Source organism: Mixophyes fleayi, chromosome 7, assembly GCF_038048845.1.
Source record: "Mixophyes fleayi isolate aMixFle1 chromosome 7, aMixFle1.hap1, whole genome shotgun sequence".
Taxonomy (NCBI): Eukaryota; Metazoa; Chordata; class Amphibia; order Anura; family Limnodynastidae; genus Mixophyes; species Mixophyes fleayi.
In genome coordinates this window covers 48170266-48288163 of record NC_134408.1, presented here as the reverse complement: position 1 = coordinate 48288163, position 117898 = coordinate 48170266, and the positions used below count along the sequence as shown (strand labels likewise).

The 117898-nt window shown below is 41.5% G+C and overlaps 2 protein-coding genes across 3 annotated transcripts; one reads left to right on the top strand and one right to left on the bottom strand.

The window, feature by feature from the left end:
- Positions 1-14058: 14058 nt before the first annotated feature.
- ZC3H7A (zinc finger CCCH-type containing 7A) lies at positions 14059-79689 on the bottom strand. The gene is made up of 23 exons (XM_075179795.1): positions 79622-79689; positions 73843-73949; positions 71974-72013; positions 71700-71897; positions 69058-69216; positions 67440-67520; positions 67311-67346; positions 58812-58845; positions 58029-58300; positions 56209-56359; positions 55305-55372; positions 53059-53251; positions 52324-52491; positions 47641-47837; positions 43885-43985; positions 42658-42839; positions 42485-42558; positions 23998-24131; positions 23775-23880; positions 22260-22368; positions 19979-20100; positions 17976-18139; positions 14059-16409 (listed from the first exon to the last, which is right to left on the bottom strand). Exons 2-23 carry the CDS (start codon positions 73908-73910, stop codon positions 16220-16222), a joined length of 2847 nt encoding a protein of 948 aa, XP_075035896.1. The 5' UTR covers positions 73911-73949; positions 79622-79689; the 3' UTR covers positions 14059-16219.
- Positions 79690-84215: 4526 nt separating this feature from the next.
- NAGA (alpha-N-acetylgalactosaminidase) lies at positions 84216-107138 on the top strand. 2 transcript variants are annotated; one of them, XM_075179794.1, is made up of 8 exons: positions 84216-84440; positions 89090-89266; positions 91405-91579; positions 93842-94019; positions 94467-94561; positions 95333-95494; positions 97417-97614; positions 106207-107138. In XM_075179794.1, exons 2-8 carry the CDS (start codon positions 89112-89114, stop codon positions 106483-106485), a joined length of 1242 nt encoding a protein of 413 aa, XP_075035895.1. In that variant the 5' UTR covers positions 84216-84440; positions 89090-89111; the 3' UTR covers positions 106486-107138. The 2 variants fall into 2 exon arrangements, with proteins under 2 accessions (XP_075035895.1, XP_075035894.1); XM_075179793.1 differs by lacking the exon at positions 84216-84440 and adding an exon at positions 85274-85416.
- The last annotated feature ends 10760 nt before the right edge of the window (positions 107139-117898 follow it).

Genomic DNA, 117898 nt, shown 5'->3' with positions numbered 1-117898 from the left:
CCCATGCACTATATTGTTGCACACTGATGCTGGCTCAGTGTGCGTTGCTGGTGCAGTACAACATGATGTAGCATGAGTGTGTGTGTGTGTGTGGGGGGGGGGGGGGTATTTATTTCTCCTAATGACTCTCAACATTGCATTGTTAGCACCCCAATTACATCAATAAATACCATGACAATACATTATTAGTACCCAAATTACAGCAATAAATAACCCTCCACACACACTCATACTACATCAATACCCACCCACATTACAGCAACCAGCATTACCCCCCACATTACAGCAACCAGCATTACCCCCCACATTACAGCAACCACAATTACCCCCCACATTGCAGCAACCGGCATCACCCCCACATTACAGCAATACCCTCTCTTACTTATTAACAATACTAAGCCCCAAACACACTACAGCATTGCCACCACCACACCAACCCATACATTACAGTAATGCCACCAATTATAGAGGCACCACTGTAGGAAACCAATGTTTTGCTTTTTTTAAATCTCCCACAAAATAGCAACAACAGAGTACTTACACACATATAGGTAACAGGTACCCTTTTCCCTCAATTAAATAGTAATGGCAGAATTTTTATGAATCATTCCACATGAAATAAAACTAACATATACCTAAAAAAAAACATAACTATTGAATGATCATTCAAACCCACACGGCCGCATTAAAAGTATTTCCATCTACAGCAAAATGTCAGAGAAAAATTTTTTTTTACTACAGTAGCTGGATATGCGTCTTTTCCATTCATTTTAAATAACAGTATATAAATTAAGGGGTATAGAGGAGGTGGGTGAGGGATAATTGGATGTGATCCATCAGTTTGATTACCGTAGATAGGAAATATTTAGATTATTTACCTTGAGACGTCTACCCCCTTGACTCACAGGCAGGGCCGACAAGAGGAATTTTGAGCCCCAGTACAGCAACTTGTTTGGGCTCCTCTCATATTCAACAATGAGAGACTTGCCTTTGGCAGAAGTTCATATTATGCCACAACATAGTGTGCTCAGTTTATATTATGCCACATCATAGTGCCCCAAGGTCATATTATGCCACATAGTAGTGCCACAAATCATATTATGGCATAGTAGTGCCCTCAAATCATATACCATACAGTAGTGCCCCCAAATCATATTATGCCACAATAGTGCCCCCAAATCATATTTATGCCATAGAAGTGCCCCCAAATCATTAGTAGTGCCCAGACAAAAACTCATTCACAATTAAAAATTGGTATAGCATATCAGATACTGAGAGTGCTATTCCCAGGAGCAGCTTAATACCCCATTTACAATGCAAAGAAAAATAGATATATTGACACAATCACAGGAAAAATTATGACAAGCAGCGTTTTTTCCTCTTAATTAAAAATCTTTGTACACATAAATATGCAAGAAACATTACAGTGCAATAATGAGCAATACATAGTGTTTTAAATGTCATTGGATACACAGTAGTGCCCGCAGTTCAAGAAAGGATGGTTAAAAACACATTGCACACAAGAAAATATATGAACTTACCTGATCATAGCATCCTGTGTTCTGTTCTCCTACTGGGTGCGCTGGGCGAGGAGGGATAAGCAGCTGTAAGCTCACATGGGCAGTCGGGAGCAGGAACAGAGCGTAGTGGAATTTTTTTTAACACTTGTCCCCATTCTTCATTACTACCTGTGTTACATGATGGTTGCATCCCTGACATTCCCACTCTTAAGATGTCTCTCCCTTTACACTTTCTTTTACCTATGCCCCTGCACCATCTTCTCCTTTGTCCCTTTCACCTAACCCCCCTTTGTACCTGAGTCTTGTTCACCCTCCCTTAGGATGTAAGCTCATTCGAGCAGGGCCCTCTTCCCTCCTTTGTCCTTACCTACTCTTCTGCTCCGTCTTTTCTGCATTAGCCTGCTTGGAGCTTCCGGAGTTTTGGTATTTTTGTTTACTGCTCAGTAATATTTTACCCTGTACTGTCTATTGTTTGTGCATTGTACGGCGCTGCGGAACTCTTGTGGCGCCTAACAAATAAAGGATAATAATAATAATAATAACCCATCTTCTCCCCTGGCACTCTCAGACGTCTTCCTGCACCCTCTATGCCCATGGTCCTCACACATCTTTCTGCACCCCCTTCCCCCTGGCTCTCTCACACTTAACCCCCTGCACCACCTTCTCCCCGGGCTCTCTCACACGTCTTCCTGCACCACCTTCTCCCCTGGCACCACCTTCTCCCCTGGCACTCTCACCCCTCTCCCAGCACCCCCTTCCCCCTGGATCTCTCACCCCTCTCCCAGCACCCCCTTCTTCCTGGATCTCTCACCCCTCTCCTAGCACCCCCTTCCCCCTGGATCTCTCACCCCTCTCCCAGCACCCTTTTCCCCCTGGATCTCTCACCCCTCTCCCAGCACCCCCTACCCCGCTGGTTCTCTCACCCCTCTCCCAGCACCCCCTTCTTCCTGGATCTCTCACCCCTCTCTCTGCACCCCTTCCTCCTGGATCTCTCACCCCTCTCCCAGCACCCTTTTCCCCCTGGATCTCTCACCCCTCTCCCAGCACCCCCTACCCTGCTGGTTCTCTCACCCCTCTCCCAGCACCCCCTTCTTCCTGGAACTCTCACCCCTCTCTCTGCACCCCTTTCCCCCTGGATCTCTCACCCCTCTCCCAGCACCCCCTTCTTCCTGGATCTCTCACCCCTCTTTCTGCACCCCTTCCTCCTGGATCTCTCACCCCTCTCCTAGCACCCCCTTCCCCCTGGATCTCTCACCCCTCTCCTAGCACTCCCTTCCCCCTGGATCTCTCACCCCTCTCCCAGCACCCCCTACCCCGCTGGTTCTCTCACCCCTCTCCCAGCACCCCCTACCCCGCTGGTTCTCTCACCCTCTCCCAGCACCCCCTACCCCCTGGATCTCTCACCCCTCTTCCAGCACCCCCTTCCCCCTGGATCTCTCACCCCTCTCTCTGCACCCCCTCCCCCCAGGCTCTCTCTCACCCCTCTCCCAGCACCCCCTTCCCCCTGGATCTCTCACCCCTCTCTCTGCACCCCCATGCTCTCTCACCCCTCTCCCTGCATCCCCTACCTCGTGGCTCTCTCACACTGGTGACCCCCCCCCCCCCCGCGAAAATCGCGGCACCCCGCGGCCCCCTCCCTCGAAAATTGTGGCACCCTGCGACCCCCCCCCCGCGACCCCCTCCCCCATTCAGAAAACAAAAATCTTTTAACTGTGTCCAGCTTAAGGGGGATGGAGTGGAGGAGCACGTGACAGAGGAGAAGAAGAGTCGGCCGGCATTTGCCAGAAGGGCCAGATGGCCAGTCCGGCCCTGCCTTGCATGGATTATTTTTAGAATTTATTCCCCCCCAGAGCAGCTTCAGCATGATAAATTACAGTGGTGCTTCATTATGCTTCACTGCGATTTGCAGCAATGCATTGTGAAAGCACAGTTTTAATAAATAGACCCCCTAGTTTATTATTGTCATGGTATATGTACTAGTTTCACCATTCACTTTATGTCTAGCAAGAGGAGAGTACTAAAGCAAAGCAAGCCTTGATTACCAAACAAACCTTGACAAGGCTGAATTTGATTATAAATCCAGTTCCTTATTTAAAATAAGTATCAGATTTTTTTCTAGGGCTTAATGACTTTGACCAACTGATAATTTCACAATTATTATTATTATCATTATTAATTTTTATTTATAAGGCGCCACAAGGTGTCCGTAGTGCCGTACAAGGACAAACAAATTACAATACAATGAGAGACAGCACAGTACAGTAAACAGTAAGCACAGTGACTCAGTAAGCTCAATGCACAGCTAGAGAGGGCGGGGAAGGGGGAGGGAGGATCCACAAATGACGGGGCCCAAGAAGGAGGGCGCGGAAGACAGGGAGACCCCCAGGGGGGAGGAGGGAGCGAGAGTGGACGTGGGGTGGAGGACCCTCAAGGAGGAGGGCTAAGTAGCTGGAGAGCAGAGTTAGAAGTGGTGGAAACAGGAGGAGAGATGGCCCTGCTCAGAGAAGCGTACAATCTAAGGGGAGGGGTGGACAGACAGAGAGACGCAGGGGAGAGAGGGAGAGTAGGGGGACGGAGGCAGAAGATAAGGTAGGAAGTTAAGTGGGAGACAGAAAGGCTTTAAGAAAAAGGTGGGTTTTTAGGGCCCGTTTGAAACTGGACAGATTAGGGGAAGTTCTGATGGAGGAAGGGAGCTTGTTCCAGTGGAGGGGGGCAGCGCGGGCGAAGTCTTGCTCACGCGCGTGGGAGGAGGTTATAAGGGGGGAAGAGAGGCGACGGTCAGAGGCAGAACAGAGAGGGCGGGAAGGAGCATGAATAGAGAGGAGGGTGGAGCTGTAGGGCGCAGTGGAGTTGGCGAGGGCCTTGTAGGTGAGTGTGAGGAGCTTAAAGAGGATTCTGAAGGGGAATGGGAGCCAGTGAAGGGCTAGGTAGAGGGGGGAGACAGAAGAGGAGCGACGAGAAAGGAAAATAAGCCTAGCTGCAGCATTAAGAACAGATCGAAGGGGATCGAGATGAGAGTGGGGGAGGCCAGTGAAGAGGAGGTTGCAGTAGTCCAGGCGGGAGATGATCAGAGAGTGGATAAGGCATTTGGTGGCATCTTGGGAGAGGAAGGGCCGGATGCGAGCGATGTTATGCAGCTGGAAGCGGCAGGATTTAGCAAGAGAGAGGATATGAGGGCCAAAGGAGAGAGAGGAGTCGAGGATGACACCAAGGCAGCGAAGATGGGGGACAGGGGAGATAGAGGTGTTGTCGACAGTGATGGAGAGGTCAGAAGGGGATGAGATATGAGAGGGAGGAAAAACTATGAGCTCAGTTTTGGCAAGGTTAAGTTTGAGGAATCGAGAGGACATCCAGGAGGAGATGGTAGAGAGGCAGGCGGACACCCTAGAGAGGAGGGAGAGAGATCAGGAGAGGAGAGGTATAGTTGAGTGTCGTCAGTGTAAAGGTGGTAGCTGAAGCCGAAGGAGCGGATGAGTTCACCCAGGGAGGAGGTGTATAGAGAGAAGAGCAAGGGTCCCAGAACAGAGCCCTAAGGGACCCGACTGGAAGGGTGGACGGGGGGGAGAGAGACCCAGAAGTGGTGACAGAGAAGGATCGATGAGTAAGGTAAGAGGTGAACCAGGACAGGACTGGGCCGGAGAGGCCGAAACACTGGAGGGTGTGAAGGAGGAGGGGGTGGTCAACAGTGTCGAAGGCTGCAGAGAGGTCAAGGAGGATGAGAAGAGAGAAGTGGCCCCTGGCTTTGAGGAGGTCATTGGTGACTTTAGCCAGGGCAGTTTCAGTGGAGTGGAGGGGGCGGAAACCAGACTGGAGAGGATCAAGGAGGGAGTATTCAGAAAGGTAGGAGGTGAGACGGCTGCAGACGAGCCTCTCGAGAATTTTGGAGGCAAAAGGGAGAAGAGATATGAGGCGATAGTTCGAGAGAGAAGTGGGGTCGAGATTAGGTTTCTAAAGAATGGGGGATACGAGAGCATGTTTGAAGGAGGAGGGGAAGATGCCAGTGGAGAGGGAGAGATTAAAGAGGTGAGCGAGGTGGGAGCAGGTGGTGGGGGAAAGGGAGCGAAGAAGGTGGGATGGGATCCAGGGGACAGGTAGTGGGGGGGGGATGAAATGAGAGAGTGGACTTCCTCGCCGGTGGTGGGACGAAAGGAGTGGAGGGGGAGGTGGTTGGGGGGGGAGGACGGGAAGAGTGGGAGGGGTGGAAGAGAGAGTGGAGGAGGAGATTTCAAGTCGGATAGCCTCGATTTTAGAGGAGAAGAAGGAGGCAAAATCGGAGGCAGTCAGGGGGGAGGGGAGGGGGCCAGGAGAGTGCTGAAGGTGGCGAAGAGGCGGCGAGGGTTAGAGGACTGGGAAGAGATGAGGGATTTAAAGAAAAATTGTTTAGCGAGTGAGAGGGCAGAGCTGTAGGATGAAAGGATGAATTTAAAGTGGAGGAAGTCAGCCAGGGAGCGGGATTTTCTCCAGTGACGTTCGGCGGTACGGGAGCATTTTCGGAGGAAGCGGGTAAATTTGGAGTGCCAGGGTTGGGGTTTGGAGCAGCGGGGGTGGACGGAGTGGGCAGGGGCGACCGCGTCCAGAGCGGAGGTGAGGGTGTGATTGTAGAGGGAGACCGCTTGGTTGGGGCAGGCCTGGGAGGAAAGGGGAGAAAGGAGGGTATCGAGTGAGGAGGACAGAAAGGCAGGGTCAAGAGCGTCGAGGTTGCGTATGGACAGAGTAGGTTTAGGCAGGGGGAGGGGAGCAGGAGAAGAGGAGAGAAAGAAGGAGAGGAGATGGTGGTCAGATAGAGGAAAGGGAGAGATGGAGAAGTCAGAGAGACTACATAGGTAGGAGAAGACAAGATCAAGGGAGTGACCAAGGCAGTGGGTAGAGGAGGAGGTCCATTGGGTGAGACCAAGGGAGGAAGAGAGGGTGAGCAGTTTGTTGGAAGCAGGGTAGGTGGGGTTGTCGATGGGGATGTTAAAAGTCACCGAGAATGATCGAGGGGAGATCGGAGGAGAGGTGGTGAGGAAACCAGCTAGCAAAGTTGTCAAGGAAGAGGGAGGTGGGGCCAGGGGGGCGGTAGATGACAGTGACGCGGAGGTGGATGGGGTAGAAGAGGCGGATGGAGTGAGCTTCAAAGGAGAGGGAGGGTTCAGGGGGAATGACACGAAAAGTACAGGTGGAGGAGAGGAGGAGGCCAACTCCACCAGGCCTGGCGGAGTGGGTGAAGGAGAGGCCACCATAGGAGAGGGCAGTGGGGGAAGTAGTATCAGAATCGGAGAGCCAGGTTTCAGTAACGGCAAGAAGGTTAAAGGAGTTGGATAGAAAGAGGTCGTGGATAGCAGTAGGCTTGTTGCGGACAGGTCTGGCATTCCAGAGGGCACAGAAGAAAGGGGGAGAGGAGAGGGAGGAAATGGGGATGAGGTTAGCAAGATGAGCAGCGCGCGGGGGAGGGCGGGGAGGAACGGGAGAGGTAGGGCGGGGGGAGAGTATGGGTATGGAGTGAGAGCGGGGAGGCATAGTAGGGAGAGAGAGTAACAGAACAGTGAGATAGTGGGGACAGTGAAAAACAGGTAAGAACAATGGCAGGAAGACAATGAAAAGGTGGAAGATAATAACGAATTAGGGCGTGGAGGGCATGGAACAACAGTACAGTGAGATAATAAGGACAATGAAAACAGGTAAGAATGATAGCAGAACAGTAAGATAATAAGGACAGCGGATAACAGGTAAGAATAAGCAGGGAGACAATAGCAAGATGGAGGACAATAACCAATTAGGGCGTGGAAGGCAAGGAATAATAGAAGGAGAGGTAATAAGGACAATGGAAATAGGCAAGAATAATAACAGGTAAAAGTAGTTGCTGGTAAATATAAATATCAGGAAAAACAAGATAAAGGCATATAAATAGTAGAATAATAACAGGTAAAAAGTAGTTACTTGTAAATGTACAATCAGGAAAAACAAAATAATGGCATAGAAAATAATGTTATATATGCAGTTAATGCAGATAAGCCAGGGATTCAGCAGAAGAAGGGTTAATTGACAAGCCGGGTCGGTACACAATAGATCAGTTGGTGCAGATAAGCCAGGGATTCAGCAGAAGAAGGATTAACTGACAAGCCGGGTTGGTACACAGTAGATCAGTTGATGCAGATAAGCCAGGGATTCAGCAGGAGAAGGGTTAACTGACAAGTCGGGTCGGTACACAGTAGATCAGTTGATGCAGATAAGCCATGGATTCAGCAGGAGAAGGGTTAACTGACAAGTCGGGTCGGTACACAGTAGGTCAGTTGATGCAGATAAGCCATGGATTCAGCAGGAGAAGGGTTAATTGACAAGCCGGGTCGGTACACAGTAGATCAGTTGGTGCAGATAAGCCAAGGATTCAGCAGGAGAAGGGTTAATTGACAAGCCGGGTCGGTACACAGTAGATCAGTTGGTGCAGATAAGCCAAGGATTCAGCAGGAGAAGGGTTAATTGACAAGCCGGGTCGATTGTACATGTACATTAACTGGTGCGGTTGCCCTGCATAGACTACAGTTACATTTAGCATAGCCTAAAGTGGTTCTGGGCATGAAATCTGAAAGCAAAAGTGGCAATTGCGCCTTCTTGTTTAGGTAATTGATGTATTAAAAGGGGTTAAATGACTAGACCACTTGATTTCACAGTGCACATACATAGATGGGGGTCGCTCGAGTTACAATGCAATTTAATTCATATAAAGTGGTTCTGGGCATGAAATCTGACAACATAGTGGGCATAGTGACCAAATTTGCCTATTTAAATACATTAATAATTTTAAAGAGTTAAATGACTTTATTCCACAGTGCACAGACCAGTGTTGCCCTCAATGGAATACACAGTAACAAGGACTCACACACACCCTAATTTACCATATGTATGGGAATTTGCTCCACTGCTTTAATTGGTTATATACACTACATGTAAAAAGTAGGTGAAGACCCCTTCTAATTATTGTATTTGGCCACTTCCATCACACCCATTGCTAACAAGTATATAATATCAAGCTTACAGCTATTATGCCATCTCCAAGTCAAACATTAACAGTATAATGGGTCCTACTGAGGAGCTCAGTGGCTTTCAACCATCATAGGAAGGCACCTTCCAAACAAGTCAATTCATCAAATTTAAGCCCTGCTAGAGTTGCCCCAGTAATCTATAAGTGCTATTATTGTGAAGTGGAAACACAAAGCAGTAGATCACATAAACTCAGAGAACCAGTCTGCCAACTGCTGAAGTATGTAGTGCACAAAATCATTAGTCCTTGATTGTATCACTCTCTACTGTGTTTCAAACTGCTACTGGAAGTACTGTCAGCACAAGAGCTGTTTGTCGAGAGCTTCATAAATTGGGTTTCTATGGCCAAGCATCCGCACACAAGCCTCATATCACTGTGCGTAGTGCCAAACCTAGGCCAAAGTGGTGTAATGCACTTTGGAGCATTGAAAATGCTTTATCTGGAGGGATGAATCATACTTCATCAGCTGGCAGTGTGACAGATAAATCTGGTTTGTGGGATGCTAGAAGAACTCTTCATGCCGGAATGCACACTGTAAAGTTTGGTGGAAGAGAAATAATGGTCTGGGGCAGTTTTTCATGGTTTGGCTCGGTCCCCTTAGTTTCAGTTAAGGGAACTCTTACAGAGTCCTTACCAACACTTCTCCACCTTACATCTCTGACCTTAACTCGAAGTACATACCAACCACCCGCTCCGCCTCTGCCCTTCACCTCATTCTACTCCGATTACCTCCCCCCATGCTCGCCTCCAAGACTTCTGCCGTGCTGCCCCTCAATCTTTGGAACTTCATCCCTGCCTCACTCAACGGTCTCTCAACCTTCAGTCCTTCAAACGTTCACTCAAAACTCACCTTTTAACTCTCGCTTATCCGACCGCCTCCTGATCATTTTATCCATCACCTCCTCTTCCTTCACCTGTCATCTCCATATTGTTGCAGTTGGTCCTGCTGTCTATCTCCATCCCTCCCTCTAAAACAGTGATGGCTAACCTGTGACACTCCTGGTGTTGTGAAACTACAAGCCCCAGCGTGCTTTGCCAGTAGATAACTAGCTGATAGCTGGCAAAGCAAGCTGGGGTTTGTAGTTTCACAACATCTGGAGTGTCACAGGTTAGCCATCACTGCTCTAGAATGTAAGCTCTCGTGAGCAGGGGTCCTACTTACCTATTGTCCCATGTCTGTCTACTGTCTGACTCCCTTGTTCGTCCTGTCACGTCTTTTGCTGCACTCTGTATGAATCCCCATAGCATTACTCATACTTATCTGTGCTACTTATGTGTAATACCTCCGATATTTGTTACTTGCTTCTGCATCCGGTGTAACATCCATTACTATCTCACCAACAAATATTGTCCAATGCAATTAATGTGGTTCCAGTGCTCAAAGAGATTTAATAGCAAAATATAGCAGAATTACAGCAAACTATGATGAAGTATAAGAAGGTATAACAAAATGCAAGAAGTATAACCGAATACATTATGCAGCGCACTGGATCCAATAATCGGCCATCAATCCTAAAGTCTGTGTTAGCAAAGAGGCTGAATAATACTGTCCAGTGACTTTTTATACAGTTTGAGTTAAAAAAAAATATTAGTGAGGATGTCACAATGTACACAAAGATAAACTGAGGTCTTTCTTCATTGGTTCAGGGTGTAAGATAGTCCAGTAAAATGCAGATCATAGGACAGTTGAAACAATGCTTCTTCCAAAGGTGGGGGCAATTCACTAAAACAGCTTTCTAAGGGTCTTGCCTTGAGAACCGCCTAAATCCAGTTTAAACCAACCTATTAACATGTGCTGCATACAGTATTATAGATTATCAATCTTATAATAATCATAGCTAGCGATCGCTTAGCCGCTGATACCGGATTCCTGCTGGTGAAATAAGGTATAATACAAGACCAAACACCACACATTTCTTGGTACCTAAACCATAAATACCTTTAATGAAAATGTATTTTTGCATAACTAAACTTTAAATTTTACAAAATGAAATGATGCGAGTTGGAACTTTAAATGAACTATTTACAAGTATGTGTATTTACAGAGGTTTCATAAGTGTTTGCGTAATTATCCCTTGTACGCGCTGGCGTACTAATTGCAATCGTACCAGAAGCTGTTACAATCGATATTTATTAATTGAAAATTATTTCATCCAATTATACAACTTCGATACCGGCACTACAAAATCTGTGGCGTCTTATAAATAATAACAACTCAATGCTACAACATACAATGCTATTTTACAGAATTATGTGCTTCCAACTTTGTGGCAAGAGTTTGGGGAAGTCCCTTACCTGTTTCAGCATGATCATGCCCACGTACACAAAGCGAGGTTAATCAAAAAATGGTTTCCGGAATTTGGTGTGGAAGAACTTGCCTGGCCTGCACATAACCCTATCACAACCCTATTGAACACCTTTGAGATGAATTGAAACACCAACTGCAAGTCATGCCTTATCGCCCAACATCAGTGCTCGACTTCACTAATGCACTCATGGCTGAATGAATGTGAATCCCCCCAGCTATATTCCAAAATGTAGTGGAAAGCCTTCCCAGAAGAGTGGAGGTGGCCATTATAGCCAGAGGTGTGGTGTCGTAGCGGCTGGAGCAAGTTCATGTTATGGCACCCCCCGAAATAATGAAGTTTGCAAGGGGAAAGGGAATAGCCAGCATGTGGGGGGGAAGTTGAAGTGCAAAAAAAAACCCAAGATAGGCACTGTCAGACTGGGGCATGAAGGGCCCAGTTAGGGAATGTATTTGTAGGAGACAATGATACAGTTTGTGTGTATTATGTGACTGGCTGTATAACAGTGTAACCTATTTTGGAACTGCAAGTTCCATCTTGCTGGCAGGACATGCTGTGCTTTGTGTTATCAAGATGGCCAAGGAACTTGATTAATTTTAAAAAATTATTGTAGCTTATCACAGTGATAAAAAAAATCCCTCATTGCCAATTTGTCAAAAAAATGTCAATAATAAAAAAAAATAATTACCACCATAATGCATGTGCAATTCACATGGTGAAGGGAAAGACATAATCTTACCACTGTCAGTAGGGCAAAAATTTGTAAATTCATAAAATTGTGCCTATCTGCTATCCTCAGATTTGTACCCATCGCGTATGACTAGCAGCCAGCAAGACTCCATATTCAGTAGAAGAGGAGGAAGATAGAATTGGAATAAGGAAAGATAGGAGAAGATGCAGAGCAAGAGGAAAAGTGGGTTGTGATGGACACAGGGAAAAAATGGGTGGGAGGGTGTAAAGGTATAATAAGAGGGCCAAACGGATAGACAGATAGAAGAAAGAAACGACAGACACCCACCCTAGGGAGGCAGTGATACACAAAGATGTGGGGCGACAGAGACAAATACAGATGCAAATATAAAAGACACACAAAGAAGGAAAAAGAAAGGGACAGGCAAACACAAAAGGGGCTACAAATATTCAGATGGCAAAGACAGGAAAACATACAAAATTAGAAACAGACACTCAAATAAGGGACAGAGGCAGAAAGTTAAAAAAATTTTTGGGGAAGTGGGAGAAGTAGAGGTGCTCAGGAACCAAGCACCTGGTGGAGGAGGAGGCTGTGCCACTTGGATAAACAGTGTCTGCTTGTGCACAAGAGGGCAATCATACGGTCACCAGCAGCATGCAAATTATGTGGGCATGTCATTTCTGCACCCACCAGATGTTGTGTAGCAAGAAAACAAACAAAACAAATAGGTGGTCCTTGGCCAACTCGCCCCTCTCGCCATGAACCCACAGCACTAGTGTACCTTCTCCATTGGTTACGCACCTGGTTATAGCAGTATATTAATATCCATGGTTCTGGGATGTTCTACAAGCACATATGTATCTAATGTTCAGGTGTCCACACACTTTTGGCATGTAGTGTATTTTAAGCTTTGCTGTTACATAATATCTGGAATAAAGAGGTTTTTAGTGCATGTTTTGATCAAATTGTCAGTGTCTCTCTAACACAAACAATATTACCTATATGAGGCCCTGGTGACAGCAGGTGAGGTTACTGGGGGAAGGAAGTGAACGTTAAAGAAAGGGGAAAAAAAAAAAAAAAAGGAAGATCTACAGCGCAAATGTGCCTAGTGCCAGAGATGGGGTAAACACGTGAGGAACCACAGTCTATAACGACTCTGGTTTTCCCCCATTAGAGAAAAAAAATAGTGCCCATGTGTTGTTAGGGACCAAATACAGGCGAGTTGGGTGCGTGAGATATATATATATATATATATATATATCTATATATATATATATATATATATATCTATATATTATAAAATCTTCCTCCCTCAACATTCCACTGAAACTGCACTTACACCTCCTACCTTCCACGCCCATTACCTGTCTGGGTCCCACAAGGCTCTCTACTTTACTCACTGTACACCTCTTCTCTTGGGGAACTAATTTAATCATTTTCTTTTGTTACCGGGTAGGTGGAGGGATCTGTAGTGTACACTAGCTTCTTCACATAAAATAGAAGAAAGTGCACATTCATTCCAACAATCTCTTTAGTGTACCAAAAACCAGGATGCAGCATGGATGAATCAAAATTTCTTTGGTGCCTGGGCCATTACCATTGTCTGTTGCTTTTGCTTGTCCCAGCCTCTCATATCAGTCACCTTGTGTACCCTTCATGGTAGTCTAAGTAATAACACAGCTATCATGTAGTCATGCAAAAATGTCCCTTAAAATTATATATGTAATAATCTACCCTGTACTGTAAATAAGATTATATGTCACCAAAGTTGTGTGACCATATAAAGAGATCTCCAAATGCCAAAATATTCATAATTTACAGTAGAAGGTGCATTTTCTTTACATGTTTTCGTAATGAACACTGAAAGAGGACACCAGGATTCACTGTATATACAGATATTTTCAAGAGTTTGTACATACATCAGCATCACTTGTGAATTACCATAGCATTGTTGCTGAATATGATGCAGAGCCACACATACTAGAAAAGTATGGTTATTAGGGGTTATGTTACTGCCTGTCCCAAACTATGACAGTTTGCACCTGGACCATGCTTGCTTTTGGTATGTGTGCAGACTGCAGGGAAAGCTCACAGGTAGGTACAAAGTGCTGCAAACTGGAATTACAATAGATTCCGAAGGACAATGTGATGTGAAATGTTAGTTAAATATTCCAAGCTAACATAAGAATATCCTAATAATATGGCAATTATAGACTTTCAGAGATCTGTTTTACCAACAGCTTCATCTTCCAACTTCATGACAGAACTTCACATTGGTTTCTACAATAACTATTCAATCTTTAATGATCACACTAAACATAATTATAGTGTAAAGTCATATGGAATTACTTTTATGTCTTAGTTCTAAACATGTTCTATACATAGGTGCAGATATACACAATGGGGACCCTGTTTTACCCAAACGGACTCTCTCTTCAATCTGTAGCACTGACAAATCAGCTACATAGCTCAAGAACAGTAACACATTTGTCAGTTCATCAATAAATGCAGGCAACTATATAACATATCAAATGTATCTTTATTACAGGCAGATATGGATGACACACAGTATTTTTATTAAGTAAAAAAAACATTTAAAAACACGCAATTTATTAATTTTGGCAATGATTGAACAGATACTAAAGCTTAATGCACAAAAAAATATTTCCTGTAAATAGAATGCCTGTTACCAATATTTCAGAGGACAATAAATAAGCTGTAATTGTGATACTGAAGACTTTATTAACACATTTTCCTTATGTATCATGATTAGAAATTCCCAGACAGGTTGAAAACATTGCTTTAAAATTGCACTATGATTTTAAACTATAAGATAAGTGACAGGAGCCTCTTCTTTTATATAGAATGTTATTAAAAATAATTTCGCACACCTACTAAACTTGTTCCACTGCCCAATAAAACAGTTTTACATACCTAAAAGCTATCTAGTTCTCATTAAAAATCTTTCGAGTTTTGTAGGTGGTATTGTAGTGCATTAGTCTAACCTCTCTTATCAAGTGCAAATATTGGAAACAATTATTGAGGAGAGACGACTTGAAACCAAACTCAAAAGGTATTACAAGAAATAATGTTATCTATCTAGTTGCTTTCTGTGCAAAGCCCACTGACATAATTTGTAAAGAATTTCCAAGTGAGCATAACTGAAACTACAATACCATGTTTTATTAGTAGTATATTAATGTATCACTACTTTAATTGTAATCCGAAGCAGAGGACTAAACAAAGAGAATTCCAAACAAAACCATCTACAAAACACCTCGCATAAAAAGTGACTTCTGAATTAAAAGGTCAGTATCTAAACTGTACCAAGTAGTAACTAGTGTTGTACATAACAGCTAAATCACATTACATAGAGTGATAAGTAGATATATAGAAATGATAACCTGACACTAATATTTGATACAATAATGAATACAAAAATATGACACTTATTCAGACACAAATAAAGGGATTATATTTGTGTATTTTGTCACATGTAAATAATTAAAATAACATACACTAGTTTTTCGTACTATGATTTTTGCAATTCTGCTTTATAGAGAACAACCATGCCTTACCGAGCTGCCAGCACAGTACGTATAGCATTTACTTGGCACGAAACTCAAGTCAAAATATATAAAATCAGCTACAACAATCTCAGCATGTTACACATTAAGCATGCAATTCCATTTACCAATAAAATATTGATGTGATGGCAAAAATATTTTCTCTCTCTATTTTAAGTGATCATAGGACAACACAAACTATGAGTAGCTAATTAGCGACCTGGATATGATTTTGATGTGACGTGCCTTTTACACTATAGCTGAACAGCACAAGATTTCCTTCCGGGCTGTACCACAGGACATTGGCTACCAGACATAAAATAATAAAAGAATAAACAATGATCACAGTGTGTCTGCATTGCAAACATTTGAAAGGACAGGACCAAGGAGAATTAATGAAATAGAAAGATTACTTTATCCATCTTGGGCTCCTCTCTCCAACTAACAAGAAGAACAGAGAAACACAATGGATTGCCTCTGGTTAAGCACAGATGATCCTAATTTTTAATATTGTGTTTTATCTTGAACCTTGATTGGACAAGAATCGCAGTAATCCAATCAGGTTTGTCTGCCACAAAGAAATGCATACATTATTTTGTAGCCTAGACCCTTTGTCTTTGTGACAAGAATGAGTCTGACAGTTTCTGCATAAAAACACCTACAATTTCCATTTAAAAACAATTTTGTTAGTCTTTCTAGTTTATTACAAATAATGTTGCATTTTCCATCTAGCATAGCATTTCTGGATGACGTGACAGGAATAGGCCAATACTTCAGTAACACAGACGTGGTTTTGTGGAGAGAAAAATCACAACCAACCTTACTCTGAAAAGTTGTGGCACAGATACAGATTAGGTTTACAGTATTATGCCTCAGTTGAACCTATGTGTATGTCTGCAATGCTGACTTAAGGCACCTCTCAGTGTTGCTCCTTTGTTCTCTTATTTATTAACTGTCAAACAGTAGAAGATGTAAATCCATCTAAAACTGCTCTGTTCTGCTTTATGTAACTCTGATCAGGAGGAGCAGAAACTGCTGTTTTAACAATTTTAGGAGCCTTTTAATTCTATTGCATTTAATCCACATGGTATTTCATTCCTACTGTAATTAGATGTTTAATTGAAATCATTAATCAAAAAACTATATTTTCCAAAGTCATTATCATCTGGACTAATGAGCTGATCTTTGCGTGCTTTCAGTAGTTTTTGGCGTAGAACATTACTTCTTTCTTCCCATTCCAGAAGTTCCGCATTTCCATGAGCAAATCTGCATTTTTCTCCTTCAGTACAGGAGCCAGATAAGAAGCTAATTGTACAGAGAGAGAGAGAGAAAATCATGTGTTTAAATAAAGTGTTACCAAGTACTGCACAATGCATTTCTCTTACAGTGGTGAGATGTAACACATTGCCACAAGTAGTATTACATGATTGCATAGCCTCATATTATCAAATAATATACCAGTGTTATAGGACACCATGGTAATAAGTTGCGAGTCTCTAGCCGAGGAGACAGACAGACAGAGAGAGAGAGAAAAGAAGGGCTGAGAGAGAAAAGTAAGGGAGGGGGCTGAAAAAGATTAAAAACAGTAAGGGGGAACTGCAGAGTTTTATTTTTCCAGCATACAAAATCTGTTATTAATACATAAATATAAACAAACATATATAATCTTCACAGGTCTTCAATTAAATGTGAGGTTAGATCCACAAAAGCATCAAGTGTGCGTTAATGTTCTTGCATGTGACCACCTTCAGGGAGTGAAGGTCATTGTCAGCTGGCCAAAACATTGGGGGGCACACACTGCATAAAGCTTTTAGAAATCAGACTATATAGATATTCTACTAAATGTATAATTATTGTTGTATATAAAGAATATTTATCATAGTAAATTTCTTGTGATGTCATGAGGATATTTTTGTTAAGTCTAAGAGGTAGTGATGTACTGTCATGTAAGTAATATGGTATTCAAAATGTGAAACAGGACATGCAGTTAGAAATACAAACAAATGTGCGCAATGAAAGAAGCCACATATTGCACTTTCAGTGCTTTAATTCAATGTGCTAATGTGTACACAAACACTGCTAGCTATACTACTGTACCTTGTGAGAGATTATGCACTCCTGTGTTCTTAAACTATATGCATTGATTTGAGCATTTTAATTCACCGTTCATTGTTTTTTCCCCTCTCTCTATAAACAATCTATGCTTTCTGTATAAAACTCATAATAGTCTAGATAGACAGTTGTAACTAAAGCTGGCCACACACACCAATGTTTCTTGTATGATTGTGCGTGTACCTCAGTTGATTGATTACATTTCTGTGCGCACGCGCACACACACACACACAGACACACAGACACACACACACACACACACACACACACACCAATCTGGTCATTTGAAGTCTGATTGTAATGCAAAAACCAAATGATTGTATCACACACACAGTTTTGCTTTAACAAAGCAAAACACATATGCATGTGGAATTTATAACAGTTGTAGAATTCTTAAGACTTAAATCGCACAACTGCAAAAAACACATTTCAATCAGATACTCTTGGATGAAAAAACTCCCCCCATCACCAGATAGTATCTGCACACTGTGATTCTTTAACAGTTTGATCTGCAAGGATGGGACTGAACGGTCAGATTGTAACATGCCAAATTCTGATTGTTGTGAATGTCCTTCAAGCTTGCATGTCAGAGGGTTACTGGTATTGGTGTTTAGCAGGTAGTCAGTAGCTGTGTTGGTACCACCAATACAGGGTATATGTAAACCTTTTTACTAAATGTGACTATTAAAAAAATCAGCTTTAGTGCATAAAAACATTGAAAGTACCCAGAGGGCAACCTTTTAAGAGATGCATGCCTACCTTTTGCACACTGTTAAAGAGCCAGAGGGGAAACGGTGCTGCCAGATGTTGTGGTCATCCTCTGAGTGGAACACTTTCTCTTTATGTTTTTCTGAAGAGATGTGCATCTTCCACTGACGCTCACTATTACAGTTTTTTCCACAAAGCCAGCAATGAAAGTCAACCTACGGAACAAAAGCACCGATGAATAAGACTAAAAGGATAGCTAAACAGAATATTTGTTATTAGTTAATACATGTTTAATTCAGTTGTTTCCAACAAACCCTTAGCGGTATTTTCATGTAGCACTAACCTTCGTAACCTATTTTATTTTAGGTAAAAATATTGCTCCTCTTCTATAACAAATCATGCACAATTATGTTATTTCAGCCTTTAATCCATCATCATTGGCACTGGGCTTATTATTTATAAAAATATATTTAATTTCTGATAAAAGTTAAGCAATTAATGAACTCAGAATTTCCCAAGCTTATCTGCCATGAGATCAGACTTTAACAGAGGTACTAATGTGTCCTGAAACAGAAAAGATTATTGACCCAATGGACATATGACCATTTAGCTTGCTGTCCCACAACTAAAGTACTGAGAAACAAAATCCTACATCTACCCTTCCTGTAGGACAAAGCACACTGCAGTCTTCTAATCAGTAACTAGTTACCTGGACACTCCTAACAAATACATTAATGTACTGGATTTTACTCTGTGTCTGTCTATATTTTATTCAGGGCAATGCATTCAGTGGGACTCTCCCCGGGTTCTAGAGTATTGGTCGATACTGAATCTGGTGCCCTCTCCTCTATCAACATCTGCTGTCTGATGGTCTCCACTTTCTACCTGGCCATTATTGGCCCCTTTCTCATCCAGTTACCCGAATGTCCTTACAATATGGGCTCACTGCAATCGACTTTATGCACTGGCCCCCTCACAATCTCCTCTCGTACCTCTTTGGTACTTCCTGGATTTTCCCCCGGGCCTCACTCCCAATGCATTCTACCTTAACCTACTGGTTCTAAGCGGAATACACCCCACATTCTCAGCTCTCCAAGAATCATATCAACTCTAACTACTGCTTTTCACCAATTTCTCCAGATCAGGGACTTCTTTTGTACCTCTTCAACCAGAATCTATTGAAGGCCTCTCCACTCCTTTGAACAATACTGCCTCAATAACCTCCCATCCAAGGGACTCATTTCTTCTTTACATCACTCAATGCTCACATTGAGCAATTATCAAAAATTTCCCCATGAAAAGAACTGGAAAAGAGATTTTGGCGAGGACCCGGTTGATTAACACTGGTCAGATATATGGAAGAGAAGAAAATGGATACAAAACTCCTTTACCATTGTAACATGGTCCCAGTCTGGCTTCATAAACTTTATCTTCGTGCCCCCTCCCCCATTGTTGGAGAGACGGTCAAGAAGTGGGCTTGTTTCTACACATTTGGTGGTCCTGCTCAGTTAGAGAGATTCTGGTTGGAGAGTCGGAGCCTTGTTACTCTAAGCTCCAATGATCTTCTTTACCAACCTAAACATATTGCTTCAGCTCCCATTTCCTGATCTTTCAAAACACCTTAATAAGCTTACCAGACATATGTTTAGTGCAGTCACCTGCATGATAGCAACTGTTGGAAGAACCAGAATCCACCCACCTTGGCGGTTTTATAAAATGGAACATATGACCAGCATCCTGATGAATTCATCTACATCCTCTCTTCTCAAAAGACGTTATACATGGACCCAATTTAATGTTTCCTCTTATTCTTAGTCTCTTTCATATGATTATATTTCTACTTCTCCTATGTTGCTTGAGAAGTTCCATATGTACCTTTCTCCCCCCCTCCCTCAAACTCAAAATCCAAGCATTTACGTTGTTTATCCCTATGTATCATACCTAATGTAGATACTTCTTATTTTCAAGTGACATGTTTTGCACTTTTGATTCTGTTCTACATGTTCGTGTTTGTTTTTTTTAATTGTTTTATTAATAACACCAAACAAACTTACTGTAGTTTCTGCATAGTCAGTGGGCATGTGAATTTGCTTGTTTACTTGACACGAAACCTCATTTCCTTTCTCAATCTTCTTGTTGTTCATCAACTTCTCATACAATGTCTCCATATCCTGAACTGACCAGAAAGCAATGGATATTACAATTAACATCATATTATGGCATAAACACACTGTACTATTGTAGATCAGCAATTAAACTAGTGCTTGATTGTAGTCTTCCATGCTCATATTAATTGCACAGAACAGTTCTAAATATTGTATTTAACAAGAGGTTTCACAAAATAGTGCAAAACAAAATATTTTATCAGCAGAGCACAGAAAGCATATGAGTAATTTTATCAGTTTTCACTATACTCATATAAGTAGATTAGGGAAATCTACCCTCATCATGAATCGCCATATAAGATGGATCATTGTTATAATGCAATCAAAAGTGCAAATATGTTCCGGAATCATAAATCCTTATATGATCTCCCACCTATTTTCATGGATTCTCAAACCTATGTAGAGGATCAAAGAGAATCTAGTAAACAAATTAGGTACAAAATGAACCCACCCTGATCGACCAACCAAGTCCACACCCATTTTAGGTCTGCAAATTGAGACAGGCAGTCTCACCAAAATTGGGACTACTGTAAGGAAATTATTTTGATGGTATTGTAGCCCATTTTATTTTCACAAAGGTTTCCCCTTGTGTCGGAGGCAGGGTGGACACGGTGGGGGAGATTTGTAACATAATTTTCAAAATGTCTAATAACAAAACATTATAGGTCAATGATAGCAAATCTATCATCAAAACTACAAAGGCCATTCACACAGTTCCACTCAATATTTCTACTGGATGTCTTCTTCGGAATAGCTCTAATAAGGAGACCTGACACCCAAAACACATAGTAATGGCAACAAGTGGACTCATTACTCTTAAGTGGAAAAATCCTCTTCATCCTTTAGAGCAGGCCTGTCCAACCTGCGGCCCTCCAGGTGTTTGCCAGTAGACAACCAGTTGATATCTGGAAGGGCATGCTGGGACCTGTAGTTTCACAACACCTGGAGGGCCGCAGGTTGGACAGGCCTGCTTTAGAGGATTCTAGATACAAGAAGCAAGGAGAGTTTGACAGCTAGTGCAATTGGAAGAATGGGTCTTTTTTCAAAGAATCTGTTTCATGGTACAGATGTGCAATTGGTATACCATTGACTTCATGGATTTACTTGATCCTATTCTCTGGGGGGGGGGAATTCAATTGGCCACGCTACTGCCAAAAGCAACGAGGCTTGTGCGCCATTACCGTTGCTGCGGCAACGGTGCGCGCCGTTACTGTTGCCGCGGCGCGCGCCATTACCTAGTGCAATTGGAAGAACGGGTCTTTTTTTCAAAGAATCTCTGTTTCATGGTACAGATGTCAATGGTATACCATTGACTTCATAGATTTACTTGATCCTATTCTCTGGGGGAAAGGGGAATTCAATTGGCCACGCTACTGCCAAAAGCAACAAGGTAGTAATGGTGCGCCATTACCGCGGCAACGGGGCACGCCATTACCATTACGAAACTGCCCCGTGGGGAGAATTCAATTGGCCGTGTTACTGTAAAAAGTAACGCGGCCTGCGCACTATTACCGATGGAAATAGTGCGCGTAATTACCGTTAATACAGTAATTTCAACGTCCTGAGCAGAAAGCAAGGTTAAAATTACCGTATTAACGGTAATAGATTAAGCGCTGCGTTACTCGCAGCTAAAGTGAATTCTCCCTGTGAATGGAAACAGATTCTTTTTTGTGGGTGTGTGTTGTAGTGCAATAATTAATTAATTATTCTCTTATGCATTTTCTCTTATTGTATTATAGTTAGTTATAACTTCTACTGTACAATGTCAGATACAATACGTCTACTCTGAAGAGCATGCTTGTTATACTGATTTATAGAACGTTCTATAAAATAGTATAGCGAGAGTGAAGACACCGTATTTTCAATTATTACAATTTTTGTTTCTCTGCAAATAACTGAGGCAGGGGAAATCTGCTCACATTAATAGAAATGCCTGCTTAGTCTCCTTCCCCCACACTATAGCCCCTCTTACAGACATCTCTATCTAATGCTCCTGGCATTGTAAGTGTGGTAATATGAATACAAATTGCTACACAATATATAGCATTTTTAGTCACATTATTGTATTACAATACTTTTTAGAAACTTTAGGAAAGTCACACAATGAGGAAGTAGAAGATGAGGAATAAAATGTGAAACAGTTTTACGGAATTGACTTATTTTTACTTACTGCCTAGATCTCTCATACAGGTCCAAATTTCTTTCTCCTCTTGGCTGTGAGCAAAGGCACAGTTTCCAATATACTGGCATTTTTTGCCACTCACTATATGATGACACATCTATGGGAGACAAAATACATTTGTATAAATACTAAAAAGACAAGTAGATTAATTTTGAAGCTTTCATACAAATTGATTTACTTCGTTCTGCTGAAGAGTGACCACTGATCCATTCCATTGTTCACCCGGAAAGAACCAAAACCAGGTTAGCAGTAGTTACAGACACAAGTTTCATGATAAGGGTTATTGGGCAGCTAATGTATGTTACATACAAGAAGAAAATATTTCCTCTTCAAACGTTATTATAAATAATACACACACACACACATATATATTTTTTGACAAAGAGTGTCCTGCATAGGGTTAGGTAAAATCCCAAAGAGTCTGCAGCTACAGGCAGACAGGGTTTAATTCCCACAGCACACAGGTGCACTCCATGGGTGTGATTGTTGTGGTGTGTGTGTGTGTGTTGTGAATAAAAGGATTGTGGGATCTGGTGGGCAGGATTCTGACGCTGAATAGCAGCCGGACGATAGCTTGGGCTGGTGGGCTTAGCTAGTGTCAGAAAACCATGGAACATTTTATGATTTTGCCAGAGTTGTTGTGATGAAATAAAGCAGCAACTTGTTAAGACGATCGAGGTAAGAAGTCACAATTGGGCAATTCTTACAATATATTTTTTTTTAGGAAATAGGCAGATGATACAATTCATATATTTGCTTAAAGCAGGGTCACAATGAAATGCTACATCACTTAAGCAGTCAAAACAATTACTGAATTTTGTGCTTAACACAAGGTTTAATGTCCATATTATTCACTCCCTCAGAAAATGGAGAAGGTGGCAGCCTATCAAGCTAGCCGGGCTTGATTCAGTGTAGAGAAAGCGTGGCAAAATACATAAATAAATTAATTGCAGCCAAAGCACGTACCAGATTATGCACTTGATATTGCCCTATCAAATGATCTTCCCAGTTCTTAGGTAGGATGTAAGTCCATCACGCCCACCATTTTGTGCAAGCTCTTACAATAAAAGCCACACATGGGGGGGAATTCAATTGGCCGCCTTACTGTTAAAACGCGGCCTGCCCATTATTACGGTGATAGAGCACGTAATTACCGTTATTACGGTAGTTCTAACGCCGGCTTTTTGCTCACAGCTCCCTGAGCTGCCAGCAGAAAGACGGGTTAAAACTACCGTAACAGTAATAGTTTTAGCGTGGCGGTACTTCGGGGGAATTGAATTCCCCCCATGGTTTATTATTTTCTGAGGCACTTTGAAATGTTTTTTTTTGGGGTTTTGCTTTTTGCCTAGCAACAAATTATTACAATACATTGTCAAACCATGGTCTTATCACTTTGTTAGTCACATATAGTGCAGGACAACTAGGCTGGTTCCTGCATATGAACAAGGGGAACGTAAAGGGAAATTAGAGATTGAGCTATACACACAATAATATTAAAATCACCTCAAACTGAACTGGTACTGGTTTCTTTGAGGGACATGGTCGGATAGATATCCACTTTTTACGCTCATTGGACATCACAAGCACAACTTGGCGATCTTTGGTCCATCTAAGATACATAACATGCTGTGTTAGTAGTGAACATCAACCAAAACAAGTATTGCATAACAACACTTATTTGATATACACTTATCTTGCTGCAGATTTATTACTCTTTTTTACTTACGTATGTCTCGCCTTTGCACTACAATATTTTCTGTTTTTGTCTGCTTCAATCACTTGGCCGTTTCTCCAGCATTGTCCACACACAAACTTAATGTTAACATTTGGATATCCTTGATTATTGTGAATGTTCAGCAGCTTGAAACAAATTCATAAAGTCAGTAATCTTTCATGAAAGCAGATTTCAGTAAGCAACAATGTAATTGAGGTTACAAACTATATGTAGAAGTAAAGAATCTACCATAGCAAAACAAATGTAATTGATAAGTAAATGGCTAACTTGACTTTGTAATATCTTTTGGCAGATGCTTAAAGATTATGATGTTCTAGATCAAAGGTGTCCAAACTCAGTGCTCAAGAGCTACCAACAGTTCATGTTTTCTGGATTTCGGTCTGCAGAAACAGGTGGGATAATTACTGATCCAGCCAAATGAATTAGATTGTAAGCTTGCGAGCAGGGCCTTCTTACCTCTTATGTATGTATTACCCAGTATTGTTTTATTACTGTTTGTTCCCAATTGTAAAGCGCTACAGAATCTGCTGGCGCTATGTAAATAAATGATGATGATATTGATGAACTCACCTGTGCATGATTAAAGAAATCCTGAAAACATGAACCGTTTGGTAGCCCTTGAGGACTGAGTTTGGACACCTCTGTTCTAGATGCTTGATAGTCTACTTATGAATAGGTTGTCTAAGAATCCCGATCAAATTTAAATAAGTTATAGCGTTTGGCTTAATGTAATTCTAGCCTGTATTAGAAAAAAAAATAAAAAATCTGAAAGGTATCAAAATCTTTCAGCTAAACCTGAGATGGTATATAATTTCTGTTTGTGGAATCAGTGAGGCATCATTTTCAAAATATGAAAAAACGGAAACCTTGCAAAAAACTCATGGCAGGGGCGAATTGGTCATAGGCCTTACCAGGAACTTTCCCGGTAGGCCGATGACCTAATGAGGCCGCCTGTCAGGTTTTTTTTTCCTTTGAATTTTTTTTCTTTATTTTGAACGAGGCCGCGGATCTCCTGTGACCTGTCCCTCCCCTCTTTGAGTGGCCAATCCCAGAAGAAGTGGATATCACATGGGACGTGCACCATGTGACAGGTGCCGTCGCATGTGAGCAGAGAAGTGCAGCTGGAAGCAGCTAAAAGGTAAGTGAGCGCTGCGGCGGTCGGCTTATGGCAGGGTCTTTGTGTGTGTGTGTGCGGAGAGGGGGGGGCAATTCCTGTGAGTGTGTGTGTGAGCGAGCGGAGGGGGGGGCTGATTCTAGTGTGTGTATGTGAGCGGAGGGGAGCTGATGGCACTCTGTGTGTGTGTGAAGGCAGCAGGGGGGGGCTGATGGCACTGTGTGTGTGTGTGTGAAGGCAGCAGGGGGGGGGCTGATGGTACTGTGTGTGTGAAGGCAGCAGGGGGGGCTGATGGCACTGTGTGTGTGTGTGTGTGTGAAGGCAGCAGGGGGGGGCTGATGGCACTGTGTGTGTGAAGGCAGCAGGGGGGGCTGATGGCACTGTGTGTGTGAAGGCAGCAGGGGGGGGGGCTGATGGCACTGTGTGTGTGAAGGCAGCAGGGGGGGCTGATGGCACTGTGTGTGTGTGTGTGTGTGTGTGTGTGAAGGCAGCAGGGGGGGGGGCTGATGGCACTGTGTGTGTGAAGGCAGCAGGGGGGGCTGATGGCACTGTGTGTGTGTGTGTGTGAAGGCAGCAGGGGGGGCTGATGACACTGTGTGTGTGTGTGTGTGTGTGTGTGTGTGTATGAAGGCAGCAGGGGGGGCTGATGGCACTGTGTGTGTGAAGGCAGCAGGGGGGGGGGCTGATGGCACTGTGTGTGTGAAGGCAGCAGGGGGGGCTGATGGCACTGTGTGTGTGTGTGTGTGAAGGCAGCAGGGGGGGGGGCTGATGGCACTGTGTGTGTGAAGGCAGCAGGGGGGGCTGATGGCACTGTGTGTGTGAAGGCAGCAGGGGGGGCTGATGACACTGTGTGTGTGTGTGTGTGTGTGTGTGTGTGTGTGTGTGTGAAGGCAGCAGAGGGGGCTGATGACAATGTGTGTGTGTGTGTAGGCAGCAAGGGGGCTGATGACAAAGTGTGTGTGTGTGTGTGTGTGTGTGTGTGTGCGTGTAGGCAGCAGGGGGGGCTGATGACAATGTGTGTGTGTGTGTAGGCAGCAGGGGGGGCTGATGACAATGTGTGTGTGTGAAGGCAGCAAGGGGGGCTGATGTCAATGTGTGTGTGAAGGCAGCAGGGGGGGCTGATGACAATGTGTGTGTGTGAAGGCAGCAAGGGGGGCTGATGTCAATGTGTGTGTGAAGGCAGCAAGGGGGGCTGATGTCAATGTGTGTGTGAAGGCAGCATGGGGGAATGATGTCAGTGTGTGTGTGTGTGTGTGTGTGTGTGTGTGTGTGTGTGTGTGTGTGTGTGTGTGTGTGTGTGTGTGTGTGTGTGTGTGTGTGTGTGTGTGTGTGTGTGTGTGTGTGTGTGTGTAAGCAGCAGGGGGGGCTTATGGCAATGGGTGCTATTTTGTTTGTGGAGTGACGGTGGGGCAATTTAATTTAATAGCGGGAACTATTTAAGATGGGATGGTTTGGGGGCTATTAATTGAATGTGGGGGTGCGTTTGGGGAGAGGGCTATTTATTAAAATATTTTCAAATAGGGCATTCCAGGATCCAGACAAGCGGCAACTGATCAAGAGACACCAGCAACCACAGGAGGGGAAAGCGACAAGAACAGGTAGGAGAGAGCAGGACAGTCTGCCAATCGTATTTTTCTATATTGGCAGTTCCTCTGCAACATGTTATTAAATAAACATGAATATGTTTCAGCGGGACAGTCCTGATTTAGGGCTCTGTCCGATGAGTGAGAATGTTGGGACAACGGTGGTATGCAACGGGCAGTCTAGCAATATTCAGCCCTCTGATGGCATAATCAACTTTGTATTAATTCAGCCTCTTTTTGTGTTTGCCCTGCCTACACTTGACTTGGTCCTGCCCACGAAGCAACTTCCAGATTTTTTTCCAGGGCCACTTTATGTTCCCAATCTGCCCCCGACTCATGGTATTGGAACAAAGTCCCAAACTGTCTTCTGTATTCAGTGGATCCCTCATATCGCCCAGGTCGGACAGTATATACATAGGATATCATGCACTGAACAACAAAATATGATCTTCTACAGAAAACTATTTTCTGAGCTGAATGCAAGACCACAGCATCACATCGAAACAATTTAGCTACGGTGACAAAAACACAGGAATAGTGTTTCAGGGCAGATATGTTTGTTCCAGGTTTCTGACCTACATGTTTTAAAATCCCCAAGAAGATTGCTTTTTTTTTTGTGGGAAAGAGCTGGTTAGTTTAATAGTCAGGAACGTCATGTGTGTGGACAGGCAAGGTGTTTATTTAAAGTTTTCTTTATTTTTTTTCTGCTTAATAAAACTGGCTATTGCCAGTTGAAGCAAACCTTGGACTTGTGTGGGTACTCTGCTGCTATATACTACCATCTACCCCAGGAGATGGCACCTGTTCCCCTTACATTACAAATCCGTTCCTATTAAAACCCTTTAACCCTAATGATACGCTTTATAACACATAATCAACCTTGCCAAGTTGACATTATAATAACAGCTTAACATTTATTTAGTGCCAGTAAACTAACTCCACATGGATTACTGCCAGCTGTTTTATACAGTTTGTTACAAATTACAGAGTTTAAAATTTAATTTAGGTAGCCATTTTAATTCACGTAAAGGGTGATCTATATAATCCACAAATTTTCATATAATAGTGCATGATTTTGCTTTTAATTGAATCTCAAGTCTTGTAATAATTAGATTTAAATCCTTTTATTGTAGCAATTTGAACTTCACTGATTTATTCAAACATAGTCAACAGATGTATCTCACTGATCCAAATTAATTGCGACTATTTTACACCTATACACAAGGTGGGAACACATTATTTTAAGGGATAGCGGACAGTAGCCTGGAAAACATGTGAATATGAATCACTTAAAGACTTCCATACAAGGACAGCAGATGCTTGGTACTCACAGGACATATGGGGGCATATTCAATTGTCTGCGGAAACGCCGAAAATCTCGCGGTCCGCGCTTTATTACCATTATTACGGTAATAGTGTGCAGAAAAAACGTTATTACGGTAGTTTTCTCGCTGGATTTCAGCTCGCAGCTCCCTGAGCCGCGAGCTGAAATCCAGGTATTACCGTAATAATGGTAATAGTTTTAACGCACCGCGGAAACCGGACAATTGAATATGCCCCATGGTGTTGAAAAGAGGATTTATGTACTTACGTTAAATCCGTTTCTCTGATTCCATCTGGGGAACACTGCTTACCATGGGTTGTGGAGGGAGCTTGGGGGAGTTGGCACGTAACTAGTTAATTTTAGTACTGCCGACAGACCCCTCCCCTCTACAATCCCCCTGCCCCCTCTTGTTCAGTTAATTAAAAAGCCCAAGGAGAAAAGGCCAGTCAAACAGGAGCACACAGAAGAAAAACAGAAGGGAGGGATTGCAGTGTCCCCCAGACGGAATCAGAGAAACGGATTTAACGTAAGTACATAAATCCTCTTTTCTCTTTCATACAGTCTGGGGGACACTGCTTACCATGGGGTCGTTCTAAAGCAGCCCCTTAAGGGTGGGACTACTCTGAAAACCCCACTTGTAAAGCACTACGAGCGAAATTTGCATCCGCGGATGCAAATACATTAAACTGGTAAAATTTTGTAAAGGTGTGGACAGAGGATTAGGTGGCTGCCCTGCAAAGCTGGTCTGCAGAAGCCCCATTTCTCGCTGCCCACGATGCCCCTACCGATCTGGTGGAATGGGCCGTAAGTCTCTCCGGCACAGGAAGGTTAGCCTTTATGTAAGCTTGCTTGATGGTTGACGTAATCCATCTTGCAATGGACTGTTTTGAGGCTGGCCAGCCTCTCTTATTAGCATCATAAAGGGCAAACAGAGAATCAGTACATCTAATCTGAGAAGTTCTTTTGACATAAATGCGGAGAGCCGTAACCACATCTAACTTTTCCATAGACTGTTGATCCGAAGGGGAAGTAGATGAGAAGACCGGAACTACAATTTCCTGGTTAAGATGGAAAGCCGAAACTACTTTTGGAACGAAAGAAGGGAGGGTTCTTAACACCGCTCTGTCCTCGTGGAAAACCAGATATGGTTCCCGACAAGACAGAGCTCCTAATTCCGAAACCCTACGTGCAGATGCAATAGCCAAAAGAAAAAGGACCTTCCAGGTCAACCACTTCAAATCTGCCACAAGTAATGGCTCAAAAAGAGGCCCTTTAAGCATATCCAGTACCAGGTTGAGATCCCATGGTTCTGTAGGCGGAACATAGGGAGGCTGAATATGCAAGACTCCCTGGAGGAAAGTCCTAATATCTGGTAAATCCGCTAATTTCAGGTGAAAAAATACTGAAAGTGCCGATACCTGGACTTTTAGGGAACCTAACCGAAGCCCTGCCTCCAGGCCATCCTGAAGGAAAGCCAACAAGCGAGGGAGGCGAAAAGAGGATGAGTGACATGTCCTATTTTCGCACCATCTGATGTAGGCTCTCCAAATCCGGTGATAGATGCGAGCTGAAACTGGCTTTCTGGCTCGCATCATATTGTTCACTTTTAGAGCTTTCTTCCTGTCCCAAAGGTTGAACCTGGTCAGAATTAATTCACCCCTCTTCCTCTGAAAACTCCTCAGAGTCTGAAAGGACCATAAGGGAATTATCAGATCTAGGCCTCTTTCTTTTAGCAGGCAGAATGTTTGGGGATTCAAGTAACTGGTTTAGTTTATCCAAACCCTTTATAAATGCTGCAGACCATGCCGGTTCTGTGGGAACAGGGGCTTGGTCTGTATGCAAAGAGGAAGGTCCTGGTATAGACGTTCCAATAGAACCTGTGGTAACAGGGAAGCCCAACTGTGTACTAGTATTAGCCACCGAAATTTCCACAGTAGATAGTAATTAATTGGATTGAAAAACCATCTGTGCTAAAGAGGAAACCGACTGTGTCAGGGAGGTCACCCAGGCCGGTTTCTCCGTCAGTGGGGCTGAAATATGCTGGGTTTGCGCAGGGGGGACCCCTGCCTCGCAGACAGAGCAGAGCGCCAACGGGTCCTTCTGCCCACAAGGTAATTTTACACTACATTTAGAACATGTAAAATATTTTGCCATAGGGCCCTTTCCCTTATCTGACATTTCTTAATAAAGTTAGGCACACCAAACACACAGACTTAAATGTTTAAATTTAGCTGAGTAGAGAGAGAGGTATAAATGTGTGGAGAGAATAGTGTAAAACAACAAGTAATCAACTAATCTAGATATAAAAGTTGTACTTGTAATTATTTTAAACACAAAATAATACTTAGGCAAGTAGGAGAACTATAATATAACCCCTACTAGCCCATTTGTACACAGCAATATAGAGTATGTGTTAAAGTAAATCAGATACTTAGCCCATAGGCCAAACAGTCCAACAGCAGTATCCTGGTGCCTGCTCCCTCAGATCTGTTCGCTCTTCCCGGGCTTCTCCTTGGTACCAGAAGACTGAGATAAACCATCTCTCTCTGGAAGAAGGGGGAGCTCTATGTGTTAGCTCCCCCCCTTCAGTAATGCTGCCTCTGCAGCTGATTCTTTGTGGCCGAATAAAAAATAAAAATGATTATGTGGCAGAGTAGTGGAGACCTCCAGGGCTGAGGTCTCCACAGCGGATAATACCCGATGCCCCCTCCTATGCATGAGGGGGGATCCTGGTATAGCCCCCATCTCCTTAGCCACCGAAGTTCCGATATCCAAGATGGCCGCCGTCATGTGAAATATCCAATAACCGGCGCTCTATGCCTGCAGTGGCAGCGCCGGTTATCGGGGAGGCTCCAGGAGTGACAGCGGTCCTTGAGACCGCTTGTCACTTCCAATTCAGGCACCCATTCTCTCCTGTCCCTGTCAGTGAGAGCCGCTGGCTCTCATCTGACAGGGTAGTGCCTGCGCTGCTCAGCTGTGAGTGTGTTCTCTATATTAGAACACACTCCAGCTCTGCCACCTGAAAAAAAAAGTAAGGAATGCAAATAAAAGAAATAAAATGTAAAAAAAAATTACATGCAGTAACTAAAAACACTGCCCAACTCCATGGGCACCTAAAAAAATCTGAACTGAACAAATGGGGGGCAGAGGTATTGTAGAGGGGAGGGGTCTGTCGGCAGTACTAAAAGTTAACTAGTTAGGTGCCAACTCCCCAAGCTCCCTCTACAACCCATGGTAAGCAGTGTCCCCCAGACTGGATGAAAGAGAAAATATATAAAAGTTTATGCATGTGGCTCATCAATGTTTCTTTACTACAAAGTCAATTTAGTATCTTCATAAAAGGTACAATGTACCAACAATCTACCTTCTACTATACATGTGCGGAGAAAGGAGAGAGAGAGTCTAGAAGTGAGAATAGATACCAATTCTTTCTTAGGAGTGCATGGGAAGATAGACACTCAAATACTAGGGACCAGTTTTGTCTAAAGCCAATTAACCTGTTATGTTTTTGGCCTGCAGGGGGAAACCCATACACAGCGAGAACATATATACTAATGGTCATCTCCTGACCACATTTATCAACATACCCAACAGTGATCCTATTCCCTGTCATTTCAAGGCCACACACAGAGCAATATAGATGCCGAATACTGCCAGTAGGCAGCAATACAAATTTTAGCCATCAAAATAGCTAAAAAGTTTGTTCCTTTCTCTCTTACACACAAATGTGTAGGTACTTAACAAAACATTGGGTCAGACTTTCATTGTAGAACCCCAGTAAATTGTCCAGTACCCCAGTTTTAAAAGGTTATTATATAAATCACTGAGAAATAAAGAGTATCATATTTTAGGTCAATGCTAGAGCGATACAGCACCTAGTAGTGTCATGGAGTAAGTGCGGAGCTCTGAAAACTCAGCTGTCTGTAAGAAAAAACAAAGATGAACAAAGTGGTCACAGTGTTTCCTCTAGTCTTATAGAGCTGTCCAAAAACTCAGAGTACATAGAGGGTGTCCCAAGCTTTAAGAAGTGATTTCTATTGATGTCAATTAATATTTCCCCATGGTCCTTAAAAGATCCTGTAAGCACGTATAGATATGATTAAGTGGCTCCTGAATTCTATACTATTTTGTTAACTCCTTGACATAATATAAGATTGTGACAACAGGTAGTACTCAAGATATTAAAACAGTCAAAGTAAAACTAGATTTACTATACAGTACAAACAAATTCAAATCTTTGCAGGTGCTTTGTTATTTCAAAACTCAGTATAGGAGTAGAAACATCCATAATCTACTATTTTGGAATAGTTTGCCTTATCTATTTTTTAATATTGTCATTCTATGTTTAACTGTGGTTAATTTCACAAAATGGCTGCCACAGTATTTGAGCTGTGCAACAATTTATCTGTTTAAAAAAATAGCCTCACATCCTCCTAAAGACTTAACACTAGCGGGGTTACTAGAGTAACTGAAAAACACTTAGGGGGAATTCAATTTCCCCTAGAATAGCACCACGATAAATGTACTACCATCAATACGGTAATTTTAACCCTGCTCGCAAAAAGCCTGTGTTGAAATTACTGTATTAACGGTAATTACGCGCAATATTACCATAATATCGGTAATAGTGCGCAGGCCCCATTACTTTTGGCAGTAACGCAGCCAATTGAATTCCCCCCTTACTGTAAAGTATCTACCAACGCAACCTATTTTTCCCCTGTAAAGAACCATTATATAATGTTACATAATGTTAATAGTCACCTGATATACATAATGCTTCATTTTAACAGCAATGCATTTGCTAAACTACTTATACTTGTTGTTCTCCTGTGCTAACCGTTTCCCGCAAATTATTAGTTTATAAATTGTCCTGAACTCTAGCTTAAGCCAATTGTACATGAGTAACCCCTCTAGTGCATGTGTTAAGTCTTTAGGAGGATGTAAGGTCATTTGTTTTAAACAAATAATTTATTGCACAGCTCAAAAACTCTGTTGTGGTAGCCATATTGAGAAATGAACCACAAGTCACGAGGGTACAACCTATCAATTCATTATAAGTCTACATCACCCAGTTCAGCCCTGTTGGAGGCCTAGAATCCTCACTCTTGTATGCCTATGGATTAATCACAGCAGGAAACAAGCCATGGACACTGCAGCAGATGCAACAAAGAAATAGAAGGGTTCAGGGCTCGAAAATATACAATAATAAACTCTGAACGTAAGAAAAACATGAAGAATGTTTATGGCGATTAGATAAACCAAAACCTCCTTTAAAAAGTCTATACTGAACTGCAGCTCTGGTAATTAGAATATTGATGAGGTATGGACATGAACTTACTCCATAAAGAATTCTGATTCTTGGCTTCACTTAGCACTTTGTTTACGGACTGCAATCCTTTTTTATCCATTTTCAATTACTTAAGTGTGCAATCCTGGGTGACACTAATGCACAGCAATACTGAACTTTCATTCTAACATCTAATATAAATGCAGCTCTGCTAAATATATTATATGTAGGTTGTGAACACCGTATCCAAGAGTCCTCTCTAAACGTTCACACACTTTGCTATACATTATAAGGAAATTACCACGACACCTTGAGTACATAGAGGGTGTACCAAGCTTCAATCAAGGTAAGTGCTTTATTTTCTATCCCTTACCACAAACCATGCACTGACACACATTCAGAAAACAGCTCATCATAACAAATATGTACGGTGGTACAGTGGTTAGTATTTCTGCTTCATATCGCTAGCGTCATGAGTTAGATTCCCAACCTGGGCTGATCTGTGTGGAGATTGTATATTCTACACGTTTTTACATGGGTTTCCAACATACTGGTAGGACAAAATTTAACCCTAGTGTCTTTGTGTTCATCTATTAGGGAATTTAGACTGTAAGCTCCAATGGGTATGGACTGATGTGAATGGCAAATATACTCTGTACATAGCTGCATAATTGCTATATAAACAAATAATAATAAAAATAAATAAAAATAGGTCAACACATGCAATGCCTAAAATGAAGTGTGTAGTCAAGAAAAATGACTGGTTCACTCAATAATGCTAATAAAACAGTGTCAAAAAGTGCAAGACATTATATTGGGATAGCAGTTATATGATTGTTAAGACTAAATAAATGTATTCCTATTCTCTACATGAGACAAGAAGGAAAATTACAAATAATGAACTTTTATTTTTCCATATTACACTCCACTTTCAGAAATACAGCACAATGAGTTTCCAGCATCCTTCTGGTCTCACTTGAATTCATTTACTAACAGGGGATGAATATATACCTTACTCTCTGTGCCCCACTCATTTTCTTCTTTCCCCATCACTGCTTAAAAATAAAACAAAATTAAAAAAAAAAAATCTGTGGCTCACTAATCTAATCCAACAATTTAATTCATATAGTAACAGTGAAAAAAAATGGATTATGGCTGAGAGAAATGCAATGCTTCTGGTTATCGTATCAGTACTGGCACAAGGATTGAGGGATTTTGCCTTCTTGGAGAAAAAATGACTATGTATTAAGGTCGAGCAATTTGGAGTAAGTTTGTAAAGGTTCAGCAGAGCGTGCCTTGTCCACCACAATCCATTATTAAAGAGAGGCACAAATGTCAAGGCATTAATTTAAAGATAATACATCATAATCCGATAAAAACGTTTAATTGCTTTGTTTAATATGTTTATATACAACTGTTTTGGAAAGAGAAACAAACAATTCCGTATTATTTTTTTACCCTCTTCCCAAAGTATAGCATCAGGGGCCAACTTTTTATGCTATTACAATACTGCAGAACAATGTGAAGGCAGCCATTTTGTGGGCGGGGCCAATATTTAGCACATCAATTCACAAGGAACTAGTGATATCAGTGCATTCATATACCTCATGTCTCAGTGATGTCAGTAGTTCCAAGTGAATTGAAAAGCTGAATTTCATGACTACTGCTACAGCTCACAAATGGCATGTGTAGGTGACAGGTTTATTATAACCATGAAACACCAAAGAGTCGAAAAAAAATAAAGCACAAATAGGCCTGAATCACGTATACATAGTATAACAAAACAAAGACCATGCTTCCCTGGGTAGTTTCATCTGTGATAAGAAGGATTTAATGGCTAATGACAAACCCTTTTCTACATCAGTAACAGAAGGGCACAAATTGTGGCATGCCTCAAATCCACTCTCAAAGAGAAGGAAGGAAGGGGGGGGGGGGGACGACGGACTGCCACCTGGAGGACCTTCCTGCTAATAGCAGCAATATTTATTTGCAAAACCTGGTCCACCAACACCTATTACATTCAAGAACTAAGCATTCTGGTCAAGGGGAACAGATAATGCTACATGAAACCAAAATGTACAAAGCTGAAGAGGTTTCCCAGAACTTCGAAACGCCCTTGAAAAAAAGAGGATTTATGAACTTACGTTAAATCCGTTTCTCTGATTCCGTCTGGGGGACACTGCTTACCATGGGTTGTGGAGGGAGCTTGGGGGAGTTGGCACGTAACTAGTTAATTTTAGTACTGCCGACAGACCCCTCCCCTCTACAATCCCCCTGCCCCCTCTTGTTCAGTTAATTAAAAAGCCAGTCAAACAAGAGCACACAGAAGAAAAGCAGAAGGGAGGGATTGCAGTGTCCCCCAGACGGAATCAGAGAAACGGATTTAACGTAAGTACATAAATCCTCTTTTCTCTTTCATCCAGTCTGGGGGACACTGCTTACCATGGGGACATTCTAAAGCAGCCCCCTAAGGGTAGGATTACTCCGAAAACCCCGCCCGTAAAGCACTACGAGCAAAATTTGCATCAGTGGATGCAAATACATTAAACTGGTAAAATTTTGTAAATGTATGGACAGAAGATCAGGTGGCTGCCCTGCAAGCTGGTCTGCAGAAGCCCCATTTCTTGCTGCCCACGACGCCCCTACCGATCTGGTGGAATGGGCGGTAAGTCTCTCCGGCACAGGACGGTTAGCCTTTATGTAAGCCTGTTTAATGGTTGCCGTAATCCATCTTGCAATGGACTGTTTTGAGGTTGGCCAGCCTCTCTTATTGGCATCATAAAGAACAAATAGAGAATCGGTACGTCTAATCTGAGAAGTTCTTTTGACATAAATGCGGAGAGCCCTAACCATATCTAACTTTTCCATAGGCTGCTGATCCGAATGGGAAGTAGATGAAAAGACCGGAACTACAATTTCTTGGTTCAGATGAAAAGCCGAAAACTATCTTTGGAACGAAGGAAGGAAGGGTTCTTAACACCGCTCTGTCCTAGTGGAAAACCAAATATGGTTACCGACAAGATAGAGCTCCTAATTCCGAAACCCTACGCGCAGATGTGATAGCCAAAAGAAAGAGGACCTTCCAGGTCAACCACTTTAAATCTGCACCAAGTAATGGCTCAAAGGGAGGCCCTTTAAGCATATCCAGCACCAGGTTGAGATCCCATGGTGCTGTAGGCGAAACATAGGGAGGTTGAATATGCAAGACTCCCTGAAGGAAAGTCCTAATATCTGGTAAATCCGGTAGTTTCAGATGAAAAAACAGTGAAAGAGCCGATACCTGAACTTTTAGGGAACCTAACCGAAGCCCTGCCTCCAGGCCATCCTGAAGGAAAGCCAACAAGCGAGGGAGACGAAAGGAGGACGAGGGACATGTCCTATTTTCGCACCATCTGATGTAGGCTCTCCAAATCCGGTGATATATGCGAGCTGAAACTGGCTTTCTGGCTCGCATTAAGGTGTCTACTACTCTGGGGGAAAAACCTCTAGCCCTCCAGAGGCTGGCTTCAAGAGCCATGCCGTTAAACTGAGCTGAGGTAAATTCCGGGGACGGAAGGGGCCTTGCAGAAGCAGGTCGTCTCGTGACGGAAGAGGAATTCCCTGTCCTTCCGCCATAGAGATTATGTCCGCGTACCAGACTCGGCGCGGCCATGAGGGAGCTATCAGAATTACTGGCAGACCCCTCTGCCTTACTCGTCTGAGTACGCGAGGAAGCATGGGAATCAGAGGAAATAGGTATCCCAACCTGAATTCCCATGACATCGTCATGACGTCCACTGCCACCGCTAAGGGGTCTCTTGCCCTTGTGCAGAACCTGTGAACCCTTCTGTTGTGTCTGGAGGCCATGAGATCTATGTCCGGAAGACCCCACCTCTAAACCAGAGACTGGAAAACTTCCGGATGGAGTGACCACTCCCCCGGCATCATTTGGTTTCGACTTAAGTAGTCGGTCTCCCAATTTCTTATTCCTGGAACGTAAACTGCGGAGATTGCAGGGACATATTGTTCTGCCCAAACCAAAATTTGAGCAGCAATCTTCATTGCAGCTACACTCCTGGTTCCTCCCTGCCTGTTGACATATGCCACGGCTGTAGCATTGTCGGACTGGACTCTGACAGGGTGGTTTTGGAGGAGGGACTGGGCCCCCTGGAGGGCTAAAAGAATAGCCTTCAACTCCAGCACATTTATAGATAAGGCTGCTTCCTGAACCGACCAAAGTCCTTGGAGTCGGAGGTGCAGGATTACCGCCCCCCCAACCCTTTAGGCTGGCGTCCGTCGTGGCTATGATCCATGAGCATGGAGCGAAGGACCTGCCCACCCTCAAGTGATCCAGGACTAGCCCCCACTGGAGCGATTCTATCGTCCTTGGAGATAGAGATATTTTCTGGAGATCCAAGCGTAGGTGGGATCCTGACCATTTCTTCAATAGATCCCACTGAAAACATCGGGAATGAGCTCGACCGAATGGAAGGGTCTCGAGGGAGGCCACCATCTTTCCCAGCAGTCGCATGCACAAGTGCATTGAGGGGCTGGGAGAAGTCAAGACCTGAGTTGTTACACTCTGAATAGAACTGATCTTCTCGACGGGCAGGAATACCTTTTGCTGACTGGTGTCCATAATGAGCTCTAGGAAAACCATGCGTTGACACGGGACCATCTGAGATTTCTTTAGGTTTATTAGCCATCCATGGCCCTCAAGAACTGCCAAGGAGAGGGATAAGTGATGACGTAAGCCAGTCTCCGAGGAAGATTTGATGAGCAAGTCGTCCAAATAAGGTACTACCTGAACTCCCTGTAGGTGAAGACATGCTGCCATAACTGACATGATCTTCGTAAAAACCCTCGGCGCTGTGGAGAGGCCGAATGGGAGGGCCCGAAACCGATAGTGGGAGGATTCCACTGTGAATCTTAGGAAAGATTGATGGTGGATCCAAATGGGAACGTGGAGGTAAGCGTCCTTTATATCTATGGACGCCAAAAATTGATCCTTCTCTAAGCCGTTTATCACTGACCTCAGGCATTCCATCCGAAACTTGTCCACCCTTAAGTGCACATTGAGGCCCTTTAAGTTTAAGATGGGCCGAAAGGAGCCGTCCGGCTTCTTGACTAGAAACAGGTTTGAATAGAAGCCCTGTCCTTTCTGGTAGTTTGGGACCCTGCAGATAACTCTTTGAGAAAGAAGAGAGGCGACACAATCTTGTATTGCCTGGCGTCTTGATGGATCTCGGGGTAACGGAGTTAAGAAGAAACGATGTGGAGCCGTGCCCAGCAGGTCTATCCTGTACCCCTCTGATATAATGCCCCGAATCCAAGGATCTTGAGGACGCTGCCCATTGTTCTTGAAACAAAGACAGACGTCCCCCCACTGGCGCCCCCTCCAAAAGAACAGGGTGGTCGTCAGGATGTAGGCTTCTCCTGGGTCTTGGAGGTATGACGCCTACCTGCAAACGAGGATCTCCCCCTGGCAGAGGAGCCTCGAGAATTGGGCTGCCTGCCTCTAAAGGACTGAGCCCTAGGCAAGGAAGCCCCCCGAAAGGGCTGGCGAAAGGAGCTGACCCGAGGGTTACGGCTCCTACTAGGAAATACCGGCAAGGAAGTGCTTTTGCCCCCCGTTGCCTGTGAGATCAGGGTATCCAATCTAGGGCCGAACAAACCTGCTGCAGAAAAAGGCATGGTTTCCACTGACTTTTTTGATTCCGCATCTCCTTCCCAGGTTTCAGCCATAACGTCCTTCTTGCAGAAATAGATGCAGCCTGAATAGAAGATGAAACGGCTGCTGTGTTCTGGGCCGCCTCATAAAGGTACCCCGATGCCTCCTTTAAATGCAAAGCCAGGGTAAGTAAGTCAGAGTCCTGTAGGGTCTCTGCTAACTGGTCTGCCCATGTTTCCATGGCTTTAGCCACCCAAGCTGAAGCAAAAGTGGGTCTAAAGGAAGAACCCACAGCTGCAAATATAGATTTCAGCTGAGATTCTACCTTACGATCATTGACATCCGGCAGAGATGCTAAACCCGGGGTTGGGAGTAAAGTGTGTTTCGCCAATCGGGCTATTGGAATATCGACCTTTGGAATAGTCTCCCAGCGGGCCACATCTTCCTCCTGTAACGGATACAGGGAGGAGAATCTTTTGGGTACAGAGAACCTTTTATCAGGCTGTTTCCAGGCTCCTTCAGCAATATCCTTAAGCTCTACTGAAGGTGGAAAACGGCTAGCCTTTCTTTTGGCCTTCTTAAAGAGACTTCTGTCTCTAGGAGTAGGATCCTCCGGTTCTGGTAGGTCCAAAGCTTGTCTTACTGCTAAAACCAAATCATTAATAAATTGGCTTTTAGAACTTTCTTCCTGACTCAAAGGTTGAACCTGGTCAGGATCAGAATTAATTTCCCCTTCTGCCTCTGAAAACTCCTCAGAGTCTGAAAGGACCGTAAGGGTATTATCAGACCTAGGACGCTTTCTTTTAGAAGGCGGGATGTTAGGGGATTCAAGTAACTGGTTTAGCTTATCCAAGCCCTTTATAAATGCTGTGGACCATGGCGGTTCTGTGGGAACAGGGGCCTGGTCCGTCTGTAAAGAGGAAGGCCCTGGCATAGAGGTTCCAATAGAACCTGTGGCAGTAGGGAGGCCCAGCTGTGTACTAGGATTATTAGCCACCGAGGTTACAACACTAGACCACAACTGATTGGATTGGCAAACCATCTGAGCTAAAGAGGAAACCGACTGTGATAGGGAGGCCACCCAGGCCGGTTCCTCCGTCGGTGGGGCTGACATTTGCTGGGTTTGCGCAGGTGGGACCTCTGCTTCGCAGACAGAGCATAGCGCCAACGGGTCCTTCTGGCCATTAGGTAATTTAACATGACATTTAGAACATGTAAAATATTTTGCAATAGGGCCCTTTCCCTTATCTGACATTTCTTAATAAAGGAAGGCACACTAAACACACAGACTAAAATTGTAAAATTTAGCTGAGTAGAGAGAGAGAGATATAAATGTGTGGAGAGAGAGGTGTAAGCTACAAGTAATCAACTAATCTAGATATAAAGTTGTACTTGTAAAAATTTAAACACAAAATAATACCTAAGCAAGTAGGAGAACTATAAAATAACCCCTACTAGCCCACTTGTACACAGCAGTACAGAATATGTGTTTAAATAAATCAAATACTTAGCCCATAGGCCAAACAGGGGAGAAGTGCAGCAGCAGTATCCTGGTGTCTGCTCCCTCAGCTCTGTTCTCTCTTCCCGGGTTTCTCCTTGGCGCCAGAAGACTGGAACAGACCATCTCTCTCTGTGGAAGAAGGGGGAGCTCTATTTCTTAGCTCCCCCCTTTAGTAACGCTGCCTCTGCAGCGACTCTGTGGCCAAAAATAAAAATAAAAAGAATTCTGTGGCAGAATAGTGGAGACCTCCATGGGAGGTCTCCGCAGCGGAAGATACCCAATGCCCCCTCCTATGCATGAGGGGGGATCCAGGTATAGCCCCCTTCTTTTTCTGTGCCCTTCCAAAAATCCAAGATGGCAGCCGCCATATTAAACATCCGATAACCGGCGCTCTATGCCTGCAGTGGCAGCGCCGGTTATCGGGGAGGCTACAGGAGTGACAGCGGTCCGTGAGACCGCTTGTCACTCCTAATTCAGGCACCCATTCTTCCTGTCCCTGTCAGTGAGAGCCGCTGGCTCCCATCTGACAGGGGAGTGCCTGCGCTGCTACTGCTGTGAGTGTGTTCTCTATAGTAGAACACACTCCAGCGCTGCCACCTGCAAAAAAAGTTTCTAAAAATTAAATAAAAGAAATAAAAGTTTAAATTTACACTAAGCACTAAAAAAACACTGCCCAACTCCGCAGGCACCTAAAAAAAACTGAACAAGAGGGGGCAGGGGGATTGTAGAGGGGAGGGGTCTGTCGGCACTACTAAAGTTAACTAGTTAGGTGCCAACTCCCCCAACTCCCTCCACAACCCATGGTAAGCAGTGTCCCCCAGACTGGATGAAAGAGAAAAGGTATTAATATTTTCTCAATATTGCGAGACATGAAATGGTTTATCTAGATCTGTCTTTTCCAGACACCAACTCATCATATAGCTAGTTTGTGGGGAAAAATAGGACACTGGGAACGCTCTGATAAGACAGTTGCAGGAAGGGAGACCCAATCTAACTCCAGAGGGGTTACTAAATTGTCCAGGGCCCCATCCTCATTGTCCTAGTTTTATCTTCACTCAAGGAATGATCTACCACCACTGACTTGTCCAAAACATTCCAAGAATCTATTTGGGGGGCAAGGAGGAAATGCTAGAGCTACATAGGCCCTTCATTGTGTCCACCACGAGGATGGGTAGGAGGAAAGTCCAAAGACTGCACTAGGGACTTTTCAGCCACTGGAGCCGCTAGATTGAGTTTGATTGCTGCACCAGCAATTTATTCTGGCCTTTGGCATAGACTTTGCTATTGACCACTAAGGCTGTGGGCCCAACATCCTTAATCTGACATGGATTCATGTAAATCGAACATTCGAAGTAACACGCTGTCTCGGGCTAACCTACTGCCCTCTTAAATAAGAAAGAACCTCATTTGCCACACACTAGGCTTGCTAGAGTGCAAGATTAGAAGAGACAAAACATTTCCCTGAGAAGGGGGAAGTAGAAGTGAGTTCTTGTAAGGCGGTGGGAAGGCTGGACCAATGAGTGGTCGCTGTACAGTCTGCAGGAAAAAGCACATGATGTATCTGACACAGTATCCTATAGTACTGAAGATACGCTGAATGCAGAGGAGCCACTGGGAGGCCCCAGAGCTTCTGGGTAAAGATTGCCAGACATGCAGTCCTTTCTTTCCAGTACACTGTAGTGAACCTTACCAGGTAACCAGCAATGCTATAGTAGTGTGCAGAGCTGCCTAACCCCCACCTCACCCAAGATAGCAAAGGGCCCACTTAACTCACAGCTGAGGCCAGGGACAGAGGTGGCATTGGGGCTCTAGTGATGGAAATGTACAGAGGAGGCTGTCACTGTAAGGTTCAGGGAGGAAGGGGAGTCTTAATAGTTACGTGTCTCCTATGGAGACACATAACCCTACGTCTGTATCCCTTCACTGCTGAAGGAGAAAACATGTATTACAATGATTACTTCCTTCTTTCTACTTTGGATGCTTTTCTAGATTATTATTATTATTAAAATGAAAACGTACCTGGGGCTTTAGTACATTGGACTCCTTTGCCCAATATTTCTGAGATTCCTCTTCAACTTCTTCAAAAGAAATTCCTACATGAAAGAAAAATGCAAATATATGTTACATGCTATATTAACCAGTGTATGGATTCAGTTTTAAACCCTATACACGGAAGTTGTAAAAGGGCTCACCTGTTTCTTTCTGGATGACCCAGACTCGAAGTTCCACTAAGCTGTGTGCATAGAAGCACTCATCTTCTCTTAAGCATCCATAGCGAACCTCATGTCGACAAAGATCGAGCACAACATGGGAGTTGAAAGGACGGATCTTGCAGTACTTTACAATAGTGTCTCTGAACATGTGAACAAGACACCTGAGGAAAAAATAGAAAGTCAAGGTGTTTCAAAGAGCTGAAAAACTCTGTTTACAATTGTATCCAGTGTAGCGAACTTCCAGGACCATGACAATAAAGAACTATCAGCCGATATAAATAAAAGGCTGAAAAGCACAAACAGAAAACAGAACGAAGGGCACAATATATTTAAATTAAAAAAGTTGCAGCAAGATATGCAGTAGCTAATAAGTTAAAGTCATGTGAAGTTCTACATCTCCTTTAAAAATATTACTTGAAGGTATAAACTTTCACAGACACATTTCATGAGTATATTTTATTGCTGTTTCAATTGAACCTGGTAGTTTTCTGTTAATTGTGCACTGGAAGTCTTCTGACTGATCTGTTAGGTGACCTATTTAAAAACAAATAAAATAAAAAAAATACAGCCCCCTTTACAAATAAACCGACCAACCTAAAACGCTAATTTTTACAACTTTTACCTTAAACATGAATATTGATTGCTAGTGCTTTCATCAAATTTTCAAGCACACTCACTCATATCACTAACAGTGAGAAATCACTCATCTTGTGCTCCAATGTGCTGAAGCAGGCAGGATGTCAAAATGGGAAAGCTCCAAGAAAAGGAGAGTCAGCCAACTAAACAGCATGAAAATGCCACAGAGAGCTACAGAAATAAAATGTTAGAATGATTAAATCAGTTCTAATAAAAACCCATGATGGTGGGACCTCTCAAAAGGCTCAAACACCTAATGCTGAAATGCTCTGTGCAGTCTGACTGTAGTCAGGGCGCATTGACAGCATGCACCATGCATTGAAAATAGATCTAGTTGCCAGTGCACATCCCTACTCAAATCCTAGAGTACAGTAATGTCTAATATACCAACAATATAACGCGCATCATGAACAAGCCCTAAACCTGCCAAGGTTCTAATATAATAATTTTCACTACATTTTTACAATACGGACATCACTGAATCCAAGATAAATCTTGGATCTAAAGGCAGTATTTTCATTTCAGTACACAAGTGACAAAAGCATTATAATAAACAAAATTTATACTCACTTATTTTCTTCAAAACCATGTTTTGACACAGGATGTGAACAGGTGGATGGGTTGTCTTTATTTTGTTGGCTAATAATTCTGGGTTTGTGATCAAAACATTTCTGGAATACAAGTAAGCAAATCATTTCAATGGAATGTTGAATTTAAAAATTGAATTTAAAGGCAATGGGCAACAATATTAAATTCCTCCTGCAGAAAAATGCAAGCACTAATTCTGTATTTACAGCAAGTATATTTTGTTCTCTGAAGGTAGATCATGTTACTTTCTATCCAGTTACCTAAACAGCACAGATGGCCATAACACCTTCCACAAGGCGATAATGCCCCTGCCAACACTTGCAACCCCACTGCATTTCGGATGGGACGTCATGAAACGGTATATCCCTCCTCAGTAACGGGCAAGACTCTGTCCCTTCCCTGCAGTATTCAATGTAGGCAGGAAACATCTCAAAAGCAAAGAAAGTACAGAACAACCCCTAAATACCAAAGGGAAAAAACTAGTGCAGTTTCCTGAACTGTAGTCTATACAGACAACCAATCCTGCTGCTTACGTAGGTAAACCTAAGGAGCAGTGCACTTGAAGCATTGTCTACCAACCATGTGTGCGTTGTGCTCGTAAAAACCAAAAATAACAGCACTGAGCTTCCATGAGCAAGCAGAAAGCAATCTACTTCACCACATCAAACCCCTAGTAGTGATGCGTGCACTGTACTTGGAGGAAATAGACAGAGGCAAGCTGCTGAACCTTGCAGCTGTGTGTAGTGCAGACTTGGTTTTGTCTGTGAGCACTGGTGTATGCGCAAAATGTTATGGTCTTAAAATTGGAATCTGGTTTTTTCCCCCTGCATAGTATTATGCATATACCAGTGCTAAGAGACTGGAAACTTAGTATGACAGTAGGGAGTAAATGTATCAACTGCAGATTTTTCAACTCGCCGCTATTCGGTGAGTTTGCAGTGAAAAGTTAAAGCAGCATGGGCTTTAATGGCAAAACAATGCCTTTAAAATCATTGTCGCTTTAAATTTTCACTGCAAACTCGACGAATAGTGGCGAATTGAAAAAAAATCAGCACTTCAAACATTTATCCCCAGATGGGCTTCACCTCGTGCAAGTAGAGGAGTAAATCCTGCATAAGGAATGTATGTGGAGGGAGAGGCAGTTCTTCACCCTAAATCTAATCCCACATGTCAGGAAACAGCCAGTCAGTGGAAAGATGGGATCTCCACCTTCAGACACAATGGTTTGTAATGCCCTCATGCAACTATTACTAAATGCATTGCCATTTCTATTTCTGAACATTGTAAAAAGCTCTTTATTGTCCATGAACTAGTTTATTTTAGTGGTTTCTTGGCTTTGACCAATTTGTACTCTGCATCTGAAACAACTGTATTAAGAGATTGTCTCTGTCATATACAAGGGAAGACAATAAATGCTGGTTATAGGATATAAAGACACTGTTGGAAAGCACAGGTGGAAGACAAAGTTAAAGCAACTTCTAGTAACATTTGCATGAGAGAATAAACTATTTCAAAATAAATATAATATAAGAGATCATTTAAAAGTTGTACATCTCCTTTATAGAGAACTGAGACAGCACATAAAACAGCACTTTAGATCACAATACGCAGTGCACATAATTACAGTTAATACGGTAATTTCAAAGTCGGCTTTTTGCTCGCGGCTCAGACACCTGTGTTAAAATTACCGCATTAACGGTAATAGGTTTACCGCAGCGGTATTCTGGGGGAATTGAATCCTACCCATAGTGTCCATTGCCAAATTAACCAGACGACTGGGTGCTTTAGGAAAGTGTTCAGGTGAAGTCATCCGACAGACTGCACTGAATATCTGGATTTGGCTCAATCTGGACCATATCCTAAAGCAGGGTTTCCCAAACCCAGTCCTCAGGGCTCCCTAACAGTGCAGGTTTTCCATATCTCCTTGCTGGAGCACAGGTGTATTCATTACTGACTGACACATTGTAACAGATCCACAGTTGGTCCTAATTATGTCACATGTGATCCAGAAAATCTGCACTGTTGGGGAGCCCTGAGGACTGGGTTTGGGAAACCCTGCCCTAAAGTATTTATGCATGGCCTTTAGAGATTGGCAAGTTAACTCATTCCCCACAGCTGCACTGACAAGGGCAATCCACTTATGAAAGCTGGGGTATTCGCCAGCCATCCACGCTCTGGCAATGACAACCTTGGCCAATACAAAAAGATTAGTAACATATTGAAACAAACTTTTATTAAACAATTGGTCCGATGCAAGTCCAAAAGATATAGGTTTTAGGAAACGGACTATATCATGCGTATTCAATTGTCAGCGTTGACGCTGAAAAACAAGCGCTCAAAAAATTACCGTTTATACGTTAATATTGCGCGCGAAAACCGTTAATACGGAAGTTTATTCGCGGAATTTCAGCTCGCTGCTCAGGGAGCTGCTAGCTGAAATTCCGCGAGTAATTACCGTATTAACGGTAAGATTTTTTGAGCGCTCGTTTGTTAGCGTTAACGCTAACAATTGAATACCCCCCTAAGTCTAAACTTTGGTGAAAATTTTTATATACAAAAAAAATAGTTAATAACCATACTAAAGCTAGCCACACAAGCCAGAATGTTAAAAATCCTGTAGAAAGTGATTGGCTAATGATAGCTGTGTGCAGCCAATGGCCAACTGAACTGACTAAACCTAATATGCGCTTCGCCAACTCCTATACAAGGCTCTTGTAGAGACACAGTTGACCTCATTTGATATTTTATGTTTGCAACTTTAAATTAGAGGACATTATAGAACCCTGAATTTACAATAAAAAAACAAATGCATTTTTTATGAACCATGGGCTTACTGCTCTATATGACTGTCTGAAATTGCAGCCGTGGAGTAAATCAGCTATCCCATACTAAATATTAAAAAACTTTTAGTGCTGTATTAAAGTGGTCAGCAAAATATAAACGTGAGTTCTGGACAAATACATGTAACATGAAGGTATATTGTAAGTTTTTTCTCCCAGGCCTCATATTATGTAACAAAAAAATCCAACCAACATCAATATCTTGGCACTTATTGAGTAGTATGTACTTTTACCAATTTTTGTGTGTGACAATTTGTGATGTCTGAGGACATGACATAAGAAATATCTTAAAGAAAAACTAATCTCTCCTAACCCATGTTTCCAGCTTAAATCCAAATCCTTGCAGAAGCAGACAAAGCAATATATTTATAGGAGAGGGGGCTATATGTGATCGTCAGTGCCTTCTTAATAGTGTATTTGGTGTCATTTTCCTAGTTTGAAGTTTCAGCGTCTTCTACGTCTCCTGGTTTTACAGCTCCCAGCATGCCTCATGCTTGGCTCAGGGTAGTCCCAGCACCCAGCTTCTACATTGCTGTGGCAACCCTAAGCGTTTACATCTAGGGGAGGCTTTAGGTAATGCTTGTATGGTAACCCTTATACAGCAAGCAGATGCTTAGGAGGAACACTGCTGGAATATCAGAAGGCCGCAATGGGCACATGAAAGAAGCGGGCTAGGGTCTACTATTGGGAAATGTTTCTAGCTACAATAGAAATTTTTCTTTTTTTACCAAAGGTTTACTTAATTATTAAATGAACCCTTCAATTGTGAATTGTATTTAGCTGTTTGGGGTGGGATTCTTTTTTTTGCAGGTAAACATGTAGTAACACAAGTCATGTGTGCGAATAATGTATATGTGAAAACTGCATAGTCTACATATTAAGTAGCAGCATAATTTACCTCACAAAGGAACACAAACATCCCACAGTACTCCTGCAAAAGATGGGGGATTGTGAGATTGACTTTGGCATTGCCTCCAAAAAGTGTTTCTCTGCAGAATGTTCCTTTCCTTTCCAGGGTCCACACGTCAATTTCTTCTTGGCAATATGCAAATGTGCAGTATACTGGGTATGTGCACTCTATGCCTTGAGCAACATCTAAAAAATACAGGATATTTAGAAATTAGCATTTAAAAATACATAGGCATTAAACAAGAGATAAAAAGCCACGGGATTCTCTTCTATAGCATGATAAGTATGATATGCATGTGGCAAGAAAACAATGAAAGGAGGATTTTTGCACTTTTGTTAAATCCATTTCTGGGCACGTACAGTTAAAGGAAGGCTACTCACCTCCAGTTTTTGACTAACAAAGACCAAAAAATAGGGCAAAGAAGGAATAAAAGAAAACACTCCACAAACAACTTGAAAAATAATATAACTGAACAAATAAGCATGAAAGAGGGATCGCAGTGTCTGGTATGAATGGAGAGGGTGGCATACTTCTGCGTTCAGAGAAAACAGGTCTTCTAACCTCTGTGATTTAATTTTTCGCTCAAACGGGTTTCCTAACCTTTAAGATAGTCTAAACCAATTTTTGGCAAGACCCTTGGTTCTCAGGAAATCGGTATCAACAGCCATGATGTTAAAGCCAGATGACCATGGTTCCGGTGAAGAAAGCTACCTTAAGCGAGGATATCCCCTTAGTGGAAGTCTCCAGCTTTGTTTGTCTGCCACTAATAAGTGCCGTACCAGGCTTTTATTGGCCACTCTGGCACCACTAAGATCATTGAATTTCCTTTGTTCTTAGCCTTCTTAAGGACACGAGGAAGTATGGCCATTGAAGAAAAATAAATGTATATCAGTAAAAAGATCTACAATAGTTGCTGTCAAGGCATCCAGTAAGAACACCCGAGGATCCCTGGTTCTGGACCGAAATGGTACAATCTTGTGGATCAGCTGGGAGGCCATTGGTTCGACCTCTGGCTGACCTCACCCGTAATCTGATGGAACACCTTTGGGTGTTTAGACCATTTTCCTGGGACAACGACATTTCTATTGAGAAAACCCGCCTCCCAGTTATCCCCACCCAGAATGTAAACTGAGTAAATAGTTGGAACATGACAATCCGCCCATGCCTAGTTCCAGTCCGTCTCCTTCATTGCTAGAGGTATTAGTGTGCCCCCCAATGATTGATATATGCAACCGCAGTGGTGTTGTCTGATTGAACGTGAATCGGCCTGCTTATCAGTAACGGCTGAGCCCGTAGCATAGTGATGGTTACAGCTCTGAGCTCTAGAACATTGATGGGAGTGACTCCTCACTGGACCAGAGACCATGAAGCTGGTATCTGTTGTCACAAGGGTCCAATCCCAGATGCAAAATGGGTGGCACTTGTTCAGAGTGTCTACCCTGAGCTACCACAGAAGGGACTGACGTGTCTGAGACGGCGGACTGAAGAATTGCGCGGCTAGACAAGTGGGAAAGTGGTCCAAATTAAACAGAACATTCTGAAAAGTCCAGAAATGGAAGAGTGCATACTGTACCACTTCAAATGTTGACACCATCTCTGACAGTATATTCATGCACATGTTTTACTGCCCACCAGGACTGAAATCACCAGCTTCCGAATATATGCATCCAACTCTGCAGGCGAGTGTTCGATAAAAGGCCTAATAACACCATGCACTGGGCCATAATCAATTTGGATTTTTGCAATTTATGATCCAACAGTCAGATTCAGCTGAGCAGTTATCTGAAGCTGGTTGAGAAGAAAAATGAATTAGCCTTTATTAGTAAATGGCTAAATAATAATTGACTTCTTTAGATCTGAGAAGAGTGGCTATAAACGCAATGACCTTGGCAAATACCCTGGGGTCCTTGGCCAATCCAAAAGGGAAAGGCTCTGAACTGGAAGTCCACATCTTGATTCTAAAAGACTGGTGCCCTTTCCAGAGAGAGAGGTGAAATTGCATTGTTTAGGTCAAATGAAGCAAGGAATTCATCCTGTTCCATTGCATTGATCCCTGACCTGACGGGCTCCATTTTGAACTAGTCCAGCCAAAGCCTGTGTTTAGGGACTTCAGATTTAAGACGGGTCGGTACGTCTTTACTGGTTTCTGAAACAGGAACAGATTCAAGTAAAATCACTGTCTCTCTGTGTTTCTGGAACTGGAACCTCAGATGTCAGAAGGTTGAACGGCTCTCTTGGACCTGTCTCCAGGAAGGCATGTAAAAAAGAACAGAGGGGAGAGCCAAGGTGTTCTATGATACACCCTGTCTCTACAATGACTATTACCGACAAATCTGAGGAGTCTCTCCATAAGTAGCAGAAATGAGATGGTGAGCTCTCACAAGGCAAGACAGGGTGGAAAGGAACCCAGAATCATTCCATCGGGTTGTCAGAAGGCTTTGGGGCTGGGGGCTTGAACGCCTATGCCTGCTTTCCCCTCTGTTGACCCTCTCGCATGTTAAAGGACTAACCCTTGAGGTGGAAAAGGCCTTTATTTAGAGGATTTACCCAAAAACAAAAAGGACTGAAAATGCGGCTCCCTGGTACCTGGCAACATTTAAAATAATCTTCCCTTCTGTAGCCTGAATAATAATTTTGGCTCGCTCTGGGCCCAAAAAAGGCTGACCATCAAACCGTAAGGATTTCAGATTCCTTTTGGGCTCCACATTCACATACCAACATCTGAGCACCTGGTTCCTGTTGTCCATTTAGCAATCTTGCCTGACACCTGGAACTTTCCCCGCGTGACTTTGAAACTGGTCCCTTTCTCCAACATAGCGGCAGGGTAATAACCACTGTAGCCCCCAATTAGAATCAAGCTTGCTACAGAGTGAGAGAATAAGAATGACGTTTGTGTGGATATCTATAATAAATATATCTCTATCCTTTCAGATTGGGAGGCAAGAGAGAAAAGCTCTTCCAAGCCATGTCTACTCCACACTGCCTGTGCAGAGTCTGCAAGCTTCTACCTCTGTGAGGTAAATTCTGTCACAAATAAGGTGCACCCCCCCATTGGCACAGTTAAACAATGGCTGCTTCCATGTGGCATGCTGTCTCTAGTGGCAAAACACCCTTAGTAGGGATTGCCACCTTACCTGCCCCAGCTGTGCCCAACCAGGACTGGGGGTGACTGCTGAGGCTCCAGCCATATTCCCCTAACAGGGGGGGGGGGGGGGGTGGGGGAAGAGACTACTCAGCCCTGGAACACAGACCTTATTAATTAATTTATTAATCACTGCAGTACGGACTCCCGATCCTGCAGATGTGGCAGTTGCACTAGCCACATACTTAAAAAACACAGAGCATAAAATGAAAATTAAATAGTAAATGGAAAGTTGCAATAGGCAGCCCAGAGAAAAGTACCCAAGCTCCAGGGCACCTAGATGAAACTGGAGTTTCCTTCTGTCGGAGGATATACAGGGGAGGAGCTTTCTTTGATAAAGTTAACTCCTAAGTGCCCAGCTCCAACGTTGCCTTTATATCAACATGATGGAGCAGTGTCCCCTAGAATGGGTGATGGAGAAACAGTAATCACTTCCCGCTCTGCTGCGATCTAGTAAAAATTTCTCTATCCTCCTTTGGGGGACACCGGGGACATTGGGGTATAGAGTCCCAGGGACAGGGTGAACTGGCACTTTAAGAACATCTGTCAAGTAAGCCCTAGCTCCTCCCTCTATACCCCACTTCCTGTTACATCAGTCTAGTTTAAGTGCCAGTTCGCCCTGTCTCTACTCTATACCTCAATGTCCTCAGTGTCCCACAAATGGATTAAAAAAAATGGATTTTCCGCAAGTATAAAAATCCTATTTTACCACAAACCAAACAAAAAGAGGTGTACTCTTAAATGTTCCTATGGGCAGGGTCAGATGGGTGTTTTAGAGCCCAACTATTTTCCAACCAGGAAACTGCACAATTCTGAAGCAATGACACGATTAATCAGCGTAGCATTAAAATGAGGGGGGGCGATGCTGGTACCAACATTCCAGAGCAGTTACGCTATTAAGATGCTTATGTGAGACCAGGTGCTTCAGAACACAGTACAGTAGGTGTCAAATTTGGAAAATGCATGAAATATTGTGAAAATCACACTCTGCAAATACTAGCTCTTGGGTCTGGTAAGGGAACACAGTTCAGTCTTGGCACTTGGAGAAAGGTGCCTAGGGAACCCAATACCACTAACTCTACCAGAGGGGAGATCTGATCCTCAGGAGCTTCCCTCGTTGTGGGTTATCTTATCACTACAGAATCCACCAATATCAAACACAGCCCTGTTAATGGAATCCCAGAAAGACTAAAAATATATTCCTCTTGCAAATTTGTGCACAAGACGGACAATGCACACTGTTTAGCGTTAAAAAAAGAAAAGCTATAGAACAGCAAATGAGTCCAAGTCCAGTTCTCATGGACACTGATCTGGGTGCGACATGCTGCAACCATTCAATGCAACATAAGAAAAAACACTGTGGAATTGGGATGTTTGATATTTTAGCACGGCCAAACAAGAATCATTACATGTACCACTCATGTAAAAATAAAATTTCCAAACATGCAAACTTGGAAAAGTATTTAGTAACGGGCTTTATACCAGTCATGGGCTAGCTTCATTTAGTACTTGAATGTAAAGTACAGTACCTTTACATATATAGTATTGACCCGCATATTGATTCTTTGTTGGTCTTGGTCTTATTCTTTTCCATCTCTCATCTGCAGAACTTTTAGTCCTTCCTATAAAAAGGTCTTTCTTGCATTTATGATCCATGTTGGGAAGGTAATGGTCGCTCTGAATCTTTGCTCCTGAAGCTTTACATAAAATAAATACAGCATCAATATTCTAGAAAAATTTATCAAACATCGTAAAAATAATGCATTTTCAAAAGAGTTTAATATATTTTAAAAATAGTCAAAGTATTTACATAATAAATCCATTAGAAACTTTACTTCCCATTTCTTTTTAGCAGCATAATATCTGATATGGAATTTCCAAAAATGTCATTTATAACTGTTTTTCAATAGGCTGAATGAGATAATAAACAAATTACTCAAATATATCCTTGGCTCTTTGGCTCAGATTCAGTAGCAAGATTATCAGCTTCAAAAGAGGAGTCCTGAATTTGAAGAGGATGCAAATTTGCCCTTTAAAGCACAAACTTTGGCTTCTTTAATTAAGATTGAATATTGAGAAACACAGTGACATTTATGTAGGTGATTGGTTCTTAGTTTCTACAAAATGAAACAAACGGCTATAAGATAAAAAAAGATTATGAGTTTATGAAGTAAAATGCTCGTCAACTATTTTAGGACATTACAGTAGCAGTAAAATATTTTAAAAGATTGCAATATAAAATGCACCAGAACAAATGATCTTACCTATTTTGGTGAAACACAGCTGACACGCTTGTCTGAACTCGTGTGTATCTTCTAGAGGGTTTGTGCCTTTTGGGGAGCTCACACTTGACACAGGTGCTGGCCCTCCATTAACAAAAGAGTCTAAGAAAGGTGTTTTCTTATGTGTCCCTAAAACATCTAAAGGGCTGTCAGCTCTAAGAAAGTATGTATTTACCTGAATTAGATTAAAAATAGATACAAAAAGAGAGATTAGAGGGATAGATTCAATATACAGGTTAGGTAGAGGTGGATAGTGTTTTTAATTAAACAACCCATAATATTGACCTGTCCACTAAAGCACGGTGTGTAGGGGTCAAGGTGAAGGAGATGTTTCAATTAAACTTGTCCCATCTGTACATAGATTTAAATATGAATTGGGCAGCACGGTGGCTTAGTGGTTAGCACTTCTGCCTCACAGCACTGGGGTCATGAGTTCAATTCCCGACCATGGCCTTTTCTGTGTGGAGTTTGTATGTTCTCCCCGTGTTTGCGTGGGTTTCCTCCGGGTGCTCCGGTTTCCTCCCACACTCCAAAGACATACTGGTAGGTTGGTTGGCTGCTATCAAAATTGACCCTAGTCTGTGTGTGTGTGTATATTAGGGAATTTAGACTGTAAGCTCCAATGGGGCAGAGACTGATGTGAATGAGTTATCTGTACAGCACTGCAGAATCAGTGGCGCTATATAAATAAATGGTGATGATGATGATGATGAATGGCCCTTTCATTTGAAAAACTGAAGTAGACAGTTCATACATTTAACTGCAGTAATCTAAAAACATGACCTGTTGTGGGTACTCAGTGACTGGCGTTGGGAAACTCTCTGAGGCAGGGAGCAAGAAAAGCATTGTACCCCTTTTCTGTGGCTCTCGAAAAGAACCAACGTGGAGCAATGGAATTCCTGGACCTTTGGCACCCTGAGCATAGTATGAATCACAATAGTGGCTTAAAAAAACCTCCCCATTAATGCCAGATACTTTAGATTATGATTAAAAAAAGGTACATTTGGAAAGAGGGCTTGACCAGAAAGGGAGGCAATAGCCCAGGGAATACAGACACTTTGTTTTTAACCTCTGAATGGAGTTATGGTATATTTTTCTGATGAATTGATGGGATTGTAGGCAATAGGCCAACAAACCAGTCATAAAACAGATTAGTAAACCAGCACACATCTTTCAGTGATGTGAAAGAGGGAGGGGTTATGACAAGGAAGCAAAAAGGTTTAAAAATAGTGAAGTGTTTTTGTGGATCTGTCCACTACTGAGAAATTGTCCAAACCGTCAAGCGTTCTACCAGGCAGCAAATTGAGCGAAAATGTATGCAAGTGTATTTCTCTTGTTTCTGTGTTTTATTTCAGTTTATTTTAAAAAAACGTTTTGCGTTTATATGTATGTCAATGTATCACTATATTTATTCAATAATAATCATTGTGACTATCAAATTAAATCCCATTTAATAACATGTTGTCTTTGTGTTCTTTAAGAATTTATATGCCAGACTTTACTTTTATTATGCTACATTTATGCAGGGAATTGTTTGGTTTACAGTAACTGATTAAATTAGACTGTGACTGCATTTTGGGATAAGCCAGGGAGTAACGGAACACTTCAGAGGCAAATTTTAGACAAACACTTTCACGCCCATATGTTACAGACGCCCATGTAGGTCTGATCGTGACACTCCCGTAGAATTCATTTTTTAAAAACACTTTGATCAAAAATGGGTCCATAAGCAGCTTCCCTCTTGAGCACCAGGAAGATAGTGGAATAAAACCACAGGCTCTCTGATGCCCCGGAACAGGGCTGATGGTTGTTGCAGTCAATAAATAGCAGAATAATAAACTGTCCCTGAGAACCCAGCATAGGAAATAAAAAAAAAGTTCCAAGAATGACATGCGGTACCTCCACTTAAAGATCTTGAGCAGCCAGGGTTGGACATGGAGCAAGGCAGTCACTGAAGATATTTATGCTATAATAATATTGTCTAATTTTATTTCTTTCTCCTGGCCAGCAACAAAGGTATTAAATACATAAAAAAAAAAGAAAGAGCAAAAGAAGCCACAAAACTCTGTGCACATCTCTTGTTCAAGGCACTGGAAACATCTTGGCAGACGTAGGGTAATATAAGAGAGGAGGATTCAAACACATTCACACCAAACAGAAATATTATTTTGCAATTGTAAAATCGCTCATCAAAACACACAGACAAGAAAGACAGGTGTGAAACTCACTGCGAATGAAGTCGTATCTCCTAGATTTGTTTTAGCTGTTCCATTCATGTGCTCAAATATAGACACATCTAAAAAGCATGGGGGGAAAATACACAGAACCTCTTACAATAGTTAGTTAGCCATGAGACAAAATGAACCAGTCTAGATTACAATTTACATGCAAAGAGCTAAACTAAATAGCCAGAATTTCCTTCCCCTCTACTGGAGTCACATGTGTGGCAATCTAATACTAAAACACTTTAGTATTAATTTGGAAAAAACGAAAACACACAACCAGTTACTGGTCTTCCAGGGCAGCTGTTGTGCAACCTTGGTTTATTGGGAAACAGGATCACGCTCAAGACATTTCGGTGCCAATGTTTAAACAATGTTGCATGACTTGTTGAATTTCATCCAAAAAACACATAAAAGTACAGATTAATGGTATAGCCAGAACAATGAATGTATTTATTAATAAATGGTGGAAGTAAATGCCTGCAATAAGTGTTTAATAGGCCAGGTTTTAGCAAAGTTCCAGATATACTTAGCATTGCCACCGCACAGCACATCTATTATATTCTGACTAGGGCACTATCTGTGTGGAGTTTATACATTCTACCTGTGCTTGTATGAGTTTCCTCCCACCGTGATGTGAATGATCAATCATTCTCTGTAAAGTGCTGCGTAACATGTTTGCACTATAGAAAAGGTTAATAATAATAATAATAATAACTAATCCAAACTTACCGAAAAGTTTATGTATTTCTATTATGCTCTACTATAATTACTTTTATAAGGGGTAAAAAGCTAAATGATCTGTGTCACTATCATTTTTCATACATCTTTATTTTACTCCAGTTCTGTCTAAATACAATAAAAAATATATAAACATACAAGCAGATCATTTATACTGGCTTTACATTACCTGTTTTGGAGCCTGTCAGAGACAGCGGGCTTAGGGAAAAACTATCCAGTGAGGGCATCCCAAACTGGGAAAATGTATAACTGGAGTAAGGGAGCGTTTCCAGGGCTGAAAAAGCATTCATTCTGCTTGTACCTCCTATTGCATTGCTAGTCTGAAACAAAAACATATGCAACTATAAGCCTTCAAAGAGAGGGACACATACCAGTATAATGCACTAGGCTTTCAGAACTAATGTAAGTTTAGTCAATCCAGTGCAGATCTATGCATGTTCGCTACATGCTGGACGTCCACTCTGTCGCATGCTCTCACTACTTATCTGCTTTACTAAAGCAATAAATACACCTATAGATTTCTATGATCTACCAATGAGTGATCACCTACTCACACATTGTGATTCTCATGTTCCCTTTTGTCCTCTAAATAGTAAATGCTTTTGAGCAGGATCATTTTGTAAAGTTATCTGTCTGTATGCAAGATTGTATATTTAATATATCTCTATATAAGCTACGCCATGCAAACAAAATGACCAACAGGAGATATTTTTAAAATATCCGATTTGTTCTTTAGTTCGTACTTAACAACCTGTATTGTTGTAAACCCAGCAGACCAAGCTATACATAGATATTCATCCAAACATCATTTAGAGAATGTTTTGAATGCTGGCTACCGGGATCCGCAAGTTAGGGCAACTGAGATGCTAGAAACTGGTAAGATAAGGTAAGATGTATCAGAAGAGTAATTATTAATATATTTGTTAAAAATTCAGAAAAAAAAAAATTAAAAATTAAATAAATAAATGGGAAAAGATTTTCACATATGAATAAAGATTGCCCAATGGCTACAAAGAAAACAAAATAGGTGAACATCTTCTTGAAGAATTTTCATATAAGAATGCAGGTTAGACAATCACTGCAACAGGCAATTCACCTAAACAAGATGACTTTAAACATGGTGTATTTCAAAAACTGTTCACTCTAAAAACAGTCTTAAAAAGGTGCCTGGATTCTACTTTTAGTGTGTAAGCATGAAGAACGGCTGTGACAAGGACATTTTGAGCACTGTATAAGCACTTGCTCTTTACAGAGTTGTCATATTTGTTTTGTCTCCCAAACAAGAAAATGTGTATGTATTTGCACTGTGTATAACAAACACTTGAGTGAATTCCTCAACACTCTTGCCAAAACACCCTGAACATACACTTATGTTTCCAAATGTTACTAAGCTGCAAAAACTTCAGGGGAAAGAGGGAAGATTTTTGTCTTTGTACTTAAATGGGCATCACCTTGTATTTCACTAACTACACAACCTCAATTGAACAGTACCTTTTATAAATGCCATACTCTTAACAGATCTCCTTGATATCATTGTTACCTCAAATTTCGTGGGCGACCAAGAAAAGACCAGCCTGGAGATCAGATTGAACATTCCAATACTCATTTACTTATATTTAAAACTTTCATTCCATGATAATAATGTAAACAGTTCATCAGCTGTTGCTTTATTAAAATATGCCATAAAAGAAAAGAAGATCTTCAAGAGTCTGATGACATTATCCAGCAATATGCTGGGAAACTCTAAGCGGCATTACCTGCAAACCACTGGATTCTAATTTGTTTTGCTTAGATTACTTTAATGAGGGTGAGATAATGCAGTGTTGTACAGGGTAATTCACAGCCAATATTATACTTCTCTCTGTGGCAATGAACAACACCCCCTCTTCAAATCACTCAGGGCTAAACATTGAAATCTAGCGGACAGCATTTATTCCTACTTGGGTGAACAACACACAGTCATCTATAAAACACTTTCTATAACCTCACCAGGCTTAGGCTGTCAGATCTTGGCACAGAATCAAGGATGCGATCCAATTCATCTCCAATCATTTCATCACTCAAGTTTGACACTGGAAACAGAGCTGATGTGTCACTACTAGCTAGTGCTGAAGGGAACAGCCCAGTTTCAGAAACAGGGGACACACTGGGACAGGCGGAAGAAACTGGAATGGGAGATGGCTCTCCTAAAGTGTCATTATTAACACTCAGCGTAGAGAAGGACGAGTGAGAAGAATTGTAGTCGTCCAGCTCAGGCAAATCTGAAATAGAACAGATGGCACAAAACAGTGATTCGCTAGTCTTGTATCATAACTGTCAACTTTGAAAGAAAGAAGTTAAATCACACAGACAATACACTTTTCATAGTTGAAGATGTCATTTCATTGTAGCCTATGGATATTTCATCACTTGGGCAGCACAGTTACATAGTAGTTAGCATTGTTGTCTCCTAGCACAGGGGCCATGTGGTCAATTCGAACAGGGGCCTTATCTGTGCAGAGTTTATGTTTCCAGGTTCTACTTATAGTTCAAAAGCATACTGATAGGGGAGGGCACCGATGTGTGGGTGCACAAGGCGGGGGCAGCACAGGTGTGTGGGTACAGATCAAGAGAAATCTTAGTACTTTATCCACACAGCACAGAATGAGAACCCAGCATCTGCATTGACACAAGGACTGACTGATAATATATTATATGTACCATCAGCCAGCAATATCATCACTAAAACTATAAGCATAGTTGAAAAATAAAACATGCAAGAAAAATGCTTACCTGGTTCCATGTGATCTGCAAGACAGTCAGACATCTGGAAAATGGATTAAAACATATTAATAAATGCTAAATGGCAGAAAAGAGGTTTTTTATACTTACGATAAAATCCCTCTCTCTGATTCCATCTGGGGGACTCTGCTACCTTGGGGTTGTATGAGGGAACATGGATTAGGCACTCAAATAGTTAACTTATTTAACTTCCTGCCGACAGGCTATATCCCCTCTGCAACCCCCTGCAAACCTCAGTGTGTAATACAAAAGCCCAAAGGAACGGAACTCAATCACCCGAAGAATAACCGCAGAAGAGCAGAAGGGAGGGAACGCAGAATCCCCCAGATGGAATCAGAGAAAAGGATTTATCATAAGTATAAAACTCCTCTTTTCTCCTTCAGCCTATCTGGGGGACACTGCTACCATGGGGACGTACCAAAGCAGCCCCCTAAGAGAAGGACCGCACTGACAGTCCGGTCCACAACACTGTGCAGCTGAAACTGGCGTCCGGGGACGCAAACACATTAAAATTGATAAAACCTAGTGAAGGTATGGACAGAGGACCAAGGTAGCCGCCCGGCCGAGCTGATCCGCTGAGACCCCATTATGCGCAGCCCAAGAAGCCCCAACTAAGCGGCTGGAAGGGGCGGCAATATGACTAGGCGCAGGCCGTTCGGAAGTGACGTAGACCTGCTTGATTGTGGATGTAATCCACCTAGCGATGGTCTACCTAGAAGCCGGCCAACCCCGCTCTGTTGAACCCATTGGTTCAAAGGGGGACATCTGAAGCATGGTCAGAACCAAGTTTAGGTCCCAGGGAGACATAGGCGTAACATAAGGGGCTGCATATGCAGGATCGCTTGAAGGAGGGTTCTTACTTATCAGCAATTAATATCTTAATATCAGCAATTTTCAATCGGAAAAAGATAGATAAGGCCAACACCTTGACCTTTAGGAACCCAAGTCACAGACCTGTGTTGAAGCCATCGTGGAGAAAGGCTAGGACATGGGAAAGATGAAAATTAGTTGAGTGTCAGAGTCTTCGCTCACACCACTTAATGTAGGTATGACACACACTAATAAAAGCGGCTGAAGTCGGTTTCCTGAACCGCAGCATGGTGTCTACCACTCTGGAGGAAAGCCCTCTAGACTGCCAGAGTTTGGCCTCAAAGACCATGCCTTCAAAACGCATAGATATAGGTGCTAATAAAGAACCGGGCCCTGCCATAACAGGTCACCGCAACGGAGCAGAAACCTTCTTGGAACGACTACCCTGCTTAGAATGTCTGTGGACCCGATGTGTTGGGGCCAATCAGGAACCCTCAGCTAAACAAAAGCCTATCTTTGCAAGAAGAGTACACCAGAGGCCCTACTCCTCTGGAACTCAAAACACACTGAGGTTTGCAGGGGGTTGCAGACGGGATATAGCCTGTCGGCAGGAAGTTAAATAAGTTAACTATTTGAGTGCCTACTCCATGTTCCCTCATACAACCCCATGGTAGCAGTGTCCCCCAGATAGGATGAAGGAGAAAAGTGAATTATCCTCCACATATAAGAATATATTCCTTGTAAAATTAACTTAAGACATTAAAGCAATTATAATTTGTAAAGGACTATCCACCCTTACATATATAATATATGATCAGAAGACTACACACATGTTGATATTAACTGCAAGTGGCTGCAACTCCTATTCTGCAACGCAAGCACAACTATCAGCCACAACATTAAAACCAATAACAAGTGAAGAGAAAAACTTTGATTATTGCGTTACAATGGCAACTGTCAACAGGTGGAATATATTAGGCAGTAATTGAACAGTCAGTTCTTGAAGTTGATCTGTTGGAAGCAGGAATAAATGGGCAAGCATAAGGATCTAAGAAACTTTGCCAAGGGACAAACTGTGTTAGTTAGACGAGTGGGTCAGAACATTTTCAAAATGACAGGTCTTGTGGGGTGTTCCAGGTATGCAGTGGCTAGTACCTAAATAAAGTAGTCCAAAGAAGGACAACTGAACAGGCGACAGGGTCATGGGCACCCAAGGTTCATTGATGCGTGTGGGGAGTGAAGGCTAGTCTGTCTGGTCCAATCCTACAGAGGAGCTACGGTAGTACAAATTGCTGAAATAGTAAATGCTGGCTATGATACAAAGTTGTCAGAACACACAGTGCGTTGCAGCTTGCTGCATATGGGGCTGCATAGCCGCAGACCAGCCAGAGTACCCATGCCGACCACTGTCCACCTCCGAAAGTGTCTACAATGGATACATGAGCACCAGAACTGGACCATGGAGCAATGGAAGAAGGTGGCCTGGTCTGATAGATCACGTTTTCTTTCACATCATATGGACGGCAAGGTGCGTCGTTTACCTGGGGTAGTGATGGCATCAGAATGCACTTTGGAAACAAGGCAATTCAGTAGTGGCAGTGTGATGCTCTGGGAAATGTTCTGCTGGGAAACCTTGAGTCCTTGCATTCATGTGGATGTTACATTGATAAGTACCACCTACCGAAAAACATGGTCACAAACCAAGTACATCTTTTCATGGTACCAGTATTCCCTGATGGCAGTGGCCTCTTTCAGCAGGATCATGCACCCTGCCACGCTGCAAAAATTGTTCAAGAATTGTTTGAGGAACATGACAAAAAGTTCAAGGTGTTGACTTGGCCTTCAAATTCCCCAGAAGCATCTGTGGGATGTGCTGGAAAAACAAGTCCATGCCATGGACACCCCACCTCACAACTTACAGGACTTAACAGCAGATCTTTTAACGTCTTAGTAGCAGATACCACAGGACATTTTCATAGGTCTTGTGGAGTCCATGCCTTGACGCTTCAGAGCGGTTTAATTTTACATTGGAAATGATGCATTTCCTCCAATTTTGCACATACCTTTCTATTTTTATCCTGCAATGACTTACTACACTAGAATTATATAAAATGGTTCATGTATGCACTTAGACCATACTATCCTAACCTTTCAGCTTCCTACCTCTAATATATGTAGCAGCAAAGAGGTCCATTTGCCACACCTCTCCTGCATAGGGACAGGTGAGGTCCCAGGAAGTCTGCAGGGAAAAGCTGTATACGGGGTTAAAACTTTACACAGTCAAACTCCTCGCCAAGACACGCACAGGTGGTCTGATGGGGTAATTAGACCAAAAGGAGCAGACTTGTGTATATAAACCAGAATTGTACATTTATGTGTGTGACTGATGCTGAGCAAGTTGGCCAGCCGGTAGAGAGCAGGACTGTGTTAGACTAGTAGTAGTGTCACTAGGAGGTGTAGGTAATGCAATGTTTACTGGTGTCATCCAGAGAAGAGTCTGCTATTTATTGTAATGTGAACATTAAACACTGTTGGTTTCATGCAAGAAGATGTTTGAGACTGATGTTTGTGGGGTTCCAGATGTGTCTCTCCATTTAAAACCACCCACCTAATATTGTGTAGGTCCCCCTTGTGCCACCAAAACAGCTCTATATATACACACACACACACACACACGACATAACATCCCACAGTTGCTCCAGATTTGTCAGCTGCACATTCAGTCTCTCGTTCCACCACAACTCAAAGATACACTGTTGGATTGAGATCTGGCGACTGTGGAGGCCTTTTGAGTGCACTGAATTCATTGTTGTTTTCGTGGAACCAGCTTGAGATGACGTGTGCTTTTTGCCATAAAGGGATGCAAATAGCAACAATACTCAGGTAGGCTGCGGCATTTACACAATGCTCAATTGGCATTACTGGGTCTAATGTGTGCTAAGAAAAAATTCCCCACATCATTACATCACCATCAACTTGTACTGTTGACACAAGGCAGGATAATTAATAAGATTCATGTTGCTTTAACGGAAACATAGGACTGCACCACCTGCATGTTGCAGCACAAAACAGAGAATCGTCAGACCATGCAATGTTTTTTTACAAATCTCAAGTGCCCGGTATTGGCGAGCCTGTGTCCACTGCAGCCTCAGTTTCCTGTACTGAGCTGACAGGAGTGGAACCCAGTGTGGTCTTCTGCTGCCTTAGCCTATCCCCTTTGTGACAAGATGGACCTCTTTTGCCACCCTGTCCATGATGCTGGGGACCAGCTGATCTTGCCTTGCCACCGCCCCCTTTCTTTACCCCAAATGTGCCCCTCCTGTGGCAGTAGTTGGAGCCTGCTGCCACCACTAGGCTCCTACACTGGTGCCTAGAACCGTTTCCTACTTGGTAACTTTCACTGCTGGTGTACCCCCTCACTGGGCACCTCAGCTGGTACCCCTGACCACCCTACATTCATCAGGGTTGCTGTGAATGTTTCGCCCTGGCCTATCACATTGGCCAGAGCTGCAAGGTAGCAGACAGTGTTGGGTCCCAACCTCAAAACAGCCGGATAACGGATTAAGATTGGTCTAATCTGTAGGTCACAGAAATTGCCTCAGGTAAGTAGGCGTCAAAGCAGGATCTTGTAGCGATGTTTTATTAGCTCAAGCAGTCCTAATAAGGACAGTTACATACACTAGTTGAAGGTACTCGCTATCTCCACAAGTACAGATGGTATAATACTACTACTACTACATGGTCAAACAGTGCACCGTTTTATACATATTTACACAGATACCCTGGTAGGAGATAATCCAACCTCCTGCTCCTCTAACCAATCCAGGTGCTACATGCAGCCAGCACATAAATCAGCCTGGAGGGGTTTAACACCTTTTTATATTGCTTTTAGCGCCACCACTACGTCTGAGGTTTTCTACTGAATGTTTACCATCAGAATATAACCTTTCTCTAACCTTACTTTGAACACAATTTAACTTGCAAAATTCACATTCATCTGTGATCACTTGCATAGGGAGTTTACCAGCAAGTATAATCACCTCCTACTGTCTTCAAAATAAGTTTTGGTCACTCAGCAATGAAAAGGTCTAATTAACATGAGATTACTTATCTCCAGACCTTTTGAAAAAACACATCTCCACCACTCAGATGCTTACTTGGTACTTCCTATAGAAAAGTTACAAAACCCAAACATGACATACTGACTCCGAAATCAATACATTTCCATACAAACACATACCAGTAAATAAAAACAATTAAGTACATTTGCAATTATGTAAATTGGCGCTGGTACCACTAATTGAAATACATTTCTACAATAAATAATTTCTACGTGATCCATCCACAAATAAGTTATTTATAAGTGATCCAGTCACACACTTCAAGGTTCAACATGCTCTGCATTAACAGATGCTCTTCTGCAAATCACTAATGCAACGCATGGTTGTTTGGTTCAAACTGATAGGAAGGCGACTATAGCGCAGTCTTGCCATTCTCCTCTGACCTCTCAATAACAAGGCGTTTTAGACCAAAGATCCGCCTCACTGAATATTTTATGCACAATTTTCTGTAACGACTAAAGACCAATGTGAGTTTAAATCCCAGGAGATCAACAGTTTCTGGGTCACTCAAACCAAACCATCTGGCACCAATAATCATTTCATAGTCAAAGTGACATAGATCACATTCCTTCTTCCTCTAGATTTTGGAACATGGGTGTGGGAATTTGCATCTATCCAGACACAAGAGCATTAGTGATGTCAGGCACTGATGTTGTGTCTGACGCGCAGTCGGTGCACCAATTCAACCCAAAGTTGTTCAACGTGGTTGAGGCCAGGGCTCTCTGCAGGTCTGTCAGGTTCTATGCTGAAAGAGGAAAGGTCCTTTCCCCTAGCTGTTGCCACAAAGTTGAATTCATACAATTCTTTAGAATGTAAATGCATCGTATAGCATTAAGATTTCCCTTCATAGGATCTATGGGGCCAAGTCCAAACCATGTAAATACATATTCCTCCTCCACCAAACTTTACAATGGACAGCATGCATTCTGGTCATAACTGTTCTCCTTGCATCCGCTAAACCTAGATTCCTGTGTCAGAGTGCCAGATAGTGAAGCGTAATAGATGGCGATTCGTTACTCCAGAGAACACATTTCTATTGCTCTAGAGCCTAATTGTGGTGAGCTTTACACAACTCCAGTTCATGCTTGGCATTGCACATGTTGAACTGAGGCTTGTGTGCGGCTTCCAAGTCATGGAAAGCCAATCCATGAAGCTCCCAAAAAACAGTTGTTGTGTGGACGTAGCCTCACCTCCAGAGGCTGTTTGGAACTCTGTAGCGAGTGCTGCCGAGAGTGGACAGCCGATATTTACATGATACGCGCTTCAGCATTGCTGTTCTGTGACGTTATGAGGCTGTCTGTGTTTCAGCTCCTGGACGTTTCCACTTCGCAATAACAGCACTTACAGTTGAGCGGGGCAAATCTAGCAGGCCAGAAGTTTGATTAACTGACTTGTTGGATGGTACCATCCCATGGCAGGGTCACGCTGAAAGTCACTGAGCTCTACAGTACGGCCCATCTTACTGCTAATGTTTGATTATAGAGATTGCATAGCTGTATGATTGATTTTATGTATTGTGACTGAAATGGCCATGTAGTGTGTGTGTGTGTGTGTATACACACAATTGTGTGGATGTGTATTTCAGCAGAAGACAGACAGATAACGACATAATATCCTAAATCAGGAATTAAAGTGACTTTATAGCGCTATACTATGAAAGTATGTGTATTTGTTAAACATAACTGAAAAAGCAGCCATTGCTTTGGACAGGAAATCATGTGTGATTAGCTATTGAATCTCCAAAGTAACAAGAGCTATGTACATTCTATGCATTGCTAGATTCATACACAGTATATACACGAGTACAAACCCTGAAGTAAAATAACATGTCTTGTTTGGATCAACATTTCAGTGCATGCAGCAGCGTCTTGCTAGTGTTGTCACAACAAGCATACAGTTCTATTCTCCTTTACATTTGAATCTTATTGGCCCTGCATTAAATGATGAATTAAGTGTCTTAAAGAGGCGGCATCAGCTCCTTGTAATGGAGTGGCTGGGTGAAATCAGCAACTTTAAATATTAACAGGCCTGCACTGGAAAGTCAGGAAAGATTTTTTTTTCTTTTTTTAATCCTTCTTTCACAAAAATCTCATTTGCAGACACAAGATAATCAGCAAGCAATGCATACAAGAAAATGGTCGTTTATCAGTTTAAGGAAAGAAACAGGGAATTGACTCCTTGAGTGCTAAGGACAAGCAAGACTTGTCCTCAATATAACCCTTCCAGAGTGCTAAGGAAGAGTCCTACTCGTCTTCTACATTTAAGGGGTTGAGAAAACCCAAAGACCACACCCCACGGTAATTTGCGCGTTTTCTGATGCTGTCGGTGGAAAGGAAACTTTGCTCCATTAGAAACATGCATGCATACAGTCCATTAAAGAATATAGGAAATACCAGGAATAGGGGGGGTTCTCCTAAAGCCTCTTTCTCCCTATCCCTGGTACTTTCAGATAAGAAAAAACAAAACACTTAGCTTTGTAAGAGGAAGTCCCCAGGAATTCTTGTTTATATATTGATCAGCAGGAATTAAATAGATGTGACCAGACCAAAAGAGCTAAACATGGGTGCGACGATTATGTAGTATATATAATCACTGATTGTTATTTTCTGTTGAATTCATGTATGACAATGCGAATGTTGTGTGTAACCTTGTAATGTAATCTCAACATGTGCTGTGCTAGATGACATGAGTTTGAACTTATGCAAGGGTCATTAATCTTTTGAAACTAGCCAGGCCTGGGATAGATAAGGGTCTTGGGGGAGTTTGAAGCCCCAAAGTTGTAAACCATCTAACTACTCAAGCAGAGCAGAGGTGAGAGATTCTCTGAGGTGCCCAAACATATATCTTAGTGATGTATAATTTACTTTGGAAAGCTCTGTGTCATTTTGGGAATCAATCTGGCTTAATTGCAAATGTAATTCCTAAGGTGGGGGTGAAGAGTCGGCAAGTTTAAAATCTTCTGCCTTAGACAATTTTCATGAGGGGTCTATCAAGACTAAAATGTCCCATTTTCCTTAATTGTGCTCCCTCACTCATGCTCCCTCACTCATCAAGCCTTAACTAGTAAGTAGTGACTCTGGTTTTATTTCCTATAGCTTATTTGTGCAAATTTATTGTATGTCGTTATTAATTTTTGTAACTAAGCCTTGGAACCATTTTTCAGATTAAATAAATTTAATCTAGCGTGTTCTCAGGGACTCTGTGAACCTACGAAGCCCAGAGAGGCTCATGCTACAGGTGTATATGATTTAAGTATGAATAAGTGGTTCTGCTGAATGTAAGGACACCATAATAAATCCTTTGTGGTGGCAGTGTACTCATTGCTAAGTGACTAAGGTGACACCAGTCACTGCCAGCTGTTCAGATTGCTGTATCTGGGACAGACTGGGCGTTCGTGACAACAGGGGTGAGAAAAGCATCACTGGCAAAGGCGGTTAAAACAGAACAATTTATCTAAACCATTTACAGAAAGATCATAAAAACTTGAAATGTCACGAAACCCTTGCCAATCTACAAAGATTCATTTGCAAGAAGTTTTTTGTTTCTACTAAACACTCACCTCTGTTGCATCCATGAGGAAAACCTGGGTACCAGTCTGAAATACAGAAATATAATTTAAATACTAAAAAATAAAATAAAGAGATGCACATTTTAAAATTGCTGTGAATAATAGGAAAACACCACTTACCTGAGCCCTGACATAAGCTTTCCTAATTTTTAGCCCCAGCTTCATAGCTAGTTCTTGAGTTAATTTCACCACACTCTCATCCTGTGGAAATGTATTTTTAATTAAATTTATTTTCGTGCTGATTAACAGAAGTAAAGTGCAGGTAACAGCATCAAGCAAAGATAACATTTTAAAAGAAAAGGTCAGCTCTGATAACTTGGCTGCTATTGTTACTGGAAACTTTGAGTATTTGCCAGAGATAAGTATTCCTCCATACAGGTGCTGGTTTAATGTCCCATTTTAAAACCAGTTATTAAATTGATTGATAATGATCCAGTTCTATAAATGCTAAACAATTTTATTCTAAAAAAGGTGTTCATGTTGCAGTTTTGATGTTCAATTAAATCTATCTGCAAACTGCAGTGTATGTGGGTCCAAGACAGACACTAATCAACATCTAAATCAGGAGTAATTAGAAATGAACAACAACTGCAAAATATGTGGTCAGACAATAACCACGACCTGACCTCATATTCGGACTATATTAATTTTGTCCAAGAGGATCAAGCATTTTGCCTGAGCACCGGACAGAAGAAATCATCAGCTTTGGACACGCACAAGTAGCTTTTTGCTTTAAAAACCACTGATGTCAGTGGATGCCGGACGTTAAAAGGTCATATGTACTCTTGATGTGTCTGTAGGCAGCTCCCCCCATCCCCACTCAAGAAAAAAATAAATATTTACCTGCAGATGTTGTTACATATAATTATGATGTTCTAACCAATGGAAAAAGTTACATAAGGACTATTTGCAACCCGACTTTTTGACTCTAATATATTTAAATTAGGAGAGAAAAAAAAAAAAGATCCAAAATGTATCTCTTACAACCCAGACTTAAGTAATATTCGTACTTTAATTTAACAGACTACAGTTCCATTTAATAGGATAAGCGAGACAGGGACTCAAAGTGATAAAAACACCACCCACACTCATAACCACATCCATCCAACTTAACATCTCACTACCTAGTGCTGCCATATCAAATTACACAATAGTCTATCAACATCATTGCCCAAGGAACGTTTACACACACAATTCAGCATAAACATCACAAGCCCATAAACTCTATACCAGAAGGTAGCTATATACATTATGGGCTATAAACATTCTTAGCAAAAGAAACTAGTTATAAACACTGACAGTACATTGTACTAGCTAGAAACATTAGAAGCTAGAATACAGCAAGCAAAAGATATATAAATCCAGTAGCATTCTATGTTACATGCTATAGACAATTTATGCAAAATAACTGTGGTAACTGCTAACTATAAACATTGTGTACAACTTATAGATACAATTATGTATTAAACATCAACAGAATTTCCCTACAAAGACAACGGATACATTTCTCCTCCTCCCTCCACAGAGATCCATGTACCGAATCCTTCCTCGTCATCCAAACAGACAACCGCATTGCCCGGCACTCACACTACCACTGTGCAACGGAAACCTCCTACAGGACCAGAACTCATGAACCCTCCGCCAGGCAGCAACAACCACACAAGTCCCTTCACTCACAAATGCAGACGGTCCAGAAACTCTTGAAGAAAATGTATGAACTGCCATGTGCTCAACTTACCTTAGGAGCAATGAGGGAGCACCTGGCTATAGCTTCATAAGCCTCCTTGTACCTCTCTAGGGTAAATAAGGCCCTGGATGTGCAGTACAGTGCTCTGAGATTTTTGCTATTAATACATAAAGCATCTTCACAATCTTTTAAAGCTTCTTCGTGTAAACCCTGTAGATAAAAGATAAGAGCACATTATTTTAAAAGGCTGGCTGATTATTTTTGTAGCAAAAAATAAATAAAAAAATAAAATAAACCACAACCACTGCTGACATACAACAATTATTCCACACAGTAAAAACGTGAACCACCAGTTTCCCACTCTACAACAGGCACATCAATTTGAAATAACAGCTAGGGTTGTAATCAGCATGTAATACTCAGCGAGGTCCAGATTACTTCTATTTAAGACCACACAACGCATGTTGCTAAAAGGTTATTGACTGTATACACCAAGTCGTGACCTTTTACAGAGAGAAAAAGGCTCTGCAGCCCTCCAATACCCTTGGAACACTGTATATTTACAAAGGTAAAACAAATTGCATTAACCAGGGGCTCAGAGTTATTCTTGATAAATGCACCTCCATCACACTTTTTTGTGCCGTTATAACCCGGGCACGGTCACATTATTTCTTTTATCTCCTACTGACCCCTTTTAAACTCTAATGAATCTAATTATCTAACAACTCTGTGGCTGATGAAGCCATGATCCTTAGAGCCAAGGGCTTACCCAAACAGTGCAAGTCAGACAATGCTCAAGGCCAGAAAAGCCAGGAATTATTTCCCAGTGTGAAAGGAATGGTTTTCCTACCATTTCTTTCAGACATGGGGTTTCTGTCTTGTAGGTCTCTGTTTTATCATTGTTCAAGAATACAAGGCTGTTATTCGGACTTGCTTCCTTTCATCCCAAAACGGTTTCAAAGTTTCATCTTAATTCAATTTCTGCTTCAGGTCAGGATAAGACTCCAAAGTAAGAGGGCTCTTTTCACTTTCTGGACATGTTCAGGGCCTTGAGAACCTACGTCGATAGGACCTGTGACGTGCGTAGTACAGATGATCTCTTGGTCCTCTATGACATCCACAAGAGAGGTTGGCTATAGTCTAAACAGACCATCACTAGTTGGATTACTTCTGTAATCCACCAGGTTTACATTTGGGCAGGACAGCCTGTTCCCAAAAATGTGATGGTGCATTCTGCAAGATCGGCAAGTGCCTCTTGGCCGACACATCGCAGGCCTCGACTGAGGAGTTGTGCTGGTCGGCCACCTGGACTTCAGTACATAAGTTCAAAAAGTTCTACAGATTCAATATTTTTGTGACTAAAGATGCCAGTGTTGGTGCACATTGTTACTTCCGAACGTACTCTCCCATAACGACAGCTTTGGGGTGTTCCCAGTGTTTTAGTGTCTCCATGGATGAAAGAAGAAACAGGAATTTTATACTTACTTTAAACCCTTTCCTTCAAGTCCAATAGGGGACTCTGAACTCCCACCTTTTACGTTCTTGTACTTCACTGTTCACCATGTTAGGTTCTCGTTCCTGTTATTGAAGAATCTTGATCTCTCCTCTCTTGTGTTTTGTAATCTTGGTTATGTCCTTGGGGATTTGTTACAAAAATACTGAAGCCCCAGCATCATATATGTGTCCTCTGGATTGGAACTGCCTTATCACCATTAATTGTGACAGTCATTGGCTTGTATTATATATTAACCATGACATCAAGACTGGTTGATAATAAAGAGACTGTTCTCTCCAACTAGGATGGATGGCCATAATTATTAGTCTCAGTATTATATAATCACTGTGAATTGGTGTTTCATACATCTTTGAGCAGCACTATGTGCACCTCATTTGATTGTTTTAAGCTTTCAAGGGGTACATGTGTACAAAGACTGTATGGGCGAATGTGCCTCCAGCAGGATCAATAACAGACACAAAGACTTGGCATGGTTGGCTACCCAAGGAGATTTAAACGAGGACACATCTATGCATCTTTTCGGGATTGCTCCACTGCAGATGCACTGTTAGATGCCCTGAGACATTAACTCGGGAGACAGTGCGCCCAGGTACAGCTTTTCATACCACTCTGTACTTTATTAACTATTTCCTGGCCCACACCTATAAGCCAATCAAGAAAGTATGTATGACTAGTTTATGATTTATGGTGTATTGTGTACACTTGAATGTATTGTCTTATACTTGTTTTTTGTATGGCAATAAAGTATATATTTGTCAAAAACATGTACATTGTTTTTATCCATTTTTATTATTAGTAATAAACTTAGTAGTGTGTTTTTTTTATTATCACCAACGATTCAGTCACGTTTTAATTTTTTAACCATTTCAGATTCTCTTTCTATTTTCTTGGAGGCTTATTTGCCAGTTTTAAACATCTTATTCTCAGTGCTGTTCCAATTTATTTTTCTTCTGAGAAAACACAGCTGCTCTGACATTCAACAAAAAAAAACATTTCATTACAGTTAAAATCACATCAATCAATCCACATTTGAAGCAATGTTTTATATTTTAAATGTATTATTATTTTTGCTATTCTTATGGTGAAGGAATATGAGAGATATGATTATTCCTTGACAAAGTTTTATTCTTTAAGCCATCTGTGCTGCACCTGACATACAGATAAAGAATGCCATTACCATGTCTGAGTAACATGCAGCGCGGTTGACGTGTAGCCTCTCCAATGTCTCACTGGTGATGGTAATTTCCTCAGTTGAGGCGTAATTAGAAATGTTAAGTGCCTCAGAGTATTGGCTTATGGCGTCATTCTTTTGTCCCTCTTTGTACAGGTCATTTCCTTCATTGAAAAGGTTTCTAATCAGCTTTTGAACAAAAACCTGAGGAAATAGAATTTATAGTATAAATATCAAAATATAAATATTCACACCAGTTGATATATTTGTAATTATTTACCGCATATTCCTTCTGGGACCCGAAGTATGGCAATGAAGACCTGAAAAAAAAAGCAGAGAAATGAGTCAGAATAGCCCATCAGAAGGGATTAAGGCTTCTTGGCTTCAGTTCTGCAGGACAACCAAATACAGGAACTTTTTAGAAAGCTCTGAATAGAGTTTCTCTTTATCTTCAATACAATTTCAAGTAAATTAATGGACAACACAAAGATGGCTCCATCTTAAGTAATAAAAAAATTGTGTCCATGAGGACGGTAAATCCATTTGTACTATGAGCTCCATCACTAAGTTTGTGAGTACAACGGCCAACACAGAAGTGAAGGGAAGCAAAATCACCCAGATCAGGGGAGCCAAACTCTCCCCCGCCCCCCTCTACAATTTTTGGGGATGACAGCCTGTATTAAAATATCAAACATCTTAAGGACAATTTAATACATGCTCTAACATCTAGGGCACTTTGGTAGAATGGTTCTGGATCTTATTAGTGTTAGAAGCTCTGGAGCAATCATGTGAATTTCCATTCAGCATATGGTCCATGAGTGATCCAACAGCCAGGAACTGATGGCAACGATTCCAGACCGATACTCAGGAACAAAGCAGTATCAGTGCAACAAGGAAGAGACAGCACATTGCCAAGGGAAAGACTACACAAACCCTGATATTTCAATTGTTACTGCACAAAACATGTATCATTGTCAAGCAGGAACAGATTCAAATTTAATAAACTTGCATTTTAGATTTAGCGACCTTTTAAAAATGTTGGGGAATAAAATGAGTAAGAGTCCTCTGTGCACATAAAAAAATGGATAAGTTAAACTATGTCTGGGAAGAGAATGCTTGAGGTGAACTTAGAAGCCAATTTCAAAAACTTTTTGATTTTTGTTAGATTTTGTCTTGTGAAGTGTTGCTTTCTTGTAGAGGAAATATCAAAACGACAAAAAAACAAGTTTAATATGAAACCTAATCATAACTGACCCACTAAACTTTCATTTCCGAAATTATAGGGCGGAAATCAAAGGTCGATTTTGACAAACTCATTTTATTTTTTTTTTAACTGATTTACATGGTGAATTGAAAATCGCAACGTATATCTCCACTTCTTCAAACCTCAGAAACAAATACAAAAAAAGGCCAAACATCTCACCAATCACAGAGCAGGGGAAATCTCCAAAAATAATTTCAGAGGTTTTAAGACAGTCGATATTGCCTGGAAATCAGTGAAATGGGGAATATCTGCGCCAATTGAAATGGATAATGCATTTCAATTGCCGTAGAAGCACATAGGAATACATTGCTAATTAAAGTGAATGAGAAAATGCTGTTAAGTAAATTAATAATACTACATTTTTATTTAACAAAAAAAAAACAAAAAACAAGTAAATGAAAAATGTACTACTTTAATAGTCTGGGAGGCAGGATTCATGAAGATCAGCACCACAAGGGGCCGGCATATAAACACTGCTTGTGATTGGCCATAGAAATGAATTAGAAAAGCTTAGCCAATGCATTTCAATGGCCTTTCTGTGCCCATTGAGATGTATTTCCTATTCAAATGCATGGGAAATATGGGAGTTTTTGCTCAGCAGAGAAAAATAGATTTATTTTAAATTCAGGCAATTTTAAACAGATTGGATACTTTGGTGGATAGAGTAACAATTTATTTATGCCGATTTAGGGATATTTTCACACGTGAATAAAATCAAACTTTGATAGATCTCCCAGTAGATTGATTTTTTTTTTTTTATTCTTGCTTGGGAAAAAAATAAAATAAAAAAATACCCAGTCAATTGAATACAATTGTTAATATAGATATCATAATTTGGATATACTGATCAATGCAAATGTAAGTATTAGGTTTAATAAGCATTACTGAATAAATTGTAGTCCTTTCTTTATATCTTCTTGACGGTTTTGTCGGTCCGGCAACACATAGGACATGATGTCCTCTCCACATCAGATTTTTGAACAGTCACAATTCTGCAAACAAACAATTATTGAAAATGACATACCTTTGAATGAAAGCAAAATATTGTACACAGGAGAAATTATCTACTACCTATACAATATATTTTGGGAAAGGACTTACAATTAAGCATATATTCCAATCAGCAAAATACTTAACACAGTATAACGGTAAAATAAACAACACCTTGGCAAGCAGAGTTTAATTGTTTATGTTTAAGTGGGCAAAGAACAAATTCTCCAGTTTGCATACAATAGCATTCATGTGTTTTCTAGAACATTACAGAAGATGAGGCACACTAGGATATGCAACTTAACAGCCTATGCAGGGACTGAATAAACTGCCAGCCCGACTCCGCCACGTCTCCCCCCCCCCCCCTTCCCAGGAAACACAACAGAAAAAAGAAGTAAGAGAAAAAGAAAAAAAAGTTTGTAGTCTGCAATGTGGGCCAAGGCCCTGGTGGGCAGTACCCTTCCCCCAGGTATGCAGCCTATTTTCTTATTATTAGATAGATTAATGGAATTTAATATCTGACTCCAGTTTTATTTCAATATATCATCTGTCTGAATATCAATATTCCCAAACCAACTTTTCAAAATGAACTTTTACAGCCCAATCCACAGCCTCAGCGAGGACAATTCTAAAGGAAATTTTCATTACTGACATTGAAAGACAACTATTAGAATTTACTCTACATCTACTCTATTCTAGAATCTACTCTAGAATTTACTCTACAATTAGAATTCAACTCTACATCTCTTCACCTGATCTTTCCCCCACCCTCCTCGCTCAGGTATCTGACTGCCTCTCCGCCATCTCCTCCTGGATGTCGGAGCGCTTTCTCAAAATCAACATTTCCAAAACTGAACTCATTGTCTTTCCTCCTCCCAACCACCCATCCCACCATGACCTCTCCATTGTCGTTAACAACACTACCATCTCCTCTGTCACCCAACTTAGCTGCTTGGGTGTCACCCTTGACTCCTCTCTCTCTTTTGCCCCCACATTCATTCCCTTGCCCAAGCCTGTCGCTTCCAACTACGCAACATCGCCCGCATCCGTCCCTTTCTCTCTCAGGAGGCCACCAAAACTATCATACACGCACGCATCATCTCCCGCCTGGATTACTGCAACCTCCTCCTCACTGGCCTCCCCCACTCTCGTCTCTCCCCCCTCCGCTCTATACTCAACGCGGCCGCAAGACTCATCTACCTCTCACGCCGCTCCTCCTCTGCCTCCCCTCTCTGCCTTGCCCTTCACTGGCTCCCCTTCCCCTAGAGAATTCTTTTTAAACTCCTCACCACCACTTACAAGGCTCTCTCCCACTCTACTGCCCCTTATATCTCCAACCTCCTCTCCATTCACACTCCCGCCCGCTCCCTGCGCTCGGCCAATGACCGTCGCCTCTCCTCCACTGATCACCTCTTCCCATTCCAGAATCCAGGACTTTTCCCGTGCAGCCCCCCTTCACTGGAATGACCTCCCTCGCTCCATCCGCCTCTCTCCCACTCCGTGCTCCTTCAAACGTGCACTCAAAACTCACCTCTTTCTCAAAGCCTACCACCCGTCCACTTAACCCCTATCTCCTCCGCTCATTCTCCCCTCTCTCCCATTGCCTCAACCGGCTCCTCTTGTGCCTGGTCTGTCAACCCTCCCTTAGGATGTAAGCTCGAATGAGCAGGGCCCTCTTCCCTCCTGTCTCCTTACCCGTTCTTCTGCTCCGTGTCTATTGCATCTGCCTGCCTGGAGTTTCTGAAGTATTGGTACTTTTTGTTTATTGTTCTGTACTGTTATACCCTGTATAGTCTACTGTTTGTACTATGTGCAGCGCTGCGGAAACCTTGTGGCGCCTAACAAATAAATGATGATAATAATAATAATAATAATAATAACACTTGTGACAACATTTACATCACTACAAGCAGGACTCAATCTGGGCCTGAGGAGACCAAGAATGAACTTTTTGGCCTCGACACTATGTGCCAAGTCTAACAATAAGCATCACCCCAAAAGCCCTATCCATACTACCAAGCCTGGTGACAGGATTCTATAGGGATGCAGATCTGCTACATGTACTAAAAATCTATCAACATAGAGGATAAAAAGGATGGAGCAAGATATAGACAAGTCTTGGAGGAAAATTTGCAGTATCCAGAAGTAGAAAGCAGATAAAGAATTACCTAAATAGATTCACAGCTGTAAAGCACACATGCTTCTCCCAAGTATTAAAACAAAGAGGGAGAATACTTGGAATACTGGAATCAATGTTCCATTTTATAAGTAAATTAAATAAAAAAAGTTCTAAAGCTTTTCATTGACATCACAGAGCATTATGAGTTTATAAATGATAAGAATTTCCACATAACCCTATTCAGATTCCATGATGTAGAAAGAAAAGAAAATAGAACAGACATAAGAATATCCTTACAAAAAAACAACAACCAAGGATCAAATAGAGTTGGAGGTTACCATGGGTTAAAAAAGGGCAGACTAGACAGGTCAAGTTGTTTCTATGTGGAAAAATGCCAAATGGCTGACTACTTTTTATAGCCACTGTAAGCTTACTCTAGAAAGAAAGCTGATCAATGGGAAGCGCCAATGAAAATTCATAGCACAGCTACTGACGGTTTACCTGGCACAAAAGGACAATATAAGTTTAAGCCACAAAATGATAGGCTTTTTTTATAATGATAGTGAAAAAGAGAGTCAGGTTTTTTTAATGCTAATAGAGTCATTCATGAATCAATACAAGTCATTTGCAATTTGCCTTTTTAATATTTTTGCACTGGCGTTTTAGTCAATAATGTAATGATTATATAGGATATTTTGCACCTTTTCCCCTATTATAGACTGCTAGTTTAGGATTCAAGATTTTTCTGGATTTCCTTGTTTGTTCTCTTTTTACAATGGATATTATTGAATGATCATGTATTATGGAGCCAAAATGGGCTATGTCTCGACCAATTTATGTTACATGAAAAATTTTGAATGAGTACTATTCTTATTATTGCAAGCTACATGTGGATTCAATGAATGCAAGACACGATTACAAGACATTTGGGTCATATGAGGTGAAATATTCAATTTCTTCTATGGAATTATTTTTTTATTTAAAAATAAATAAATATCGTTATTCGTGATCATGTTTTCTTACATAAATTTATAACCACAATCTTAATTATCCTCCAGATCCTCATTATTTTTGGGGGTTACTCTCCATTTTCTTTCAGAAAAGAAATTTCATATCCAAGTTGGATCCTATACAACAGTTTTGGGTAAAACAGTTATATTTCAATATTGCTCAGTCTAGCGCCCTCATATATTATCCTATGACATCCCCACCCTCATTTGGGCGTTTTCAACATCCCCAAATATGGACACTCATTTTGCCTCCAAACTACTCTAACACCTTTCTCAGACTCCCAGTTACTGCCCAGTCTTGTTTTACTACTGTGTCTGTTCCCATTTGTAAAGAGCTGCAAAGTAGGCTGGTGCTATAAAAATGTTAATAATTATTCTACAAATACCAGATAGCTCATGTTTTTAAACTGCTTCCGCTGTTTATCAGCTGCCCATTTCATTATCCTGTAAATATTTTTTTATTTTTTTTTTAAACAAAACATCTTCAGATCTTGAAAAAAAAAAAATATTTGGCAATCAATGTATACTCAACATTAAAAGTTAATTGATGCAATCAACAGAGTTTTGAAACTGGAAGTTCAGTTGGGTGTCACAAACATACAATTAGATGCCACGCACTATGGCATTGAACGCTCAACCCCCTTCTGAATTTTTCCTAACAGAACACTGTCAAAAGCTTTTGTCACAAGGTGAGCATACAACCCATCTAAACCAAAACTACAAGTTGAACCAATCGAAAAAGTCATCATGAAAATGTCAACAAACAGCTGTTAATGTTACTAGTCGCTATTTTGTATCAGACAGCATATCATACCCAGCACATTACGATCCACAATCTAGTTATGCAATAGTGTTGAGAATACTGATTAAACAGCATGGTAGAATATTCAATCACCTTTCTTCATAAAACTGCACCACTCCCTGAATTTATTAAAGGTTTTTAAGGTGTCAATTCCTGGAGACTTTACCATTAGCTGGCAAACAGTGGGCAAGATCAACTGTGGACTGGTAGCTCTGTATCTCTGAAGCAACTTAACATTGCCTTTTAGAGGCGGCCACGAGCTCTTGTGGATATGATGGGGTTAAACTTTGCCAAACGTAAAAAATACATATATGTGTTCTAAAGAAAAACACACATTTGACTACTAGTGGATTATTATTTAGGGAAGTGAAGAGTAACCAGTTAGTTATTTCTATGCTCCTACTTAACATCAAAGCATTCAGCTCAAAAGCCAGTCTGATGAATCATTCAATTACACTGGCAATTTCCTGGATTTTGTTACATTATTAAATGCAGTCATAGAATATACTAAACTACACTTTATTATTCAGAGTTAAATTTACAGAATGGTTATATAAATATAAGAGAGGACTGAGGCTTTCAATCTAACAAGACAGTCAAGCACGGGACACAATTAACTGCTTAAGCATTTAGTTACAAAATTAGTCCCAAAGAGGAGTTGTTGTAAGATAGAAAGTAGTAAATAAAGGGAATATGCCATTTAGTAGAATAGTATTATAGTGGTATCTGCAAGAAAAGGACATATACAGGCAATATTCTACAGATCAATGGAAAAGAAACTGAATAACAAAGCAAAACAAGAGAAGTCAAAAACAAAAAAAGACAAAAAGAAAGTGCCTTTGTGGGATAGTCTATGGACAGGGTTATTTTAGGAATAAAGTGGGAGGTGGAAGGAGTATTATCTTTGATTTATTTAGATTTAGTTTTTAAGTTTTGAGACATCCTGGGTCCAGGAGGATAAGGCAGAAAGTAAATCGTTATACTGTAGATAAAAACAGGGAATTATTGGGTACAAGCAATCTGGTCTTTGGGTATCATCTACAGATAAATAACACTAAACTATAACAGGATATAGCACACCTAGGATCTCTGTAATGAATAGGCCGTTTCATGAGATGATACTACTGCCAACATCAACCTAACTGAGCTGGCGGCAGCAGCCGTCCACAGTAAAGGGTGAGCTGCAGAGCACATGTTATGCTGATGTGGGGCACAAGGCACATACATATAAAAGGGAGATAAGACACTGGTGGAGACAGGAATGGATTGCTACATTTAATGGTGACAGTGCACTGGAATCTGAACTGATGTAACATATTATAATCTAAAGCACATATTATACCCAAATACACTTTATGAAAGATGACACCAATAACAAGGATTTGCTGAGAACAATATCTGCAGACCACCATGCAGACTATCCAATGTTACTATAATACACTTTTAAAGGCAGATTAGCAGCCTTGTACCCACCTCATACATATGTCTGGAGTGCATCACCTGTGTCACACACAGTATGCTCACCAGCCTGTATGTCCCCGCTACCACCGCCCTCCATGGTGCCCGCCCCCCGCCATGCCGGGAGAGTCACCCCTGTCCCTCTGGGGTAGACCTGTACCCCAATATCTCACATTGCCCATATCCGACCGCCACACCCCCTCCTGCCCCCCCACATCCCGATAACAGACAGATGATATAATCTTATTGCCGGGGGTACAGTGCGGCCAGACCAGGGGAACACACCTCGGCACGGAGCAGACACTTAGTAGCTGGCGGTTGAGGCGCCGGTTCTTCTGTCTCTGGCACGTATGCCGGAGCCGCTAATACTCACAGCTCCACCTACCGTTAGAAGGACCGAAGTGCAGCTAATACCATTATCTCTGCCACACATCATGCAAGCTGCCCATAAACCCAATATATAACGTATATATCGCTGTTCATATCAACTGAATGGTTAATGTTTAGTCAACACATTGACAGTAATTTACATAGTTGCCAACAATTAAACATATTTTTACGGGTACTTTTATGCTTAAATGATGCAAATGTGCAGTGAACCATAGTAACTAGTCAGTCATTTGCCTTTTTCTCACTTTTTACTCCATACTTGGCAACAATAGAAAACTATTTTTGAGGCACTCACTGCTAGGTAGGTGTATATGAAGAGATGTTAGGGATAATAAAGGGACTGTATTACTAAAATTGCTAGATTTTGCATTTCATAAATGACCTTAATTAACTTTGAATACATCTTTGGACCCAGTAGTGCGCTTAGACTTCCACCAGAGTGCATAGGATTAGGGAGCAAGATGGCCACATTTGGAAAAGAGTTCCTAAGACCCCAGCCCATTATACCAACAGCAAAAAATAAAGACCCACACATATATAACGTTAATATAAACATTATATTAAATTGGAGACTCAACAAACCCCCCATTCAGCATTTTACTAATTTTACTTGTATTATCTTATTTAGTCTAAAAGCAAAAAATAAAGCCTGAAAGATTCCTAAAAAATGTAGTGTGTGCCAAGCACTCGCATTTTAAGTGAAACGTCTTTGCCTTTTGTCATTGAAAATGTATTTTGATGTGTCTTGCACAGGGTGGGTTGGCAAATTTCAACCCGGGATGTAATACTTGACTTAGCAGCCTATTTGAAAGGAAAAAAATGCAGGTAGACCAGTGACCCAGCCCAAGGTATCCCATTATGGGACTGGGCTGGGGGGAAGATTACTCTCATTGTTTAGAGTAGGACCATCCTATTAGCAAAAGCGCCTTGGCGTGGCGGATGGCTTAAACATACATTTGCAAATGTGTGCAACAAAGACTTTTGCATTTTTATCTACAGTAGAAATGGCAGATCTGTTGCTGGCTATAGCAGTGTGCTGGGGAAAAAAATGTTGTGTGTATGTTCCTTGCAGGATAACACCACCCTTTCAAGCACCTGTTATGGCCTATAAATTGATTTAAGCAGCTTCCACTTTTGTATTTGGAAGATGTCTCCCTGCCCAGCCTGCCCCTGGGCAGGGGCAAACGCAGGATTTGTAGAGGGGGGTTTCCACACCATGCTGCCAGTGAGCGTGACAAGCATGCCTGGGGGCGTGGCTATAATTTTAGACAGTGCTTGGCTGCTCTCCAACTCTTCCTATTCCCATAATATACATGGGCAATACTGCGTGCACTACTGTTAGGTGCCGTGCGAAGCGGGGGCAGGGTCCAGCCACCTCAATTATACAGTGCCCCAGGCAGGGATGGGGGTTTTCCAGGAACTAGGAAACCCTCCTCGGTTTGCCTATGCTGGGCTTGCATGAAAGACATTTAGGACTCATGAGACAGAAGGGAGAGCACAGGGTAGACGTGCATTGAGGACTACGGACAGAGCCGGATTAAGGGAAAGGAGGCCCTTGGGCTAAGGGGGCCTCCATTCCCCCATGAGGGCCTCCCGCCCGTGATCCGAGCCACCTCCCCCGGTTAGCCGAGCCGCCCCCAAGGTACTTACCTCCTTGTCTTGGAATTGGAGTCCTTCCCCGGCGCGCTGTATGCTCTTTACTGAGGAGATCTCGTGAGAGTGAGACTCACGAGAGCTCCTCAGTAAGTAGACTACAGCGCACCGGGGAAGGACCGCAGTGAAAGTGCTCAGCAGCATTGATCACGCCTGTGGCGCCCCCGCCCCTGACCGATCAATAATGCTGCTGAGCACTTCAAGGGCCCCCTGGATGCCCGAGGCCCCTGGGCTTTAGCCCAGTTAGCCCTAGGGTTAATCCGGCCCTGACTACGGACAAAGAAGGCAACAGGAGGGACAGAGCGACTGATAATAGTGTGATAGCACGGATCACACAGATCACAGAACTTGGAGGATTCAAACAGAGGGTGTGGAGGAAGTGCTTGACGTCACTTCCGTTACACATTGTCATCAACAGGAAGGCTTTTCACCTGACTTTCACCTAAATAAATAAAAAAAAAAGGCTCCATATAGCTGGGAGTAACTAGGATTCACCTTCACCGGCCAGACAAACACAACCTTTTTCACATGCAATCTGCTTGTAATTGGCTTTGGCTGACTGGTGAAGGGGAGTTCCGGGTAGTCAATCTGAAGTGGCCCGTCTGTGAAAATGTCTGTGAGTGGCTGATGATGAAGTGGTGTACGTATATATTAATTTTGTATTGTTCAGTTGTAGTTTGTGGGGATATGCATATTTTTGGGGTTTTGGTGGGTCGTTTTAACCAATTGCATGATGGCAGATCCAAAAAAAAGAAGGAAAAGAGATTTTATTTCTCTTGCAGACAACAACAGAGAAAGAATAATGACATGAGACCAGTGGAGAAAGAGGAGTTCTGGGCAGCCACTCACAAACAGTCTGCATGGAAAAACGATTCTCTGTTGGTGAAGGGCTACAATCATTTGTGTCTTTTTTAGTGTAAACATATCTTTCTTTTTTTATACTGTTTAAGTATAATGGGCAGGGCTCTTAGTGTCCCCTGTCAATTATACTGTAATAATTGGAGTGGCAAAGTCACCACTCCGAAGGTCCCAATCTTGTTAATTACAGGACCCTCCTCAGCCCAGCCTGTGGTAGAAGGGGCATGCTGTATTTGTTTTATTTGTTTTAAATAAAGTTTTATTAAGATTTTTCAGAAAAAATGGGGAAGTGGAGGGGATCATAGTTGCCAATTCCGCTTATAACAAGCGGAATTGGGCTTGTTTTTTTCAGAGTTGCGGGGTTTTTCTGGTGGTCGCGGGTTGCAGGTTTTTGGGCTTCACAACTTTATTGCCTTGTGTATAATAGCGCTTTAGTCAGTGTAAGGACGCTGCTGGTCTCTTACGTGGGCGTGACCTCAGGTGTTGGTAGGTAAACTTCAGCCTTGGCTCCTCTTGGGGGAACCTGTCTGTGTTGTATGCAGTAAATATGGAGAGTATATACGCGACCAGACAGAACATGATGTGTGTAATTATAGTGTAAAGCTAGGGATATATTGTAGTGTACAGGGAAAACAAACCCCCTAAAGTGCAGCTATAACTCCTGAGTCTTCATCTTTAGTTACTGCAGAAACTGCTGCAGATCCCATTACTATTAATATTATCTTGATAGTTGTATCGTAAATAAAAAAATAATACATTTTTTGCTTTTTTGGGCTCTTTTTAGGATTTTTTGGACTTGTTTTTCACTTAGCGGGTTGCTTGTTTTTCATTTCAGAGTTGGCAATCCTGGAGGGGATACAGAAAGGAAAAATGGGGATGAAGGAGAAAGGGACAACCACTGCAATCTAAACAGTTATGTAACCCCTGGGGATGCTGCAGTTGGACTTGAGCACCCAGGGGCTAATAATCACAATTGCATCAGTAAAAAAAGAGATGGCTATAGCTATTTATCAGTCCAGGAAGAAAAACTACATTTCCCACAATGCTATTGTGGAGAGGGGGCTGAGCCTAAGAAGACTGAGAAACCGGGGGGCGGAGAGAGAGGAGCATCCTGGGAGAGACTGAGCTGTGTGACCAGTCCAGATAGGTGACCCCCAGGCAAAGGGGCACTGAATTGGTGGTCTGAGCAGAGAGAGCAGACAGTCTGCAGAGATATCAGAGCTCAGTGCAGTCCTGAACAGAACCTGCTGGAAGTCTCAGTCTGAAGCTGTAGGGGGAGGTTTGCATGCACCTCTGAAGAAGGACATTTTACAAGTCAGCCATTTTGGAATCAAAGTTCAGACCTGTGACTCACACTGGTGCAGATAAGTAACTGGTTATTTTTACCAATCTGTTATTATTCAAGTGGGGTTTGGACTATATCTGGCCACAAGGGCTGAAGAGTTAGGGATAGATGGGTGGGCAGGTAAATGTGCACCAAGTGTCTAATCGGCATTTGTGGAACTACAAGTCCCAGAAGACAAATAAGAAATGATTTTACAGTTGTTGCTACAGGAGGGTTTTCATACTGTGACTGCTGTAACTCACTGCAAGTGATTTAAAGACATCTAAAAGCTGCAATCTGAACACATGATGCTTCCATGTCATGCTGCATCCATACAAAAGGGCCCCAACTTGCAGTGCACTGCTCCATTTGTGTGGCATGTTTGAATACTGTTGATGTGTGTGTTTGGCAGTACATTGTAGAGCTATAAGGAAAATATATATACATTCACCCCGCAATATATTCCCAGTATCAGGAGCCAGTAAGGTATCTGATATATTTTTGTATAAGGCTGTGACAGTTAATGTTCATATTGTATGCTGTTAATGTTATTGATTTATTGCGAGTTATTGTGTTCACTTGGTGTTCATAGTAAGAAGTGGTGCTCCACTTTCATCCACACTGTCTTATTACTGTATTGTATTGTTTGCACTATTATTTCAATTATACCAAAGTATATTTTTCTATAAAATTACAAAGCTGCATTTAGGGTTTCCATTTCAATAAATGTGCCTGGATGGCTTTTGCAGCACACAGTTTGTCACAGAGTGTTAATACTGGGCAGGGGGTTTCCCGAATCTCCCCCTGGTGTATCTTTTGAACACCCCCCAGAAGAGAAAGCAGCGATTCGGGTGGAGGCACTGAAAATCAAGTACCGAGGTGAGAAGCATCTGCATTGTTCAATATATATACACCCTCACAATGCATAATACAGAAGGGGGTGTTACAATTAATTATGAGGATGTTAATGTTGATAAAAAGTTTATTAAGATGATGAGAGATTTAATGATTTGAGGTTAATGACAGGATGAGGGATTGATTTATGAGGGGTTAAGAACTATTAAGACAGATTTAATTATTATTAATTGATGAGGTTTTTTTTAATGAGGATTTGGGGTTACTTATGATGAACCGCTGCTGTGTGCTTGAACCCCAGACCAAAATTTGTCAGCCACCCATGGTCACCAGATCCCTACCACCATCCTTCGGCCCATGCAGACACTTCTTCAAATCCAGAAGGAGATTTTAAGCTCATCAGAATACGTGGACCATAGGGAACAACAATCAATATCATGACGAGGTTACTAAGCTTGCTCTACCTAATTTTTGGGATTTTAGATACTTCCACATTTTAACACCCAGAAACTAAAACTATATAGTATGAATTATATTCAATATACAGAATTAGAGTAATTGTACTAAAGTTGGTGATTATTGAAATAAAAGAAAAAGAGCTACCTATGAGTACCATGGAAAATGGGTCTTATTGTAAGGTATGCTGCAATGTATTTTAAAATATTTCCACACCTTAAAACATTGACAGCTCCTCACCCCATTACTTTTACAGCAAGTTTGTGCTGGTTTTCAGTATTGCCAAAACAAAGATTTTAAGGTTTCAAATCAACATTACCCCAATGACAGATCTCACGGCATGTAGCGTAATTGTGTAAAATGTACAGCAGGTGGCAGTAATGACTCAGAGTGTAAGGAAACTTCCCAAACAACAGCAGTGCATATGAGGCTAGGAGGTGCTCACAGCAGTCTCATGATCTCCCCTTTAGTTCCTGTTTCCTGCAGGAGTTCAAACTATGTTGTATCATTAGGACTTGCAGGAGCAGCAGGTTATTATACTCAGGTTAGTCTCATGATCATAGCTGCTAAACGCTTTGTGTGTTCATTTTATATTCTCTGCATTATGTAGTAAAATGTGTGTTGCATTTGTAAGAATCAGTCGTGTGTCCATTGAGTAGTAAAGTGTTGTACTTATGTAACATTGCTTGCTAAGCAAAAAAAAATCACTGCTTTGTGCGGTAGCATTAATTTAGAAATTAATTTTAGGTACATAAATATTTAATTTCATACAGTGCAGCATGTCCCTTCCTTTTGTTAACAGGTTTTTGTTCCAGAATATGACTTATATCCCTGTTACCTTGTCTACTTAGATGATTATATTGTACATGTCATTGGGATCTTCATAATTATTTTCTTTTTATGGGGCCTATTTATTATTGCTTTTTTGTCATTAAATTCCCCCAAAAACGTCCATCGCAGCTGCTTTGTTTTTTGTTTTTTTTTGTTTTGTTTTTTTTTAAATCCAGAGCAGTCCCCATAGGTCAGGGGTGGGCAAACCAGTCCTCAAGGGCCATAAACAGTTCATGTTTTTTGGATTTCTGTCTGTAGAAACAGCTGGGATAATTACTGACCCAGCCAAATAAATTAACTCGGCTGTGCATGATTAAAGAAATCCAAAAAACATGAACTGTTTATGGCTCTTGAGGACTGGTTTGCCCACCCCTGCCATAGGTCTATGAGGACTGATATATACCTTAATTGAATAATTTCCGAAAAGAAAATTGCACTGAGCTGGCGTACATTACCGTATGTGTAATTTTTCAGCTCTGCTGCTATGCGGGAGAGCATTGGCATTGCGCTAAAGATCTCTCACCGCGTCTTACTGCTCTCCCGTCTGGTCACTATTGAAAGGTGGTCACTTTGCGATAATGACCATAGAGGGCATAGGAAATAGGTCTTCGCAGGTACAGCAGTTTTTTGTGACTGCTGTTTCTTTTGAATTTTTTTTAATATATGTACAATATTTAAATCCTTATCTTTGTGATGAGGATTGAAATACATTGTGTATAAAATGCTGTGGTTAATAGGGGCCTCTGTCATATCAAAATGTGTTATCTGCTCAATTTCCTGCAGAAGGTTCTGGAATATAGCCTATATCAAACTTGTACAACCTTTGGGAGTTTCCAGAAATGCATATATTTGTAGCTTCCTCTTTTGGTTGTTTGTATGTCTAGAACAATAGGTCCTTGGCTTTTCCACCCTCTTCTGCACTCGCATCTCCCCCCAGTTGCTCACTATTACAGTGACTGGACACTGTGAGTGAAGCAGGGGCAGAATTCTTCCACTCCACTTCCTGTCCCTATTCTCCTGTCACCCTTGGTTCCATCTGCAATTAATCACTGCTAAGCAGCCACAAGTCAAAACTCTGGGGTTGTTGGCAGATACAAGTTAGTGGGGCTGAAGGTGAGGTGAGAATCTGGTCTCTGCCATTTCACTGATGTTCTGAGACATCACTGCAATGTCCAGCTGCGCTCCGTACAGGTTAATACAATAAAGGCATCTATGCTCATTTATCATCGCACTGCTAATGGGTTTGAGGAAAAAATACTGGAGATTTTCTGCGGCAATGCCGCTAATTATCTTCACGGACTGTTCGGAGGCACTTCGTAGCACAACGCTAAGAATTGAATTCCCCTTGTGAGGAAGCTGTGACCTTACTTCATTGGAGAAATGGCCTTTTCTGAATAAAGGTTAAGCAGCTGTTCTATATCAGTGGTGGTAGGTGGGCCACCAGAAGAGGCCCAGAAGTGAAATAGACCCACAAGGGCTAGTACATATACTTGTGGATAAGTATAAGTTCACATCATGACATTAGAGCTGCAGCATTAGACATCACCATAAATTTGCGGCATTAGTGGCACTATATAGATAAATCGTGATGATGATGATCAAAGTTACCGACTATTCTGCGACATAGACTGTGCTTGCTCAGTAAAGTCAGAATCACAAGACAGAAGACCTGAGGAGAATTATTCTGGCCAGGAGGGCTATAGGTGGCACTTTAACTTACTGTTGCCTGATTGTCCTATATATGTCGTAGATGTCATAACATTTCTTGTAAGTAAACTGTTTTTGAGTTAATATTCTTCAGTTTCTATGTCTTTTTGGCTAACCATCGTGTTCTTCTGTATGGAAGGATTTATTAACCTTAGTACATTAAAGCTGAACTATCACGTAGGTAAAAGGTTTTACTAAGGTGCCCCTAGACTGAGCCCTGGTGCACCGGTTTTCCAGAAACTCTGCAGGTTCTGACCCCAAATGGGCCATCTATTGTTTCTGGTTTGTTATTGTTCTTCTGCTCTGGTGTGAGATTTTTACGTGTCTTTTTGCCTTACGATTGGAGAGGCGGTACAGGTGAGGGAAGGAGCGGGTAAGTGTAGACCAAGTACAGTAAGGGCGTGTTCATGTAATCGGGACTCGTATGGATGAGTATGTCTTTTGCCTGTTAGAGGGCCAGTGTAAGTATACATTGTGGGTGCATATGCATCCACCTCTAAGTGAGCCTCAAAGTCCTTGAACGACATGGTCTGCAGTACTTCTGTAAACTGACATTACCTTAAAAAAAAAAAAACAAGTTAGACAATTTAAAGTTCTCAAGTTTCCATTTGCTGCACTTTTCCTAGCCTGACTCTGGCACAGTATTAACATAACCTGCCAACACATGAGAGAGAGGGTGTAGACTTAAACATGTGACTTTCCGTCATGTGACTTTTGTAGCATTAGTAAGACTTAGTTCATTTTGGTAATTGAATGGTGAAATCACCTCACTAGTTCCTGTTTACAAACCTGTAAATCAGGTTTTCTATGCAGCTGCTGTTGTTATTAGTGTCAATAGATTAACAACCTTAAAGCATCAGTGTGTACGATCACTAACGCTATTAGGCTGCGTACACATGGGGATTTTCAGTGTACATAGTATGCTATTTTTGTCCAGGAGTAAGATAGGACCAAATGTCCTCCACGAAGATGTAGAAATGGAATGTTGACCATTGACCACATGAAAATGCAAAGTTCATTATATACAGAGGTGAACATACTTCCTTCATCAGTTTGATAGACTAATCACATTACTTCTCTGTGCTGTTGGGGACCCTAATCCATACACTTTTCTCCATTGTCCTCCTGATATCCAACCTAGGGGAAGATACAGTTGGCCACGATGTTCCTCAGAAACTCGCAGCTGCTCATCTTTACCGTTACTACGGTAAATTCTCCACTCACTTTTCCTCACACCTCTATGGGGATCGAGGAAAAATTAGCGGAGATTTCTTGTAAAAAATCCTGCGGTCGCGATGTTCCTCAGAACATAATTGAATCTCCCCTTAATGTTGTGGCACAAATGTGTCCTGACTCCCTGGTTGGAAACCACTGTGCTAAAAGGGTTGTCCCAAGATTTTTATTTAAAAAATGGCCATAGTTAAACCTCAGTCCTGCAAGTTCGGCTACCATTTCTTTCTTTCTTTATTGCATATAGAGACATGTGCAATATATACCTTATGTAAAATGAATATCGTACAACCAAATGTGTGTTTGTGTCTTTTGCTTGATGATGCAAGTTATGCATTCCAATATCTTACAATGTTATAACTTGCTTTTTGCATACATTTACATACTATATAATCATGTATGATCAAATATACATCTAATGCCTGTCTATATTTTGTTTCTCTCATCAGAACACTGTGTTCGGCTGACAAAATGCATCTTGTATCTCTGGGCATACTCCTTGCCCTGTCTGCGCTCTGCTCATCTTTAGACAATGGTTTGGTTAGGACTCCGCCAATGGGCTGGATGACGTGGGAACGCTACAGGTGTAACATTGACTGCAAAACTGACCCCGAAGATTGTATTGGGTAAGTCTGAATGTAAATCATGTATATATCATTAGACTGACTCATAACTTCAGACAGGTGCTGGCTGGGCTGGGCGGGGGGGGGGTTATTATTTTATAAAAACTGTGCTGAAAAAAACTTTTATTTTTTTGTTTGTTTTAAGGTTTGTGTTCGCTTTGGCAATTTAGCAATAGGGATTTTCAAACATTAAAAATAATCAATGGTCAGGCAAAGCAATAATCAATCTATCAAAGACTTATCCATGTATGTAACAAAGGTAATATTTTAAGCCATGTGTAAATTTGTAAAATATACCTTTAACTCTTTTAAACATAGATTTGTTAGTTAAGGATAACAACAGTGACTTGCTGGTGTGTAGAAAAGGACCATCAGTCATAGGCTTTAGTGACCTCCCAAGCTAGGTATCAGGTTATTCTGCATTCAACTAATAATACTGTTCATAATAGAGCCTTATCAGTTGGATCCTGTAGGCACTTGCTTAGGTAAAGCGCACTTAGATTTGTTCAGAATATTTAGGTTCAGGAGAGTTCTTACGTTTCCTTTCTAGTTGGGGCTGATTCCTTATGGAAATTCTGTTGCAATTTCACATATATCCTATACGCAATGACTTTAATGAGTGAGTCTGGCACAAATGCTTTGTGTGCTGCCCATATCACACAAGCAGCCAGTTACCTGTAGAAAGATGAGAGCAGGAGGTAACCTGAATTGCGCCATGATCTGACCATATTATCAGATAACGTGAATATAGATTGCAGTATAAATAAATGAACAGACTGAATATAAACTTCAAAACTGTTGGGTAAAAATAATAGGGGAGTACATATATTTTACAAGAAGTTTGGTTGTTTAGAAAATGCCAATATATAGAATACACTAGTGTCCTAAAATGTATGACCCAAAAATATGTAGCTGAAGTAACTTATTTTACTTAGAAAAAGTTACTGATAACACCAGCACAAGTAAGAATGTATTAAAATAAGAAATCTGATCATGATTCAGAAATAGTGGATTCACATAAATGTAATATATTAAATGTAGCAGGTTGTAAAGTAGATTTGACCAATGGTTTACGAATAGTGATTCCCTTCTTAGCCAGTGTTTACATCCTGCACATAGAATCTCTAGATCTGCAAATGATGGAATTTGTAGACAGGTCTCATGATTCTCATCCAAACCATTCTACTTCCACTTTCAACTGTACATATTGAATACTAATCTCAGAGCATGTTACTAGTTGTAACAGCATTGCACATATTTCATTAGTGGCTGTTCAGTAGGTTCTTGAGCCCAGTGACAGGAAGGCGCCATCTAAATGATCAGGTAAAGGCGTTTTAATGACTGAAACACTAACCTGTTATTTTTCCTATATTGTAATTATTGTAATTATTTATATGGGACATAAATAAATATACTGGTGAGAACCAGAATAATGAAGGACAACCAGTAGGAGTCAACAGATGCAAAAGGAATGGAATCCTTCAGTACAATGAAAGAAAACAAGTCACATTTGCTTTCAGCAAAAATGGTCTTTTTTTAATTCTTTGTGTCATTGTGCTTCAAACAGAGTTTGTATTGTCCTTGTTGTGCATTTGTTCAAAGAGAATCGGAAAGTTAGAATGAAATAGAAATATTGGATCCAGGACAGAAAACGCCACACCTATAATCATTTAACAAATCACTGTTTTTATTTCTTGTGTGAAAATGTATTATCTTTATGCTGTAGTTTTTATTTTGTCAGAAACTACAGCAGTTGTCATTATTCAGTATCAACTTGCCTTTAAAATATCTTCGTAATAATTCATAAAATGGTTATTTTTATATTCAGCGTAATGGTTAGACTGACATTTTGGGAGCTAGTGACATCTCAAAGTGCACTCATTGCCTGCTTGGCAGCCATTTTGTGGCTTAACCAATATTCCGGTGAATACAGCCAATTTATTTGGAATTGAAGACATCATTGAGGTTTGCAGACTTATTTTTAGGACAGTTAGTGAAGTCATGGCTGGAAAGTACTCTATTTAACGACACTTAATTACTGACATATTTATAAGACAATGCTCAATCATAAATATTTTCAAGACTGCTATATCCTAAATTTTATTTTTAGCCATTGATTTTTAATTGCTCATATTTTCCAGTGAACATTTGATCAAAAGTATAGCAGACAAAATGGCTGACAGTGGATGGCGGGAACTAGGTTATGTTTATATCAGCATTGATGATTGCTGGTCTCTCAAACATAGAGATTCTAATGGACGACTCCAGCCTGACCCAGATAGGTTTCCAAGTGGTATTAAAGCTCTTGCTGACTATGTGAGTATGATACTATTGCTGTAACAGGTGCAGTATAAACATAAACAATATAAGTGTAACACAGCAAGGTCATGTCTAATGAAATGTGTGTTGTATTCCAGAATTTGTTATTGCATCGAGAATTAAGCATGCCCTAGTATAGAATGTGGTGGATATTAGAAATTACCCTAAATTCCATGACCATATAGAGCAAATGCACAACAGACTAAGAGCTTTACACAATTGCAGAACTCCGAGATGAGTTCCAATATCTGTCATAATGTATTTATAGTACAGTAGATGTTGTTCTATAGAAAACAATTTTGTGCATTTTACCATACATTACACTAACCTGTTCATTACATAATACATTAGTGTACACCAAAGGTAGGCAACCTGTGACTCTCCAGCTGTTGCTCCACAACAGTTTTGAGTCGGTTTGCCAAAACCTTGCGCTGCCAAACTACCGCTCAGAGCCATTTTTACATGCTCTGAGCGGGAAATAGCTGCCTGGAGTAAATCTGGGGTTGTCCAGCAGTGGACACACTGTACTCTTCTGCACAAGTTCCCACCACCAATAATGAGACCTCAGCACCTTATTATTGCATATGCTATGTCAGCACCGTGATGTCAGTCCACAGAAGCCGAGTTTGATTTGATTGTACCAGACTCCTCTCTCCTCAGCTTTCAGCTCCTATGTGCGGAATACTCAGCGAGTGAACAGCTGTATCCAGGCAAATCTACCACCAGTCAGTGTGTTCCCTGAGTGGCAATTAAGCAGTGAGGGGTGAAATGAGCTAAATAACCATTTAAGACATTCATTATATTGTCAAAACATTGATTGTAAGGTTGTTTAGCACAGATACATATTAATGGATATTAGTGATAATAAAGATATGAGGTATAAGAATCATTGCTTTATACACTGCCTGTTGCTTCTTGCAGTTTTGTTTTTTTTAAGTACAGTCGTATATTTTTTCTGAACAATGCAAGTATTGCAACATTAACCTCTTAGGCTGCATGCCAGAGCCTGTGACATTGTTCATTGGGCCATTTTATTTTATGTTAATGAGATGGATGACTCGCCAGTAATATTTGGCCACTCCTATCTCCTGCTTGAGGTTCTTGTTTACTGGTTTCTTCAACAGAGCAGAAAACTATACTAAATAAAATAAAAATAAATACATATATTTTAAATCATGTCAACATACTATATACATCTAGAACATGCAGCTTTTCAAAACTGACTTGTTCACTTTACATAAAGATATTTTCTCGCAAAAATATCAAGCAGCAGAAGGTACAAGTAACTTCTACAGTGTATATAACTTTTCACGCACTCGCTGTGTCTGGCAGTTCTCGGTTCCTGTCCAGCACCACCCTAAGTGGCTTACAATGACTTTGTGGCTGATTAAAATACATATGTATTTGCTCACAAATGATCAGGCTGCTGGGATGTATAATCTTCCACACTTCCCTCTCACACTTTAACTAATTAAACGCCTCTCCAGTCTCTGAACTGTCTATGTCAGTGCTCACCAAACTTACTGACAATCTCACTCTCACTATCTGAGCACTGCATCCACGGCCTCTCACCACAGCTGTCGCCTCACCTAGATCCTCTGCCTCACGAAGGTAATGAGTCTCTTCCTTGGGTCCTGAGTACACTGTACCTTCCTGAGCAGACACAACAGAACCTTTTTCTTATTTGTTAGAGTGAATTTTAATATTTTCATTCATGATCGATGGGGCTTTATTTTGGTAGTGTTCTTACCAGTAAGGGAACAGACACATCCAGGGAAATCTTGCACATGTCAGCTTGTCTCTGAGTGGCAATTAAGCAGTGTGCGGTTTAATGAGCTATAAATAACCATTTAAGAATGCATTCCGTTGTCAACTCATTGATTTGGCACAGGCACATATTAATGACTAATACTGATAATAAAGTAATTAGGTGTAAGAGTTATTGCTTATACACTTTTTCCATTAGACCCTGCCTCTCGATGCCCCATGAATCTATCCACCCTGCACTATTCCTGCTTTAAAGCAAACCTTCCGCCTAATTAATTACATTGTATTTTAACAAGATTTTGTAACTGTACAACTATTCCATTGAACATCGGTGTAAACGTTCTTTAGAATTTCTCAGACCCATATTCAATATGACGCCCTGTCCAGTAATGTGGAACGTGACACTATTTTGAAGAGTGGCATTCATTATAAATATGCTGAGAAGTATAGTAATGTATTAGCTGGAAACCATCCTTTTATTTTTCCTTGCAGCTTCATGCCAGAGGTCTGAAGTTGGGAATATATGGTGACATGGGTACCTACACGTGTGGCGGCTATCCCGGGACCACTCTGGACACTATAAAGATTGATGCTGAGACATTTGCATCATGGGAAGTTGACATGTTAAAATTTGATGGCTGCTACTCAAACTCTTCAGATAAAGCTTTAGGTCTGGTTCCAGATTTATCATTTTTGTCCATTGTGAATTTTTATCCATACAGTTAGTCGATAAAGGTTGTCACTTTAACACCTCATTTGTGCTTGGTTAATAGATGAGAGAATGCAGGATATTATTAATTTTCCCACATGACTCTAATTAGTTTGCTTCCTGCTCAGGGTGACTCTTGCAGATTCATTTTTACTGTACGGTTTTAGACCTCTTCAACAGCTGGAACAACTAAGGTTCTGGAATTCAGTTTGGCTACTGGCCCTCCCATAATTGTAAAGTGAGAGAGAGCTTCCGTAATATTGTTTAAGTGGAATAACTTATCTAAATAGCAAATATGTTTCTCTGCCAAGGCACACTTGTATGAGAATAGAGTACGTTAATGAATCCCTTGGGATGATTCAATCCTTCAAAGCTGTTTATTAGCGTATTTGTATTGCTTTGATCCAGGATATCCTAAAATGAGCGCAGCTTTGAATGCAACTGGGAGGCCAATATTGTATTCCTGCAGCTGGCCTGCGTATGAAGGTGGTCTTCCTCCTAAGGTGAGCTTTTACATCGAATTGCATCCTATTTTACTAGCTATGTCTTGGTAAGTTACATGTAGTGGCAGAAACGCCAATATACACTCAATGTGGCGTTGGGTTACCATGTGTGGCCAGTATTCCCTGTATACGCTTTTAGCACGTTGAGCTGTTTTGGTTCACTGAAGCTCCTGATAAACAACCCACAAGAGTCTCCCCTCCCTCAAAGGTACCGAGGTCTCCTCTTGCATGCTAGCCATAATTATAGGCAACACGTTTATAGTTAATTCCATTTTGGAATGATTAATGCTTAACGCACCAGCCACCCTTGTGTGGAACGCCTTGCTTTCAGTGTTTGGTGTCCCTCATTTACCCAGCTGTTACATGTGTGTCCTGTTACTCTAGCATGGCTATTGATGATAAATCATCAGCTATTTATATAGCGCCACTATTTCCGCAACACTGTACAGAGAACTCGCATCAGTCCCTGTCCCGTTGGAGCTTCCAGTCTCAATTCCCTAACACACAAACACAGACAGTGAGAGACTAGGGTCAATTTTGATATAAGCCAATTAACTTACTAGTAAGTTTTTGGAGTGTGGGAGGAACCCACGCAAACACAGGAAAAAGATGCAAGCTCCACACAGATGAGGCTATGGTCGGGAATTGAACTCATGACCTCAGTGTTGTGAGGCAGAAGTGCCAACCACTAAGCCACTGTGCTGCCCAAATTTGTGATTTTTGTGTGATCAGTTTTGGAAAAAAAAAAATCTTATGGTTCCTTCTTAACAGGTGAACTACACCTTGCTGGGCAGCATCTGCAATATGTGGAGAAACTTTGATGACATTGAGGATTCCTGGGCCAGTGTGCTCAGTATCATAGAGTGGTTTGCTGTGAATCAGGATGCACTGCAGCCTGCTGCTGGCCCAGGCAGGTGGAATGACCCTGACATGGTGGGTAGAACATTATTTGCTTTCTCTAGTAACATTATTCTTTAATATGAGATCAAATGCAACAATAAAAAAGCATGTGAAATATGTGTTTGAGATACACAGGGACATTTGATGTGCTTTATTAATATATTGTCCATATTTCTCAGGGTTTAGAAATGAGTGACAATAAGGCTTAATGATGTCATAGGCAGCTTAAGTTATGCAGGGGCAGGGCAGATTGGGCTGATGCCCAAGGCGATTATATCACACTTTGGCCGTTTTTATTATATCAGTCCTATTGAATGTACAAAACAATTATAATAAAATAGCTCTTGATGATTAGAGTAACAGCATTAATCCTTTTATAATACAAAAATTTTACAAGTTTAACTCTTTTCTGTCCAGGGTTGTTTCGGCCTTCGTGACCAGAACAACAATTTTTGCATTTGTGCAGTGTGTTTGATACAAGAGAGTAACTAAACTAGTGGGTTGTCTATATCGGTTTTTATGCAGAGCTGTGTTTATGAACATGATTAGGAAGGGCGCATAACTACTCATTTAGGCTTTATTGCTTTAGGGTGTGGATGTGGCGTGTATAATTTAGGGTGTTTTCCAGTAACATTGACAACAAGAAAAAAAAAAAGAAGAGGTACACACCTAGTGATATACCGATACAAAACGTTGTAACAAAATGCCTGCAGCGCGCATATACTACAGTACATCACGGAATTTGAAAAAATGTCCTATATCAGTCCACAGTACAGAAAGCTTGTTCGGTGTGACACTGGTCAGAAGCCTCAAGCAACTTCCATGTGTCCCTTATGGTACATTCCTAAGGGGTCCATTGCTCAATGAGTATCTTCCAAGGAACGGAGCCCATAAGGGCCTACCCGCACCCCTAAAAAAATCCAAGAAACGTGAAAACATAAAAGGAAAGTGACAAACGTGGAGAAAAATAAATAGTGCTGAGTGGGTACGGCCCCAGCCTAATGGCTAGGCTGATTGTAAAAATTTTCTCACCCGGCCAAAAGGCCAGGGCAGAGAATGTAGCGGTGCTTAGAAGAAAGTGGTCAATAGTGCATGGGTGCTAACATAAAAATTGTATTGCTCCATTTTTGGGGTTAATTACATTTTTATTTGATCTTCCTTGTGCAGATGAAGATCAATGGCTTGTTGCAAATTTACACCTGTTAGTAATGTTAGTGTTTTACCCTTTTTTTCTATTTATTTTCTTTGTAATAGACTGTCTTAATTACAATGTTTTCCCTTTTATTACGGGAGCCAAAGTTTGCTTTACTGCTTTTTTTTGAATTGTAAGAGCTTGGATGTTAGTAGCCTAACTAAACTCATGTTCGAGTATGTCGGCACATGAATTCTTGCAGTTGAGAAACTTTGGAAATCTGATCTGGGTCTTATTAGACCTTGAGGTTTTTACTCTTATTTGGGATCCTGTGATGTTGTCACATAATGGTAAAGTTAGATTCCTAATGCACAGTGTTCTGTAAAGAACACCAAGCATGTTAGCAGCTAACAGCAGGTAACCACTTTTAATGGTTCCCAGCATATGCATTGATGAACTCTGGGCTGTCATTGGAAGTTGGAGGAGCGAGGATGACCTGTGAGGTGCCAAGTAAGTAATGACAGGTAGACTTATTAAAGAACAGGTTAAACTACAGTTTGCAAATGAAATAGGTCACAATATGTCAAAGACAAATCAAAAGTTGAACATGTAAAACCTATGGCTAATGTATTTATTTACATTTAAACTGCATTTCCCTAAGGTATGATATAAAATCAATTATGTCACTTTTCTTTATGTAATCATTTATGTAAGTTTTGACTGTGCTCTGATGTTACATTCCAGTGAACATCTTATCACCACCACATGATCAGTTTAAGTATGATTAACCCATGTTTATTGATATTTATTATTCATCTTCTAGCTGATAACCGGGGACTTTGGACTGAGTTATGAACAATCTAAATCTCAGCTGGCCATTTGGGCAATCCTGGCAGCACCATTAATCATGTCCAATGACCTGAGGACAATCTCGCAAGATGCCAAAAATCTCTTGCAAAATCGCCTTCTAATATACATTAACCAGGACTCTCTGGGAAAGCAAGGGAAGAGGGTTGCAAAGGTACACGCATCAAATAACATGGTTACATGTATTTATTAGACTAGTAGATTTTAATGTATGATAATATAACTGTGCTCAAGATTAGAGGAACCTTCTGTTGTAAAAATAACTGCTTCAGAGAAAGCAATACTTTTTTATATGCAGCTACATAAGACACAATATTCCAACACAGTAATTCTGAAATGTAAGAAGCATTTAATAGCCAACATTATACAAAACATATCCCTGTCTCGTAAAATGTGTTTTTCATTCTGAGCTAATATCAACTCTACTTAATAATTGTTTTAATTGCTTCTTTACCATTCTGGTGGCATCCACCTGTGCACATGGACAACTGATAAACAAGTCACCAATGACCAGAACATATTCATAATAGTCAAAAAGAGCACAATTATTTCTTTGTTGCCATGTAACACCCCTTATACCATTATAAAGCACCTACCCGGTGGCTACAGGTTTCCGTGCTGTGTGTACCCAAGTGCTGTCCTTATTGACAGTATATCCAGATTTAGCCCACACCTCTCGCTCCTCAGCCAGAGTATTGTTATGTAGCATTAACAAGGAAGCCAGATCCATGTGTATTTTCATTTATCATGTGCAATATTATAGTTTCATGTTCCTTTGCGACTGTAATCTTAGCAAATTGATCAGCTCTATTACCCATGGTGATGGTATGTTCTTTGCAAACTACAATAATTTGTTTTGGAGGATGTATAGCGTGTAAAAGTTATTCTACATAAGTTCTGTTCGTTATAGGTGTGCTTGCTGAAGTTTAAACATTTTTCTTTTCTTGCCACATGGCTGCTTAGTCTTGTACTAACCCAAAGTCATATCTACCGTCATTGTGAACCTCGGCTACCTTGCATGCTCTCATAACAATTCAGTCACTTGGGCCTAAGCTCATTATGTGAACAAACAGCTTCTTCTAAACTATAGTTGGTGTCTGTATCATATCCTGCTTTTTGGATGCAATAATAATTTAACTATTTTAAAGTTGTTCTTATAGTTTTTAAATGTCCTTTCTTAGACATAGCGTACATTTGATAAAATATAGAAACTTTTTATATACAAAATAAACATATACATACTTACAAAAACTCAAAAATAACACTGTTACGCTTAATCATGCAGGACTAAGAAAATAAACAATAAATTACAGACAGTGAGGGCGGGACAAATATATTATACATCTTTACATTTGTATTTTTTTTTTTATTTTTTTTAAAATCAGGTAAAACTTTTATTGGATTTTTTTTAAATTTTTTTTTTTTTTTTTTTAACACTTTTAACAGCAAAAAAACCCAAAACAATGGGCTAAAACAACTATATCCCACACAGTGATACAGGCAATGTCAAATATTCATACACAGTAGGATCAAAATGCATTGATATTCAGATTTTCAAACCAGGCTATGCACATCATCCAAAATTTCGAGTTACAATGAACTAATAACACAGTAGTAATAATACAAAATATATTCGTTGACCTTATTAACAGAGTAGGCAGCTGGATGTCTGCCCCGAGCATTACATTAGGAGAGCTCCACCTCCCTCAATCCTTCTGTGACATATGGGAATATCCTCCACCTGTACCATATTCTTTCATATTTATCCACTAGGTTCCTACTGGTGTACATGAACCTCTCATGGCCGACTGTATCGTTAACAAGGTCAATCCAGCTACTCAAAGTTGGGTCTTCAGGTGCCATCCATTTCCTAGCTATGACCACTTTTGCCAACATAAGTAACGTATTGATGAGCAGTCTAATAAGTCTACGGGTGTTCTTGTTCAGGCCTAAACCAAATATACAAAGTTTTGGGGTCAAGGCAAATACTCCCACCTCCAATCGTTTGATACAATCCTCCACCTCTCCCCAAAAGCATGAGACCAATGGACACTCCCAGAGCATATGCCAAAAATTCCCTTTCTCACTCCCACACTTAGGACATAGAACCACCTGGCCCCTATTAAACATAGAGAGCCGAAGAGGAGTAAGATACGCTCCATGCAACAGAAAAAACTGGGCCTTGGCGAAATTTGACTGATGCAGTGACCTCTTTCGGGCTACACAACACCATATCCCATGTCTTGTCACTAATTCGGTCAAGATCACCCTCCCACTTGCATCGCAGCTCCGGCAAGCCCCCCACACCAGATCCTTCCACCAATAATGAATACAAAAATGAAATTTGCCGCCTCTGGCCCAACCTTGACAGTTGCACCCTCAAAGAATCTGCATTGAAGCTCGGGGCAGCTTCCTGAAACTGCGAGGCAAGAGCATGTCTCAACTGCAAATACCTATAAAAGTAACCCCTAGGTAGCTCATGTAATCCCTGAAGTTGCTCAAATGAATATAATATCCCATTCTCATACAGTTGTCCAATATGTATTATATTGTAGATTCGCCAAACTCCAGCTCCCTCCATCCTAATCAACTCTCCAAAGTCCAAATTTATCCCAAAGTGGAGTGCATGGGTCCAAGTCCAATCCACCCCCAATCTGGGATGACAATCGCCAGACCTTCATGGCCTGTATCAATAAAGGTTGGTCCCCCTCCAACCTTTCTACCAGCCAAAAGAAACTGCACCCGTGTATGTTTAGAACCTGTCTCAGAGACTAGAAAATCATGCAAATCTACACCCATCCGCACCCGGCACCATACCTCAATATGTGTCAGCTGAGAGGCAAAATAATAAAGCCGCAGATTCGGCAAGGCCAAGCCCCCCCGACCCTCGAGAACGATATAAAGTGGTAAGCTTAACTCTTGCTCTCTTGCCTGCCCACACCAAAGAAGCCATGAGACGCTCAATATAACGAAATATACTATGAGGGATATATATCGGTGACTGCTGCAAAACATACAGAAACTTTGGTTGAATTATCATTTTGACCAGATTAATTCTACCTGTGACTGTTAATGGCAGCTGTTTCCATACCCCGATCCGGCTCTTAAGATAGTCAATCTGAGGCTGGACATTACGCTGGATATATTGACCCATATCACTAGAAATCCAGATACCAAGTTATTTAAATACCGGGGTCCATTGAAGAGGAGTCTGCAAGACTTGGCCCGTAGGGCAAATACCCTTAATCGGAGTTACACTAGATTTATCCCAGTTGATCAAAAGCCCCGAGTACCTACCGAGACCACGCGGAGTAAGATTGGTAACGATTTATTAGGATAAAACAAAAAGAACAGCATATCATCTGCGTAAAGGGCAATCTTGTCCGTCCTGCAGCCCATCCTCAATCCAGTAATATCTGACTGCATTCTAACCATACATGCCAACGGCTCAATGGCCAGGGCAAACAGAGTGGGGGACAGAGGGCACCCCTGTCTGGTACCTCTGCCCATGACAAACTGACGAGTCACGAAGCCATTTACACAGACTCTAGCTGTAGGGCAAGAGTACAGCAATCGAACCCACTGAACAAAAACGGGTCCAAACCCAAATTTCAACAGCACCGCCCACAAGTACCTCCACTCCACAGAGTCAAAGGCCCTAGCAGCATCTAACGACACCACCACCGCCTCCTCCTCCACAGGGTGGGGCAGCTGCAGATGACAATAAAGCCTACGCAGATTTATAGCCGTAGATTTTCCCGGCATAAAACCAGTTTGGTCAGAATGCACAATCTCACTAATCACCCGGTTCAAACGTGACGCCAATTTTTTTTACAAAATCTTAATATCCGTTTCCAGTAACGATATAGGTCTGTATGATTCTGGAAACAAGGGATCCTTTCCCGTTTTAGGGATAAGGACTATAAGGGCTTCAGACATAGACGGAGATACACACCCCTGATCTCTAAAACTTGTAAACATGTCTTGCAAGCGAGGCACAAAAAACCCCAAATGCTTCTTATACAACTCTATGGGTATCCCATCTATGCCTGGAGCCCTGCCATTTGGAAACGAGGATATCGCAGCTACAATCTCCTCATCAGTGATTGACAGGTCCAAACTTTCTCTACTATCTGCGCTTAGCTCAGGCAAGGAAACAGCTGCTAGGTACGTGTCTAAATCAAAATCTGAGTACTCTGCTCTAGACGCATCTTTAAAATATACATAGAAAACATCACTGATCTCTTCAGTCAAGGTATGCACAACACCCAAAGTATCTGTAATTCCCGCCACTACAGCCACCACCCTTTCTGACCTAGCTAAATATGCCAAAACCTGCCACATTTATCCACTTCAAAGTATTGAGTATGCTTCGCAAATAACAACTTACGCCTTGATTTATCTAACAAATAATCCGACCATTCTCCCTGCACCGCTAATCAAGCCATCCTATCAGAAGCCACATGAGAAGTGAGATACACCTCCTCCAACCGCACAACCTCTTTTTCTAATCTATCACCTCTCAACCTAGACTCTTTTGAAACAGTTAATACTTCTAGTTAAGGAACCTCTTAAAAAAGCCTTGAATGAATCCCAAACGAGAGGCGGGGCCGCCGTATCCACATTGGTTGCAAAGTTCTCTTCCCATTAAAGTATTTCCATCCTGCAATAATGTCAACCAAAAGGGGTTAAGTCTCCAAAATGCTTGGCCTCGAGAAACATTAAGCTTTACTGTTAATACCAATGAAGAATGATCTGAAATCCCCCTCGGTAAATATGCAGCATTCGAGACAGCCGGCAGTAACTCCTTTGATACAAGTCCTAGATCAATTCGGGAGAAGGCATTATATGAAGTGGAATAACAGGAGAAACAGACCTCTACCGGATGCCTCAGACGCCACAAGTCCACCAAACCCATCTCCTCTACCAGATCAGCAAATTTCTGATTAGCAATTAGAATCCAACACATTATTCAAATCCCCACAGCAAATCACAGGAGTGTCAGGAGAGAGAGATATAAAATCACTGCACTTTTTTAGAACTTCACCACTATAAGGGGAGGGGGAGGGGGGGGGGGGGGGGACATAAACTGACAGTAAGTTTATACGCTTAGAATCAAAAATACCCCTTACAAAAACATATCTACCTAATGGGTCAGACTCCACCATTTCCAAAATAAAGTTTACTTTTTTACGTATAAGGAGAGATAGCCCTCTAGAATGACCCGTGTGAGTAGCATGATATGCCCATCCAACCCATGGTTTCTTAAGGGCCAACACTTTACCTCCCACTAGATGGGTTTCAGTTAGACATATAACATCCGCCTCATACTCTTTTAATTGGGATATGACCAAAGACCGTTTAATTTTATCATTTAGCCCACGAACATTCCAAGTCAGGATTTTAAAAGACCCCCTATTCATCTTCCCAGTCGCCATAACACCGGGGAATACACATGAGACATTTTCACATAGAAATCAACCCCCTCCAGCCCAGGCAGACACCCAGCCACCAGTCAACCACATTAGTATATACCAAAATAATCAATCTCAACATCTGAAAGTATTTGCATAGAGATAAAGTACCACACCTGTCACTGCATTGAAAAAACCTACCCCTCCCTACCCTATTCAAACAACCCCCCCCTCCCCGTATATCCACCCCCAACTTGGACATACCTGGATCCCCTTATAACTACCCCGCATCCCCTTAAACAACGTACACAACTATCTCCACGTATTTATGGAAATACCCGTATGCACCGAAAAAAATGAGAGGGAAACCGCAACCTTTTAAGCAAGGGAAGCTCCCCAGCCCACAGGTTCACCCTAGTACTCCTCTAACCCTCCATACCAAACCAATCCATTAGCACCAACTATAAGATCCAGCAGTCTCAAATAATATCACCTTATAACTAACATTTTCAAAAGCATCCAAATAACTGCAATATTAACCAAAGTATTTCAGTTATATATAAACAGAAATCAAAGTGATATACATTAACAGAGCAGATCTCAAACATTATAGCTATCAAAGGCACACAGTCTTTAATGGCATCATCTCAGTTCAGGAGACCAATACATCACCAGGAGCATCTTCAATCCGGACGAAGACCACTAGGAGCTCTCCTATCCAACCAGTGAGTCGCCTCAGACGATGATCCAAAGAAAAGGGTAGTTCCATCCGTAATCGCCCTCAATCTTGCCGGGAAAAGCATAGCATACGGCAATTGCATTTCACGAAGACGACGCTTCACCTGTATAAATTGAGCTCTGCTTTTCTGTACATCCACCGATAAATCAGGAAATATAGCTACTCTCTGGTTTTGGCACATCAAGGGGCCCTTAATCAGAGCCAAGCGAAGGATAGTATCCCGATCCTTATAATGTAACAACTTGGCAATGAATGTGCGCGGCTGTGCACCAGGAGGCGGCCTCTGAGTCGGGATCCGATGTGCCCTCTCCACCGCAAACTGGGCCGTGAACTCTTCTCTGCCGAACAGCTGGATCATCCAATTCTCCAAGAATGTCTCCGGAGCATCCCCCTCTGCCTTTTCAGGGAGACCCACCAGTCGAATATTACTGCATCTGAGGCGGCCCTCCATATCTGACATCTTCTGTTTAACCGACACCATCTGAGCCTCCAAACCAGCAACTTTCTGCGGTAAAGGAACTGTAGTGTCTTCAAGTATAGAGATGCGGGCCTCCGTCTCCGACACCCGTTCCCGAATTTTCTGAAAATCCTGTTGCATTAATGACAATGACAGCCTGCACCTCTCCAATTTTATCCATTACCTTCTTTTCCGAGGCAGCGATGGCTTTCAGAACCTCCTGCAGAGTGGAATCAGCAGGCAAGTCTGCATCTTTAGAAGACTGGGGTACTTGCAACTCAGACGCAGGAGCTCCCCCCCGTGGCTGTAGCAGGATTAGAGCGAGCATATTTCTCCAGCCTACTGCCAGCAGTATTACTTGTAGAGTGCTTGCCCATAATAGCACCTGCTACAAACAGATGCACATAATATTGCTACAGATGCACTGTTATGATATATTATACAAGTCCACTGTAGTGAATGCTCAATAAAGACACCACCTGCATGCAGATAATTCACAGAGGGAAAACCCCCAGGCAGCTTCAGATGACACTGTATATAATCTCCTTACTGAGCCACAGATAAAAATCCCAATGCTTTTAACAGGCTCCAGTGTAGAACAGGAATGTGACCGCTGTGCCTCCAATACAGAGTGACTGCATATGCTCTGTTCTCCCCCGACACTGCCTTTCAAGTTGGCGCCGCACCTCTCTTCACGGCGGGAACACCCGGGGACCGACACTCTGCTCTTCACTTTACCCCAGCAGCCAGATGACCTCCCTCCACACGGCTCGCTCACACAGGGCAGGTAAGTAGTGACTCGCAGCGCCTTCGCCGACCCAGGAACTCCTTCCCCGCCAACGCGCTATTAGGCTCAGCCACGCTCCGGACACCAACGCTGACTGGATCTCTCCCGAACCTCCAACAGAGACACCAGCTGGACCAGGACAGGCAGGGGCAGTTCTGACACCAAATTGAAGCCAGTAGCACAGCAGGATATCGCTACAGGATATTTAGGCTGGAGGGCTTCAGTCAGCACAGCCTACTCCATGCTCCGCCAGGCCACGCCCCCCCCCCCTTATATTTGTATTTTAAAAAAAATGTTTCTCATTTATCAAATTAAACGTTTAGACCTCTAAATATAAGTATATGCAATCTCTCAGATTGCTGTTTTACAGCATCTAGCTGTTGTGCAGTCCCAGCGTGCTTTAATGTTTCAAAGCTTATTCACTGAGACATTATATAGAGCTGTAAGTTTCAACTGTATTCAGGCTGTAATAAAAATTGAAACATTGAACACAGAATGCAACTTCCTGTGTACTTCAGTCACTCACTACAGGTGTTTAGAGTTACTACCGCAAGTTGTAGAATGTTTCATAAACATATAGTTGAAATGGCATTTTTCAAAGTGCTTTAGAAAACTAAATTCACCAATGTATATACGTAAACATGTATATTGCAGCCTGATAATTAGGATTATTTGTAACTGAATATATTTAACCAGATATTTTAGCCATGCAGACAAATTTCTTACAAGATATATTAATCTTGAATCATGATATGATCAGCTTTTTGGGACTATTTCTTAAAGTTTTGTTATTAAGAAAAGATTGTACTTGCCTACTTTACCTGGACGTCTGGGTGACTCCCAAATTTCGGGGAACCCTCCCGTATACCAGCAAATCCTCTTGTAGAAAAATATTGCTACATCCTCAACATAACACTAGAATAAATTCATAGAAAGAGGTTTCCTTTTAAGATATATATTTTTTTTATATGCAGCTGCATGGGAAAGAATACATAACTGAACACAACTTGCCACATTCATGTTTTACTAAATAGACTTTAAAATAAAGCTTCAAGACATAGATAAGACCTAATTTCACACTGAATTTGAATATAATACACATTGAATAAACGCATATACCTGGATTACATCCTCATCACTTCAAACGAATATTATGTGTATACCTTTTATCTAAGTTATTATGCAAATTAACATGTGCACAGTCTGAGCAAATGTGGGGAAATGTATCTAATTCTGAAATAAAATTGCACATACATTTGATATCTTTATTGTTTTAGTTTTAAATTGTAACAGCATTCAGAATGTGGTGTCTATTGACCGCTGTTAATAAGCATTTGTTCTTGATGCAGGCTGGCTCTCTAGAGGTGTGGACGAGAGAGCTGGTAAATGAGCAATATGCAGTGGCAGTGCTGAATAAAGGAACAGATGGATTGCCAAAACACTTCACTACAAACCTTGCCCTGCTGAATATCACAGAATGCACTTTCGGCTATAAACTCTATGATGTGTTTGATGAAGAATTTTTGGGGACTGTTAAATCGGAAGAACCATTTGTTGTGACAATCGCACCTACAGGCGTAGTGTTATTATTTGTTCATCCAGCTTCTACCAAGCATCATCCTGTGTAACACACACACACTCTGCCAGCAGCTGGATTGGGATACATATTTTACATGATACTTGTAAGTAAACGGTTTAATGTGGTGATTTGATGCACTATGCAAAAACTTATTTATGCTTCTGCCTAAAATAAAACCTTCAGGGAGTATTTGATGCTGTCTCCGTTCAACTAATTTTTCTGAACTATTTCTTCAGATGTAGTTTTTATCGATTGATATTTGAAACAACCAAATGGTATTACTTATGTGTCTTCCATTAACTTTGCACTAAATCTGTCATTCCTTGGTAGCTAAATGTAATTTCTAGAGGAGAATGCATTCTTGATGGGATAAAGCAGATTAATGTACCACTATCCGGATTTTATATTTGCCAACTGTATGAGACATCGGTCTTATGGGCGTTTTAATGGGAGACCAAATGTGGATCCAGATTGTGTCAAAGTGACAATCATGATGGTCTCACCGCAATGAAAGATAAAATGCAATCGACAGGCTACTGGAACACTCCACTGTGTTATTTCTGCTTTGTTTACAAAGTATTGATTGTATAATTATTCAATATATTTTATAAATGTTCAAATCAATCAAACATTGTATATGTGATTTAAATGGGAATTTATTTTTGAGCCATTATCAATAAAGGTTTTTTACCATTGGCTTTATTTCTTGTACTGATTATTTTGAACGTCTAAACCTATCCGTTAAAGAGAACCTAAACGGGTGTTTTTTTAAAAGATGACTTTAATATAGGGTCATCACACTGTAATAGCAGCAGTGTTGAAATTAGGGGCACTGATCTCTCACCAGACGTTCTCCTGAAGTCACTGCCGCTGGTCCTGCTGCTAGGAGATGCTGGTTCCAGTATACCCCAGTAAACCCCACTCCCTGTGATGTCTCACTCGTGTTCCACTCTGAATCAGGGAATCATGTTTTTCTTATTAGTTTGCTTTTGTATCGGGATGCTGAAGGGATGGAGGGCCATATGCAAAACATACTTTGGGGAGAAAGGGAGATCAACGTGAGGTATCAAAATTATAAAGTGTCTGCTGTCTCTCCACAACGCTGATAGTTTGGTACATTCTCATCAGAAAGGATCATGAAGATGAACAACCTCTCCAGCCACCATATTGTTTATTTTTAAATAAAATACTTGAACATGCGCAAGTCCAGTGACTTGACTTTTCTGCTTTGATGCTACATTTTCAGCGTGAGTCCTGGGCAGTGGGTCAAGGGTTTGTTCTTCAGTGTATCCACGATTGATAAAAAATGATCAATGATTAATACATCAGTATATTAAAATTGTAATATGTCTTAATTTAAATATCAGATGTATTCTGTGTATAAGTTGTAACACATGGCTTTAAAGTCAGATGTACTAGGTGTTGCCACTTTCAGCAGAGTTGACCAAGTTGAATGGACAGAAATTCCAATGATTCTTAGGGGCATATTCAATTCTGATCCCGATCCGCGGGATCGCGCCAGAACGGCCGCGAACCTAATCCGCGGTACCGCAATAACGTGGATTTTTGTTCGCAGCCCATAGGGCTGCGTACGAAAATCCGCGTTATTGCGGTACCGTATTACCGGCAGTACTGCGCATTTTCCGCGGTAACGTGTGTTACATCGGATCGGAATTGAATTTATTCATAGTACTTTAAGAAATACGCCAATTCTCTATATATGCTGAATTTGCTTTTTAGTTAAAGGTTATGTATCATGTGTATTGTATGTTACATCCCTAAGGTGGCTGAATTAGCATTCTGTATAAGGGTCAATAATACTGAAGCTGTATAGAAGAAGTTGCTAGTTTCAGAGAGGAAGAGAAAAAGAATAATGGGATGATAATTATATAATATAATATAATATAAGCTTGTATACTATGCCGTATGCCTTGTTACTTCCTCAGGGAAGTAAAATCTGCAAGGGATGCCTTTGTGTTGTCCAGTCACCACATTGCAGGTGATAGATAAGGTCCAGGGGGTATATTTACTAAACTGGAGGTTTGAAAAAGTGGAGATGTTGCCTATATCAACCAATCAGATTTGTAGCTGTCATTTATTTACTGCATTCTACAAAATGACAGCTAGAATCTGGTTGCTTTAGGCAACATCTCCACTTTCTCAAACCTGCAGTTTAGCAAATATACCTCAGGTTTCCAACAATGGTGCAGTGCAACATGGATGCATTGAACGAACTCCTGACCACCACAATGCTAGTAGTCCGAGCAATATCTCTGTGGAGTCGGGGTGGGGTTGCCTGGGACAGAATAAGAGGAGGTTGTTCGTGCCAATTCATGGTGTGGAGTAGACCACAGCATAGTGAAATTAAGTTTAGAGAGAATAAGATAAATTACTAAATTTTAGATCTAAAAAGAAAATTACTAAAGTGTTTTTTTGTGTGCAAGATTAATGAATAAATGCATGGGGCTGTACTATTAAACCAATAAATTACTTGCATTAGATGGGGTCATCGTTCACATAACTCTACCTTTAGAAACAGCACTACTTGTTCTCCATATATTATAGCCACATAAGGCCTGATGGAATATACACCAGTGAATGCAGGAACATCCAATTAATCTTTGAGTGCAAAGGACACTTAGGACAGGCTACAATTTCATGGGCGGAAAGGCGAGCGGATTGTTTGTATGTATATAGTCCATGTTTAGTAAAGGCGTGCTTGCAGCTACAGGTCAGGAATAAGTGCCGATTGATAGGGATGATGGTCCTGTTGCATGCTAGAACATATGTTTGCATATAGAAGCAACTGTAAAAAATGTGTTATGTACAGTAGACATTAATTGGGGGGATGAGAAAAAAAATACTTTTTTTGTTTATTTTAATGATTTCTCATTAAAGACTATGGGCCTGGTTCATTAAGAAAAGTTAAGCACAAGTAAGTAAGACAAAACCATGTTGCATTGGAGGGAGAGGTAAATTTAAATTTGGGGTGTCCTAGATCAACTTTAAATTTTCAGTGCAAATAAACTATCAAGTATTTGTGTGCTACATGAAGAAACAGACAGTATTTTCCTTATGTGCAAAATAATAAACTCGTTTGCATCCTTTGCATTGCAACATGGTTTTGTCCAGAAAAGAAAACTTACTCAATTTTTTTGCTAAACTTTTCTCAATGAATATTTTATTAACAGGTGACAATAATTGAATACTTTTTTTCCTGTATGTGCTGCTGGGACTTTATGTTCCATGTATGTCCTGAGAACTGGGTTTGAGAAACACTGACCTAAGGTGGAAGGACCTAATCTCACACAAAGCACAGTAGTTACATGAACAATGGCATTGTCTCTCAGCAGGCCCTCTGACCTGTTCCCCAGGCAGTCACAGACTGAGAGAACAGCCTCACAGCCTTTTATCTGCACCTCACAGTTGCAACTCCTAATTACCCAGCAAAGTGTCTGGCACATTGAATGCAGCCCACCCTTCTCTCTCCATTCACAACCCCTGGGACCCTACACTGGCTCTTCCTGGGGTTTTAAAAACACAAATGACAGAAACCTGGGACATGTCTATCTCCCATCAATCATTTCCCCAGTGCTTCTGTCACATCATGTACTGTGAAAGGCATATAGAAAAGAAATCAAACACCCAAAGAATGCAATACTAACATACACACACTGGGTCAGACATATATACAAAGCCACACACACACATAAGTATACACAGTGTATACACAGTGCATGTACTCTAACCCTTACATCTGTTTGTCCATTCCCAATTACTGGGTGTGTAATGTGTGGGAAATATCGAAAATATATATATTTGCAGTATATTAAAACTACCATTTATACACCCACTATTATATACATACTTGCACAGAAACAGAGTGATGGGCCCAGATCAATTTCACAGCGAGCAACAGGGCCAGTATAACTTTAACCTTTTCGGGCCAATAGGCTGTATGTGGCTGGAAACTGCATGGATGGAAAACAGGCAGAGGATGCTCCCCAGTTTTATATTTGGTAACCATGCCCAATATGCTATAGATCTAGATGTATTTCTGAAACTATTTTCTATTTAATAAGCATTGTTAAAATGTGTTGTTTTTTTTTATACTTAATATACTGTTATTTTTTTTAAATGATTACTATAAATATTTGTTGATTCATCCATTAAATCTATTTATTCATTACCAATTAGTCTCAGCAAGCTCAGCTCTGCTAATCTTTGTGTTAACCAGTAATGTAGGGCACATGTGCTCACTCCCGCCGTTCCCACAGGAGAGACTTATACTCTCGCTGTCCACTCCGTCTCCAGAAATGTACTGAAGTGGCTGGATTTGAGCTTTGAACTAGTTGTGGTCACAACACGAAATGGTGCTCAGTGCCTATGTAATAGAAGCTCATTCCTAAAGCCCTCACCCATTACAGGTTCAATATGCATTGTATCCTGGGTTTTCTGCTATTGTTTTTGTATACTGACTCTGGCCTGTATAGTTAACTACACGTGTACTCTGCGTGCCCTGACCTATCGCCTATTTTCTGATCACCATTGTCAGCAGCCTACCCTCATCTTCTACCACTCTCTTAACTACAGTTTCTGCTGTCAGCCCTAGTGTTTGTATCCTGACATTGGATAGCTGTATGCTGCTCAGCCATCCATGCACATTTTACCTGTCTCCAGATACCAGCAGTCTTACCTAAACAGTCTGTCTACACGTTCAATAACTCCAGAGCTTCTCCCTTCATTTGCCAGCAATTAGAGCATGAGTTGAGTAAACACCTTTAAACACTGTGCTAATGGGCTGTGGGCAACAGATTATCAGCTGGGCATACTAATTCTATGGACAAAGGGGATGTACAGGTGAATTGCATGAACAGCCTGTTTTATTGGTGCTTATGATTAGGTTCAATTTGCTAGTTTTTAAAAGCGGCCCTAAAGATGGTAAACTCCCCACATAAACTCTTACTTTTTTTCTTAAAGACCCTCCATATCTAAGTTTCATCACCATTTCTCATGCACGTCAGTTCCTGTCCCATTGGAGCTTACAGTCTAAATTCCCTGACACACACACACACACACACACACACACACACACTAGGGTAAATGTTTTGATAGCAGCCAATTAACCTACTAGTATGTTTTTTTTGGAGTGTGGGAGGAAACCAGAGCCCCCGGAGGAAACCCACGCAAACACGGGGAGAACATACAAACTCTACACAGATAAGGCCATGGTTGGGAGTTGAACTCATGACCCCACCGCTGTGAGGCAGAAGTGCTAACCACTTAGCCACCGTGCTAATTCAGAAGATGACAGTTGGGTACATAATATAAAGGCATATCTTAGAACATCTAGGGCCTGATTATTTCAGGCACGTAAATGACAATACGCGCCGTATTTTGTGTAAAATTGCTCAGTACATGCCCAGAAACAAACCATATGCCAGAGAACACCGCATCATCCAATTCATGTTCAATCACAAAGGACCCTTACTACAGTCTATGATTTCAAGGGTTTAACAGGGAGGGGAATGGGCGTATGCACGTAGTCAATACAGTAAGGACATGCTGAACTCGAGCGTGCGCAGCAACTCAAGCTTTGCTCATCTCTGTATGTAAATATGTGTTTTTCAGTCGTATTCATTGCACCAACTACAGGTCGAGTGTAAGTGCTGATTACTAGTGATGACAGTCCCAAGCTAGGACATGTGTTTGCAATAAGGAGCATCTGTAAAAATGCATTTTATGTATCCTGCAGTGTATTGTCTGTAAGAGCAGAACGCACCTCAACATTTTAGCTCTTTTTTTTAATTAGTTTGACATTTGAGCTGATGACATTTCTCCCTTGTGCACTAAGGATGTTATAAGCCTTCTCCAATATCAACAGTATACATTGAGTGACCCAGGGCCGGTGCTAGGGTCCTCGGCACCCTAGGCACAATGTCAAAATCCGTCCCCCCGTCCCAGGCACAATGTCAATCCGCCTCCCCGGGCACAATGCAAAAAAATCCCCCCCCGTCTTTCCTTACCTTGGCTCCATAAAGCTGCTCCTCTCGGCCGGGTCCCGTCCCTCACTGACACTGTCGGGCCGTAATGATGACGATGTCACGCCCGACAGTCAGTGAGTGGAGGGGAGGAGACAGAGCGCCCCATCAGCTGTTGGAGGGGAGGGAGGCGGTGGTGATCCATAGCCCCTCCCACTCCGCGTGGATCTATCTGAAGCTGTGCGGCGGCCGTGGAAGGTATGCTCAGCGGTCGCCGCACAGTTTTAAACTACACTAATAAATGCTTTTTAATTCTGTTGCGCCCACCAGAGCCCGGCTGCCTAACCTAATGGGAGCGCCGGGCCTGGAGTGACCAGAATTTCCCCAGCTGCCATTTGTCCTCTCGATAATCTGCTGCTAACGCTTGACCAACATCATTTCTAGTAAATTTTTTATACATGTTTGAGAATCGCTTGTTATGCACTTCTTTATGTAATCTGGTTTCATCTCAGATTGCTGCTGATGAACATCATTGCTGGAGTTTGCCCTGTTATAAAATGTTGATTTTTTTGATGTAGAGTAATTTACTTGTGGCTCATGGCCTTGATAGATTTCCTTCAGCTACTCCGTTTGTGGCTCAGTGTTCATATCCCTTTTTCAAATGTGTTGTGCATCAATTACCGATTGAATCTCTTAATAGTAGTGTCACTACTTGATACCTTAGACATTTACATGTTCAGTATATTTTAATAAACCGCCAATCAACTTGAATTCTTTTTAACCATTCACAGCCAAACAATACCAGTCTGCCGTTTTGTAACACATATAGATAGAATTTGTGCTTTTTCTCTTTCTATTTCACTATTTGTATGTATCAATTTTAATTTTCTCTTAATGGAATTTCCGAAACTAACTTGTAATTCTCTTTTGTTGTAATATCTGAAAGAATGGATCCTGTGTCCAGTTCCGTTTTAACTTAACTCCCGCCTCTTCCGGGGTGATCCACATTACTTGAGGGTCTGCACTGCTGTGCAATTCAAGACATCTTTTTCTGTTTCCTGACTTTCAGTTGAGTTTGACTCACCTTCTGTCACCTTGAAGGTCTGCTGTTTACCTTATTTTCTATTCTTCCTAACCTACATACTCTTTCAATATGTGCCTTTTTTTGTGACATTTCCTGCATTCTTTGTGTTTAACCCAACAGTGGTTGGTGTCATGTGAGGTCTACCCACATTGTTCTAATGTTAACTCTGGTTCAGATAATAATCTGTTTGAATACTTTTACTGTGCAGACTGTCTCTGATTGCTTCCGAGAGGCCCACTCCAAATCAACAGTGTTCAGATAGTCTTAACTGTGCTACATATGCAGAAATACTTTCACATTTAAATTGAATTCCTCTCTGAAACAAAATCTTCCCACAATTACTTTTGGGGGTTTAAATGGTTCATTAGAACATCAACAATTTCCTGAAATGTTTTGCTGATGGGTATTACAGGTTTAAATAGACTGTGCACAAAACTGTATGTATTCACCTCCATTACACTTGTAGGATTGACACTTTCTTTCGCCACTAGCATTATTTGCATCACAAAAAGTTCCTCTCTTTCTATGATATAGCCTCAATGAAAACCGGATCAATTCCTTCCCAGCACCATGTGATACCCTCTCTTCCCTCAATCCCACAGATGAAGAGGAAGTATCTACTCCCTTCTTATCTTCTTACTCTACCTCCTGTCCTCTTGATCCTATACTGTCACATATTGGCAGATCCCTGTCTCCTGTGCTAATTCCACCTCTAACTAAAATCTGTAATCTCTATTTTTACTGCTATATTTCCATCACTATTCAAGCAGCCAGTGATTACTCCTATTCTGAAAAAAGCAAATTCTGACCCAAATCTCAAATTACCACCCCATCTCTCAGCTCCCATGCCCCTCCAAGCTTCTTGAGAGAATTGCCTACACTCACCTCACACACTTTCTTACTACAAACAACCTGTTGGAACCTCTTCAGTCAGGTTTTCGCTCTCAACACTCCACAGAGACTGCGCTGACCAAGGTTGTCAATGATTTGATCAAAGCTAAAACTAAAGGCCATTACTCTCTTCTAATTCTCCTGGTTCTCTCTGCTGCATTTGATACTGTTCAACACTCTCTCCTCATACAAATAATACAATCCCTAGGTCTTTAAGACTGTCCTATCCTGGTTCTCTTCCTGCCTATCTAATCGCTCTTTCAGTGTTACTTTCTCTGGAACAACCTCCACTCCACTGCCTTTATCGGTTAGAGTACCACAACGCTCAGTCCTAGGTCCTCTGCTATTCTCTATCTGTACCACTTCTCTTGGAAAACTAATAAGCTCCTTTGGATTTCAGTATCACGTCTATGCGGATGATACACAAATTTATTTATTGTCTCTTGATCTCTCACCATATGTGTTGTCTCCTGTTATTGACTGTCTTTCGTCTTGGATATCTTCTCGCCAAGTCAAACTCAATTGTTCAAAAACAGAGTTAATAATATTCACACCAGCCAACAGACGTTACCCACATGACATTTTTATTTCTGTTGACAACATGACCATATATCCCACTCTGCAAGCTTGCTGCTTAGGCGTAATCCTTGACTCACAACTATCTTTGTGCCCCACATCAACTCTATATTTATATCATGTTGCATACATCTAAAAAATATTTTCAGAATATATATACTATATATATCTCACACAATACTCTGCAAAAACGTTAATTCATACACTCATCAACTCCCGCATCGACTATTGCAATTCCCTCCTTACTGGTCTTACCCAAATCAGACTCTTATCCCTACAATCTATATTGCACGCAGTGGCTAGATTGATTTTCCTTGCAAATTATTCTTCCTCTGCTGAGCCACTCTGCCAATCTCTACATTGGTTGCTTGTTTTTCAATGAATCCAATATAAAATTCTCGACACCTCCGTTCAGTACAAGATCTGCATCTCTTTTCCACTCTCATCACATGCTCCCATTCCCAGTTACAGGACTGATTTCGGGCTGCACCCACTTTGCAGAATACCTTCCCTCGCACAGTAAGACTTTCCTCTAGTCTTCATACCTTCAAGCGTTCTCTAAAAACCCACCTCTTCAGACAAGCTTATAATAGTGCTCAACCACCATCTTAATCTCCCTAGGTTACCCTATTAAAATCCTCTATACAGTTAACACGACTACAACACTGTGACCAACATTGCTGTGTGACTGATCATATAGCCAACTAAATAGTTTTACCTTTGCATTGTAGCTGGACCAATATGCATTATGATGTAGCACTTACCCTCGTATATCAAACTTCTATTGTCCAATAGATTACAAGCTTGCAAGCAGAGCCCTTTTACCTCTGTATGTTTTACCCTAGTGGTTAAAACATACATGTTTTAATACTGTTTGTTCCCATTTGTAAAGTGCTACTGAATTTGCTGGCACTATATAAATAAATGTTTATGATAATGATTATGATCTGGATAGATAATGTCTCATCTTGTGTGGCTCAGCTGGAATGGTGAATTGTATAAGTCCCAGACGCTCACATGTTGAACCTGACATGGTTTTTGAAGAGCAATCTCAAAGGTAAGCATATGTGTATGTCCACAAACAAGGCAACCGTCCCAATGATTTCATCAGGTCTCCAGAATACAGCTTCAGTTTGGTATCACTTGGCTAGAACTGGGTTTTAGATACTAGCTCCATCTTGTCTCTCAGACTAATCACATGTTACAGGATTGCCTCCTATTCACCTTTGAGATGTGCAAACAACTTATAGGTTCAATGTATTCTGTTGAGTAAATCATCTCGGCACTGTAGAGGTCTGTGATAGATAGAGTTGTTTCTTTTAAACTATGTACTTTCCTTGCTGAATGTCGCAGTATTTGCATGCTATTTATTTTGCTGCTGGTGAGCCCTACTGCCCATTCTTTTGCTGCTGTCTGTTGACTAAGCCACCTGAGCTTAATCAATTTGGTGTCTGTCCATTGCTCTGATTCCCTAGTCATTAAGCTCTGCTGTGCGACACACCTCAGTTACTGCTGGCAAGTCTGCTCTGCTCTCTTACGAGACGGCGGCATGTACTCTTAATGTTTTATGGTGATTACTAATTTGTCTCATATGAGTTCATTTTTTCTTTTAATGTGCCCCACTCACATTTTGCTGGTTTCTCTCTGTCATGTAGCAAAGTTGTCAATCTGCTTGCCTTCCTCTTGTTTGCAGAAGCCATAATTGTACCTTTCATAGATCACAGGTGTGCAGGTGTAAACTATGTCTTTTTTACCACATCTAAGATTCCCTTTACATTCTTTTGTGTCCCTCTGTAAGGTTCAGGATGTGTTTGTAACCATGATGATACTTACTTGCCTTCATCCTTCTCAACGTGGCTACCTGCACCTCATATCAAGGCCTGTGGCTAAAGTGATATCTGTAAACTCAGCTCTGAAGTTTTCCCAGTCACTACTCAAATTGTCACTCTTCTGCATCCCCTCTGGGGAAGGAATATTATTAGTAGTTGCTGTCACGGGCACTAGGAGTCTTTACCCAGGGATCACCAGGTGGTAGGCTTACCAGAGCAATATAGATGGTAATAGGGTACTCTGGTAGCTGGGTGATCACGGAACAGGAAACAGCAGATGATGAGATGCTCAGGAAAGTCTATGACTAGCAGCACTGGTAATATGGAGGTAATAGTACACGAGGAACTGTAGGACAAGGACACGTGAAGGTAGTCAGTGGTCTGCGATAGCAAGTTGTACCACTGCTATAGTGAGGAGGAATGTCCAACAGAAACGAGGAGGTGATGGGAGTCAGCGGTCTGCGGATAGCAAGTTATACCGCTGTCTGAGTGAAGGAATGGAATCCAAGTGGAGGTATCCGGGGAGTCAGTGGTCTGCGATAGCAAGTTGTACCACTGCTATGTGAGAGGATACTGGAACAGGTGATACTGGAGACAGGGATCAGTGGTCTGCTACTAGCAAGTTGTACCACTGAATATATATGTGAGGAGGTGCACGGGGAGAGACTGCAACACAGGATATACACAGGCACCTTATATACGATCCACAGTAACATGCACAATATGTATATAAATGACTGAACAGGTCTGCAAATATAGGAAGTCTCTTGAAGCAGTCCAGCACAAGTTAACACAGTCAATGATGGCAATAGACTCAGCGGATAGCAGACTCCAGAGGAGAACCAACACAGTCCAGCAAGATATGCAATACACCAGCACAGTCAATGAGAATTATGCATACCGTGGTTCAGAAGCAGGTAGTCAGATAGGAGTGCAGGGATACCTGAGCGGCAGGAGGCCGGCTGGATGAGAAGTCCCAGGATACCTGAGGCAGCAATCAGTAGGTGCAGCGCACAGATAAGTAGACCAACAGGGACACGAATCCACAGGAATCAATAACACGTGGAACTGGACTCACGCAGGACCCAGGAGAGTGGAGAC

Excerpts from the sequence above, each read along its gene's own strand:
- NAGA (XM_075179794.1), top strand. The coding sequence starts at position 89,112 with ATGCATCTTGTATCTCTGGGCATACTCCTTGCCCTGTCTGCGCTCTGC. Across the intron at positions 91,580-93,841 it reads TTAAAGCTCTTGCTGACTAT|CTTCATGCCAGAGGTCTGAA; the intron begins GTGAGTATGATA and ends TTTTCCTTGCAG. Across the intron at positions 97,615-106,206 it reads AAGGGAAGAGGGTTGCAAAG|GCTGGCTCTCTAGAGGTGTG; the intron begins GTACACGCATCA and ends TTCTTGATGCAG.
- ZC3H7A (XM_075179795.1), bottom strand. The coding sequence starts at position 73,910 with ATGTCCTATGTGTTGCCGGACCGACAAAACCGTCAAGAAGATATAAAG. Across the intron at positions 55,373-56,208 it reads TCTGACAGGCTCCAAAACAG|ATGTGTCTATATTTGAGCAC; the intron begins GTAATGTAAAGC and ends CATGCTTTTTAG. Across the intron at positions 47,838-52,323 it reads TCAATACTATATATGTAAAG|ATGTTGCTCAAGGCATAGAG; the intron begins GTACTGTACTTT and ends TGTATTTTTTAG.